The sequence below is a fragment of the Salvelinus fontinalis genome, chromosome 4, assembly GCF_029448725.1.
Source record: "Salvelinus fontinalis isolate EN_2023a chromosome 4, ASM2944872v1, whole genome shotgun sequence".
Taxonomy (NCBI): Eukaryota; Metazoa; Chordata; class Actinopteri; order Salmoniformes; family Salmonidae; genus Salvelinus; species Salvelinus fontinalis.
This window is the reverse complement of record NC_074668.1, coordinates 13,300,693-13,444,871: the sequence shown is the minus strand read 5'-3', so window position 1 is coordinate 13,444,871 and position 144,179 is coordinate 13,300,693. Positions and strand designations below refer to the sequence as shown.

At 42.2% G+C, this 144,179-nt stretch overlaps 5 protein-coding genes across 5 annotated transcripts in view; 1 reads left to right on the top strand and 4 right to left on the bottom strand.

Annotated features, from left to right (window-relative positions):
* The window catches only part of LOC129853128 (protein kish-A), a 9,542-nt gene extending 7,754 nt beyond the window's left edge, over window positions 1-1,788 (top strand). The window contains exons 3-4 of the mRNA XM_055918848.1: window positions 779-813; window positions 946-1,788. Of these exons, the coding sequence (XP_055774823.1) occupies window positions 779-813; window positions 946-1,016 (106 nt within the window). The 3' untranslated portion in view covers window positions 1,017-1,788. The remainder of the gene's footprint in view (window positions 1-778; window positions 814-945) is intronic.
* Window positions 1,789-69,748: 67,960 nt separating this feature from the next.
* On the bottom strand, window positions 69,749-73,631 carry LOC129853124 (arrestin domain-containing protein 3-like). The gene is made up of 6 exons (XM_055918844.1): window positions 73,350-73,631; window positions 71,523-71,583; window positions 71,228-71,375; window positions 71,016-71,103; window positions 70,417-70,673; window positions 69,749-70,203 (listed from the first exon to the last, which is right to left on the bottom strand). The coding sequence occupies exons 1-6, from the start codon at window positions 73,600-73,602 to the stop codon at window positions 70,087-70,089; spliced, it is 924 nt and encodes a 307-aa protein (XP_055774819.1). The 5' UTR covers window positions 73,603-73,631; the 3' UTR covers window positions 69,749-70,086.
* A 612-nt stretch (window positions 73,632-74,243) lies between these two features.
* Window positions 74,244-88,308, bottom strand: LOC129853125 (arrestin domain-containing protein 3-like). The gene is made up of 6 exons (XM_055918845.1): window positions 87,988-88,308; window positions 79,174-79,234; window positions 78,762-78,909; window positions 75,269-75,365; window positions 74,702-74,958; window positions 74,244-74,544 (listed from the first exon to the last, which is right to left on the bottom strand). Exons 1-6 carry the CDS (start codon window positions 88,244-88,246, stop codon window positions 74,401-74,403), a joined length of 966 nt encoding a protein of 321 aa, XP_055774820.1. The 5' UTR covers window positions 88,247-88,308; the 3' UTR covers window positions 74,244-74,400.
* A 10,763-nt stretch (window positions 88,309-99,071) lies between these two features.
* LOC129853123 (arrestin domain-containing protein 3-like) lies at window positions 99,072-110,787 on the bottom strand. The gene is made up of 6 exons (XM_055918843.1): window positions 110,367-110,787; window positions 104,274-104,334; window positions 103,258-103,408; window positions 101,418-101,514; window positions 100,934-101,190; window positions 99,072-100,798 (listed from the first exon to the last, which is right to left on the bottom strand). The coding sequence occupies exons 1-6, from the start codon at window positions 110,785-110,787 to the stop codon at window positions 100,601-100,603; spliced, it is 1,185 nt and encodes a 394-aa protein (XP_055774818.1). The 3' UTR covers window positions 99,072-100,600.
* A 7-nt stretch (window positions 110,788-110,794) lies between these two features.
* On the bottom strand, window positions 110,795-139,177 carry LOC129853122 (arrestin domain-containing protein 3-like). Its single transcript, XM_055918842.1, has 6 exons — window positions 138,813-139,177; window positions 116,901-116,961; window positions 114,936-115,086; window positions 114,664-114,760; window positions 112,415-112,671; window positions 110,795-111,674 (listed from the first exon to the last, which is right to left on the bottom strand). The coding sequence occupies exons 1-6, from the start codon at window positions 139,066-139,068 to the stop codon at window positions 111,366-111,368; spliced, it is 1,131 nt and encodes a 376-aa protein (XP_055774817.1). The 5' UTR covers window positions 139,069-139,177; the 3' UTR covers window positions 110,795-111,365.
* Between the last annotated feature and the right edge of the window lie 5,002 nt (window positions 139,178-144,179).

Below are 144,179 nucleotides of genomic sequence, written 5' to 3'. Positions count from 1 at the left end.
ATTTGACAGAGCTTGAATAATTTTGAAAAGTTTGTGAAATGTTGCACAATCCAGGTGTGGAAAGCTCTGAGAGACTTACCAAAAAGACTCACAGCTGTAATTGTTGCCAACGGTGCTTCTACAAAGTTTTGACTCCGAGGTGTGAATACATATGTAAATTATATATCTGTATTTCACATTCAATAAATGTGCAAAAACTTCTACAAACATGTTTTCACTTTGTCATTAAAGGGTATTGTGTGTAGATGATGGAAAAAAAAGATTTTGATTTCAGGCTGTAACACAACCAAATGTGGAAAACTTTCTGAAGGCACTGTAGGTGTCTAGTCCTGCTGTGAGTAGAATTAATATCATGGAGCTTCTTCAGAAAGGATGCGCCATTGCCTCCTCTTCTACCGCCGCGATAAGAGCCCGTACATGAGCACGGATGTAAACTGGCTGTCCTGTCTATGTCTCCTCTGTGGAGATAATGCTCCTGTCCAGTGTCTCTCCTGTATTATCACACACAGTGGAGCTGTGAAAGAGGCCTGCCTGGTTGCCACCTCATGGCTCAGTAGCTCATCCTCAACCCCTGGCTATAGGCCCCCTACAGCAGCAGGGATGTGATAGGACTTGGCCGCTATCTTCAGACTCAAGTATTTCTGTCCTTCCTTTTGATGTGGGTTAGAGGAAAGGCACGAGGAGGGATTGTGTAAGGTTTGGCCACCATGTTTAATTATGAAGTTATACATTTTTTTATTGAGCTGTTGAATTAAATATATATGTTGTTCCCTTTCAGAATTTTGGGAATATTCTGGAAGTGTGCCAGAATAGGTAAGCTATGTACAGACCTTTTTTCTTAATCGTTTAGCTGATGGCTAATATGTCGATATGTTATATAAGAGTAATTGTGACCGAACACAGTCTTATAACTCTTCCTTTTTCTCTCTTGCTCTCTTTTTTTAGGTGAACGTAAGAGTCCCTGGGTGGCTTTTTGCTGTGTCTTGATGGCTTTCAGTATCCTATTTGTACAGTAGCACACCAGACGAGGAGGGGAGAAGAGGAACGAGAAAGGAGAAGAAGCATCAAATGGACTGTACGATCCACAACGCACAGCAGAACCTGGATAGAGAGAAAGGGGAAACCCATCCCTACTATAGTAATGGATAGAGCGAGGGGCCTGTGTATGAGGCTGGGGGTTGTCAGTGATTGTCCCCTCGCCCATAAGGAGTGTGTGAAATTCACCAGGGACTCTTGTCAGTGTGTGTAATGTTTACTCCAGTCATGGGTGGGCAATGTCTCCTCCACTATTCAGTCAAATGCTTTAATGACTCAGTTTCACCCTCTCTTTGTTCATGGGATTAAAACATTGTTTCCTCTCTTGTGCTAGAGGTTGGTCATAGAATTTCAAACAAATCGTGAAAGACAGTGGTTTGTATTTTGCCTTGATTGGGCACTAAACTAACTTTACTGTGTTTTTGTAATTGAGAAGTGTCATTTTTTGAGGACATGTATGCTTTCTTCATGAAAATGATATTACGATCGGGAAACACCTGTTTCATGGGGAATTTTATATTTGTTAATTGAACTGCAACGTGGAGAGTTTATAATGCATTTACAACACAAGCTCATAGTCTTATCATATCTCCTTTATATTATTGAGAGGTTATTGTTGGAAGTCAATGTGATCAAAATAACATGACACCCAGCAGTCATAAGGCTGATTGTCTTAACTACATGTTAGTTTCACAGAGCGGTGTATTTTTTTGTGTTGTAATGGGTCTATTTATTAAATAACCTTTTTTGAAACTGAGGCGCCCAGTTTGTTACATACTTCAAGTACTTTAAGATCCATGCATCTATGCTTATTTCATATTTGGTATCTGTCAATCCTAGTTAACCCTTGGAATTCACTATGGTACAGTTGAAGTCTGAAGTTTACATACACCTTAGCAAAATACATTTAAACTCAGTTTTTCACAATTTCTGACATTTAATCGTAGTAAAAATTCCCTGTCTTAGATCAGTTAGGATCACCACTTTATTTTAAGAATGTGAAATGTCAGAATAATAGCAGACAATTATTTATTCCAGCTTTCATTTCTTTCATCACATTGCCAATGGGTCAGAAGTTTACATACACTCGATTAGTATTTGGTAGCATTGCCTTTAAATTGTTTAACTTGGGTCAAACGTTTCAGGTAGTCTTCCACAAGCTTCCCACAATAAGTTGGGTGAATTTTGGCCCATTCCTCCTGACAGAGCTGGTGTAACAGAGTCAGGTTTGTAGGCCTTCTTGCTCGCACACGCTTTTTCAGTTCTGCCCACAAATTTTCTATAGTATTGAGGTCAGGTCTTTGTGATTTCCACTCCAATACCTTGACTTTGTCCTTAAGCCATTTTGTCACAACTTTGGAAGCATGCTTGGTGTCATTGTCCATTTGGAAGTCCCATTTGCGACCAAGCTTGAACTTCCTGACTGATGTCTTGAGATGTTGCTTCAATATATCCACATAATTTTCCTTTCTTATGATGACATGTATTTTGTGAAGTGCACCAGTCCCTCCTGCAGCAAAGCACCCCCACAACATGATGTTGCCACCCCGTGCTTCACGGTTGGGATGGTGTTCTTCGGCTTGCAAGCCTCCCCCTTTTTCCTCCAAACATAACGATGGTCATTATGGCCAAACAGTTCTATTTTTGTTTCATCAGACCAGAGGATATTTCTCCAAAAAGTACGATCTTTGTCCCCATGTGCAGTTGCAAACCGTAGTCTGGCTTTTTTTATGGCGGATTTGGAGCAGAGGCTTCTTATTTGCTGAGCGGCCTTTCAGGTTATGTCGATATAGGACTCGTTTTACTGTGGATATAGACATTTTTGTACCTGTTTCCTCCAGCATCTTCACAAGGTCCTTTGCTGTTGTTCTGGGATCGATTTTCACTTTTCGCACCAAAGTACGTTCATCTCTAGGAGACGGAACGTGTCTCCTTCCTGAGCGGTATGACGGCTGCGTGGTCCCATGGTGTTTATACTTGCATACTATTGTTTGTACAGATGAACGTGGTACCTTCGGGTGTTTGGAAATTGCTCCCAAGGATGAACCAGACTTGTGGAGGTCAACAATTTTTTTCTGAGGTCTTGGCTGATTTCTTTTGATTTTCCCATGATGTCAAGCAAAGAGGCACTGAGTTTGAAGGTACGCCTTGAAATACATCCACAGGTACACCTCCAATTGACTCACATGATGTCAATTAGCCAATCAGAAGCTTCCAAAGCCATGACATTTTCTGGAATTTTCCAAGCTGTTTAAAGGCACAGTCAACTTAGTGTATGCAAACGTCTGACCCACTGGAATTGTGATACAGTGAATTATAAGTGAAATAATTTGTCTGTAAATAATTGTTGGAAAAATTGTGTCATGCACAAATTAGATGTCCTAACTGACTTGCCAAAACTATAGTTTGTTAACAAGACATTTGTGGAGTAGTTGAAAAACTTGTTTTAATGACTCCAACCTAAGTGTATGTAAACTTTCACTGCATGTCTATTGTAATGTTTACAGTAGGGTCATATGAGGATAAGGTAAGCACATTATCTGAGCTCCTCTGGATTCTCTCCTGACTGAGGGAGACAGTGAGGGGATTTTGATGCCCTTGTGTTGTCGGCTATGACCTCACACTCATCACTCTTCTCCACTCTTCTATTGCTAAGGTTGTAGCACTCCGGTGAGGATGACAAACGATACAAGACGCCACTTCTCATTTCTGCACCCTTAATGCAGTAGTGCTCTGTTCCTGTTTAGTCTTTTACTTTTAAAATGCAGAGGAAACTTTTTCTCAGTTCGTTTTGAACCTTTGGACTTTGCTGAAGTTTGTCTGTGAGACCAACTACTTGTGAGAAGTTGAAACACTACATTTCACTAGGTATCAATGCTGAAGCCTGTCCAGAACACACACACACGTTTCCCCACGCTATGTCCCCATTGTCAGTTGTTACAAAAGTGTCAACTGTGGTAACTTAACCGGCAGATGTGTCGACATACAAGAACCATGGTAGCCTAACTGGCAGCGTCCATCAATAGAATGCCCCGGTCCCCATATTGGTGCGTATCTGTTTTGGCATATTCTGATTAAGATGACCCATCAAGCAGAGCCTGCCAGTAATGCAGTGATAATCAGGCCGTGACGCAGATACAGGAGCCACTGAGGAGTAGTGGCCTCAGTCATCACTGCTGCTATCTTAAAGAGGCCTGATATGGGACCTGAGAGACAGTGTTGGGCAAGTGGACCAAGCTGTCTTGGTTGACGATGAAAGGGTAAACTCGGGTCTGTTTTTCTCTGTGTGATGGTAGTAGCAATGCCATTATGGAGGGAGAGGGATAGTACAGATTATTAAAACAAAATGAAGTCCTCAGTGTTTATTCAGTCTAGTATGGCAGGACTAAGATGAGACTGATGTGAATTATCGACATTAAGCTTGGCTAATACTTAAACAGTTTGGCAAATGTCAACTCTTGTGAAAGTGGAGATGTGCTTTCTTTTAATTACTCTGTTCATTTTAATCTGCCTAAATCCTCCTACTCAATTAATAACCATTGACAAAAAAGATTACCTAGCGAAAAACTCTAGAGTAGGTTGCCCAAATCAACAGTTCACCCATTCATGTCGATAATAAAATAGTCTTTCCTGATTCTTGGTAATATATTTGAGTTGGCTGCTCTGAATTTACCCACGGTGATGCCAAAGGGTAAGGACCAGAAAAAATAAGACTGTGGCCATTTCCTGTTAAACCTTTCAGTTGGAGTTCCAAATCATTGGTTTCACATCATTACCCCCCCCCCAACACACACACCACAGGAGGTTGGTGGCACCTTAATTGGGGAGGACGGGCTCATGGTAATGACTGGAGCGGAATAAATGAAATGATATCAAACACATGGTTTCCAGGTGTTTGATGCCATTCCATTTGCTGCTTTATGGCTATTATTGCAAGTCGTTATCCCCTCAGCAGCCTCCTGTGACACACACACTTCGTGTGAAAACCACACATTATCACAGCAGACTTGTCCTGACATGGCACCAAGAGTGGGTCTCAATTCACTCTGGAAAACGCCAACACAAAACATTCCACTCTGTTATTCTCCAGGTCTCAATCCCCACTGTGACAATACACAGAGTTAGCTTGACAGGACCAACTAACAACTAACCCTTTAACGAAATGGTCAAACATTTCTTGATATTTGTGTCTGGCACTCAGGGATCATGAAAGTGATATATTTTTGTTTTTTATTTAGTTATTGTGCAATTAGACAGGCTGACCCGAAACATGCTAATTGTTATACAGCCAGTCCCAAGCTTCTCCGGATTCCCTGGATAGTGTTTTAAAGGATAAGCACTCTGTATTCACTGTTGTGTTAAATAGTTACTGTATAGCCAATAGCATCATTATCACAATGTATGTCCCCAATTGGTTTTGACTGGTCTTGGTTTACCATGTTGGCTTCATGGTTGGCAGTTGTTGGTCCAGCACCTAACTTACTGTACGACAGTTTAGTTTTTAAGAATACGGTTTCAAATAAAGTTTTTATTTTGATTGTAATTTGGTATGTTTTGGTATAAACCCATGTAACCTCTACATTTATGAGGTATAAAACAGAAGCCCAGATGTAAGTGACTCCATGAAGTGGCACGAAATTAAGATTTCTGATCCAAAACACCTAATTTAATACGCTGGTCAATTCAATGCGCAATTAATTCATATAAATAGATATGGTTAATGTCAGGCCTGTTCTAATACATGTATTCCCTCTCCTTAGAAAGTGGAAATTGATGGATGGTTGGTGGGGAAGCATGAGGACCTAAGACAACAGTACAACAGTGAGCTTGGCTCATTTGGTTTAGATTCTGTCCTCTAGATTTCCTCTCTACATTAATGACTGGAAAAAGCCTGTCATATTGAGCATTGAGGACATGTCTATTGAGAAACAGCACAGCAGACATATTACTGGTTCTGGGGTGGAATGGGTTCATCATCTATTCCTCTTACTGCTTTCAGAACATGTTGCGATGATCAAATCTTCAACTGAGGCCGTACGTGGTAGGACCAGACAGACCATGTGCTCCTTTGATCGTTAGCATGGACTCGTTTGACATCTTCAAAGGCAATCAAGCTAATAAACTGTCCACGGCCGGACCACAGGAGTCACACAGGAGTCCTAACAGACCTTTCAACATGGTAGCTAGGGAGGAGAGAGAGCGACGGCTTATTGATGAGAGAGGTAGGGAGGATGTTACAGTAAGATGTTAGAAAGACAATATGCATGGCTGGAGTTAGTTAAAATGGGATTATATTGGATATTAATACATTTTTGTTATACAGAGTTAGTTTCTCACTTCTTACCTTCTGTCTGACCCCATGTTTATCCATGGACTTTTCTGTTTGTTTAATTGTTTCTCTTTAGTTTATTGAAGCTTTAGAGGCCAAATCTGTTATTGCTGTGGTGTCACACAGAGCAACCACAGGCAGCTAAGCAAGCCCCACTGTAAAGAACACAACATTCTCATTCCTGAAGTCTTCAGTCTTTTTCCCTCCAATGAGAAAGGATTACAAAGTGAAAAATGATACCCCTCATAATGTAAATGGTTGACGCCATAAAAATCACCTGTCCTCGGTTGCAACACTCCACTCCCAACACTCCCCTACATCAGCACAATAACTGTTCATCTGGAGCTTCATGAAATGTGTTTCCATGGCCGAGCAGCAGCATGGAAACCTAAGATCACCATCCGCAATGCCAAGCGTCAGTTGGAGTGGTGTAAAGCTTGCCGCCATTGGACTCTGGAGCAGTGGAAGCGCATTCTCTAGAGTGATGAATCACTCTTCATCATCTGGAAATTCGATGGACAAATCTGAGTTTGGCGGATGCCAGGTGAACGCTACCTGCCCGAATGCATACTGCCAAATGTAAAGTTTGGTGTAGGAGGAATAATGGTCTGGGGCTGTTTTCCATGGTTCGGGCTAGGTCCCTTAGTTCCAGTGAAGGGAAATCTTAACGCTACAGCATACGATGACATTATAGACTATTCTGTGCTTCCAACTTTGTTCCAACAGTTTGGGAAAGGCCCTGTCCTGTTTCAGCATGACAATGCCCTCGTGCACAAAGCAAGGTCCATACAGAAATGGTTTGTCGAGATCGGTGTGTAAGAACTTGACTGGCCTAATCTTAACCTCATCGAACACCTTTGGAATGAATTGGAACGCCGATTGCAAGCCAGGACTAATTGCCCAACATCAGTGCCCGACCTCACTAATCCTCTTGTGCCTGAATGGAAGTAATTCCCCACAGCAATGTTCCAAAATCTAGTGGAAAGCCTTCTCAGAAGATTGAAGGCTGTTCTAGCAGCAAAGGGGGGACCAACTCCATATTAATTCCATGATTTTGGAATGAGATGTTTGACGAGCAGGTGTCCACATATTTTTGGTCATGTAGTGTATAAAGTGGCTAAAACACTATGTAACATTACTAAAATAACACGTGTTCAATGACTATGTACATAGGGCAAAAGTCTCTAAGGTGCAAGGTAGAGTACCGGGTGGTCGAGACTCTCACTGTAGGCTGTCTCGTCGTTTTTGGTAATCAGGCCCACCACTGTTGTGTCTTCGGCAAATTTGATGATTTATTTGGAGATGTGCGTAGTCAGTCATGGGTGAACAGGGTGTACAGGAGAGGCCTGTGGGGGGATGAGGTAAGGTTAGGGTTAAGTGTTAGGGGTTAGGGAAAATAGGATTTTGAATGGGAGTTCATTGTTTGGTCCCCACAAGGATAGTAACATGTGTTTGTGTGTGCATGTGCGTGCGTGTGACTTTCAGGTCACCTTCACCCCAACAGATGCAATCTGTTACTAAAAACTAACGAGAGAAAGAGAAAAGCAAAGTCCTGCTGGGCAACTCCCCACGGCCTCAGAAACTGGGGCACTGTGTTTCCTTTGAAGATGGCTTTTGCTCCGAGGGCGGTTCGTTACGCTCTCGACAGCCCTGGGCGGAAGTGGTATGTAACAGGCTATTCCCACATGGCCCTGGGAGCCCACTCCCTGTGCCAAGATAGCTGAGTCAGCCATAGCTAGGATGTGCTGTTAACCGTGGTCCTGGAAATGTTACGTAAAACCAAAGCTCTCTCACTTCAAAGAACACCTGACCTGGTGGATTCAGGGTCGTCAAAGCTCCCCAATCTGGGTCACAGGCCCGTGTCACTAGATTATAACCAGGTCTGAAGGTGGACAATATAATGAGTAACTCTAACTGTCTTATAGTTCTCCATCTGGTTGAATCTCTGTGTTCATTTTAGATACAGCACATTCCTGTTCAGTAGTTCATTGTCAAACTGGCAGCATTACCTATGGGAAGTAGAGGTGAATGCGTTGAAGCATGCAGGTCTTGCAAGGTCTTGCTAGATTTTGGCTAGCCTAGACTACAGTCAGAATGATGAATAACCCATTGATAACATGCTGAGTCATCTAACTCTTCTTAATCTTTCTGAATAATCACTTTCTGACTTATTTTCTGAGAAATCCTGTTTTCACCAGTTCCCATTAAAAAAGTGCTCACCTACATGGGTGGATAGATAAATTGTCATTGCCAAAATAGCTAGTCTCTTATCTTTGCTTATCAAACCACAGTTAGGATTTCATATTACTGAACCAATGAGTCATTACTTTCTACAAACATAGAGAGTGAATATTATATCTCAGGTTGTTTCCTCTATTTCCACCTAGACACATCTAGTTTGGGCAAGTCATGCATAATATAACCATCATTTGCATAATATAAACAACCTTTACTGTTGATCCCAGAGATAAACGCCTTTGGACGTGTGGACATAGTAACAAGAATGGTAATAATACATCAACCATTTACAGTACACTATAAAATACAAAAGGTTCCTGGAGTATCCTTTAGGGGTTCTTCAAATTGAAACTGTGGGGGAACCCCTATAAGTTCTTCGAAGAACCCTTTAAAAGGTTCCTTTAAAAAAAAAACTTTTAATGGATCCTCAAAGAACCTTTTGAAGAACCCTTTGGGCTTAATTTGACAGAATCCAAATATGAGGTAAACTCCCAGCAGAGCCCCAAATCCAATGCTGGGTATATCCTCTGTTGTGTTGATGTTAATGTAATTCCATAGCCAGAATTATGTTGCAGTGCATGATGATCGAACAGGTTTCCTGTTATATTCATCAGAGGTGTAGTCTGTGAATCCAAAAATGTGTAATTATACAGATAATTAACAAAACATACGCACAACACTATTCATACCTTGGTTTTTATGTTAAATGTGAATGAAAAAAAAAAGTTTTCATACACATACATTGTCCATAATGTAGAGGCCTCTGGGATATTCATTGAAGAGGTAAGGGAGGAGGATGATAAATGTGATGTGCATAACATACCAATACCAATTGACATACCTTTGTATGCCTCCTCATCTGTTTACCTTCAGACATAGACACAAAAGTGAGCAGTTCAGTCATCTGCACCCAATACAGCTAGCCTTCAACATATTCTTATAGCCTACATATTCTTACCTCTGTTGATTGATATCCATTGAATTGTGTTCATGTTCTGTTTTAGAAGGATTTGCACAAATTTGAAAAGATTGATAGGATCATCGTGAATCAATATGAATTTAGATCATACAAGGAACAAACCTTACCTTACATTTTCCAGTTAAGTGCCTGCACCTGCTGTCCTTTCAAATCCATATGTTTCAGTTGGGCAGTTAGGTTCCTGCAAGAACCCCACTCAACTACGGAGGTTCCTCAATGAACCCCAACTCCTATGGGGTTCTTGAAAGAACCTTTTGGGGGCAACGTTCAGTGCCAAGAACCCTGAGGTTCTTCTAAGAACTTTGAGGATCTTAGAAGAACCCTTGTTGAACCTCTCATTTTTTAGAGTGTAGCTAGATTCTACTACCTACCTTCTTTTATGTTTTCATATTCTATCACATGTTCCCTTCCAATAATCCATGACCCTCATTCTGCAGTGGGTGTTATGTTGTGTATTTTTATGAATCCATGTCTGTCTAAGTGTTAGACCGTAACTGGATTCAGTAACTAACTCAGTAACTGGATTCAGTAAGTAACTCAGTAACTGGATTCAGTAACTAACTCTTACCATATCAAAGGAGTATGTCCCAAATGACCATTCACTCCAAGCCTGTTCCCTGCAGTTACAGGTCAGTGCTCTACAATGCAACATGTTATGGGACAAATGGAATCCCTGACGGCCAATTAGACCTTTGATCGAACAGAAGGGGACTCTTAGAACCTTTTACTCCTGGGTGCCTGTTGCCATAGCATTGACACAATGAGTTCCATTACAGCCTTGACTCCATATGATAGGCTGTCAGATAATAGAGTGATAGAGATACTATAGAAAGGCACCTAATTATTGCGTTTGAAATGACAGGGGAAAATGCATCTGGAGGGGAATGATTTGGACAGGCACTGGTGTTTCCTAGCAATTGTGGACCAAACATGTTAACATGCCATGCTAACGAGGGAGCACAACCAAAGCCCGGGCTTGTGTAAATTAGACAAAGCAAGTCAACTATTTTGCCAACTCTGATTGCTAATTAGAGGATGTTGACATGTTTTGATTTGGTCTGCATCACAATCCACTGCATTAGCAGAACAGACAGATTGAAGAGATCATTCCACCATGGAAACTATTTTGATTCAACCAGTGTCTGCCCAGTGGGTTATTATTTTCACCACATAATTTCAATGAAATTACATTGAACCAATGTCGAATAGACGTTGAATTGATGTCAGTGCCAATTGGGAAGATATTATTACAACCCCTTAAAACACAGTTGCACTAGCCAAAGGTACAACGCTTTCAACGTGTGCAGACCAAGTTTGACACAGAACAATTACTAGTAAAATGTAACAACTTCAGGCTTACAGAGAGCAGTGTCTGTGTATCCTCAACTCCTGACAGAAGCCTTAAATGACACTAAAGTAGCTCACAGAGTGTTATACAGGATAGGATGTTTTATTAGTGCCATCCAATCCCATTTTCCATTTTAAGACAGACCACAAGCCTATTGAAGTTTTACAGGCGGGACTATCAGTAACTTTATCCTCTTTGAAACAGAGTGTTTCATCTTCCACTGGTCCTCCCACCACCCACATAGTTTCAATTGTATCTCTGCAGGGTGGTGTTGGGTTTAGTAGGTCAGCCTACCTGATCTATAGTTGCTTAGTGAAAGTGGGGCAGGGCGATGGCCGGATATATACATGGGCATCTTACATTACATTTTTAACAAGGATGGCCTCTCAGACAAACCCTTGCTGGGGTTTCTGCTCAATTCACCTTCAGACATCTTAGGCCCATGGAGTTGGATAGAGGGCACATCTTTGCCATTATGGCTTCTTTGACAGCATGGGCAGCGCCATTGAGGGCTATCTGAATTTTAAAGTACTTGATTTATTGTTCTTGTACTTCGAGTCTATGGACAGTCAGTAAACAGACTGAAAGGGTGCATACTACCACCTGAAGTCTGTTGTCTGAACAGGCAACAAAGCCGTTGTTGATTTACTGCCACCTGCAGTTATGGAATGTTTTCTCAGGACTCAGGAGCACATTCAGTGTCTGACCTCTCCTGCTGAGATCCTTCAGGATGTCCTGCCCAATTGACTACTTTAAAATGGTCTAAAGTCCTCAATGGCGCTGTGCATGCAAAAACAGGCTTTGTGTCACCCTATTGAATTCCATGCTCATTACACGTTGCATTGATTGTTTTTACGACATTGCTTTTGTCGAAAAATCCTGGGTCCATGGAAACTAGCTTTGTGATGCGTTCTGTATGATAATTACACAGAAAATAAGTTATCTTGTGTAAATTACCTCACTGCCAGTGCTCAAAGTTTCTGTCTCCCTTCCAGGAGGCCTGAAGAGTGTTTCCACTCAGGCACTTGAGATGGACGCCCGAGTCCAGCAGGCAGGGTTCCAAATATGAGCTTGGAGAAAGCTGCTGAAGTAAGTCAGATCAAGGGATTTCTGTCCTTCTTGCCTTTCTTGCCTCATTCGTCAGACCTTCTATACTGTATAAACAATGTCAACTCAGGGAACAACACAACATGCTCAATCATATGCTCACTCAACTTGCTCACTCATATGCCTGAGTGGAGCCAGCTGATCGAGGATAACAACCATCTCCATTTAGATACTCTTTGACTTTCTCTTCAGGTTCTTCCCACCAGTGGTGGAAAACGTATCCAATTGTCATACTTGAGTAAAATTAGAGATACCTTTATGGAAAATGACTCAAGTAAAAGTGAGTCACCCAGTAAAATACTACTTGAGTAAAAGTCTAAAAGTATTTGGTTTAAAATATCAAGCTGAAGTAGGAAGTTTACACACATCTTCGCCAAATACATTTAAACTCAGTTTTTCACAATTCCTGATATTTAATTCTAGTAAAAATTCCTTGTCTTAGGTGAGTTAGGATCACCAGTTTATTTTAAGAATGTGATATGTCAGAAAAATAGTAGAGAGAATTATTTATTTCAGCTTATATTTATTTCATCACATTCCCAGTGGGTCAGAAATTTACAAACAATCAATTAGTATTTGGTAGAATTGCCTTTAAATAATTAAACATGGGTCAAACATTTCAGGTAGCCTTCCACAAGCTTCCCACAATAAGTTGGGTGAATTTGTTTGGGTCAAGAGTGTCCCCCCCTTTGAAGAGGGGGATGACCTCAGCTGCTTTCCAATCTTTGGGAATCTCAGACGACACGAAAGAGAGGTTGAACAGGCTAGTAATAGGGGTTGCAACAATTTCGGCAGATCATTTTAGAAAGAAAGGGTCCAGATTGTCTAGCCCGGGTGATTTGTAGGGGTCCAGATTTTGCAGCTCTTTCAGAACATCAGCTGACTGGATTTGGGAGAAGGAGAAATGGGGAAGGCTTGGGCGAGTTGCTGTGGGGGGTGCAGTGCTGTTGACCGGGGTAGGAGTAGCCAGGTGGAAAGCATGGCCAGCCGTAGAAAAATGCTTATTGAAATTCTCAATTATAGTGGATTTATCAGTGGTGACAGTGTTTCCTGTCCTCCGTGCAGTGGGCAGTTGGGAGGAGTGTATTCTACTATTCTATCTCTCAACATTAAGTGGAGAACCCCGACTGAGTCCCCCCCCCCAAAAAAAAAAATACGTTGATTTAGATATTTGCATGAGAGAGAGAGAGAGAGAGAGAGAGAGAGAGAGAGAGAGAGAGAGAGAGAGAGCGAGAGCGAGAGCGAGAGCGAGAGAGAGAGAGAGAGAGAGAGAGAGAGAGAGAGAGAGAGAACAGTATTGGAGAGAGACAGAGGAAGAGAGAGAGAGGGGGGGGTGAGAGAGAGAGAGATGGGGGGAGAGAGAGGGGAGAGGAAGAGAGAGAGAGGGGAGAGGAAGAGAGAGGGGGGGAGGAAGAGAGAGAGAGAGAGGGGGAGAGGAAGAGAGAGAGGGGGGGAGGAAGAGAGAGAGAGAGAGGGGTAGACAGAGGGGGAGAGGAAGAGAGAGGGGGGGAGAGGCAGAGAGAGAGAGGGGAGAGAGAGAGGGGAGAGGAAGAGAGAGAGAGAGAGAGAGAGAGAGAGAGAGAGAGAGAGAGAGAGAGAGAGAGAGAAAGAGGCACATGTCTCTAAGGACACTTGCCCCATGACTGCTCTCTACACTTTCTTCTACTCCATCCAAGTCCCCTGTTTCTTCAAGCTTTCACAGAACAAGGTCACTTCAGTCCAGGCTTTTCTTCTTGGAAGCAAAACAATGGTCCCTTTCACACAGCGCATATTGATCAATAATCTCACAGAAACATAATACCACAAGCTACGTGCCTTGCTGATATTCAGTGAAATGTTAACTGATTTGACTGGTCATGGTATAATTTATTGACGTAAATGTAATTAGGCAATCACATACAGTACCAGTCCAAAATTTGGACACACCTACTCATTCAAGGGTTTTTCTTTATTTTTTACTATTTTATACATTGTAGAATAATAGTGAAGACATCAAAACTATGAAATAACACATATGGAATCATGTAGAAACCAAAAAAGTGTTAAACAAATCAAAATATATTTTATATTTCAGATTCTTCAAAGTAGCCACTTTTTGCCTTGATGACAGCTTTGCACAATCTTGGTACATTGTTGTATTTTGGAAGGTTTTGTTCGGCAATAAAAGCATTCAATAGGGTATTTATTTAAAGAACAGTACATTTACATGTAGGAAATGCTTGTTTATGTCACCAGCCATAAAGGCAAAATATTATTGTAAGTATCTTAGGGAAATGTATAAAGCTGGTTGTTTGGATGCTGATTGGTCAAGCAGCGTTCCAAGCCATGCCGTATTGGCCGTTACAGGCACGTCACTATGCCTGTGCAAATTATCATTGCGTCTCAAGAATAATATGGTCCTGTTGCTGTCCAAATCATCTTTTGTATTTATCTCAATTTGCACATTATTTCCCCTTGCTTCCACGCTAGCATTTGGTTTGGTACAGCGGGGGCTAATATAACAAATAAGCCTCACTATCTGCCTGTCCGACCTCGGAAACATTGTTTCACTTTAGAATTTCGATAAGCCTCGCTATCTGCCTTTCCGACCTCAGAAACATTGTTTCACTTGGGAATTCCGATCTCTGTACCATACATGGAAAGTGAACGTGTCCAGACAAAAGAGGCCTTGCTGTTGACGTACAACGCCTCCTGGAGGCCATGTTGGAAGACCACCGCATGAATTCTTCTGACAACAACAGCTGAGTGGCTACCCTTGAGTTTCAAGTTTTGGGGAAGCAATTTTTCACCATAAAATGCCCCTTTATAACAAAGCATGCCTCTAGCCTCTAACATCGCATTTGCAGACTATTGTAAGCCTACTATTCCTAATGTGATGAGTAAATTGGATGGTGATAATTTAAGCTGTTAATAATCGCTTAGTGGCATAGGTCTATAGTCTATATCAGAGATGCTTTTTTCTTTTGCACAGGAAAAATGGGGGTTTTTGATAAAAAAATTCATGCAATTCTCTACCATTTATATGACTGGAGACATTAGCAGAAACTTTTTTAATACGATGGTAGTCTAGGCCTACTCTACTGACACTGACAACAGATCAATAAAAATTACCACGCCTTGAAGCAACCATGTAGTCTAGGCCGAAAAGGGGTCCTGGCTAAAAGGGATTCAGCTTTTGTCAAATTATTGTAAAAAGTATTCTTTGGGGATTTTAGTTAACACTAATATTTTTCCAAACCTAAACTTAATTTTCCTAACATGCTGCGTAAAAACTCCTAATATTCTAGGAAATAGCCCTCCGTAAGGCAATCAAACAGGCAAAACGTCAGTATAGCGACAAAGTAGAGTCACAATTCACAAGACGTATGTGGCAGGGTCTACAGACAGTCACGGACTACAAAGGAAAAACCAGCCATGTCGCGGACACTGACGTCTTGTTTCCGGACAAGCTAAACACCTTCTTTGCCCGTTTTGAGGAAAACACAGTGCCACCGACCCGGCCCGCTACCAAGGACTGTGGGCTCACCTTCTCTGTGGCCGACGTGAATAAGACAGTTAAACGTGTTAACCCTCGCAAGGCTGCCGGCCCAGACGGCATTCCTAGCCGCGTCCTCAGAGCATGCACAGACCAGCTGACTGGAGTGTTTACGGACATATTCAATCTCTCATTATCCCAGTCTGCTGTCCCCACTTGCTTCAAGATGTCCACCATTGTTCCTGTACCCAAGAAAGCAAAGTAAAAATTGTATTTTACTTTTATTTAACAAGGCAAGTCAGTTAAGAATTAATTCTAATTTACAATGACGGCTTACCAAAAGGCAAAAGGCCTCCTGCGGGGACAGGGATTAAAAATTAAAAAAAATTAAATAAATATAGGACAAGCACACATCACGACAAGAGACACCCCAACACTACATAAAGAGAGACCTAAGACAACAACATAGCATGGCAGCAACACATGGTAACTGAACTAAATGACTATTACCCTGAAGCACTCACTTTTGTCATCATGAAGCGCTTTGAGAGGCTAGTTAAGGATCATATCACCTCTACCTTACCTGACACCCTAGACCCACTTCAATTTGCTTACCGCCCCAACAGATCCACAGACGATGCAATCGCCATCGCACTGCACACTGCCCTATCCCATCTGGACAAGAGAAATACCTATGTAAAAATGCTGTTCATTGACTGTAGCTCAGCATTCAACACCATAGTACCCTCCAAGCTCATCGTTCAGCTTGGAGCCCTGGGTCTGAACCCCGCCCTGTTTAACTGGGTCCTGGACCTCCTGACATGCTGCCTACAGGTGGCGAAGGTAGGGAACAACACCTCCACTTTGCTGATCCTCAATACAGGGGCCCCACAAGGGTGCATGCTCAGCCCCCTCCTGTATTCCCTTTTCACCCATGACTGCGTGACCACGCACACCTCCAACTCAATCATCAAGTTTGCAGACGACACAACAGTAGTAGGCTTGATTACCAACAATGACGAGACAGCCTACACGGAGGAGGGGAGGACCCTGGGAGTGTGGTGCCAGGAAAATAGCCTCTCACTCAATTTCGACAAAACAAAGGAGCTGATCGTGGACTTTAGGAAACAGCAGAGGGAGCATGCTCCTATCCACATTGACGGGACAGCAGTGGAGCAGGTGAAAAGCTTTAATAATGACCTGAAATGGTCCACCCACACAGACAGTGTGGGGAAGAAGGTGCAACAACGCCTCTTCAACCTCAGGAGGCTAAAGACATTTGTCTTGGCACCTAAAATCCTTGCAAACTTTTACAGGTTGCACAACTGAGAGCATCCTGTCGGGCTGTATCACCACCTGGTACGGCAACTGCACCGCCCTAAACCACAGGGCTCTCCAGATGGTGGTGTGGTCTGCCCAACGCGTCACTGGGGGCAAACAGCACCCGATGTCACAGGAAGGCCAAAAAGATCATCAAGGACAACAACCACCCAAACCACTACGTGTTCACTCCACTATCATCCAGAAGGCGAGGTCAGTACAAATGCACCAAAGCTTGGACCGAGAGACTCAAAAACAGATTCTATCTCAAGGCCATCAGACTGTTAAGTAGCCATCACTAGGCGGCTTCCACCTGGTTACATAACCCTGCACCTGAGAGGCTGCTGCCCCATACACATATACTTGAAATTACTAGCCCCTTTAATAATGGAACACTAGTCACTCTAATAATGTTTACATATTTTTGCTTCTACTCTTCTATTCTACTGTAATTTAGTGTCACGTTCCTGACCTGTTTTCTGTTAGTTTGTGTATGTGTTAGCTGGTCAGGACGTGAGTTTGGGTGGGCAGTCTATGTTTTCTGTTTCTATGTTGGTTTAAGGGTGACCTGATATGGCTCTCAATTAGAGGCAGGTGGTTTTCATTTCCTCTGATTGAGAGCCATATTAAGGTAGGTGTTTTCACACTGTTTGTTTGTGGGTGGTTGTCTCCTGTGTCTGTATGTATGTTCGTGCCACACGGGACTGTAGCGTTTGTTTGTAGTCGTGTACCTGTTCGTGCGTTCTTCAAGTTATATGTAAGTTCGTGTCCAGGTCTGTTTTCATCGTTTATTTGTTTTGTAGTTTATTCAAGTATAGTTCGTTTTCTGTCTACGTCGTGTTTGTTGTTTTGTCGTGTCTTAAATAAATCATGTCATCATACCTCGCTGCACATTGGTCTTCAGATCCCTCTCTCCTCTCCTCGTCTGAGGAGGAGGAGGATTTAAAGTATCGTTACAGAACCACCCACCAAATTACCAGAACCAAGCAGCGGGGAAAAAGGCAGCGAAAGCAACCGCAGAAATCCCAGGATTCATGGACATGGGAGGAGATCTTGAATGGAGAAGGACCCTGGGCACAGGCTGGGGAGTATCGCCGCCCCAAAGCTGAGCTGGAGGAAGCGAGTGCTGAGCGGCGGCGATATGAGGAGGCAGCACGGCAGCGGGACAGGTACGAGAGGCAACCCCAGAAATTTTTTTGGGGGGGGCTAGAGAGGAGTGTGGCTAAGCCAGGTAGCAGACCTGAGCGCACTCCTCGTGCTTATTATAAGCAACGCGTCACTGGTCAGGCACCGTGTTATGCGGTTAAGCGCACGGTGTCGCCAGTGCGTGCCCATAGCCTGGTGCGCTATAGGGCAGCCCCCCGAAAGTGTCAAGTGAGTGTGGGCATCCAGCCGGGGCGTATTGTGCCTGCTCAGCGCGTCTGGTCTCCGGTACGCAGTTTCGGTCCAGGGTATCCTGCGCCGGCTCTGCGTGCTGTGTCTCCGGGGCGCTGGGAGGGTGCAGTGCGTCCTATGCCTACGCTCCGCTCGTACCGGGCAAATGTGGGAGTGGAGCCTAAGGGAGAAGTGCGCGTAGTAGGCACTAGATCTCCAGTGCTCATCCACAGCCCGGTTCAACCTGTGCCTGCACTCTGGAGGGTACGGGCTGGAGTAGTATGCCAGCCTGGGAGAGTGGTGCCAAGGCTGCGCACCAGAGCTCCAGTGCTCCCCCACAGCCCGGTCCTTCAGGTGCCTTTTAACATCAAGCCTCCTGTAGGTCTCTCCAGCCTGGTGGGTCCTGTGGCAGCCCCACGCACCAGGCTGTCTCTCCGTCTCCTCCCTACAGGTGTGCCCGTCTGCCCAGCGGTGCCTGAGCTGCCCGTCTGCCCAGCGTCGCCTGAACTGCCCGTCTGCCCAGCGGCGCCTGAACTGCCCGTCTGCCATGAGCCTGCAAAGCTGCCCGTCTGCCATGAGCCTGCAAAGCTGCCCGTCTGCCATGAGCCTGCAAAGCTGCCCGTCTGCCATGAGCCTGCAAAGCTGCCCGTCTGCCATGAGCCTGCAAAGCCGCCCGTCTGCCAGGAGCCTACAGAGCCGTCCGCCAGACAGGAGCCGCTAGAGCCGTCCGCCAGACAGGAGCTGCCAGAGCCTTCCGCCAGACCGGATCAGCCAGAGCCTTCCGCCAGACCGGATCAGCCAGAGCCTTCCGCCAGACCGGATCAGCCAGAGCCTTCCGCCAGACCGGATCAGCCAGAGCCTTCCGCCAGACCGGATCAGCCAGAGCCTTCCGCCAGACCGGATCAGCCTTCAGAGCCTTCCGCCAGACCGGATCAGCCTTCAGAGCCTTCCGCCAGACCGGATCAGCCTTCAGAGCCGTCCAGCCAGGACCAGCCTTCAGAGCCGTCCAGCCAGGACCAGCCTTCAGAGCCGTCAGCGAGCCATGACCAGCCAGAGCCGTCAGCGAGCCATGACCAGCCAGAGCCGTCAGCGAGCCATGACCAGCCAGAGCCGTCATCCAGCCAGGATCCGCCAGAGCCAGCCAGCCAGGATCCGCCAGCCAGTCCGGTGTTGTCCCTCAGTCCGGAGCTGCCGTCCCTCAGTCCGGGGCGGCCCCTAAATCCAGCGGGACCCATGTCTAGGGTTCCCAGTCCAAGGTCGGTGGCGAGGGTCGCCACCTTGAGGAAGACACAGAAGCGGGGATTTATTATGGTGGGATTGGGACAGCGTCCGGAGCCGGAGCCACCACCGTGGTCAGATGCCCACCCAGACCCTCCCCTAGACTTTTGGTGGTGCGTTCGGAGTACGCACCTTGAGGGGGGGGTTATGTCACGTTCCTGACCTGTTTTCTGTTAGTTTGTGTATGTGTTAGCTGGTCAGGACGTGAGTTTGGGTGGGCAGTCTATGTTTTCTGTTTCTATGTTGGTTTAAGGGTGACCTGATATGGCTCTCAATTAGAGGCAGGTGGTTTTCATTTCCTCTGATTGAGAGCCATATTAAGGTAGGTGTTTTCACACTGTTTGTTTGTGGGTGGTTGTCTCCTGTGTCTGTATGTATGTTCGTGCCACACGGGACTGTAGCGTTTGTTTGTAGTCGTGTACCTGTTCGTGCGTTCTTCAAGTTATATGTAAGTTCGTGTCCAGGTCTGTTTTCATCGTTTATTTGTTTTGTAGTTTATTCAAGTATAGTTCGTTTTCTGTCTACGTCGTGTTTGTTGTTTTGTCGTGTCTTAAATAAATCATGTCATCATACCTCGCTGCACATTGGTCTTCAGATCCCTCTCTCCTCTCCTCGTCTGAGGAGGAGGAGGATTTAGAGTATCGTTACATTTAGTCTATGCCACTCCGACGTTGCTCATCCTAATATTTATATATTCCTTAATAATTCCATTATTTTACTTTTAGGCATTGTGTGTATTGTTGTGAGTTGTTAGATATTACTGCACCGTTGGAGCTAGAAACACAAGCATTTCGCTACACCCACAATAACATCTGCTGAACATGTATATTTGACAATTTCATTTAATTTGATTTGAAATGTCAAATATGACGTTAATTTGACAAAAGCTGAATCCCTTCTAGCCTTGATCAGGAAAAGGGAGACGCAAATGGTACAATATGACACCCATGTAGCCTGGAGGAGATTACTGTCCAGAAAAACTCCAGTGGTTATCACATATTCATATAACAACTCAATGATCATTTGAAACTGTATTCATAAGAGGGAAAATGTATGGACATTACAGCATAGGACAAAAGCCTCAATGGGATAGGGCAACATGATGTGTTGACTATTGTTTGTTCCAGCCCAACAATGGAGTTATTCTTTATATGACACTAAAACACCTGAATGAATTCAACACAACCAAACATTTAAGAGCCATGATGGTATTGTCACGAACGTCGTCAGGGAAATGACCGGACCAAGGTGCAGCGTGGTGAATGTACATTTTCTTTTAATGTTATAAATGTCGCCAACAAAACAAGAAACAACAAAAAGGAACGTGAAGCTGACTAGGGCTATACAGGCCACTAACACAGACAACTACCCACAACTAAGGTGGAAAAACAGGCTGCCTAAGTATGATTCCCAATAAGATACAATGATAGACAGCTGTCCCTGATTGAGAACCATGCCCGGCCAAAACATAGAAACAGAAAACATAGAAATAAAGAAACTAGAATGCCCACCCTAGTCACAGGTATAGGTGACCTGAAGAAGTGATATTCTAACATCAGCTGTGCTTCTTATTGGTTTATGTACTGTAGGTTTACCAGCTGACCTATATCAATATCCCCATGTCAACTTGTCCACTATTCATCAGGCCCTCAATGAGTTGAATCGGGTGAGTTTGTCTAGGGCTACAACAAAAATGTGTGCTGTTGGCGGTACTCAAGGACTGAAGTTGGGAACCACTGCTGTAGGTGTATGGCTGCATTGGTGTGGCATGACATGAAGAGCTGTAAAATGGGTCCACATGTCTGATATCCTGAAAAAAAATTGACAATCAAATTAAACTCATTGGAGAGTTATTGAACAAAAAGGTCATGTTTATTTGAGAATACATGACAGAAACACAGACAAATTAGAGACAGATTCCCTTCCTCTCTTTATTGCAGGATTGGGATCTGTGATTAATCAACATTGACACTAGTTCATCTTGAATAATAGTTAAGTTAACAATTAAAAAAGTTTCAACACTTAACTTCAAAGAATCAACACCATTTCATGCGACCTCTTCATTTGCATACTGGGTTTCATGGCTCTCTACGGTCCCTGGGGTTTGGGGAGAAGAGGCCCTTCTGTATGGGGCTAACCTGTCCCGGTGCAGTGCCACCTTTCTCCCCCTGGGAGAAAGCTGCACTTGGTAAACAACCACCCCTACCCTCTCCAGGATGCTGCAGGACCCCACCCAGTGGCTGTACAACTTGGGGCATCTCCCTTTCTTTCTTAGGGGGCTGTAGACCCAGACCAGCTCCCCAGCCACAAAGTGCCTTCCCCGGGTGTGCACGTCATAGTTCCTCTTCTGCCTCACACCTGCATTCACCAGCTGCTCTCTGGCGAAGGTGTGGGCTGTCTCCAGGCGGAGACAGGCATATTCTCTGGGCATACTCCAGCCCTTGGGGGAACTGTAGGGCTATCCAGGGGTGCAGATCTCTCTCCCCAGCATGATTAGGGCAGGCGTGCAGGAGGTGGACTTTTGGACAGCGGCACGGCATGCCATGAGGACCATAGTCAGGTGCTTGTCCCAGTCACGCTGGTGTTTGGAAGAGACGATGGCTAGCTGCTGTCCAAGCGTTTTGTTGAAGCGCTCCACAAGGCCATCACTTTGAGGATGGAGAGGAGTAGTGCGGGTCTTGTGCATACCCAGCCTCTCACACACGGGACTCAAAGTTTCTGCCTTGGTCGATGTGGATGCACTCCGCAGCTCCAAACCTGCTGAACATCCCCGCTGTCAGAGCATCGACGATGGTCTCTGCCTCGTGGTTAGGCAGAACATAGGCCTCGAGCCATTTTGTGAAATAGTCCATGGCCGTGAGCATCCAGCGGTTTCCACTGTCTGTGGTGGGGAACAGCCCAAATACATCCACTCCCACCCTCTCCATGGGAGCCACAACTGGGAACTATTGGAGCTGAGCGTGAGAGCGGCCTGGAGGGCCCTTTCTCGCTGTGCAGTGGTCACAGCGGCTGCAAAAGTCCTCCACATCTCTCTTGTGCTGCCCCCAGTAAAAGCCCTGATGGAGGCAGCAGAGTGTATTTGTGACCCCAAAGTGTCCAGTCCCCAACCCCCCATGAGTGCTCTGGAGCACAGTCTCCCGCATTCCTTTTGGGACCACCACCTGCCACCTATCCTCTCCCGTAGCTGACTCCTTCCATGCCCGCTGTAACACGCCATCAGCCAGCCGCAGTCTCTCAAACTTTGACCACAACCCTTTGGTCGCGAGTGAGAGCGCTGCCACCTCTTCCTACGATGCCCTCAGTTGCGCATCTACCCACTGTAGCACCGGCTGTAGGTCTGTGTCCCGTCCCTGCTGCTGCGCCCATTCAGCCACGTCGACAGTCTGCAGCTCACAGCAGACAGGCCCGCTCGCCCGACACACTGTGGCACAGACCCCCTCCTCTGCACACAGCCCTCTCCAACCAGCGTGCCACCTGCCCCTCTGGCTATCTGAAAGACATGAGCCACTGGAGAGCAGAGTGGTCAGTCCTTACAGTAAAGGGCAGGCCACCCAGGTAGTACTTGAAGTGTTTGATGGAAGCCACAATAGCACAGCAGCGGCGCTCATGTTTGTCAAATGTTTTGCACCACCACTCTCTCCCCCTCTGGCCCCACCTCAGGCCAGCACCCCACCCATGCCCACATTGCTCACGTCGTGTCCAGGATAAAGGGAAAGGTGAGGTCAGGGGGGCGAGCCCAAGGGCCTCGATCAGTGCATGTTTGAGGGTGTTGAAGGCCTCCTCGCACTCCACTGTCCAAGTGAAGGCCTTGTACTTCGGCAGCAGGCGGTTCAGGAGAGCAGGGACGCCTGCGGAGCCCTGTACAAACCTCCTGTAGTACGAGGCCGGCCCAGGAAGCTCTTCAGCTGATGCTGGTCGGTGGGGGTGGGCCAGTCTCGGACAGCCCCCACCTTGTCCTTCATGGTGCTGATACCCTCCTTCCCCACTCGGTGCCCCAAGAAGGACACCTCTCTCCTCATGAAGTGACACTTACTTCTCGGAGTGGAGCTTCAGTCCTGCAGCATCCACCCTCTCCAACACATGCCGTAGCGTCCCCAGCGCTGACTGGAAGGAGCTGCCATGGGCCAGGATGTCGTTGAGGTATACCAGACACTGCCATCCAGCACCCTGTCCATCAAACGCACAAAAGTAGCAGCATTGACACTTCGGCCTGTGCATCGCTGCACAGGCCGAAGCACAGGACCTTGATCTGCCAGTGTCCTCTGTTAGTGGAGAACGCCGTTTTGGCTCTGTCCTCTGGGGAAGGGGCACCTGCCAGTAGCCACTGCGGAGGTCTAGTGAGGAGAACCAGGTACAGAGAACCCCTAACCAGGTCCAGCAACTCATCGATATGTTGTATGAGGTATGAGTCCTACCTGGTTACCTCATTCAGCCGCCTGTATTCCGCACAGAACTTCAGCTTGCCCCCCTTTTTAGGAACCATGACGACTGGTGCTGCCCAGGGGCTGTCTGAAGGCTCGATGAAGTCTGCCTGATGCATCTCCAACACAGCCTTGTCTGCCGCCTCCTGGCATGCCAGCGGGATACGGCGGGGACGCATCTTAATGCCTAGCATCACCTGTGTCGATCTCATTCTGCACCAGATGAGTCTGATCCACCTCTTCCTCACTCAGCGCAAAGCTGTCTCTGAATTCAAACAGCAACTGCCACAACAACTGCTGCTCGGGGTCAAGACCAACACAGTTCCTCCCCCATATCTCCCTCACTGCAGACAGTGTCCTCTCCTCTCCCATCTGGGGTAGCTGGGCTGGGGGGGCGCGGCCCGGGCTCACAGAGGGCTGTGTCATGGAGGTAGCTGGGGGAATGTAACACACAGCCGTAGGTGACAGAGGGGCTGGGGAAAAGTCACACACAGATGTGGGGGAGGGGGGGCAGCCATGAGTCTCTGCTGCTTTAAATGTTGGAGTAAAGGGGTTGTTGGGTTGTGTGAATGTGACATTCGGGGGGGGGGGGGGCATGGTGACTGCTGGACCTCCCTGGGAGCTCAGTGTGCCCCCATTTAGGTCTAACTGGCAGCCTGTGCTCCTAAGAAAGTCCAACCCCAGAATACAAGGGTCCTGCACAGCCGCCACCAACACAGGATGATGCTCAGTCCTGCCCCCTACTGTCAGAGTCCTTAATCCCTTCCTTTTCATGGGTGCCAGCTCACATGTGACTGTGCAGAGCTGCACAGTTGTGGGCTCAAACTGGTCCAACCTGGCACAATATCCGGCCTCACCAGGGTTAATGTGGACCCAGTGTCCACCCCCTCCACAGTAACAGGAACATGACAAAAGTCCTCAACACAGGTCTGGCCCACCACAACAACAGGTTCCATCCGCTTGCCCTCTTCTGTTTCTGGAGAACGTGGAGCCTTGCTCCCCCGTCCATGTCAGTGGGCTCCTGAATATGGTGGTGGTTGGGAAAGAGAGCCAGAGGTCTGCACTGCCCGTCTATGCGGACCCCGAGCCGTTTCCCTGAGCTCTGGGGTACATGGGGCAATCTCGGCGCAGATGGCCTGGCCTGCCACAACCCCAGCAGACCCTGGGACCAGGATGTGTGTTTCACGCAGCCTGTAGCGGCACAGCACAAATGAGTTCAGTCATTTCAGCCACCCATGCAGGCTTTTCCGGCTCTGGGCTGCTCTGCTCCCCAGCTTGCACAGTGGGTCTGTCTCCCTGTACCCCCACCGAAGCCCCAGCTGAAGCCCCAGCCCACACAAGCTCCCTCTCTAAAGCCATCTCCAAGGCTCTTCATCTTCTATGACTCAGGATGAGCCAGCTGGGTATGTATATGCAGCTCTGTAGGAGAGAGTGCCTGTATGAACTTGTCCCGTGCTAGCTCGCTCTGCACGGAAGGGGGCATGTGAGCATATGCCCGCCGAGAGAGGCTCTCAATATCATTAGGTAGCACCCGTAGTGGCTCTCCAGGCTTCCTGCGTCTATTACTCAGTTCGGAGTGCAGCAGCCCGGGCTGTACACACTGTCCAAAGCGCCTCCTCAGTGCTCCCACTAAAGCCCCATAATCACGTCTGTCCTCGGGGCTAATCAATATCATGAGGACAGAGCATCATCCGTGAGGCACAAAGCCAACTGCAGTGCCCGATCTTCATTCGACCACCCCTAAAATGAGCTAACAGTTCAAACTGAGCATGAAAAGCTTCCCAATCCGCCTTACCGGAGTACTTCGGGGTCTTAACAGATACGGATGCCATAGGGAACTGAGCGCCGCCATGTTTGTTTACATCCTGAGCCCCAGATTCCTCGTCCCGCAGCATCGAGGTCACCCCTTCTGTCCACCCACCAGAATCCGCGCGAAGCACAGTCGACGAAGCACTCATGCCTGCTTCAGCCAGCATCATTCTAGCAGTTTCTCTCAAGCGGCTTCTGGGCTCCGACGCCCTGGCGATTTCCTCAGCCAGATCCTCCGACATCCATGCACATGCACCTCTTTGGCCATAATCGTCCCCTACCTCCAACTTCACTTTCGGATTCCCTCAAAGCATTTTCAACACCCGTTCCCACGTACATTAGCTAGCCACGGTAGTCAGCTAACTTTTATCTATGTTTTTACTTCTGACACCAATGTAATGACCTGGCTAGATCATAAAGGAACAATTGTCCAGACAGAGGATTGAGTTTACGAATTTACGGTTTATTAACCCAACTCCACACAGGCTACTGTTTGGCTGTAGCCCACGCCAAATAATACCCTATGAAACAACCGTGACATTCTCTTTTGAGGACCAGACTTAAGAGAGAGAACAATGGCTAAACCGGGTCTTAACTTGCAATGCTCCATCCCCCTGCCAAACCTCCCCCATGCCACTCCATCAACCACCAGGATGCCCGGCATCAGAACATTCCAGGCATTCCCGTGATTGGCAGATAGCAGGTTGATTGGCATGTCAGACCCCACGTACACTGGGTACTGGTAAGTACAACACAACCAACTAATAGCATAACACATAACACACAGCTGTCTGTGTGGGTCGCTACAGTAGCATAACATAACATGTACAATGACCTTATGACAGCTGTAGTTAACCCTTCAATGACAAAATAGGATTTACAGTAATACTTGTTAATAACTCGTGACTGCTTCATTACATGTTTTTAGTTGTCTTTACAAAGGTTATTTGACCAACAAATAGAAAATAAAAAAGATCCATTGAAGTACATCAGTCCAAATGACCATCCATCAACACAATGAATTCCCTGTAGGAAACAAATAATTACTGTTGAATGAGCTTACAGCAAAGGCTTACATAATTTAAATGTTATAGGCAATTCAATGGTATCTTAGTGACATGTGAAAGGTTTTCTGAGATGGTAGATGTTTGCTTTGTTTGTTTCTTTGTTTCCTCTCCACATCTTTAGTCTCTGTCCAATCCAATAGATCTATGGCACTGATACAACAAACGCACAACCAATGGTGTAACACAACACTGACAGCACAAGAGGTCCCAACCACCCCCCTCTTTCAATTGACACCAGGATTTGTAACCACGTTATGTCAAGAACTGGACGTCTCCCCGTTTGTTGTGCAACCATCACCCCTTGCAGATATAGTGGGTATCCTCTGTTAAGCCATTGTGTAATAACTAATTTCATAACTCATGCAGATAGAAACCTCCCGCGAAGCTGAATTGGCACGTTTTATCTGAAGTACATCAAATCAAATGTATTTATATAGCCCTTCTTACATCTGCTGATGTCTCAAAGTGCTGTACAGAAACCCAGCCTAAAACCCCAAACAGCAAGCAATGCAGGTGTAGAAGCACGGTGGCTAGGAAAAACTCCCTAGAAATGCCAAAACCTAGGAAGAAACCTAGAGAGGAACCAGGCTATGAGAGGTGGCCAGTCCTCTTCTGGCTGTGCCGGGTGGAGATTATAACAGAACATGGCCAAGATGTTCAAATGTTCATAAATGAGCAGCATGGTCAAATAATAATAATCACAGTAGTTGTCGAGGGTATAACAGGTCAGCACCTCAGGAGTAAATGTCCGTTGGTGTAACGGTCGTTTTCCTCCTCGTCTGAAGAGGAGCATGGATCGGAACAAAACGCAGCGTGGGTTGAATACATAATGATTTATTAAAGAAAGGCGAGCACGAAAAAACACTTGATAGACTACAAAACAATAAACGACGTTAATAGACCTGAACTTGAGAACATATAACAAGAACGCACGAACAGGAAGGAAAACACAAACGAACGAAACAGTCCCGTGTGGCACAAACACTGACACAGGAACAATCACCCACACACAAACAGTGAGAACAGCCTACCTTAATATGGTTCTCAATCAGAGGAAATGTAAAACACCTGCCCCTGATTGAGAACCATATCCGGCTAATTGAAAATGAACCCAACATAGAAACACATAACATAGAATGCCCACCCCAACTCACGCCCTGACCATACTAAACAAAGACAAAACAAAGGAAATAAGATCAGGGACGTGACAGTTGGCTTTTCAAGGCCGATCATTGAGAGTATCTCTACAGCTCCTGCTGTCTCTAGAGAGTTGAAAACAGCAGGTCTGGGACAGGTAGCACGTCCAGTGAACAGGTCAGTACATGGATCTCAGTGTAGTGGGCTGTACCCCTGTCAAAAAAAAACATTCTTTATGTCCATGTCGATGCTGAAGTGTTTCCAGGATATTTGGCTGCCTATGAGTGTATCAATGGAACAGATGGCTAACATATTAGAGACCAAAGATGTAAGTATGGAAGGTTACCCATCCCTTCAATATTACACTCATTAGGCTGAGTAGGATTTGGTTTTCTTTTATTAGATACAACATTTTCTGTACTTCAACACTAATATATTCACTTTCCGCAGTTCAGACAAACCAACGGCATTATTCACAGATCTATACCGTCAATGGGCTCATTGATCTATGTGAATAATGTGTATGTTCCCCAAATCCAGCCATACATTTTATTTAATTCAACTGTTAATTGGCTTGTCGTATGTGGTTATGACGACATGTCACAGTTACAAGCTCAACGTATTTTCAGAAGCCATTAGCTAGATTCAATAAGTAAAGACTGAAATGTCATGTGTGACTACAACAGTGGTCTGCTGTTTCACTGAACATCCTCATTACAACCTGATGCAATGAAAATCCTCATATACCAAAACATTTAAAGAGAAGTGTAAATGATTATGAAAGAAGCAAAAAACTAAAGGACTGTGAGATAATGAAGAGGCCTGATATACTGTTCTGTACTCTGCAGAATTACTATAAAATCTGGGCCTTGACTTTTGCACATTGTAAAATGTTATTTTCTGTTGAATCCAGAGAGTTGCTAAGACCCGGCCAGCTGGCTCATACAGCCCTCTATCTGTCTCTGACAGTCTCTCTCTCCACATCTCGCTGCAGTTTCTATACAGGAAATGAACAATGAACATGCACGTAGATTTGTTTAACTGCCACATTGGTCATATAAACAGAAAAGCATCAGTGAACCCCGAATCTGGGTTTAGAAGTTATTGGAGAGCAACACATTAGACGATGCTGGAAACCCAGGTTCTCTTCTGGTGGGTAACTACACTACATGGCCAAAAGTCGAACATCTCATTCCAAAATCGTGGGCATTAATATAGAGTTGGTCCCCCCTTTGCTGCTATAACAGCCTCCACTCTTCTGGGAAGGCTTTCCATTAGATGTTGGAACATTGCTGCGGGGACTTGCTTCCATTCAGCCACAAGAGCATTAGTGAGGCACTGATGTTGGGTGATTAGACCTGGATCGCAGTCAGCGTTCCAATTCATCCCGAAGGTATACGATGAGGTTGAGGTCAGGGTTCTGCGCAGGCCAGTCAAGTTCTTCCACAGCGATCTCAAAAAAAACTATTTTGTATGGATCGCACTTTGTGCACAAACTGTTGCAACAAAGTTGGAAGCACAGAATCGTCTCTAGAATGTCATTGTACACTGTAGCGTTAAGATTTCCTTTCACTGGAACTAAGGGGCCTGAACCATGAAAAACAGCCCCAGACCATTATTCCTCCTCCATCAAACTTTATAGTTGGCAATATGCATTCAGGCAGGTAGTGTTCTACTGGCATCTGCCAAACCCAGATTCGTCCATCGGACTGCCAGATGGTAAAGCGTGATTCATCAGTCCAGTTGCAGTGGGCTTTAAACCACTCCAGCCGACGCTTAGCATTGCGCAAGGTGATCTTATGCTTGTGTGCGGCTGCTCATCCATGGAAACCCATTTCATGAAGTATCCAAAGAACAGCTCTTGTGCTGACGTTGCTTCCAGAGGCAGTTTGGAACTCGGTAGTGAGTGTTGCAACCGAGGACAAACAATTTTTACGCGCTACGCCATTCAGCACCTGGCGTTCTGTGAGCTAGTGTGGCTGAACCGTTGTTGCTCCTAGACGTTTCCATTTTACAATAATTGGACTTACAGTTGATGGGTTAGCTCTATCAGGGCAGAAATTTGATGAACTGACTTGTTGGAAAGGTGGCATCCTATGCCGGTGCTACCTTAGTACGTGCCATTCTACTGCCAATGTTTGTCTATGGAGATAGTGTGGCTGTGTGCTTGATTTTATACACCTGTCAGCAACGAGTGTGGCTGAAATAGCCGAATGTACTCATGTGAGTGTATGTCCAAATACTTTTGGCTATGTAGTGTATTTCCAAAACAGCACTAGTTATTAATGAAAAATACAATACCACTTTGATTCATCTAATATGTTTGTCGGAGAACGATCATCATTATGACATCACATCTTTTCTTCCCATCTAGACATTAATTATCTTTTCTATTTGTGATTATAAACTGGGTGGTTTGAGCCCTGAATACTGATTGGCTGATAGCTGTGGTATATCAGAACGTATTCCACGGTTATGGCAAAACATGTATTTTTACTGCTCTAATTACATTGGTAACCAGTTTATAAAAGCAATAAGTCACCTTAGAGGTTTGTGGTATATGGCCAATATTCCACGGCTAATGGTTGTATCCAGGCACTCCGCATTGAGTCGTGCGTAAGAACAGTCCTTAGCCGTGGCAGTTGGCCATATATCACACCCCCTCAGGCCTTATTGCTTAAATAGGCCCTAGGAAGACTGATCATTGGAATGAAAGTGAAGACATAAGCACAAACAAAACACATTCAAGAAGTTCCTACACTGCCTTTTGCACCACCCATGAAGAAAGGATTGTTTGTATTAAAACCCTCTGAGTCCACAGGAAACCCCCTCTGTCTCACACCCTGACCTCGAAATGTCACTCACATTGCTTTGAATGACCCTAAAATCCCCCCCAAAAGAAGACTCTAGTTATTTATTTATTTTATTTTGGTGATGACCTGTTTCTTCAGCTACCACCGGAGAGGATGACCTCTCTCTGACTGACAAACAAACTCTCTGGTCAGGAGTCAGATGTCAAATCGGTTGAGATCACTAGGTCATGCCACACGTGGATGTGTGTGTGGATGGTGTGTTTGTGTGTGCATGCGTGTGTGGTTGCCATGGACACTGGCTCCTGGACCCTCAGTGTCAGCTGTGCACCATGTAGTCTCCCAGTGAGAGGTGGAAGTCCAGAGGAGCCCCCCCCTGGTCCATTCTAGAGTGGTTTCATGAGTCACCTATCTCCAATCACATACATTTTGCTCCACAAAGGAGACCAAGCAATTTGCTGCATAGTTTAGCTCTAGATTATTCAGCTCTACACATGATGAATGAACGGCAGTGAGAAGCAAAGGTAAAGGCTGAAAGCCTTGTCCCTAAATGTGTACATGGGATATTCTGGAATCGCATGTCACAGGTCAGACATGGAGGGATGCCAGTTCTCAGGCTGTTACAGACCAATTAAACCCTATCAGCAAAGCTCAGGACACCCTGGGAAAATAGGTGGGGAATAAGGGATGTTTTCCTGTGTCTGAGAACAGTAAAGTCTCTGAGTTAGTGTAGTGCGATGGAATGAGCTTTAGGGCTTGCCTCCTTTACTTTGCCCATAAGAAACCAGGGAATTCCCACTGTGATAGCCTGATTGATTGGGATGGCTGTGCTTGTATTGACGAGTAATAGGCTGATATGGTTTGACCTTTGAGCCTCTTCAACACTAATTTGCTGGTTTAGTATCACGCTGTCACCCTCTGTTAATTCAATAAAATGTTGTTTGTCAACATGAAGCATCTGCATCTTTATTGCTTAATTGAAACCCACAAACCACCGTTAATTCCCCCATGCCCATGGGTGGGACTGGTATGCGACATGGTGACCAGAGAGTGGTTCAGGACGAATTCCAGATTTAGGAGGAGATTCCCCACCAGCATCATTGACGGCTACATGGAGTCAAAATGTTCTGCCTGAAACAAGACCAAGTTAATGACAAGCCACAGGAGGAGGCTCTACTAACACAGCTCACAAGTACTCCATCTGATGGGATATAGGTTTGTACTATGGGTGCAGATCTAGGACCAGCTTAACAGTACCCTTCCCAAATCTTACGACCCGCTCTGCCGACGAGTATTTTGCTCCACTTATACAGGAGTAATAAAGGCATAGTACACTAATTTGGTCAGGAAAAATATATATATATATTTGTGTGTGTGTGTGATTTATCAGGGGGATTTATCAGAAGCCTCAGCACCCCTACTCCCTGCAGCTATGGTTCCTGATGTTTGAGGAGTGCTTTTCTCAGATTTGGCAGAGTATACTATTTGCAGGCTCACTGAAGTACAAAAGCTCCTCTGTTCCCTCCCAGCCGCTCAGACATGACTCAGAGTGAGACGTCTCTTACTGAAGGGGCTCCCTCTTGCCACGTCTCGTACTGAAGGACATCTCTCCAAGACTCACTCTCAATGTACTGGGCTCACTTTGTAACCACCTACCTCTACTGCAACAGACTACTCTTGAACACTACTAGCAACTTTTCAGTTTTGGCAGGTGAAGTGAAGAATGATGTCCCTTTTCTGTACAAATTGACTACTAGGCCAATGTTTCACATGAAATTGAAATAGGAAAATTCTTAATTGAAATGATTGTATTTGTACATATGGACATATGGGGCATTCTAACATCGTATTTGGATTGTATTGCCAGGTGTGCACTGTCTGTGTGGTCATCCCCATCTGCTGTCTGTGACCTCTGACCCCAGAGTACATTCCTGAGAGAGTGACGTAACACCTGCCCCCAGAGAGAGGCATCACTCCGTGGAACAATCATATTCTGTATACAGGATAAAATACGTCAAACTAATTAATATATACTACCATTCAAAAGTTTGGCGTCACTTAGAAATGTCCTTGTTTTTTAAAGAAAAGCTATATTTTTGTCCATTAAAACAACATCAAATTGATCAGAAATACAGTGTAGACAATGTTAATGTTGTAAATGACTATTGTAGCTGGAAACGGCAGATTTTTTTATGGAAAATCTACATAGGCGTACAGAGGCCCATATCAGCAACCATCACCCCTGTGTTCCAATGGCACGTTGTTAGCTAATCCAAGTTTATAATTTTAAAAGGTTAATTGGTCATTAGAAAACCCTTTTGCAATTATGTTAGCACAGCTGAACGTTTTGTGCTGATTAAAGAAGCAATAAAACTCCGGGATGCTGGCCTTCTAGGCAGAGTTCCTCTGTCCAGTGTCTGTGTTCTTTTCCAAATCTTAATCTTTTCGCTTTTATTGGACAGTCTGAGATACGGCTTTTTCTTTGCAACTCTGCCTAGAAGGCCAGCATCCCGGAGTCGCCTCTTCACTGTTGACGTTGAGACTGGTGTTTTGCGGGTACTATTTAATGAAGCTGCCTGTTGAGGACTTGTGAGGCGTCTGTGTCTCAAACTAGACACTCTAATGTACTTGTCCTCTTGCTCAGTTGTGCCCTGGGGCCTCCTACTCCTCTTTCCATTCTGGTTAGAGCCAGTTTGTGCTGTTCTGTGAAGGGAGTAGTACACAGCGTTGTACGAGATCTTCAGTTTCTTGGCAATTTCTCGCATGGAATAGCTTTCATTTCTCAGAACAAGAATAGACTGATGAGTTTCAGAAGAAAGATCTTTGTTTCTGGCCATTTTGAGCCTGTAATCGAACCCATAAATGCTGATGCTCCAGATACTCAACTAGTCTAAAGAAGGCCAGATTTATTGCTTCTTTAATCAGCACAACACTTTCAGCTGTGCTAACATAATTACAAAATGGGTTTCTAATGATCAATTAGCTTTTTAAAATTAATATATTCACTTTCCACAGTTCAGACAAACCAAAGGCATTATTCACAGATCTATACCGTCAATGGGCTCATTGATCGATGTGAATAATGTGTATGTTCCAGCCATTTATTTAATTTAATTCAACTGTTAATTGGCTTGTCGTATGTGGTTATGACGACATGTCACAGTTACAAGCTCAACGTATTTTCAGAAGCCATTAGCTAGATTCAATAAGTAAAGACTGAAATGTCATGTGTAACTACAACAGTGGTCTGCTGTTTCACTGAACATCCTCATTACAACCTGATGCAATGAAAATCCTCATATACCAAAACATTTAAAGAGAAGTGTAAAGGATTATGAAAGAAGCACAAAACTAAAGGACTGTGAGATAATGAAGAGGCCTGATATACTGTTCTGTACTCTGCAGAATTACTATAACCTCTGGGCCTTGACTTTTGCACATTGGAAAATGTTATTTTCTGTTGAATCCAGAGAGTTAGTAAGACCGGCCAGCTGGCTCATACAGCCCTCTATCTGTCTCTGACAGTCTCTCTCTCCACATCTCGCTGCAGTTTCTATACAGGAAATGAACAATGAACATGCACATAGATTTGTTTAACTGCCACATTGGTCATATAAACAGAAAAGCATCAGTGAACCCCAACTCTGGGTTCATAAGTTAAACTTGGATTAGCTAACACAACGTGCCATTGGAACACAGGAGTTGTGGTTGCTGATAATGGGCCTCTGTACGCCTATGTAGATATTCCATTAAAAACCAGCCGTTTCCAGCTACAATAGACATCTACAACATTAACAATGTCTACACTGTATTTCTGATCAATTTGATGTTATTTTAATCGACCAAAAATTTGCTTTTCTTTCAAAAACAAGGACATTTCTAAGTGACCCCAAACTTTTGAATGGTAGTGTATGTGTTAAGGGTGTGTACTGGAGGCGAAATCAGGTGCAGGAGAGCAGAGTGTAGTGAACAGGCGCACTTTTTATTCCGGTCCAACGAAAGCACAAAAGTACATAAACGTGCCCAAACATGGAACATAGACAAAAAGTATGGCGCGTAACAATACCCACATAACATAAATACAATTTCACACAAAGACATGGAGGGGGAACAGAGGACTAAATACATGCAGTGTGATTAGGGAATGAAACCCAGGTGTATACGGAACAAGACAAAACAAATGGAAATGTGAAAAATGGACCGGCGATGGCTAGAAAGCCGGTGACGTCGATCACCGAACGCCTCCCGAACAAGGAGAGGAGCCGACTTCGGCGGAAGTCGTGACAGTATGTGCCGTAAACCGAAGATAACTTACTTCTCAAAATCATTTCCTTTACGGACTATCAGTTTCAAACACTTTTGTTATCTCCCCTGTGTTTTTAAAAAGCATTATCAGGATTCAAGGAGGTCCTATGTGTCAAGTACTATAAACACACTCTTAAAATGGTCTTATTTCTATGTGCAGCAAGGTCCAGCAATGGATCTGTACACCAGAACGTGAAAGGCTAGATTCACTGTTGTAGCTTAAGTGGAGACTTCAACAAGAGTTAATGTAGGGCAAACTGTATGATGCAATTTTTCCATCAACCCAATGTCACACAAGGAAATGATTGCACAGTACGACCAATGAACCGTCTATATCCCCATACTTTGCCTTATGTCATTTGAGAAGTTTTACACAACAGCTGACTTTTTGATCTGGTGCATATACAGATATAGGATCTTAGTTTGATCACCCTGTTTCAGGAAATGTTAAACTTGTAGTGTATTTGAGGTTTAAAAAAGCTTCAGAAGTTTGTAATTTCCACTTTGAAATTTCAGATTTGATTTTCACTTACAAACATTTTTATCAACCCATAGAAAAATAGCCATTAATTATTATCCGCATGGTAATTCACATTTCCTGTTGCTGCAGGATTATTTTCCTGCTGTAGCAAACTGGCTCAAAATTAAGTTCCTACATCTGCATAGGATATGTATAATTTGATATCCATCAACACTTTAAAGAAAACAAACTTAGGTGACACACTTCTAAATCTCTCCTACAGCATACCCCGGAATATAAAGCCTGTATTTTCCCACGAGGAAACCCTCACCTTTATTTATTTATCTTGTATACTAGTCCCCATTTGACCTCCCTCATGGGAAGAAAAAAAGACATGCGAAAGCAGGTTGTTAGTCTTACAGAACCGATCAAAGAACTCTGTACTAAATGACAAACAGCCTCTTCCCTCCCTTTACCCAGTGGAAGTGTTGTTTGACATGTGTCTGAAATAAATACAACATTGCACACCATATTTTATAGGGGACTTTTACGCAATATGACCAGATGTTTAATTTAAGCTATAAACCTCTCACTTTCTTTAAATAAGGCTGTCAGTAAAACTAGAGCCCCAAAAAATCCTGTGCCTCTAAAGATCATTAAGGCAATATAGCTTGTTCTCCACACAAATATTTTCAGAGGGAAGGTTAACTTTTGTTTCCTTTAATTGTATTTATTGAGGACATAATATGGACTGTTTAGCTTGACATTTACACATCAGTCCATTAGCTTACACAATTTGAGGTGTCATGCTCACCTGTCACGAGATCTAGTGAAGATGTTGAATACAGATGGAGGTTTCAGGTTTGTAAATTACATCTTTGCTTTGTTACACTCTAGTCATAAAATGGAACATTTCTTTCAAGGTTTACCACACTCCATCCCACCAAAATTAAATACTTTTAGTCAGATTGTTTTCTCCGAATGCTTAATGTTGATCTATAACTCATGGTTATAGAGTTGTCCCTGACCATGTTACCTGACCAGTAAAAGGATTTACCAGGCAGAGTTTACTGGTCATGTGATGTGGTCAGGAAAAGGGTTTACCAAACTGAGTTACTGGTCAGGTGATGTGGTCAGGAAAAGGGTTTACCAAACTGAGTTACTGGTCAGGTGATGTGATCAGGAAAAGGGTTTACCAAACTGAGTTACTGGTCAGGTGATGTGATCAGGAAAAGGGTTTACCAAACTGAGTTACTGGTCAGGTGATGTGGTCAAGAAAAGGGTTTATCAGACTGAGTTACTGGTCAGGTGATGTGGTCAGGAAAAGGGTTTATCAGACTGAGTTACTGGTCAGGTGATGTGATCAGGAAAAGGGTTTATCAGACTGAGTTTACTGGTCAGGTGATGTGATCAGGAAAAGGGTTTATCAGACTGAGTTTACTGCCTACTAGGCACAGATGCCAACTCAATGTCTATTCCACTTGGGTTCAACTTCATTTCATTGAAATCATGTGGAAACAGTGTTGATTCAACCAATGTGTGCCCCGTGGGTGGTCAGGTGACGTGGTAAAGAAAAATAGTTTACCAGACTGAGTTTACTGGTCAGGTGATCTGGTTAACAAGACTGAGTTTCCTGGTCAGGTGATGTGGTCAGGAAAAACTCATGGCCTTACTCATGGGCAATAGCAGAGGACATTCAATGTTGCCGTGATTCATGACATCCTCCATTCATGATTCCCAGAAAGAGACAAGTTAATGATCTGGGGCTTGTGGAGAGTTGAGTCTCTCTATCGTGTTGATTTGAGGGTGCTAATGTTGAGCTAGTGGTCTGATATAGATAATGGACCATGGCTCTTCATTGGCAGTGTCTTCCCATCCTCCCCCATGTTGTGTGCGTCAAGCCCATGGGACAGTAACAAGGTCCATATGTAGCCTCTTACTCCGGCCTCCCCCCAAACCTGAGGGGGGTAGTGTTAACAGGATGACAGCCTATTGATTTACTCACAGAAAGAGAAGTGGGGAATGAAAGAGTGAGAGCGAGAGAGAGAGAGCAAGAGAGAGAGAGAGGCAGAGAGAGAGAGAGAGAGAGGCAGAGAGAGAGAGAGAGAGAGAGGCAGAGAGAGAGAGAGGCAGAGAGAGAGAGAGAGAGAGAGAGAGAGAGAGAGAGGCAGAGAGAGAGAGAGAGAGAGAGAGAGAGAGAGAGAGAGAGAGAGAGAGAGAGAGAGAGAGAGAGAGAGAGAGAGAGAGAGAGAGAGAGAGAGAGAGAGAGAGAGAGAGAGAGAGAGAACTCAAATAATTTGAAGTAGAATCCCCCCAAAATACGGTCAAGAATCAAGACTAGTTGCTGGGTTGGAAGGTGGCTGTAACTACCACCAGAAACTACTAGATGTGTGTTTAATGTGACTTAAACTGCTAGTCATTTTAGCTTGCTTATCTTTTTATGACTATATTTTTATGACTAACACTTTTTATGACTAACATTTTACTACCAGAAGCATTTGAAGAAGTCTTCCTTTTCAGGAGGAGAAATCAACAATTAGACCCGTGGGATCGTTTTGTAGGGGTGGTGGATCTTAACTTTTCTCCACAATCATGACCTAACTGCTCCATGCTGTGTGGGTAGGGTGGGGCTTAGTAAAGGCAAATCAACCATAAAAAAATCTCCCCTGACATTACCCAGATACTTAACCTAATTTCTCACGGTAATAAAGTGATCAATCCATCATTAATTGACAGGACACTATTGCTAATGCAGTACAGGAGTTTGGGCTTGTCATGCTCTCTGACTCACTTCAAAGAACCATCAGATACACACCCTTAGTCCCAGTCCCCCCAAACTCGATCTGGTCCAATCTGAAATTGGGAATTCCTTGTTCAGAGATTTGTCATAAAAGAGTCTAAAACGACAATCAGATAAGGTCACATTAAGTACTCCCATAAGTGATGTTGTGTCTCACCATAATCGTTCCCTTAAAAGGTGACAGTCATTGATAAGGATACGTTGAGGTTTCTTGCTGTTACAAAGCAGGCCTGTCCGTAAATTAGCAATTTGTGGGATTTTTTTGTAAGTCATTCAACATAACATTTCTAGACCTGTGATGCTTCACCTTGGCAAAATAAGGACAAAACAAGGACAAAATAAGTAGCTTTCTCATAGACTGTATGTAGTATGGCTGTTGTTTAAGAACTAGGCTTTACTTTCTAGGGGAATGCAAGGGGCCCCTCTGAATGAGTCTTCAGTCTTTCCACAACTAACACGATCAAAGACAGGAGACACTGTTGTCTGAAGCCATACCAGCCACAGATATGCTTTAGAATAATTGATCATTGGTGATGTGTTTGTGGGGTGTCCACATCAGAATGTTCTGGCATCTGGATTGTGTTCCTGCTGGGAACTTCCTGAATTTGAAAGAGCTGCAACTTTATCAAGAAAGGATAGAGTTAAGTTTTAAAACAAAAAGATGTCAGCCACCCTTTGGACACACTGAGCCTCAGCATGTTTACAGCAGATGTCAACTTAACATGCTAACAAATAATATTGGCAAATAAGAAATATTTTACACCTGTCAAAATGGCAAACACCATAATGATACGTTTGTTGTCTTTTCTCAGCTACAACTCAATGGGACCAAATTACAGGCAACATGTTAACAATTTAAGAGATTGCATTACAACTAACAATCAAGATTTATTCATGTAATAAAACCAGAGGAATATTTAGGAGAGGAAATAAATGAAAGATATGTCACATCTTGGGTGTATCCATTGTACCAGACAATAGATATGTTGTGTTTCAAATCTAAATCAACAAAGTTTCTCATGCCTACTTAAGAAAATATAAATTATTGGCACATGTTGGAGGATCTGTGACGATATACCTCACGATTGATTATTTATTTGTTAACTACCGTCTGTTATGGTAAAACTATTCCATTCATAATAAACTAAATCTTTTGTATGGATCAGACAAATAAAACAGCCATATCCTTGAACAATTCCCCACTGTCTGGTACTGGGAAAGGCTTTGATATGGGGTTGGTTACATGGGAATATGTGGAGGAGTCTGGGACGTCTGTGTTTAACAACAAGCAGGCTGATGAAGGCTACAGTATATGACGAAATTACAATATACTGTATAATGTCCACTGTTCTCCAAGAGTGACTGGATATCTTTCACATATCTAGTTTGTTCCTTTAGTCAAGAACCATAGTTAGAATCCAAGGTAGCATCAGAATATCTTTTCCTCTGGTGTAACAATGTCGGGAACCTCAGAGTTAGATGAGACCAAACCACCTGGAACAACTACTGGAGGAGTGGTCTTGTTTCACTTTCATTTGGGACTGATTCACTGTAAAAACAAAAACAAAAAAGCATTTCTCAAATTCATTATCAGTGGAGGGAGTTAATACAGTTCCTTATAAGCCTCCCTGGAGTTCTTCTGTTTTATCATCAGATGAAAACAGGAAACTCACTCCTTCCTGTTCTTCACTCCTTGTTCTTGGATAACTTCTCCATAGATATCATCACCATGTTCTATTTGAAGGTATACTGTGGTGCATGATAGGCTGGCTGCATGGATAGCTGTGCACAAGGATTTTGTTTGTCGGAATTTGGGGTTTATTTTGTTGAGAAAAGTATTGAAAATATGTGTTACATACAATGTCACTTGATTCCACGTGAATCATTTAAGTGCCTATACATAGTTGTTGTTATCAGTCTCAGGCAGAGAGAGTGGATCATGGTGTATCAAACCTCATACTACACCTCATAGCATATTGCATCTCTTCAGTACATGAACATTTGAGTCATTTAGCAGGCGCTCTTATACAGAGAGACTTACAGTTAGTGCATTCATCTTAGAATAGCTATGTGTGACAACCACATATCACAGTCGTGGTAAGCGGCCATGTTCTTGCTTCATATAGATAATCCTCATCCACAAAGAAATCCATCACCACACTTACTAGTGGATAGTTTCTACATAGTTTTATAGTGTTAAACACACACACACCCTCATCCCATGCAGACTACTACACACATGCTGCATGCACGCACACACACACACACACACACAGACGTTCAATACAGTTAGTGTCACTTCAAGACAAGGTGGTGTTTGGTTGCTCCAGCTCCAAAAGGCCACAACTTCCCTTCCCTTGTCCAGAAAGGAAGTGTAGAATAATGCAAAGATAATCTTTGCCCACTTTCCCCCTAGATCCTCTCTCTGTGTATTATTCCAGCCTCCTCTCTTTACCACATTGTCTGATACTCTGGTATCAGAGAAGAAGGCTCACCATTCTCCAACAGGGAGAATAAAAGTGGGAGGGTTGAGTCCAAGATGGCAAAGGGCCAGCTGAACTGGAGGCGAGGCACCACACCCTAATAAGGTAATATCACAATGAACCAGTTGAATGTAGACACAAATATAATACTTTTCTTTTCTGAAATATTGTATTAGAATATGCAAGTTAGGCAATATCTAATTAAAGCTGGAATAATAATGGTGAAACAGCCACATCCATTTGCAATATTACAACAACAAAGAAGTTACTGCAAACAACAAACACTGTCTTGTCCACCAGCAGCTCATTGCACGCACGATAGAAGAACAGAATATGTACTGCAAAAATGTTTTACCATGCTCCCTACCACAGATTCCATTTTTAAATATGCACAATTTGCATATACGACAAATCCATTTTTCAGGACACTGGATGAAGTCAGACTAAATACTTTGGTTTCATTTTGTTTAGACACTCCAAGACTGGAATTGTATAGAGTAGATTGTGGATAAATGCTTTTCTTCAAAGAAATGTTTCCGAAGAATACAAATTTGACCACAAATCAACAATTTAAGTCTGGAAAATATTTATATTAATAACCAGACAAAATGTTGTGACTGCAGATGCTTCTGAAACTGAATTTATTTTGTTAGTGTGTGAGAAGAGTCTGACTTTCGGAAAATGACAGTAAAGACAAGTACAATGAATCTAGCCTACCAATCGCCAAATCCCTGTCTTAAACATCTCTACAAAGTAATTTACTACATATAGTCCAGTTTGTAACATTCTCTATGAAGTGGGCTTTTAAATTATGTGAGCTTTGAAATTATGGATTCATGTAAATGTTTTAATGAATGACATTCTGATGACGGTAGTATGATAACTAAAAGGAAATATACATTTACATCAAGTTCTAGACATTTTATGTTAACTTTTTGAAAGTACTAGTAGTAAAGGACAAAAATACCCCAAAATCTCAAAATTGATAAGTAGATGAAAAATTTTAATTTCAGCCTGTGGTGCCTCTCCTTAACATGGTCAATGGCATGTTAATGAACTGTAATCTTCCAGTGATTTCCTTTTCATTAGGCTATGTTTACTTATGGAGTCAAAGAGGGGTTTAGGACCGCCTACTGAGACTGGGTCCAGGAAGAGTCTACACTGAGCACCAAAGGAAACTAGGAGCCTCTCTCTTTCATCTGCCCCAGACACTGTCTTTCCTTTATTTTACTTTGGTTTTATTCCATAACACATTACTGTAATCTATAATGTACTGTATGCAACAATTTCACTGCATTGAATTCCATTCCATTTTCTGAACAAAGGCAGACCCGACATTTTTCAGTTCGGGTACCTCTGAAACAGCGACAGAAATGAATAATCACCACAGTACAAAATGGAAAGGCAGAATATCAACGGGATAATACGGATAGATTGCTCAGGGAATTAGGATTAGTCACTGGTTGGACGTGGTGATATCCAGAACCAGATACTGGGACAGTGGGCTGGGCCAGGCCGGGATTTTGGCCAAAGCCAGTCTGACCCAGTTCATCAGCTCTGGTCCTAGCAGAATGACCGTAATGACAAACACATGGCCTGGCCACAAACAGAGCTGAAGACCAAGATACACAATATATTTTGTGTGTGTGTGTGTGTGTGTGTGTGTGTGTGTGTGTGTGTGTGTGTGTGTGTGTGTGTGTGTGTGTGTGTGTGTGTGTGTGTGTGTGTGTGTGTGTGTGTGTGTGTGTGTGTGTGTAACTGGAGGTGGTGTGTTTACTTCTGAAACATATCAGTAGTTCTAAAAAGTTATGTAGTTCTGGAAACTCATGCTGCAACTTTTATATTTTACTTCTTGAGATTTCAGTCTAGAGGTTTGAGAGAAGAGTACTATTGATGCACACAGTAGACTGGACTGGTATGAAACCCACCACTGTCTACAAATCAAAATACTTTAAATAGATCTTTACAGGACAAATTCTAACCCATATACTGTTATTCTCTGTCAATAATCCTACATGTCTTCACCAGCTTTTGTGCAATGACATCATTTTGACCAAAGCCAATGCTTTAGCGCCATCCAGTGGTTATATTGGGAAACTAAGTCGGTTCCTGTTTCCATATCAGTGCGGCTGTGGACATTGGTATATATGAATGTATATCACATAATTTTTTCATCTCTCCATTGAGATGTATGCAGAGAATTCAGGTTGTGTGTGTGTGTGTGTGTGTGTGTGTGTGTGTGTGTGTGTGTGTGTGTGTGTGTGTGTGTGTGTGTGTGTGTGTGTGTGTGTGTGTGTGTGTGTGTGTGTGTGTGTGTGTGTGTGTTATTGAAGAGGGAATCTGTATCTATTTCACTTGCTTTGGCAATGTAAACATATGTTTAACATGCCAATAAAGCCCTTTTAATTTAATTGAATGTGTGTATGTTATAGAAGAGAGGGTGTTGCTGATCATAGCTAACACAACTGCCCAAAGCCATAAAAAAAGATTTTCCAATTCATAACTAAACAGAACAGTCTAACTACTGTAATAGTTATGCATTAGGTGCACTGAAATTCCTCCTGGGGAAATTACATCAGTTCTCTCAGACCACCACAAGGGGGTGGTATGGTCATTGTTTCCCAAAATGGAAAAGGCCACTAGGTGAATGTCATTCAAGGTCACAATTGGCCCTCAGTTTCATCATCTGAGTACAAAGAACATTAGTGGAATCTAGACAAAATTCTCAAATGGGCTAAATGACAATGGGCTTTGCAGCAATGTATGATTAGCATGGATAAAACAAAGACGATATGGTGATGTAGGCATAAACGGATGGTATTGCTAATGACCATATATACAGCTTTGAAAATGTATCCATGAAGTAACAAATGGTGTTCTTTGACTTTTTGATTTTAGTAATAATAAAGACAAATGCTTATGTTTAACCTTTGTGAACTGGTTGGGACAGGCTTTTATTTACTGTCAATGATCATATCATCTTATGTCATGTTTATGATAGTCCTATGATGCTGTTATGACATACAATTCAAATGAAATGTTATGATTTTTGTTAGGACAAAAAACATGACATTTCAAAGGCACATTGCACTAACATAGGACAAATCCGGTTCATGCAACTGAGAAAATGTATCCAGACATTGCAAAGGGACTAAGAACATGTATGTATCAGGCCACCACTAAGGCACCAATCACACATTCTAACTGTTAATTCCACAGAAAGATATTGATTATTATTGTCTTTACTCATAAAATGTGAAACTTAGCTCAAATATGTGAGCTTGATGAGTGCTCTGTTCCATTAGAGAAGAATAGTGAGAGGGCAATGCTCTGTATCGGTGGCTGTAGTGGTTGTGCTACTACCACACATGCACTGCCCTGATCCTGTCTATGAGATTGTGTAAAAAAGAAGTATTTGAGTTGTCCACACCACAGGCACACACACTACACCGGGGCGGACTGGGACCAAATATCAGCCCCGGCATTTCTAACACACTGGCCCATTTTTCCCTTTGAGACCCCCATTATTAGCCAGTTAATTATCATTATCAGCACAGAAAAAACAAGTTAGACATGCCCACTAGGCTACAAATGGACCAGCCCATCTGGCATTTTCCCAAAGTGCCAGATGGCCAGTCCATCCCTGCACTACACACACACACACACACACACACACACACACACACACACACACACACACACACACACACACACACACACACACACACACACACACACACACACACACACACACACACACACACACACACACCCTATTGGTCAGCGTCTCTCCACCCCACCGCTGGAGTCTCTGAGGGGTCTGCTGCAGCCAGGGGTCTGGAAACACTGAAGGGAGGCTTTTTTGCTTACTTCTATTTTTGGTCCGGATATCTCCAAGCACAGGACCACAGTCCCCCCCCCCCCCCCCCCCCCCATTTCCTACACACTGGTTACTAGTATAGTTCTACCCAAATAATCATTTCTGGGCAGATAAGGAAACACATTCTACCAGTGTAGTGAGGACTAGGCAATATGATATCACAGAAACAAAGACTACTAGAATGTGAGCAAGGGTAGGCTAAGAACCAGCCATAAATCCTGTTCTTCCTGCATGGCCCAGAGGCAGTGACCAAATGTTCACTCAGCCATAGAGTCAGGCAGGCCATGGTTGTAGCTCCCTTCCCCCATAATAGGAGTTTGGCAGCAGCCTCCTCCCAAGTGTGCAAGGCATAGACCAGACCAGAGTGGTTTCATCTGAACCCAGAGACCTTAGTTAGACATCTTGTTAACCATGCTTCTCAGTACTACATTCACACTAGGACTTAAAAATACTTTAAAATAAGATATCCCGAGGAAAGTCGACACCTTTAGCCTATTTCAGTTGTTGTATACTGCATTGAGTCTAGCGGTACACTGACTACAGTGGTAAAACACTACAGAAACTGAACAATTCACCATGGCTGCATGGCATATAATATAATGTTAACCCAAAGTAATGTATTCACAGCCAATGCTGAAACCAGTGCATACCGGTAATACTGTACTTAGGTGTGGCCAGAGGAACATTCTTGTTCAATTGAATACTGGAAATAATTCATCTTGTATGAGGATGGTGTGTTAAATGATGAATGATGGGTACCTGTCAGCTCAGGTACATGAAAGTAGGCTAAACCATACATTAGCTAACAGTTAAGAGTGCCAGGTAAAACAGCACTTGACATTACACAAATACTCCCATTTGAGTGAAGAATAGGGACTGCCCACATTCCTACAATATAAGAGGGATGGACTAAATTCCCAAAATAGCCTATGGGACTGCAGTTTCGTGTACTAACCCGTTAGAGGAAACATGTTTATGAATGAATGAGCTCATCATTAGGCTGAGAGAACTATTCTAATAGTATATAACTGTATGAGATATATCTAGTAGGCTACATAGAGGGGTATGTGGTGTAGAACCATATCATCATCAGACATTTAGGGTACCTAAATAATATCATGGAGAACAATAATTTTAGTGCGCATTACTGCGTGCGTAATAACAGCCTACAAATACGCAATGTTGTCACTCAGTGAGTGTTCTGTAAATTGATTGTTAATTCATGTAGGCTACAAATTCAACATTCTTCATTCATTATACAATTTAAAAAACAGTTTATTTAGAAATAGGAAATCTGTATAGTCATAAACTATATCATGCACTCTTTTCCTTCCCTCCGTGTCCCCGGAGGTGGGTATCCTGCTATTGATAGTGGCGAATGCCAGCGGGCATTACAACAGCAAGCGGCCATCTGCCAGCCTAGCGAACTAGCAACCCCACCAGCTGCAGTCGCAAAACGCCCTACAAAGCAGGACATGCATGCAGCTTCTGACGTCTGCGGCCACACTGCGCTACAAAGCGTAGAAAACCGAAGAGCGGAAACAATGAGATTCAAGCTTATAGAAACCGCATGGTTTAAAGACCAGCAAGTTTTACGAAGACGTCTCTAAGTGCATTTCGGCTCATAGTGAATTGAAGGTTAGATTTGAGGATTATTTCCCCACGAAAAAAATAAATACAAGACTCATGCAGGGACAGTTCTATACCCCGACATGGCGGCAAGAAAAAAGAGAGAGCTTTTTACTATTTTGGAAACTAACGCGGACACAGAAACTACCACGGTCTCCGACAGTGAAGATTCTCCGCTTAATCTTTCAGTCGATGTAAAGTGGTTTGAAATTCCTTTCAGAAAGCCAGACTCGGACGAGGAGGAAGACGAAGTACAGGAGGACGGCGAGGAGGGGGAGAATGGATTCAAAAGCACAGCAGCAACGGAGGAGACTGCAGACGCAGTCAGCTACATCGCGGAAGGAGGCTGCAATATTATTTTGGTCACTGGCAATGGAATCAAGCACGAGGAGGAGGAGTACGCGAAGGAGTGCTATTATTCTACCTCCAATAACTGCTCTGACACCACGTCAAACGACTCGGATATTGATTTCTCCGATTTGGAGGAGGAGGAGCACACGAGTTTTTTCAGCTTTGATGATGACTTGAATGAAGACTGCACTTCTCCCGACTTCTGGGGCGAACCTGATCAGGTCATTTCAATAGAGCCATTCTCCGCTGTCAGTGGCCCACAGCATTCGCTGGGGGACGATGCTGACACTCGTGACTATTTCCGGTTACTCTTTCCAGATTCTCTTTTTGAACACATGGTAGAACAAACAAACAGTTACGCCCTCTATCGGCAAAGGAGGAGTGGAAAGTCCGACCCCCACTGGCATCCCACTGACCTGAGAGAGATGAAAGCTTACATAGGACTGAACATTCTCATGGGCATCAACCAGCTTCCTGATGCTGACATGTACTGGGCCAGTGACATTTTCATAGGCAATGCAGGCTTTAAAAAGACTATGACAGCTAGGCGCTTTGAGAAACTCACCCAGAACCTACATCTATGCGACCGTGAGTCGGAGCCTGTGCGTGGCGAGCGAGGGTATGATGGCCTCTACAAAATACGTGCTCTGCTGGACGTCGTTGAGAACACCATGTGGGACTCGTACACGCCCAACCGTTGCCTGACCATCGACCAGGGTGCCGTGGCCGTGAAAGGTAGTTTCTCGCCGACCCAGTGCATGCCCTCCAAGCCCCTAAAGAAAGGACTAAAAGTGTGGATGCTGTGTGATTCCCGTTCAGGCTACTGCCACCGTGCCAGGATCTATGTGGGCAAGGCCAGCGAGGAGGCGGCGGTGGCTGCCCTGGGCTACAGAGTGGTGACGTCCCTGGTGAGGGGTCTGGAGGGGAAGCACCACCACCTCTTCATGGACAGCTTCTTCACCTCTGTGCCCCTCATGCAGAGACTTCTCCGGAACGGCCTCTACGCCTGCGGCCCCACCCAGCCCAGTCGCCGTGGTTACCCTGAGGTCCTCCGCCCATGCAACGTCGGCAAGCTGTCGCCGGGCGAGTTTTACCAGTGCCAGCGTGGCAACCTTGTCGCCACGGTAACCCGGGACACCAAAGTGGTCAGCTGTCTGTCTTCCAACTCGGCGCCGGGGATTGTGGGTATCAGCCCGGGCAGGCAGCAGCAGCATGAGTGGGAGGTGGATAGTGATGGCGGAGGAGGAGTATCTTTTGGGGTTCCACACCCCCTCCCCCTGCTACTGTACCAGGAGAACATGAGAGGGGTGGACCTGTGTGACCAGCTGAGAGAGTGTTACCAGGTGGGGCGCCCTTGCAAGAAGTGGTGGCGCTACTTCCTGTGGTTCTACGTCAACCTCTGCATCGTCAACGCCTACGTCATCCTACGAGAGAGCCGCGGGGGCGCCCCTCCGGCTGGCTGCAACGGGAAACAGTTCACCCAGCGTCACTTCCGCGTCCGCCTGGCACAGCAGCTCATCGGGGACTACCAGGGGGCGAGGGGTATGGAGCGGGCGGCACGTAAACGCCACGCAGACTCACCCATTGAGTACGGGCACCGACTGGACCGCATGTCTGAGCGCTCCCGGCGCTGCAGGAACTGCACAAACAAGGGGCTGCGACATGAGAGCGTGTTTGGATGCAAGATATGTAACGTTCACCTGTGCAGGGGAGGGTGCTTCTCAGAGTTCCATAAATAAGTCTGAATAGTGGTTTGTGTCTTTGTGTCAACAAACTAACTTCTGTCAAAAAACAATGTTTTTTATATGCTAAGATTTGTAAATCCAAAGGTTACCATGACAGGTGCACATTATAGTTACACTTTATTACATGTAGAAGTAGACTAGTCACAAAGTTGTAGGATAGAATAAGTATTATCGCACGAATGACTAGAGAAAATAAACTGTAATAGTTCATTTATATTAGTATAGAATGTCTTTGGCTCATTGCCTTTCGTAACACTGACAAAAAATGCCTTGTGTCACTTTTTATATCATGAAAATAATGTTTTTATATGAAATTGAGACAAAAAAAACAGTGAAGACATTTTCTGCACTTACATCAACAAAATGTTTACTGTGGGAAGTTTATCTCTGCTTTTCCAAAAGAAATGTGTCCTGAAGATGTTCCTTTTATTGTTGTACACGGTTCCTTCCTCGTGACTAAAACCTCTTGTTGGTAAATAAAAATAAAGAAATGGACTTAACGGCTTCAAGGATAATCAGCAGTTGAAACAATAACAAAGCGTCTCTCTGCCCCTGTTTTGGTAAAAAGCTGAGGAATGGGCTCTACCTCTCTCTAATTCATAGACAGAGGACTGACCATCGATGATATAACAATTATAGTTTTAACCAGGTTTTGATGCTATATAGAGTTTGTTTACATTTACTTTATTTACAAACATTACAGTAAAATAAGCTTTTAGTTGAACTAACCTCATGAGGCATTTATATTCTTTATACATTTTTTAAGTAAAAAAAAATGTTATTCAAATTAACAGTCAAATATTAAGCCTCACATAATTACTGCAGGAATACGTTTGACCATTTCCCGCTGGGGCTACCCATACGTAAAATATATGCATGCATGACTGTAAGTTGCTTCGGATAAAAGCTTCTGCTTAATGGCATATTATAAATTTGTTCGCAGGTTAAAGGCGTTACAGCTTTTAAAGACAATTTCCGATTGAGCTGACATGCAAGATGCAGTAAACGGGTGAACATTGCCTTTAAAAGATGCAATAACCCGCGATTTGGATTGAATATTGTTTTTTAACTTAAATTAGGTAGGCCAACAGTATATACTCTGTATTCAACATCAAATGGATTTCTACTTGTTCAATAGAAATTCCCCCAACCCAACACACACACGCACACACACACACACACGCGTGCGCACACACACGCGCGCACGCGCGCACACACACACGCACATGAAAAGTGGTTTACAGACCTTCAAGGGGACACAGCTTGGAGCAATTATGGGGCAGAAAAAGCCTCTGTGTATTTCCCAGCCAGCGGACACACTGTTGCCATTTCACAGGCTCCCCAACCACAAGACTACAGAACAACACAACCATCTGGGAACAGAGTAGCCTACCCTGGGTCCCGGGTCAGCCCAAACCTATGTGCCGTGCTTGTCAGTGAGATGGGTTTGAGTGGGGAGGAAGGGTAACGTACAGACAGTATCTGTTGCAGAGGTTGGTTAAAGCACATGCAGTATCAGTCAAATATGAATCCTCAGATAATTACTGCAATAATTAGTTTGACAATTTTTAGGAAATCAAGGTTATAATGTCAATGACTATTGTTTATTTATTTTTGCTAAAGCCATAAACCACGTTTCTCCAACTTTTTTATTTAATTTGAGCTCTGACCCCACTTTGAGAATCCCTGCCATAAACTACATCTCTTTGGAATAGCTTTGGCTAAAGCTACAGGACAGTCGGTTGAAGTCTGTGTGCAGGGCCGGATCTAGCCCTTTGGGATACCCTAAACCAGATTTGGTTGGGTGGGCAAAACATTTTGTGGCCCCCCTCTTGACAGTGGAGAGATTTATTTTAACTTTTAAAGTTAATTTGCTGCAATTCTACTCATTTTGCCCTGGGACAGAGAGGAACATTTTCAGTTGTAGTGTACATTTCCTGCAGTTCTACACATTTTGCCATGGCGTGCGCCCCACATGAAAAAACACTATAGCGTATACCATGGTAGGAATAATATGGTTTTCACTGTAATGTTTTTGCAGACTTTACTGTAGTATTCACTGTAGTATACTTAAGCAGTAAAGCCCTAGGGGGTGTGGTATGGACAATATACCGCGGTTAAGGGCTGTTCTTTTGCGTCGTGCCTGGATACAGCCCTATGCCGTGGTATATTGGCCATATACCACAACCCCCCAAGGTACCTTATTGCTATTATAAACTGGTTATCAACGTAATTAGAGCAGTAAAATAAATGTTTTGTCATACCTATGGTATACAGTCTGATATACCATGGCTGTCAGCCAATCAGCATTCAGGGCTCAAACCACCCAGTTTATGACGTAGTGTGCTGTAATATACTGTAGTATTTGCTGTAGTAAATATAAATAGTGTAGTAAAAAAAGAGTAGCATATACTATAGTAATTACTGTAGTTCTTTTGTGGACTGTAATATACTGTAGTATTTACTGTAATGTTTTTGCTGACTGTAGTATGTTATACTGTAGTAAGTACTGTAGTGTTTTTATGGAATGGTGTATACTGTAGTATTTACAGATTGCACAAATTGGGATATGAGGGAGGGGAATAGGCAGGATATATGCAAATTAAATACTGTAGTATTGACTATAGTTAAAAAAGGTAGTGTTTTTGCGGACTATGGTATTTACTACAGTGTTTTTGTCTGTATAATCCTGTTGTGTGTACTATAGTATTCTACAGTATACTACACATGATCGAAGGAACACTACGGTGTGTAGTATAGTATTCTACAGTATACTACAGTTTACTACATACTTCTATAGTAAGTACTGTAGTGGGTGGAGATCGACTTTTGCAGTTTTAAAGCAAATTTCCTGAAATTCTACACATTTTGCCATGACTTATGCCATGTTAAAATTATATCTGAGTGAGAGTGGCTTACAAAATCAATGGGGGCCTCCTGGAGGTCAGGGTCTCTGGGCAGGTACCCTTCATACCGGGTCAGTCATTTGGGCATGATTACTACAAGTTTAGATAGGTCAACTTACCAATCAATTTTTTTTTGTGAATGACAATTAAGTGACTGTCATTGACTGACATAGCAAAAGGAAAACTGCTTATGCACAATCACATTTTGTAACTGCACACTCAACAGTAGCCTAAATTGAGACCCCCCTTTTTGTGTTGAGGCCGGGGGACCTAAGCTACCGCTTATGTCGCTTATGCCTGGAGCCAGCACTTGCCCTTACAAAAAAATAATGCAGTTTTGAAACTGCAGTAACTGCAGTCGACTGTGGAATTTTGGATGGAGTAATTACAGAATAACTGCAGTGTACTGGAGTTGAACTGCAATTATACTGCAGTGTAACTGCAGTTACACTGCATAATTACTCCAGTAAAAAAAAAAACATAATTATTTTGGACTCAGTATCTGGCTGCAGTTATAAGGGTCTCTGTGTGTAATCAGGGATGGAGCCTGTTTTCATAGTTCAGAACACCCTTGTGTGTCCTCCTGGGGTTTTGGTTTCTTGCTCTTCCTCCCCCTCCCTCCCTCTCTCGCTCTCCCTCTCTCTCTCTGTTTCTCTCTCTGTCTCTCACTCTCTCTGGTGTACCGTCTCTTGCTCTCCAGGCACTGCTGGGCCGACACACACACTGCTCTGCTGTGCTGTGCAATCTTTCTCTCACTCTTTCACTCAGCTCTGCTGTTCTCTCTGTCTCTCTCAGCTCTGCCATGCTATCCCCCCCTCTCCGCCCCCCCTCCCTCTCTGCTGCTCCCCAGCTGGAAGAGGGTTAGTCAACTGGACGCCCCTCCCGCTGATACATGGGAGCCCCGTGGGGAGTCGCCATGGCAACACCGACCAGCGAAGACAGGGAGTCGCCAGCAGGCCCTTACAGTTGTCATGGGTACTCTCTCTGGCTACGGGGGCGGCAGGCGCTAGAGGCCACACCTCCTCAACCCCTTTCCAAAACCAGGCAAGGCTGAGGCATACACTGTAGGTCTACACAGTGTAAATGGCTGACTGTCTGTTTCTGATGTAGCCAGCTCCTTCCAAAACCAGGCAAGGCTGAGGCATACACTGTAGGTCTACACAGTGTAAATGGCTGACTGTCTGTTTCTGATGTAGCCAGCTCCTTCCAAAACCAGGCAAGGCTGAGGCATACACTGTAGGTCTACACAGTGTAAATGGCTGACTGTCTGTTTCTGATGTAGCCAGCTCCTTCCAAAACCAGGCAAGGCTGAGGCATACACTGTAGGTCTACACAGTGTAAATGGCTGACTGTCTGTTTCTGATGTAGCCAGCTCCTTCCAAAACCAGGCAAGGCTGAGGCATACACTGTAGGTCTACACAGTGTAAATGGCTGACTGTCTGTTTCTGATGTAGCCAGCTCCTTCCAAAACCAGGCAAGGCACACTTCAGGCAATACATGTATAGCACAGCTGTCCGTCTTTTTCTGCTGTAACCTTTCGAGAGATGATGGTGAGAGGCAGAGTTGGGTAGATTACTTCTAAATGTAACCTGTTAGCCTACTAGTTACCTGTCCAAATTGTGATCAGTAAAATAACTTTTGGTTTACCCAAACTCAGGAACGTAATCTGATTACTTTCAGTTAAGTTTGGATTTCTTACCCCTTAACCTTTTACTTCAGTGGGCTAAATCGGGATTTCTTGGTAGTCTTAAACAAATCTACTTTGAAACAAAAGTATGCACCTCACACACGTGGTTATGGTCAACAACAAAAAAAGATACCTACCATGTCAGATGTATAACCTTGTGAGTTTGCATTCCAATATTACACTTTATATAGACGCCTTTATGTGCCGCATGAGGGCGATGCCCGCAAGTTGGTGGCAGAACAAGGGGGAGTTCTTATAGAATGCGAGCAATAAAAGCCTCGATTTGCATGTTGCTTATGAGTGCATTTCACAGTACTTTTGGATTATAATTGGATTTTAAGGCTCGTATGAATGTCCTGCTTAATATAATGTTTGCATCATTTAAGTATAATCAACTGGATTATACTTAAAAAACACTTCAACCAGTAAAATGGCTCTTAGACTAGCTTTTGCTACAGACTATATCAATGAGCGTTAGCATTCTAGCTAACATTTTGCAAATATCACAACCAAATCTAATCTTAATGACTGTTCAAGCAAGAATCAAAACATTGTAAGCGTATGAGAACAAAAAAAAGTAAATCTAGGCTATGTTGAATGGCGCAGATGGTGACGGCTTTCTTACTGCCGCCCAGAGTCGCGCGCATCCGTGCGTGACGTCAATTTGTAGTGTACTGGAAAAGGGTCTATACATCACAGAAGACTGAAATATAACAACTCCATTTGACAAAGAAACATCACATTTCTGCCATTTTAAAAAGAATAATGTTCATTAATTATGAAAATATGAAAAATATGAACAACATTCTACCCATGACGCCACTAGAAGGTGATTTGGCCATTTGACTGCAGGAAAGGGCTATGAGGCATTAGAAGAAGACGAAAAGGATCCATCAAAAGCATTTGGTGTGTCATCAAAGTGGTCTCTGGCTTATGGATAGACTCTCTCAGGTGGAACACACTTAGACCTGTGCCTTTTTTCAACGCTGAATTGAATGTCATTTAGAAAACAGAAAGGTGTCATAATTTTTTGCAAACATCCTTTCTGAATTTAAAAGTAATCCAAGAAATAATCATTTTTTTTTTTTTTTAAGTATATGTAATCTCAATACAATATTTTTGCTAGTAACGTAACTGATTACAGGTACAGTTTCCTTGTAGTCCGTTACTCCCCAAACCTGGTGCTACTTCATCTAAACAAATACACAAAATCATTTTGGGTAGAGTGTCCGTATATTTTCATGGCTTTGTTTTTCCATGCATGTCATGAGGAACAGCACAAACCCTCTTTCAGGATAACATTCCCACCTGGACCATAATGTACCTTATAATACCTCACTTTCATACATAATCATATCTTATTAGGTTGTGATATGGTGATCTATTCATCCCTGTCTCCCAAATTCTATCCTATTCTGCTATACGGGGTAGTCTTTTCTCCTTTCTCCTATGCTGCTATATGGACTAGTCCTTTCTCCTTTATCCTATTCTGCTATATGGGCTAGTCCTTTCTCCTTATCCTATTCTGCTATACAGGCTTGTCCTTTCTCCTTAATCCTATTCTGCTATACAGGCTAGTCCTTTCTCCTTTATCCTATTCTGCTATACGGGCTAGTCCTTTCTCCTTTATCCTATTCTGCTATATGGGCTAGTCCTTTCTCCTTATCCTATTCTGCTATACAGGCTTGTCCTTTCTCCTTTCTCCTATTCTGCTATATGGGCTAGTCCTTTCTCCTTTATCCTATTCTGCTATATGGGCTAGTCCTTTCTCCTTATCCTATTCTGCTATACAGGCTTGTCCTTTCTCCTTTCTCCTATTCTGCTATACGGGCTAGTCCTTTCTCCTTTATCCTATTCTGCTATACAGGCTAGTCCTTTCTCCTTAATCCTATTCTGCTATACAGGCTTGTCCTTTCTCCTATTCTGCTATACGGGCTAGTCCTTTCTCCGTAATCCTATTCTGCTATATGGGCTAGTCCTTTCTCCGTAATCCTATTCTGCTATACGAGCTAGTCCTTTCTCCTTTCTCCTATTCTGCTATACGGGCTAGTCCTTTCTCCTTTATCCTATTCTGCTATACAGGCTAGTCCTTTCTCCTTAATCCTATTCTGCTATACAGGCTAGTCCTTTCTACTTTCTCCTATTCTGCTATACAGGCTAGTCCTTTCTCCTTAATCCTATTCTGCTATACAGGCTAGTCCTTTCTACTTTCTCCTATTCTGCTATACGGGCTAGTCCTTTCTCCTTTTTTTCTAATTTCTCAGATTCTGCTATATGGGATAGTCCTTTCTCCTTTCTCCTATTCTGCTACATGGGCTAGTTCTTTCTCCTTTCTCCTATTCTGCTATATGGGCTAGTCCTTTCTCCTTTATCCTATTCTGCTATACAGGCTAGTCCTTTCTCCTTAATCCTATTCTGCTATACAGGCTAGTCCTTTCTACTTTCTCCTATTCTGCTATACGGGCTAGTCCTTTCTCCTTTTTTTCTAATTTCTCAGATTCTGCTATATGGGATAGTCCTTTCTCCTTTCTCCTATTCTGCTACATGGGCTAGTTCTTTCTCCTTTCTCCTATTCTGCTATATGGGCTAGTCCTTTCTCCTTTATCCTATTCTGCTATACGGGCTAGTCCTTTCTCCTTTCTCCTATTCTGCTATACGGGCTAGTCCTTTCTCCTTTCTCCTATTCTGCTATACAGGCTTGTCCTTTCTCCTATTCTGTTATACGGGCTAGTCCTTTCTCCGTAATCCTTTTCTGCTCTATGGGCTAGTCCTTTCTCCGTAATCCTATTCTGCTATACGGGCTAGTCCTTTCTCCGTAATCCTATTCTGCTATACGGGCTAGTCCTTTCTCCTTAATCCTATTCTGCTATACAGGCTAGTCCTTTCTCCTTTCTCCTATTCTGCTATACAGGCTAGTCCTTTCTCCTTTCTCCTATTCTGCTACATGGGCTAGTTCTTTCTCCTTTCTCCTATTCTGCTATATGGGCTAGTCCTTTCTCCTTTCTCCTATTCTGCTATATGGGCTAGTCCTTTCTCCTTTATCCTATTCTGCTATACGGGCTAGTCCTTTCTCCTTTCTCCTATTCTGCTATACGGGCTAGTCCTTTCTCCTTTTTTTCTCCTTTCTCCTATTCTGCTATATGGGCTAGTCCTTTCTCCTTTCTCCTATTCTGCTATATGTGATAGTCCTTTCTCCTTTCTCCTATTCTGCTATACAAGCTAGTCCTTTTTCCTTTCTCCTATTCTGCTATATGGGCTAGTCCTTTCTCCTATTCTGCTATATGGGCTAGTCCTTTCTCCTTTATCCTATTCTGCTATACAGGCTTGTCCTTTCTCCTTTATCCAATTCTACTATACAGGCTAGTCCTTTTTCCTTTCTCCTATTCTGCTATATGGGCTAGTCCTTTCTCCTTTATCATATTCTGCTATACGGGCTAGTCCTTTCTCCTTTATCCTATTCTGCTATACGGGCTAGTCCTTTCTCCTTTTTCCTATTCTGCTATACGGGCTAGTCATTTCTCCTTTATTTCTCCTTTATCCTATTCTGTTATACGGGCTAGTCCTTTCTCCTTTATCATATTCTGCTATACGGGCTAGTCCTTTCTCCTTTATCCTATTCTGCTATACGGGCTAGTCATTTCTCCTTTATTTCTCCTTCATCCTATTCTGCTATACAGGCTAGTCCTTTCTCCTTTATCCTATTCTGCTATACAGGCTTGTCCTTTCTCCTTTATCCTATTATGCTATACAGGCTTGTCCTTTCTCCTTTATCCTATTCTGCTATACGGGCTAGTCCTCCTTTATTTCTCCTTTATCATATTCTGCTATACGGGCTAGTCCTTTCTCCTTTCTCCTATTCTGCTATACGGGCTAGTCCTTTCTCCTTTTTTTCTCCTTTCTCCTATTCTGCTATATGGGCTAGTCCTTTCTTCTTTCTCCTATTCTGCTATATGTGATAGTCCTTTCTCCTTTCTCCTATTCTGCTATACAAGCTAGTCCTTTTTCCTTTCTCCTATTCTGCTATATGGGCTAGTCCTTTCTCCTATTCTGCTATATGGGCTAGTCCTTTCTCCTTTATCCTATTCTACTATACAGGCTAGTCCTTTTTCCTTTCTCCTATTCTGCTATATGGGCTAGTCCTTTCTCCTTTATCATATTCTGCTATATGGGCTAGTCCTTTCTCCTTTATCCTATTCTGCTATACGGGCTAGTCCTTTCTCCTTTTTCCTATTCTGCTATACGGGCTAGTCATTTCTCCTTTATTTCTCCTTTATCCTATTCTGTTATACGGGCTAGTCCTTTCTCCTTTATCATATTCTGCTATACGGGCCAGTCCTTTCTCCTTTATCCTATTCTGCTATACAGGCTTGTCCTTTCTCCTTTATCCTATTCTGCTATACAGGCTAGTCCTTTCTCCTTTCTCCTATTCTGCTATACAGGCTTGTCCTTTCACCTTTATTTCTCCTTTATCCTATTCTGCTATACAGGCTAGTCCTTTCTCCTTTATCCTATTCTGCTATACAGGCTTGTCCTTTCTCCTTTATCCTATTCTGCTATACAAGCTAGTCCTTTCTCCTTTCTCCTATTCTGCTATATGGGCTAGTCCATTCTCCTTTATCCTATTCTGCTATACGGGCTTGTCCTTTCTCCTTTATCCTATTCTGCTATACAGGCTAGTCCTTTCTCCTTTATCCTATTCTGCTATACAGGCTTGTCCTTTCTCCTTTATCATATTCTGCTATACAGGCTAGTCCTTTCTCCTTTCTCTTATTCTGCTATATGGGCTAGTCCTTTCTCCTTTCTCCTATTCTGCTATATGGGCTAGTCCTTTCTCCTTTCTCCTATTCTGCTATATGGGCTAGTCCTTTCTCCTTTCTCCTATTCTGCTATACGGGCTAGTCCTTTCTCCTTTATCCTATTCTGCTATACAGGCATGTCCTTTCTCCTTTATCATATTCTGCTATACAGGCTAGTCCTTTCTCCTTTCTCCTATTCTGCTATATGGGCTAGTCCTTTCTCCTTTCTCCTATTCTGCTATATGGGCTAGTCCTTTCTCCTTTATCCTATTCTGCTATACGGGCTAGTCATTTCTCCTTTATTTCTCCTTCATCCTATTCTGCGATACAGGCTAGTCCTTTCCTCTTTATCCTATTCTGCTATACAGGTTAGTCCTTTCACCTTTATTTCCTCTTTATCCTATTCTGCTATACAGGCTAGTCCTTTCTCCTTTATTTTATTCTGCTATACAGGCTTGTCCTTTCTCCTTTATCCTATTCTGCTATACAGACTAGTCATTTCTCCTTTATCCTATTCTGCTATACAGGCTAGTCCTTTCACCTTTATTTCCTCTTTATCCTATTCTGCTATACAGGCTAGTCCTTTCTCCTTTATATTATTCTGCTTTACAGGCTTGTCCTTTCTCCTTTATCCTATTCTGCTATACAGGCTAGTCCTTTCTCCTTTCTCCTATTCTGCTATATGGGCTAGTCCTTTCTCCTTTATCCTATTCTGCTATACGGGCGAGTCCTTTCTCCTTTCTCCTATTCTGCTATACAGGCTAGTCCTTTCTCCTTTATCCTATTCTGCTATACAGCCTTGTCCTTTCTCCTTTATCATATTCTGCTATACAGGGCTAGTCCTTTCTCCTTTCTCCTATTCTGCTATATGGGCTAGTCCTTTCTCCTTCCTCCTATTCTACTATATGGGCTAGTCCTTTCTCCTTTCTCCTATTCTGCTATATGGGCTAGTCCTTTCTCCTTTCTCCTATTCTGCTATATGGGCTAGTCCTTTCTCCTTTCTCCTATTCTGCTATACGGGCTAGTCCTTTCTCCTTTATCCTATTCTGCTATACGGGCTATTCCTTTCTCCTTTATCCTATTCTGCTACTGTACTGGACTACTATAACTGACCCTGTAAAATAACACATTTCGCTGCACATACTGTATCTGACAATGCATATATTTTTTGTTTTTAAATCAATAATGTATTGTTAAGGTTTCAATATGATCTATGCCCGGTGTAATATTATACTGTATGACGCTGTAGGCTCAAGTAGAACTGTAAACAGTAACTGGCAAATCACTAAAATTGGAGCTTACTTGGAACAGCCCTACTGTTCTGTCTTGTTTTATCCCCTTGCACTCTTGTAAAATGAAAACACAAGTCTAGCATTAAAGATTAGACAATATAGTTGAAAACTTTAAAATGTCCTGGTTTTGTAGCACAAAGGTACACACACACACACAGAGAGAGAGAGAGAGAGAGAGAGAGAGAGAGAGAGAGAGAGAGAGAGAGAGAGAGAGAGAGAGAGAGAGAGAGAGAGAGAGAGAGAGAGAGAGAGAGAGAGAGAGAGAGAGAGAGAGAGAGAGAGAGAGGAGAGAGAGAGGAGAGAGAGAGAGAGAGAGAGAGAGAGAGAGAGAGAGAGAGAGAGAGAGAGAGAGAGAGAGAGAGAGAGAGATATTTCTGTAATGTTTTCTGTAATGTTACATGGACGCATTGATCAACTAAGTAAAGTTCTCCACTGGCAGTTTTCTCCTCCCTCAGCTGAGTTAAACTTGAGAGTGAGGCCCTGTGAATCTTTCTGCTGAGTCAGAACCCAGTGGAGCTCTGAAGCCTCTCACTGTGTGTGTGTGTGCGTGTGCGTGTGCGTGTGCGTGTGCGTGTGCGTGTGCGCGTGCGTGCGTGTGTGTGTGTGTGTGTGTGTGTGTGTGTGTGTGTGTGTGTGTGTGTGTGTGTGTGTGTGTGTGTGTGTGTGTGTGTGTGTGTGTGTGTGTGTGTGGGAGGTGGTGTCCCAATTGCCAGATCTGAAGGTTTCAACATGGATCTCTGCCATAACGTGCTCAGCTCTTTACACGCTCTCCTTCTGGGCAAGGAGAGATCCCTGAGTCTCTGTCAAGAATATGGGCATGGTTTCACTTAAGAGCTCTTTGATTGGGTAACACATGCACTGTGAATCATGAATCTGGTCCTTTGTTTTTTCTCTTTTTTTATCTGAAAGCATTGGTAGACAAGGAAGAGCATGGACATTTCACAGAAAGGAACTCTATGGTCCAATGGTTGTTTTAAGTCTCTTGCCTGTTTGATGGATGCATACTCCCAAACCTAAAATGAGTTTACTTCAGGGGACATGATTTTCTCTCCTAAGAAAATGTATCAAATATCTGTCTGAACTCTAGTAACATTAGCCAAGATGTGACCCCCAGCTGTAACCTCAGCAGCTGAAAAACGGGTGATCATGCACTCTTTTGATACACTTAGAAACAATTTTTTAAAAGTAGCTATTTCTAGAACCTTAAAAGGGTTCTTCGGCTGTCTCCATAGGAGAACCCTTTGAAGAACCCTTTTTGGTTCCAGGTAGAACCCTTTTGAGTCCATGTAGAACACTTTCTACAGAGGGTTCTACCTGGAACCCAAAAGGGTTCTACCTGGAACTAAAAAGTGTTCTCCTATGGGGACAGCCGAATAACCCATTTGGAACACTTTTTTCTAAGATTGTAGGGCAGTGGTTCTCAACCTTTTTTGGTTATGCTAATCACATGTTGCTCTGCCCAGAGTACCCTTGATGTTGGAGGTACCCCCTGTGGATGGACCATCTCTGAGAGCAGGCTGGAGAGAGCGGCCCTGCTGTCCCCTGGTGATTGGCACCTCACTTTCAAACCCACAGAACAATCTGGAAGCATTCATATCATCTGAAGAACCACAGACCATATCCACATGCCAATCAGGCCTTTCACTGTGTAGAAAAGAGATGCCCTATCGACATGATTGGATTTGTTCAAATCAATTATATTACAGGGTTACAAAGTCATGTATGACAACTTTTCCATAAATTAGTGAGTAAGTGAGTGAGTGAAGAACACACAACTTTAAAGACAGTGAAACATAAATAATCACAAGTATACCCTATTCTTTCAACAAAAAAACTGTAATCCCAGTGATTGGATGAAAAAAAATGAAGATTAAAATTAAACATTATTCTTCAAAAATCAAGTGGCACATTTCCTTAGTTGACAGGAACAATGAGCATCAGATAATAAATCAGATTACGCTAGTTCCTGCTCTGTCACTGCTCTTACACAACTTTACCTACATCCCCATCTAGTGGAGACCAGGAGAAATGACTTCAACAATTTTATACTGTAACGGAAAGATCCGAGACAAGCAGAAATTGTGTCATAAGGAAGAAATGAGGCAAAACAGATTAAGTTCAATTCAAGAGTTGGGAAATAACTGAAACATGTGACAAAATAACATAATTACAGACATTGTGACAGTGACAGACAGTCTTTCAAAACAACAGAGATTCTGGGAAACTGGGCCCGTATCCACAAAGCAGCTCATAGTAGGAGTGCTGATCTAGGATCAGGTCCTTCTTGTCTATAATAATCCCTGTCCATAGTGATCTAAAAGGGAAAACAGGTCATAGGTCAGTACTCCTGTTCTGAGATGTTTTATGGATACAGGCACAGACCACCAGCTCGAGTCTTACATCCTATGGGCATCAACGACCAGGACCAGGACCAGGATCTTATAGGAGGACATTTGGTCAAGATGTATTCTTTCTGCCATTCTCAGCTGCTTTTCAATTGTCCAGGAGGATAACCAGGGGAAGTTTAACCTCTGGGTCTTTGGACATTGGGATGTCAACAGTGACCTTAATGGAGTAGAGAATAGAGAGATGAATGCACACTGAGTTGATATTTGAGACATTGATCTGCAGTCTATTTCCAGAGTCTTTGAGGTTACATTTTAGTTCAATTTCAACATCTCAAAGATCTCATAATGGTGTAATTTACACAGTGAATTTCTAAATACGTTTTTATGAGAATTACATTGCATTCCCTTCACACTCAAGCACAAAATACGCTCTCTTTCTCTAACCTTATTCAAAGTGGTGGACTAAAAAGTTATTTGAAATAAACAAAACACAAGAGGTGCTGCTGCAAAACCGGTCGGTCTGCTGTCTGATCACTTTAAAATGCTTGGGTACACTCAAGCATGGTGGTGCTGGATCACATTACTACTCCCATCACTGTTATCACACGTATATGGAGAAGTTCATGTGAAAGAATGTCACCTCACTTAAGCAGCATCAAATAATGCTCTATCCTCCTTTTGTCTTGAATTCAGAGCATAAAACTCTCATCATAATATACCTTCATTGTGTAACTTCAGGATCGATCAGTCTAGGAGGTTCCTAAATGGTATGAGGCACAGAGTAGACGGTTATGGTAACATCTCTTGTAATGCCACTGCCAGTTGTGGGTGTACCTGGTATAAACACACCTTTGTATAAGAGAAACAGAAACGATAACACAAGTCCATTAAAATAAACACCATACCCTCAGTCCTGGAACGATCATATCGGACTTGGACAGAAAGGTGACCTCAACGTTGACTTTGGATGTCATCCTCATTGACCTTGTCAACTTTGCCTCCAAATTGTAAGGGATTTTCCCAAATTTTGATGAAAAATGAAGGCATTTCTATGAGGAAAAAAACATCATTATTACAGTAATACTGATTTTTATTCTGTTAAAACACATTGTCTATGAAATGTTTCTAAATACCTACACATCATTTGATGGATGGAACTCTTATTCAGTTGGAATCTGCAAGGTAAAGGGGACACATATCAGAGCCTGAAAAACAGTGAATACATTAAATGTATTGACATGTTGTATTACCACCTTAACATGACACATCCTGATCAAATCTATTGTCAAATTGATGTCATTAAATCTCAAGGAAAATCTCACCATATCTCCCATAGTAGGCACAAAATACCATCATAAATCTGCTTGTTAATTTCTGATAATTTGCTATTTATGAAAGTAATCAAAATCAGAGGTTGACTGCAATTATACACTCCATCCATTTTTCCTTCCTGCAACAATATTTGCTCAAGACTGAAGTATTCCTTCTTGCTACTGAACTCCTTAGTAAATTTATTTTGATGTTCGTTCCATTCCACCTTGGCTTAACCTATTGCCTTGACAACAAGAGACTTGACTGTGGTCTCCTTGGATACTTCCAAGGAGTATCCCCAGTATACAGTTACTGTGTTGTAGTCAACTGAGAAACTTCTGATTGTCATTGTGTTGTTGCCAGTAATTGTTTGCAAGTGTGTTCGAACACTATGAGATAAAAACCTAACGCAAGAGTATGGTTGTTCAGGTTCAGAGCAGACTCTTCAAATGATGTCCAGTGGGATTCAAAGTCACTAAGGTGACTCTCCTATATGTAAGGGATAATCACCAAGGTGTTATGCGTTCTATGGAAAATATGAACTACGTGGAAGGCAGTGGAGACTCCTCAAAGGAGGAATGGGAGGACCGTCTGTCACAATCATTGGAATAAATGGACCAAGGAGCAGCGTGCGTAGAATTCCACGTTTTAATAAATGAAACTCACCAAAACAAATACAGAAACAAACTAAACAAGAAGTAATGAAGTGCTCACAGGCACTACACAAAAACAAGATCCCACAAACACCAGGTGGGAAAAGGCTGCCTAAATATGATCCCCAATCAGAGACAACGATAGACCGCTGCCTCTGATTGGGAACCCTACCAAGCCAACATAGAAACGAAAAAACTAGAATGCCCACCCTAATCACACCCTGACCTAACCAAATAGAGAAATAAAAATACATCCCCTGTAAAAATACAGTACTGTGCAACATTTTTTACACCTGCCTAAAACTTTTGCACAGTACTGTATTTTTTCTAAACATTTAAAAAGTTTAAATTTTTAGATACAACTATACTAAATATTATCACGTCACCAAATAATTGATTAAAACAATATTTTGCAAAAAAGGTCTACAGCAGCCTCCGCTGCCCTCTGTAGGGTAGCACTCTGGTGTAGCCGGAGGACAGCTAGCTTCCATCCTCCTCTGGGTACATTGACTTCAATAAAAAACATTGGAGGCTCATGGTCCTCACCCCCTTCCATAGACTTACACAGTCATTTTTACAACTTCAGGAGGACATCCTCCAACCTATCAGAGCTCTTGCAGCATGAACTAACATGTTGTCCACCATATCAAAGAATCAGAGACTGAATCTAGTACTGAAAATGTAAGCTACAGCTAGCTCGCACTGCAGTGCATAAAATGTGGTGAATAGTTGACTCAAAGAGAGAGAAAGAGAATCGTTTAACAGTTTTGAACAAATTAATTTATTCCTAAATGAAGGAAAAGCAAGAGAGAAATAGAGAGAAAGATTTCGTAATTTCTTTTCACTTTCAGTTTCACTTACTTAGCTAGCAATTGCAGCTTGCTAGTTTAGCCTACCGAAACACCCTCTTCAAACAGAGGGATGCTATGGTAGCTTGCTGGCTATGACTATCCAACACAACACTGGATCTCATCCAAGTCAAGGTAAGCTTTTGGTTTTACAAATGTATTGCCACTGGGGCCCGCCGGTGTAACTGCTTACTGACTGTACAATGTAATGTTACTGCATGATTGTAGCGGGTTTACTAACGTGTTAGTTCCACTAGCTATACTGACTATGACGTTACTTTGGCTAATATGGTGACAACGATGTAGGCTGTGTGTAGCAGTTTGGCTTGGAAAGTTTTTTTACGCCTGGTCACATACAGCTGATGTGTTGTGCCTTGAAGTCCACAGGCGAAGGGAAGAGGTGATAGGAAGAGAGCGCATAACATAGATGTGAGAAGGAATACAACGTGGCTGCTATGAAACTGTGAACTGTGTTCACACGTGATCGGGGTGTATTCATTCTGCCGATTCTGTTGAAAATGTTTCTCGAACAAAAGTAAACGGAACAAAATGGGGATAAACATACCTGAATTTGTCCAATAGAAACTTTCGTTTGCAACTGTTGGACTAATGATTACACCCACTATCAGCTAGATGCAGGAAAGAGTGTGCAAGGCGGTATTGAATGTCACTGTCTGTCCATTTGTCACTGTCAAATTTGTCTCTCTACCTGTGCACCTACGTTGTAAACATTAATTCATAAACTAGGTTGTAGCAACCTCATGATGGGTATAGGGAACATTTGAATATCATGTAGTAGCCTAAACCTGTCGCTGTTACATTTAACTCGGTGAATGGAATTTGAATGACAGAAATAAGGACATGCTCATGAAAAAGAATTGGTCCTCCCTCATCTGAAACGATACGGACCACCACTGGTGGAAGGCACTGGCGCGGTTTTCATCCCTTTCATACCATCGCTATAATTCAACACATTTGCCACTAGAAATGTGTTCATTTGCAGGTGGAATTGTGTTCAACATCCACTGAAGTAGCTAGCAAGTTTACTAGATAGCTACAGTAGTTGCCGTGGTAACCACACAAACAGACTTTCTAATTTTGCTAACCAAGCCCTCAGGAATAGCCTATTATGAAAATCAAATTCAACTTTCAAAAGCAGCTCAAACAAAACATGTAAACATTTACTGTAGACATTGAAATCTATTGTGCAAATATACTGTGCGTATATTATATTATAGGGAAATAATGCACGCTCTAGAATGCCCTTGAATCCAATCAGAAAGGAGTATTCAACAATGCCATGGTATAATTAAGTGGTAATGCCTGAGAAGCCTGTGTTTGGAGGATATATTGAGGAAATGCTTGGTTCTATCAGTTCGTTTGCCAGTTCGGTTGCCAGACCTAGTCGTTCTGTCATTTTGTTCTGTATCTATGGACGTGACCCAGTCATTCGTTGTAAATGTTCCATAGCCATACTGGCTGGAAACGTTGTTATCCCTTGCTTGCTAGCTAGCCAACTACGGATAACTTACAGTCACGTCAACAGTGCAGCCAGAATAAAAACAATAGCTGTATTTGCATTTGTTTAAGCTGTTTCTAGTGACATTTATTTGGATGCACCCATAACAATGAGCTAATGATGTGCAAATTCACCTTGCATTGAATATGTGCTCTCTCATCAGGACACTGTTGTTCAGAGGAGCCAACAACACAGTCAACACAATCACTTCAAACTGAAGCTGGAAAGACTGCAAAGTAGCTGCACATTGTTTAATTTGACCTTTTTCATATTTACATTTCTTTGTATACATCCATAAACATTCTGCCAGCTGATTCATGATTTTAACTGGCTGAGAAACACTGCCTGCCTGTCTGTCTTGTCCTGACTCCCGACACGTTCATTACTATGGGACAGCTGGAGATCGAATTTGAATATTGAAACAATGTTGCTAATGTCAGAGAGACAGACAGCAAGGTTTACACACATCTCAGCTGTTAAAAACTAAATGTTAGTCTAAAAGAAATGTGAGATAATGTCTAGATGTTTTTTCATAGTGGAGATGAAGTTTATAACTTCCCTGCCTGGGCTGATGAGACAAAGGATTGCGCAGTTAGGTGGAACAGAGCAAATAGGCATGTTAAAACATCTTAGATTTAGCTGGTGGTAACCTGTGGAATAGACACTGACTGGAATGCAGTTTTAACCAATCAGCGTTTTGCACCGCACTATCCTATCTGCATGATGTTCCTCCTCTTTGGAAGTAGTCCATGGAAACCAACTGGTTTCATTATCACGTGCCTGTCTGCCATCTGTTGTGTTATGATTGTTACTGTTAGTTTGTCAACTGGTCTGGTATGTTTTAAGAGATACATGCAGTGAGTAAAGTCAATGTTGTTCATAACCAATGAGACGTTAGAAAAGTAATGTGATGTTTTATTTATTTGAGAGATATACAGTATACAGCACATGCTGTTAGTCAAAGTGAGGTACAGTAACTTGAATATTTCCTTGTATGTTCCCAGAATCTGAACAACTTCATCACCATTCACAAATGTTTATATGAATTTGTCCTTCTGTTTCAGTTCTGGTCCTGTGAATCAACAGGGCATGCAGGCTTTTGTTCCTGGCCATCACTAACACACCTGATTCAATTATATATCAAGGGTGTGAAGTCATGTTAATGTTTTCTCACACAGTATCTTAAAGAGATTCTCTGGTACTTTTATATACTTTTTAGCCAGTAGTTCTGAAAGTAGCGCTCACGAGCCAAAAGTGGTCCCAGAAAATTATATACTACTTCTCATATGAGCAGATATGTGCATCACGTCATTGCTCTCTTTCTCTCTCTCTCTGCTGTGTGTGCATCTTGCTAGCTGTCACTAGAATGACAAGCGGCTGAAGTTCATTGGCTAGAACTCTAATTGCTTGGGGCCTGGCCCATGTGGGACATTTTTGGGGGAAAATGGCTACTTGAGAAAAACAGAACTTCTAGAAAAACGAGGGATTTTGTGGCTACTTGAGGTAAAACAATAATTTGGCTCATAGACAGGATTGAGTGGGTTACTTTCTTAATGTAATCTGTTACAGTTACTAGTTACCTGTCCAAAATTGTAATCTGTAATGTAATTTTTGGATTACCCAAATTTAGTAACATAATCTGATTACTTTCAGTTACTTTTAGATGACTTTCCCCTTAATTGGCATTAGAAAAAGACGGACAGATTTCCAGTCATTCCAATTCATGTAAGAGGCAGGAGGTAGGCTTGTGGTAAAGAACTTTGGGCTAGTAGCCAAAAGGTTGCTAGTTCAAATCCCCGAGCAGACTAGGTGAAAAATCTGTCGATGTGCCCTTGAGCAAGGCACTTAACCCTAGTTGCTCTAGACAACAGAATACCCCTTGATCTTCAGGAGTAGGACTTGGAAATATAGAAGAGCCAAATTGTTTTACCTGAACATAACCCAAAAATGAAGGATTTAGCCTCTCTGTTGTTTATGATGTTGTTGTCATGGAAGACAGATTGGGCTCATTGTTAAATGCTGCTCTCATGGAATGGCATGCTTTGAGCACTGAAAATTAATGCCATATGCTGCATCTGCTATAGGCCTATTGTTTATGTTTTTGTTAGTGACACTTTGATATATAGATAATTTGCACCTGTTTAATTTACTGCGGTGGGCTAAATAATGAACGCACAGAGTGTTTCTTGGTAGTCAAACAAATTTACACCTCACACACATGGTTATGGGCTTAAAAAAAGAAGACACTTGAGCAATAAAAGCCTCACTCGTGGTCTTCTTAAATGAACTTGTTTTTGACTGCATGTGGAGCACAAAACCACGGAGGAGTTTAGAAGGGAGGTACTCCCTCAAACCTTTTTCCCATGGGCTGGGATCCGTACTATGCAGCTCCCGCAAGATAAAATGTTTCATTGTCTGTCCACTGGTCACTAAAACAATGATTGATAGGCAGCTTAAACTTCTTCAATTAAACCATTATTCGGTTAAAATACACATATACACTGAGTGTAAAAACATTAGGAACTCCTTGGTAATATTGAGCTGCACCCCTTTTACCCTCAGAACAGCCTCATATCGTTGGGGCATGGACTCTTTAAAGGGGTCAAAAGCGTTCTAAAGGGATGCTGGCCCATGTTGACTCCAATGCTTCCCACAGTTGTGTCAAGTTGGCTGGTAGTGGATCTCTACTCTGAATAGCTTGTTCCATATCATCCCACAGATGCTCAACTGGATTGAGATCTGGTGACTGGGCAGTAAGCTGAATTCACTGTCATGTTTGTGTAACCATTCCTGGACAATCCTAACCTTGTGGCATGGGGCATTATCCTGCTGAGAAAAAACATTTGCAGATGGATACACTGCTGCCATGAAGGCATACATCTGATTGGTAATGATGTTCCGATATCCTGCGGCATTCAAACGCTGCTCCACTTTAATCAAGGGGCCCAATGTGTGCCATGAAAACACAACCCACACCATCACACCACCACCACCAGCCTGTAATGTTGTAATGTTGACACGTGACAGGATGGATGCATGTACTCATGTGGATTTCTCCATACCCTAGTCCATCAGCGTGACACAGTAGTAATCGGGATTCATCAGACCAGGCAATGCTTTTTCAATTCTCCAGTGTCCAGTGTTTTCGTTTCTTAGCCCACTGCAACCGCAGTTTCTTGTTTTTTGCTGAAAGAAGTGGAACTCTTTAAGGGAATCAGCTGCCATACATCATTCGTGTCAATGTACGACGAGTTGTGCATTCTTTTATGTAGCCCGTCTGTTGCTCTGCACAATTTGTGTCAGCCTCCTTTGTCCTCTTTCATCAGTGACCTGTTTTCGACCACTGGGTGGTGGACCATTCTTCATATACACGGGAAACTGTTGAGCGTGAAAAACACAGCACCGTTTCAGTTCTTGACACACTCAAACCGGTGCGCCTGGCACCTATTACCATACCCCATTTAAAGGAACTTCAATATTTTTTTCTTACCCATTCGCCATCTGAATGGCAGACATACACAGTCTCAATTGTCTCAAAGCTTAAAAAATCCTTCTTTAACCTGATCCGCTCTTTCATCTACACTGATTGAAGTGGATTTAACATCAATAAGGGATCATAGCTTTCACCTGAATTTACATGGTCAGTCAGTGTCACGGAAAGATCAGGTGTTCCTAATGTTTTGTACACTCAGTGTACATTTGTAAACAGCCATCCACAACAACCACAATCCATAAGGAGCAAATTACTAAATGAGAGAGCAGCGGTGTGATTCACATCATTGTGCTATGTAGATATCAATAATAAGTTATATCTGTATCGCCCGTAGGCTACACCACTGCTGTCGTCCTTACCTCCAAGCGTTTATTCAAATTGTAATCTTTGCATGTCGACAGCAGTCGCGCCATTTTAGTATTTTTGTGTTTTTTTAGGATCCCAATTAGCTACAGCCAAAGTTGCAGCTGCTGCTCCTGGGGGCCATTGGAAGACATAGCTTGGACTGTAGCCTACAAAAAACTATTCCTGTTCTTTTGTAACATTTTCGCAAACATTTGTTTCTGAATTTAAAACGTTTCTGAATTTCTGAATTTAAAATGAATCCTAGAAGTAATCATCTAGTTTTTTGTTGTTGTTCTGTATTTTTATTCTGATTACAATATTTTAGCTGGTAATGGATTATAGTTATATTTTTCTGGAATCAGTTACATGTAACAGATTACATGTAATCCGTTACTCCCCACCCCTGCTCATAGATTATGCATGTATGAACTACACATTGACACATCCAGCCCAAAATCTGAGGTTTAAAAAATACTTAGTAAATGCCAAAGTTCTAGAGCATGAGAACTCATTTAGACCAGCTGTATTCCTGCTGCCGTTCCTCAGCTGCTATTGATTTATCCAGGAGGATAACCAGGGGAAGTGTAACCTCTGGGTCTTTGGCCATTGGGACGTCAAGAGTGACCTACAAATACAGAAAATATATGAACGTACACTTAGTTGCCCAAATGTTAAATTACAGTACAGTTTTCACATACGAAGTGACTGCATTACACATATTTTATTTGTGTTTTTTATGAATTGAAAACTCTCTTTCCTCTCCTACTCTACATCCCTGTATTCATAATTTAGCTGGTCTTGTGTGTTCATTATATGTGTGTATTTCATCATAATATACCTTCAGTCTGTACTCTAACTTCAGTATGGAGCAGTCTAGGAGGGAGACAGGAAGTTGTGGAGGGATAGTCAGCACTTTGGTCACAGTCTGTCTTGTAGAAGCCGTAACAGGATCTCCTCTCTCTTTAATGATGTCATTGGTGTAGACTTTCCTTTTATGCTTGGCGAAGAAGCTTTGCTCTTCACATAGGTAGAAGTTGGGGGTTACTGTGCGTGTAGAGTTGTTGTGTATCTCAACAAGGATTTTTATTGCTTCACCTTACAGGGAACACAAGGAAATGAACTTGATTCAGTTATTGGGTTTACAGAATGTACATTTCGAGACATTTTTCTCCTCAGGAGAAGTGTATGAAGGGTATCACATCGTAGCCTAATTCATTAGCAAATGAGATAGTTCACTCTCACACATTTTCCCCCATTCATTTATTGCATTTCATATTTCATGTTAATATATTGAATGTGTATATTAATTTACTGATCTCTGTTTTATTTAATACAACCCCCCTGTACCGTATTGAATGGATATAGATGTAATATTAAAATGACCATCATCCCTGATCACTGTTAGGCAAGCTGAAGTAGCTTTGGTTACAGACTGACCTGATAGATACCCCATTGTCTCAATATGAATGTCCATAGAGATATTTCCAGAGGCAAAGAATAGAATCTTGGAACCATACTGGGGCTCCTACAAAACAAGAGATAAAAAGTAAACTATTGATATGCGTTCTGTTGCCATAGTAATTTTGGCTGTAAATAGTAAAAAAGCAGATGAAGTTCAAGAAGCAGGATGGATAATAAGAACACTTTACCCTCAGTCCAGGAATGATCATATTAGTCTTTGACAGATACGTGAACTCTGTCTTGGCTCTGTCTATCAACCAAAGCGTCCTGATCAACTTGGCCTTCAAATAGTAGGAGATTTTGCCCCATTTTCCCATGTAAGATGAAGGCATTTCTCTGAGAGGAAATATGAAAAAAAGAAAACTCATTATCATCTATCTGTGGAAACCTCTAGAAGGCCTTTATACAAAACAAAATCTGTGATTATTGTTTCCTCCAATGAAAAAAATAAACCCACAAATATGTGATGGATAGAACACTTACTTGGCTGGAATCTGGAAGGTGAAAGGGTACACATGTCTCCCAGGAGAAATTATTTCAGAGCCTGAAAAAAGGGAGGTGAGACCCAACACAAATCATTTTCAAATGGCCAATGTAAATTCAGATTCTGCTTAATACAAAGTCATATTAGGAATATGCAGTACCAGTCAAAAGTTTGGACACACCTACTCATTCAAGGTTTTTTTTTTTTTTTTTTTTACTATTTCCTACATTGTATAATAATAGTGAAGACATCAACACTATGAAATAACACATATGGAATCATGTAGTAACCAAAAAAGTGTTAAACAAATCACCCTTTGACTTGATGACAGCTTTGCACACCCTTGGCATTCTCTCAACCAGTTTTACATGGAATGCTTTTCCAGCAGTCTTGAAGGAGTTCCCACATATGCTTAGCACTTGTTGGCTGCTTTTTCTTCACTCTTCACTCGTCCAAATCATCCCAAACCATCTCAATTGGGTTGAGGTCAGGTGATTGTGGAGGCCAGCTCATCTGATATAGTACTCCATCACTCTCCTTCTTGATCAAATAGCCCTTACACAGCATGGACGTGTTTTGGGTCATTGTCCAGTTTAAAAACAAATGACAGTCCCACTCAGCGCAAATCAGATGGGATGGAGTATCGCTGCAGAATGCTGAGGAGCCATGTTGGTTAAGTGTGCCTTGACTTCTAAATCACAGACATTGTCACCAGCATAGCACCCCCACACCATCACACCTCCTCCTCCATGCTTCACAGTGGAAACGACACATGTAGAGTTCATCCATTCACCTACTCTGCATCTCACAAAGACATGTCGGTTGGAATCAAAAATCTCAAATTTGGACTCATCAGACCAAAGGACAGATTTCCACCGGTCTAATGTCAATTGCTCGTGTTTCCTGGCAAGTCTCTTCTTCTTATTGGTGTCCTTTAGTTGTGGTTTCTTTGCAGCAATTCGACCATGAAGGCCTGATTCTTCTCTGAACAGTTGATGTTGAGATGTGTCTGTTACTCGAACTCTGTGAAGCATTTATTTGGGCTGCAATTTCTGAGGCTGGTAACTCTGCAGCAGAGGTATCTCTGGGTCTTCCTTTCCAGTTGCGGTCCTGATGAGAGCCAGTTCCATCATTGCGCTTGATGGTTTTTGCGACTGCACTTGAAGAAACTTTAAAAGTTCTTTAAATGTTCAGTATTGACTGACCTTCATGTCTTAAAGTAACGATGGGCTGTTTTTTCTCTTTGCTTATTTGAGCTGTTCTTGCCATAATATGGACTTTGTCTTTTACCAAATAGGGCTTTATTCTGTATACCACCCCTACCTTATCACAACACAACTGATTGAGAAGGAAAGAAATTCCACAAATTAACTTTTAACAAGGCACACCTGTTAATTGAAATGCATTCCAGGTGACTACCTCATTAAGCTGGTTGAGAGAATGCAAAGAGTGTGCAAAGCTGTCATCAAGGCAAAGGGTGGCTACTTTGAAGAATCTCAAATCTCAAATATATTTTGATTTGTTTAACACTTTTTTGGTTACCATGTAATTCCATACGTGTTATTTCATAGTTTTGATGTCTTCACTGTTATTCTACAATGTAAAAAATAGTAAAAATAAAGAAAAACCCTTGAATGAGAAGAGGTGTCTAAACTTTTGACTGATACTGTATGTAACCTAACCCTACAGTATTCTCAACAATGGTTCTGGAATACCATTGCGTCACCAATAATTACTATTGTGAGTTAGGCTATTAAATGTATGAAGCATTAATCCTAACCATTCTTAATTGTTGCAGAAACACAGAAAGCTGAAGTGTTACATACCATCCCCCTTCCCTTCCTGCAACAATATTTGAATACTGAAGTATTTCTTCTTGCCACTGTAGGCCACAGGGTTTTCACCCTCATTTTCAGTCCATTTCACCTCAGCTTTCCCTTTTGCCTTGATAAAAAGAGACTGGAGAGAGGTCTCCTTGGATGCTTCCAAAGTGACCCGCCCAGTGATAGTATCCCCAGCTGAAAAAGTGCCATGTTCATTAATCGTGTTGTAGTCGACTGAGAAGTGTTTTACTGCCATTGTGACTGAGTTGGTGAACTAAGCAGTCACAAGGGGCATGCACGACTCTAATGTATGATTCATGAAGCTAGACAGTGTCAGTATTCCACACAGTGTAACAGGAGATGTTACCTAGAAGCATGGAGGATGAGGACCAGAGCAGACCCTTTGAGTTCACTGTGTTATTACCCCCGGGCTAAAAGTCAAGTGTGCTCTTTACTATGAACAAGGATACCAACCAGTTTGGCACCTCATTATCTAGCGGTCATTATGGAAGTAGGCTACTTTATCTGTTTCGCGGGCCATGGCTCTTCAGCCTACAAGTGGCTATGTCACAGTCACATGGGTAACCGCCGTCACCTATGTTACAAATAATACATAATATATCTTGAGCCATATAATATAAATGTGTATAGGCTACATGCTTTTTGTACTCCCTTAATCCTTTATTACCATGTAAAATACCTAACAGTGATGTTAGGGGGTTATATTTAAATGGCTAGACAACATAACGGCTGTCCTCCTCCTCATCTGTTTTATTGAATATTAGTTCACGGTAAATATTAACTGCGTTTGCCAAATATTTGACATATAGTGATAATAATGAAAATATAAAGAAATAATGATTTTTATATGAGAAATTGTGAACATTACATGCACACAATAAATAATATACAAAAAAACAACACATTTAGCAATCTCAGATTTAAAAAAGGACCAAAATTACGGTTAAATCATACACATAAATACACTGTATACAGTACATTGACAGATTAATATGCATCAGAAGAGAGTAGTATTTCATTTGATCCCGCGTGCCTATAGCTGCTTGGAGGCTGACCCATCAATGTTAGGGAGTAAGGTGTAAGGTGGGGGTTCCTGCCCAAGACCTTGAGTTGCAGGGAGAACAATGATGGGTAGCTTGATCTCAGGGTTTTTAGTCAGGGCAACATCAAGGGCAACCTGAAAGAACAGAAAAATAATATGTATTAAAAACCATGAAATGGCTATAGGGCAGGCTACTCTTTATGATCATCTCTGTATTACCCTTCCAATATTAGGCTTGTTTTCTTGTCCTGTTTTGGAGTATTTTCAAGCCATTTTTACAATTGTCAATTACCTTCAGTCTGTACTCTAGCTTGAGTATATGGCAGTTGAGGATGGTTGGAGTGAGGTCTGCAGAGATGGTGAAGAGCTTGGTCACAATCTGTCTGCTGGACGAAGCAATAGACTCGCCTTTTTCTTTCACAAGGTTTTGCGTGTCGACTCTTCTTTCCCCTCGGGCAAAGAAACTCTTCTTTTCATAAAAGTAGAAAATGGGCTTGATTGTGCGTGTTGAGCTGTTGGTGATATGTGCTGTGACTTCCAATGTCTCACCTGTAAAATATTTACAGATGCAGAAAAATCCATATTATCAATTTGAAAAGCCATTGACGTCATACATTTCTATGACATAGAACAATGTGATTTTTAGATTATGTCCAGCCAAGGTTCAAATGATAGATTATTCACTCATGGAGGTGGTCTGACAACAGTGAACTGGAACTATTTTAACACTTATGTGGCACCAAAACAATGAACCCTTGTCCTTGTTTTACTACAGTATAGGCCTATAGCCCCAGGGTAGTGGAATTGATCATGTAGTGCTGATGCTACGCATTTCTACAAGTTGCTGTTGAATCATTACCTTGCTGGTATCCCATCTTCTCAGTGTGAATACTCATAGAGATGTTTCCAGACGCAAAGAACACAATATCCTTATCCTTGGTCCCATGCTGAGGTTCCTGAAAAAGCGCAACAGTGATGCAACAGTTTTGACACAACATACCTGTAGAATGTGATAATGATCTCTTGTGCAATGACAGTAGTGCTAGGTGTATCGTAGCAGGTTCCTGCAGTCAATGACCAAAAGCCCCTCTTTGGCCTCATGGGTGGAATGTTATTAATATTTTTCATAATTTCATCATTAATCAAGTTTTTTTGTTTACGACGGAAGTCCGGTGTTTCTCTGTCCAATAGTTTTGTTATATTTCAGTCTTCTGTAATGTATATAAAGCGGGAATATAGGAATGCAAACTCAAAAATGTAATTCTATATCTGACATGGTACAGCTGTCTTCTTTTTTTTAAGCCCATAACCATGTGCGGGATGTGTATACTTTTGTTTCAAAGTCGATTTGTTTAAGACTACCAGGAATCACTCTGTGTGACTCTGATTTAGCCCAGTGCAGTAAAAAGTTAAAGGCCCAGTGCAGTAAAAGGTTAAAGGCCCAGTGCAGTAAAAGGTTAAAGGCCCAGTGCAGTAAAAGGTTAAAGGCCCAGTGCAGTAAAAGGTTAAAGGCCCAGTGCAGTAAAAGGTTAAAGGCCCAGTGCAGTAAAATGTTAAAGGCCCAGTGCAGTAAAAGGTTAAAGGCCCAGTGCAGTAAAAGGTTAAAGGCCCAGTGCAGTAAAAGGTTAAAGGCCCAGTGCAGTAAAAGGTTAAAGGCCCAGTGCAGTAAAAGGTTAAAGGCCCAGTGCAGTAAAAGGTTAAAGGCCCAGTGCAGTAAAAGGTTAAAGGCCCAGTGCAGTAAAATGTTAAAGGCCCAGTGCAGTAAAAGGTTAAAGGCCCAGTGCAGTAAAAGGTTAAAGGCCCAGTGCAGTAAAAGGTTAAATGCCCAGTGCAGTAAAAGGTTAAAGGCCCAGTGCAGTAAAAGGTTAAAGGCCCAGTGCAGTAAAAGGTTAAAGGCCCAGTGCAGTAAAAGGTTAAAGGCCCAGTGCAGTAAAAGGTTAAAGGCCCAGTGCAGTAAAAGGTTAAAGGCCCAGTGCAGTAAAAGGTTAAAGGCCCAGTGCAGTAAAAGGTTAAAGGCCCAGTGCAGTAAAAGGTTAAATGCCCAGTGCAGTAAAAGGTTAAAGGCCCAGTGCAGTAAAAGTTTAAAGGCCCAGTGCAGTAAAAGGTTAAAGGCCCAGTGCAGTAAAAGGTTAAAGGCCCAGTGCAGTAAAAGGTTAAAGGCCCAGTGCAGTAAAAGGTTAAAGGCCCAGTGCAGTAAAAGGTTAAAGGCCCAGTGCAGTAAAAGGTTAAAGGCCCAGTGCAGTAAAAGGTTAAAGGCCCAGTGCAGTAAAAGGTTAAAGGCCCAGTGCAGTAAAAGGTTAAATGGCCTTGCTGCTATTCCAGTTTCAACTCTTCTGCCTGCGGTTATGGAACCCCTACCTGTCCCAGACCTGCTGTTTTCAACTCTTAATGATCGGCTATGAAAAGCCAACTGAGATTTATTCCTGATTATTATTTGACCATGCTTGTCATTTATGAACATTTTGAAAATCTTGGCTCTCTCTAATTTTCTCCTTCTCTCTTTCTTTCTCTCGGAGGACCTGGGCCCTGGACCATGCGTCGGGACTGCCGCCCGTGGTGACTCCTTGCTGTCCCCAGTCCGCCTGGCCTTGCTGCTATTCCAGTTTCAGCTGTTCTGCCTGCGGTTATGGAACCGCCACCTGTCCCAGACCTGTTGTTTTTCAACTCTTAATGATCAGCTATGAAAAGCCAACTGAAAATTATTCATGATTATTATTTGACCATGCTTGTCACTTATGAACATTTTTGAACATCTTGGCATAGTTCTGTTATAATCTCCACCCGGCACAGCCAGAAGAGGACTGGCCACCCCTCATAGCCTGGTTCCTCTCTAGGTTTCTTCCTAGGTTTTGGCCTTTCTAGGGAGTTTTTCCTAGCCACCGTGCTTCTACACCTGCATTCTAGCTGTTTGGGGTTTTAGGCTGGGTTTCTGTACAGCACTTCGAGATATTATCTGATGTACGAAGGGCTATATAAAATAAAATTGATTGATTGATTGATTGAAATGCCCAGTGCAGTAAAATGTTAAAGGCCCAGTGCAGTAAAAGGTTAAAGGCCCAGTGCAGTCAAAAGCATGATCTTATTGTGTTTTCTACATATTTCCACACTGTGAGGTTGGAATACTACTGTGGAATTGTCAAAATTATGATAATGCCCTTTTTTCTTTTTTTTTTTCTTTTTTTTTGGGGGGGGGGTGGATCAGCTTAATATTGCGGAAAGAATGTTGCTTCCAATGTAATTGTCTGCATCATTTCCAATCCCCCATATTTTTTGGGGTAAATATATATATCCATTCACGTATGCATACATATACACATATATACATACACATACCTACATAGACATACATACTTTTTTTAAAGAGTATACCTTTATTATTATTCCCCGCAAACCCTACCACCGATCCCCCAATTGGAGTAAACTGATAAACATTTCTGTTTTTACCTTCAATTTATACATCTTATACACATTTTACAGACACAGTCTACTTTATAATAGTTCTCTCTTGTTTGTTCTTAGTCCTTCCTCTATTTCTGTTGTCCATCCAGTTTGATTTCCACTTGTAACTGTGCTATTTCACAATAGCTCCGCACCTATACACATTTCACAGATCCCGTATGCCCTACATTGTTTATCTTGTTATTAGTCCCACCCTTCAGCTCCACTCAACCTTTCCCATCTATCTTCCAACATCATCCATTTCGGATTTTTATTTGCCATATATTTTTCAACTGTGCTGTGATGCTTCACAAAAGATTTGAATCTTCCTATTCTCATAGCTTCCACGGATTGTAAATTAAAAATAAACATTTTTGCTAAAATAATTATTATATTATTGATTGATTGACTATGGCTTTTCAAATCCCCCAGTATTGCTATCTGTAGCGTTAGTTCTACGCAAATGTTGCAATTCTTCAACCATTCCTGATAATGCCCTTTTAGTGTAAGAGCTTTTTGAAAAGACCACCTGACATTTCAGCCTGTTTTGGTGGGATGGAGTTTTGGCCTGCCTGGTGACATCATCAGGCTGTAAATTAGTTAATAAACCAATAACAAAGATAGCTCCAAACCTCTGCCAATAGCAGCTAGTTTTCAGCTTTTCCCTCCCCACTCAGACCACTCTCAGACAGTCCTAGCAACAGTTTTGCTTGAGAAAAGGCTCTTTGCTAAGAAGCCATTTTTGTTTCTTTTTGACTATTATTGTAAGGTACTTAATTGTTACCCTGAAATAATTTGATATTGAGATAAAAAAGGACTTCATTGGACCTTTAGGAAACCCTCTTTGCTACAGTATATGGAGATCAGTGCAGTCTGATCATATGACAGTATACAGCAGTTCCACAGGTTCATACCATTAATGCAGGAAGAGATATGTCTGCTTTGGAGATGAAGGTGAACTTAGTCTTGGCTGTCTTGTCCACCTTCATTGATCTGCTCAACTTTGCCTCCAACGAGTAGACAATATTGCCTCGCCTGGCTTTGAAGGTGCTTGGTATATTTCTGAGAAATATAGGATTATAACTACTATAAGGTAATAACAGACAACATATTTGACAAATATGCATTTGTTTTTACTCAAATAGTCTAATTTTCAGTCAAATGTACAGTGTGTGTGTGTGTGTGTGTGTGTGTGTGTGTGTGTGTGTGTGTGTGTGTGTGTGTGTGTGTGTGTGTGTGTGTGTGTGTGTGTGTGTGTGTGTGTGTGTGTGTGTGTGTGTGTGTGTGTGTGTGTGTGTGTGTGTGTGTGTGTGTGAAAACACAAACCTGTCTGGAATTTGAAACGTGAAAGGGAACACGTGTCTCCCTGGACTGATGATTTCACAATCTGAAAAAGATGGTCTGACTCAATCATTTTCTTTTAGCCAATGAAAAAAATCCATTATAATTCCAGTACTGTATATAGTCGTGGCCAAAAGTTTTGAGAATGACACAAATATTAATTTCCACAAAGTTTGCTGTTTCAGTGTCTTTAGATATTTTAGTCAGATGTTACTATGGAATACTGAAGTATAATTACAAGCATTTCATAAGTGTCAAAGGCTTTTATTGACAATTACATGAAGTTGATGCAAAGAGTCAATATTTGCAGTTTTGACCCTTCTTTTTCAAGACCTCTGCAATCTGCCCTGGCATGCTGTCAATTAACATCTGGGCCACATCCTGACTGATGGCAGCACATTCTTGCATAATCAATGCTTGGAGTTTGTCAGATTTTGTGAGGTTTTGTTTGTCCACCCGTCTCTTGAGGATTGACCGCATGTTCTCAATGGGATTAAGGTCTGGGGAGTTTCCTGGCCATGGACCCAAAATATCGATGTTTTGTTCCCCGAGCCACTTAGTTATCACTTTTGCCTTATGGCAAGGTGCTCCATCATGCTGGAAAAGGCATTGTTCGTCACCAAACTGTTCCTGGATGGTTGGGAGAAGTTGCTCTCGGAGGATGTGTTGGTACCATTCTTTATTCATGGTTGTGTTCTTAGGCAAAATTGTGAGTGAGCCCACTCCCTTGGCTGAGAAGCAACCCCACACATGAATGGTCTCAGGATGCTTTACTGTTGGCATGACACAGGACTGATGGTAGCGCTCACCTTGTCTTCTCCGGACAAGCTTTTTTCCAGATGCCCCAAACAATCGGAAAGGGGATTCATCAGAGAAAATGACTTTACCCCAGTCCTCAGTAGTCCAATCCCTGTACCTTTTGCAGAATATCAGTCTGTCCCTGATGTTTTTCCTGGAGAAAAGTGGCTTCTTTGCTGCCCTTCTTGACACCAGGCCATCCTCCAAAAATCTTTGCCTCACTGTGCGTGCAGATGCACTCACACCTGCCTGCTGCCATTCCTGAGCAAGCTCTGTACTGGTGGTGCCCGATCCCGCAGCTGAATCAACTTTAGGAGACGGTCATGGCACTTGCTGGACTTTCTTGGGCGCCCTGAAGCCTTCTTCACAACAATTGAACCGCTCTCCTTGAAGTTCTTGATGATCTGATAAATGGTTGATTTAGGTGCAATCTTACTAGCAGCATTATCCTTGCCTGTGAAGCCCTTTTTCTGCAAAGCAATGATGACGGCACATGTTTCCTTGCAGGTAAGCATGGTTGACAGAGGAAGAACAATGATTCCAAGCACCACCCTCCTTTTGAAGCTTCCAGTCTGCTATTCGAACTCAATCAGCATGACAGAGTGATCTCCAGCCTTGTCCTCGTCAACACTCACACCTGTGTTAACGAGAGAATCACTGACATGATGTAAGCTGGTCCTTTTGTGGCAGGGCTGAAAAGCAGTGGAATTTTTTGGGGGGGGGGTTCATTTCCTTTGCATGGCAAAAAGGGACTTTACAATTAATTGCAATTCATCTGATCACTCTTCATAACATTCTGGAGTATATGCAAATTGCCATCATACAAACTGAGGCAGCAGACTTTGTGAAAATTAATATTTGTGTCATTCTCAAAACTTTTGGCCACGACTGTACTGTGGTCAAATTGGGAACACTTGAACCCACAGTCAGAAAGCTGTTTCTATGGCATCATGCAGTCTTTAAGCTGGAAGCAGTCTCTGTGTGAAGTTGATATGTAATGTCATGGTTCACAAATATTTACACTGAACAAAAATAAACATTCAAAAATGTCAAAGATTTTGCTGTTACAGTTCATATAAGGAAATCAGTCAATTTAAATAAAATCATGATGGATTGTACTGGACTGGGAATACAGATATGCGTCTGTTGGTCACAGATACCTTTAAAAAAGGTGACGTAGATCAGAAAACCAGTCAGTATCTGGTGTGACCACCACTCACCACATGCAGCGCAACACATCTCCTTCACATAGAGTTGATCAGGCTGTTGATTGTGGCCTGCTATTTTATACATTTTCGAGGGGATCCCCATTAGCCTACGTCAGGCATTCCTTTGGCAGCAAGAGCCTCTCGGTGGATGCTGCAGTGTACCCAAGTTTGTTCCCAAACTGGGGTACGCACAATGCCGTCGGGGGTACGCCAAATAAAAATGTGATTCACATTTAAATATCTATATTTTTTTCCCTTTTTTCCCCTTCACATTTTCAAACAGTCCATTTATTTTTTCCAATGGGGCTATACATTTTGTGTGAGTTTTTTTTCTTGCCTGAGTAGCCTCATTTCACCTCCAAAAATACAATTAAAACCATCTAGTGTTCAGCGAAATAACAACACAATGTCAATACAGGTAGCCTAGTCAAATAATTAACATCCAATCACATTAACCATTCCTCTCTCGCGGGAATTCCACTAACGGTCCATATGTAGCCAGACGTAGCTGCTGCTCATGTTGGTATCTGTACTGATGGAGCAAAAGCCATGACAGGGAGACATAGTGGAGTGGTAACATGTGTGCAAGCAGTTGCTCCCGATGCCACTTGGGTACACTGCAGCATCCCCCGAGAGGCTCTTGCTGCTAAAGGAATGCCTGAGAGCTTGAAAGACGTTTTGGACACTACAGTGAAAATGGTTAACTTTGTTAATGGAAGTCCCCTGAACTCTCGTGTATTTTCTGCACTATGCAATGATATGGGCAGCGACCATGTAGCGCTTTTACAACATACAGAAGTGTGCTGGTTATCAACGGGCAAAGAATTGACATGTTTTTTGGAATTGAGAGACAAGCTTAAAGTTTTCTTTACTGACCATAATTTTAACTTGTCTGACAGCTTGCATTATGATGAGTTTCTCACACGACTGGTCTATCTGGGTGATGTTTTTTCTCGCCTGAATGATCTGAATCTAGGATTACAGGGACTCTCCGCAACTATATTCAATGTGCGGGACAAAATTGAATCTATAATTAATTAAGAAGTTGGAGCTTTTCTCTGTCTGCATTAACAAAGACAACACACAGGTCTTTCCATCATTGTATGATTTTTTGTGTGACCATCCTACCGATCCTCGACTTCGGTGATGTCATCTATAAAATAGCCTCCAACACTCTACTCAACAAACTGGATGCAGTCTATCACAGTGCCATCCGTTTTGTCACCAAAGCCCCATATACTACCCACCATTGCGACCTCTACACTCTCGTTGGTTGGCCCTCGCTTCATACTCGTCGCCAAACCCACTGGCTACAGGTTATCTACAAGTCTCTGCTAAGTAAAGCCCCGCCTTATCTCAGCTCACTGGTCACCATAGCAGCACCCACTCGTAGCACGCGCTCCAGCAGGTATATCTCGCTGGTCACCCCCAAAGCCAATTCTTCCTTTGGTCGTCTCTCCTTCCAGTTCTCTGCTGCCAATGACTGGAACGAACTACAAAAATCTCTGAAGCTGGAAACACTTATCTCCCTCACTAGCTTTAAGCACCAGCTGTCAGAGCAGCTCACAGATTACTGCACCTGTACATAGCCCATCTATAATTTACCCCAAACAACTACCGCTTCCCCTACTGTTTTTATTTATTTTGCTCCTTTGCACCCCATTATTTCTATTTCTACTTTGCACATTATTCCACTGCAAATCTACCATTCCAGTGTTTTACTTGCTATATTGTATTTACTTCGCCACCATGGCCTTTTTTGCCTTTACCTCCCTTATCTCACCTCATTTGCTCACATTGTATATAGACTTATTTTTCTACTGTGTTATTTACTGTATGTTTTGTTTATTCCATGTGTAACTCTGTGTTGTTGTATGTGTCAAATTGCTATGCTTTAACTTGGCCAGGTCGCAGTTGCAAATGAGCATTTGTTCTCAACTAGCCTACCTGGTTAAATAAAGGTGAAATAAAATTTAAATAAAAAATTAATTTACAACATTAACAATGTCTCTTGTCTCTTAATTGCTGTACGTCTGTTGTTAATTTGTTTACAGAGAATTAGTACTGTATTTGGTCAAACACAATTTTTTCCCCAACAGTTTGCTAAGAGCAGGCAGCAAGCTCATAGGTCTGTTGTTAGAACCAGTAAAGGCCGCTTTACCACTCTTGGGTAACAGAATGACTTTGGCTTCCCTTCATGCCTGAGGACAAATACTTTCCTCTAGGCTTAGATTAAAGATATGACAGATAGGAGTGGCTATAGAGTCAGCTACCATCCTGGAAACCCATTTAATGAAGCTCCCGGCAAACAGTTCTTGTGCTGACATTGCTTCCAGAGGCAGTTTGAAACTCGGTAGCAACCAAGGACCAGTGGTGTAAAGTACTTCAGTAAAAATACTTTGAAGTACTAAACTAGTTTTTTGGGGGTATCTGTACTTTACTATTTATATTTTTGACTACTTTTACTTTTACTTCACTACATTGCTAAAGAGGATAATGTATTTTTTACTCCATACATTTTCCCTGACACCCAAAAGTTCTTGTTACATTTTGAATGCTTAGCAGGACAGGAAAATTTTCAAATTCACGCTCTTAAAAGAGAAAATCCTTGGACATCCCTACTGCATCTGATCTGGTGGACTCACTACACACAAATGCTTCGTTTGTAAATGGTGTCTGAGTGATGGAGTGTGCCCATTGCTATCAGTAAATTTTAAAAAACTGAAAATCGTGCCGTCTGGTTTGCTTAATATAAGGAATTTGAAATGATTTTTACTTTTACTTTTGATACTTAAGTATATTTAAAACCAAACACTTTTACTCAAGTAGTATTTTACTGGGTAACTTTCACTTCAGTCATTATCTATTTCTGTATCTTTACTTTTCCTCAAGTATGACAATTGGGTACTTTTTCCACCACTGCCAAGGACAGACGATTTTTACGCGGTACGTGCTTCAGCACTCGGCGGTCCTGTTCTGTGAGCTTGTGTGGCCTACCCCTTCGCGGCTGTATATGGTGCATACGGAAAGTATTCAGAACCCTTCACTTTTTCAATTTTGTTACGTTACAGCCTTATTCTAAAATGTATTAAATGTTTTTCCCCCTCATCAATCTACACATAATACCACATAATAACAAAGTAAATCATGTTTTTATACATTTTAACAAATGTATAATATATATGTATGCCTTCAAGAAAGTGAAAACAGCCTTAGCTCAGTCAGAGGCCCTAAACCACTTCAACCCCAACTTGCCATTACAGTTGGCATGTGATGCATCGCCTTATGGCGTTGGTGCGGTTGTCTCACACATCATGCCATCAGGTGAAGAAAGGCCAATTGCTTTCGCATCACAGACCTTAAGTAAAGCCGAGAGCAATTATGCACAGATAGAGCGTGAAGCACTCACCATTGTGTTTGGAGTTAAGAAATGTCATCAGTTTCTGTTTGGCCGACGATTCACACTGCTGACGGACCACAGACCCCTCACCTCCATCTTTGGTCCCCACACCGGCATTCCGTCGCTTGCAGCCAGCCGCATGCAGCGATGGGCGTTATTGTTATCTGTTCACCAGTACGATATCAAGTACAGAAGGTCTGAGCAGCACTGCAATGCAGACGGCCTCTCAGGGCTTCCCTTACCTGTCGCACACAATGAGCACTCCCAGGCTGAAATCTTCTACTTCAAGGAAGTGACGAACGCCCCAGTTACATCTGTCCAAGTGAAAGAGTTCACCCACACTGATCCAGTGATGTCTGAGGTCGTGGACATTGTCACTCGTGGAAAATTAGGAGAGATGTCGGACAGCCTACAACCTTGCATAGTGAGGAGAAAAGAGCTCACAGTTCAGTTTGGATGCTTGCTATGGGGTTTTCGAGTCATCATACCGCCAGCACTGAGAAGGCAGGTGCTTGAAGAACTCCATTCAGGGCACTGTGGCATTGTGCGAATGAAGGAGATTGCACGCAGCTACTTTTGCTGGCCAGGTCTGGAAGCAGCTATCGAAGACAAGGTCAAGTCATGTTCTGCATGTTAAAAGATGAGGAACATGCCTCAGCTAGCGCCACCACCCATGGGACTTCACAGAGGAGCCTTGGAAGCGAGTCCACATAGACTATGCAGGCCCACTGAAGGATTGTATGTTCTTAGTCGTAGTTGACGCACACAGCAAATGGCCTAAGGTCATAGTGATGAAGAGCTCCTCAGCGGAGAGAACCATCGAAGAGCTGCGGTCAATCTTCAGTCGCTTCGGCTTGCCAACGCAACTCGTTAGTGATAATGGCGTCTGAAGAGTTCCGGTCACTCATGGAAGCAAATGGAATTCAGCACATCAAGTCAGCGCCGTATCACCCTGCAACGACTGGCCTCGCTGAAAGGTTTGTCCAAACGATGAAGCAAGCTTTAAAATCATCACAAAGGAACAGCTCCCTCAATAAGCGCCTAAACACCTTCCTGTTAAACTACAGAAACACTCCCCACACTACAACCAAAGTGGCACCCGCGTCAGCCATGATGAAAAGACAGCTTCGCACGCAACTCAACCTCCTGAGACCTCCAAAGACGAAACAGGTTGTACAGACACAACAGCGAGCACAGGTGGAGAGACGGAGAAAAGCAAAATACAGAAACTTCATAACTGGAGAGAGAGTTCTTGCTCGGAACTACTGCAAAGGTCCAAAGTGGATACCAGCCACAGTGGTTGCACAAACAGGGCCTGTGTCCTACACAGTTCACACACCGGAAAACATAATCTGGAGGAGACACGTGGATCAACTGTTGCCAGGAACCAACCTCAGAGATGACTCCTGTCAAGTGACAAACCAAGATCAGCTACTGGAGACCTACCATGACTACGAGCCATCACCTGAACATCCACTGCAGCAACCTACACATGTGGAAAGTGCTCCAGACTCACCTGAACCAGCCAGAGTGCCTACTCAGGGTAATGTTGGGCACCAGTCTGGGCATACACCATCACCACTCAGACTCAGAGACAATGTGACTGTAGACTCACCTGTACGTCGTCATTACCCTGCAAGAGAAAGACGACCCCCTGACAGGTTGACTATTTAGTTCAGACCAACCTCCGACATTGGGGCAGAATACACCCCAGGGTTAAGTCTGGGAACTGAGGCAGTCTACCCTCTTTCCCTAGTTTAGAAAAGGTTATTCTGAAAACTTAATTTATTTACATTAAGAAAACTTATGTTAAAAATAAAACAATAGGCAAAACAGTGAATATTTACTTTTTCCTTATGTCATCAAAGGTAAAGGGGGAGGAATATGTTGTGTATTGATATTCTAGTTTTGTCCCTTTAGGGAACTTGTAACTTACCCTTGCTTACCTATTAAACAATCCTCACGTTAATTTCTACTCCCGTCTCATGTCTTGTCCTGATATTAGTTGTATAAGTAATACAGTGTGCTATACAACAGGATCTTAGTTTCTTTGAGACCTCCAGAGTGATTTGCCCATTCAGATGATCTCCAGTGGTGATTATATTTTGTTGCATTGATCACATCATAATTAATGGAGATGCTGTTGATAGGCATTATCTCTTGAGAATTTTGTTTATAAATTGGCTGCTACTAAAATAATTAAAAACAGAATGAAAGTACAGTTCAGGTAATACTGGACTAAGAGACAGTATACAGCTGCCTCCAACAACCTAAATTATTGTCTTGATCTAAAGGTAGTATTTAACTCCCTCTACAGCCTCGTTTACACCTTTCGCTAACATGTGGGTTTCATTATCTGATCAATATGATCCAATTACTATCTGTTCAAGGTTTGTCGTGTCGACACATGGTATTCAAATGTATCTCTTATCTGTCCACTGTGTCCACATTGTGACCAGATTTCCTAGTACCTCCATGTATGCAGATTATTTGACAGATAATCTTTCAAAATAATATTCATTTATTTATATTAAGACAATTATTGTTGCCATATAAGTCAATTGTGCTACTTATCAATGATTTTAGAGACCAGTATAATGATGATTTGAATGGCTTGACCATCCAGATCTGTTTACACTTGACAATGCCCCTGTTTACCTCTGGAGGTGATCACAATCAGATCACAATGCGTCTTTTAATCATCTGCACCTGTCTAAAAAATGTGGCCACAATCAGAATGTGGACAGAATCAGGACAAAAGGTACATGTTACACAAGTAGGATCTTAATTTGACCTACATTGTCACAGCAAAATAATCCAGCATGAACAGGATTTGAAAGTTCAAAAAGTAGTCAAAAGTAGGCTACATGAAAAGTGCAATGCTGTTGTTATGACCGTGTGTTAGTGTGGGTTTTAAGTGAATTTATGTAAATCACAAAGCTCATCTGCATTTCCTGCAGAAACTATTTCTGCAGCAAAAGAGTGATCAAATTAAGATCCTGGGCAATTCCACAGTGATGCTGAGAAACTAAAATAATAATAATAATGATTGCAAAGTTAAACAAACCATACAACTCTATGCATAAGGACTACTTTGAACAATTTCCACTGAACATTTTACAAAAACACGTTTGCAGTGCAGATGTGAAGTTTGGTAACAGAATGACGACACAAACAGCACAAACCGTCATTCTGTTCACAAGTTTTGCATCTGCATTGTTTAAGTAAATGTATTTTTTTTTTAGGTTTATAAAGGGCATAGGTGTGATTTTACCATGTCAAACTGTTAAGTACCATCAGACAATCCCAAACTCTACCTATGGTATGATTGGGTACAGTCATTCCTCATTGTCTAATATTATTATGAACTTAAGAGAGAATGTCATACATTACCATTGCCTCTTCCCTTCTTCAATATATTGTTCTCAATTTTGAAGTATTTCTCGCTGGCATAGTATACAACTGTTGTATACTGTCCATAATGTTCAGTCCAACGCACAATAGCCTTTCCTTTTGCCAAAAAAGTGAGAGACTGGATCTTAGTTTCTTTTGAGACATCCACAGTGATTCGCCCAGTCAGACGATCCCCACTGGTGAAGATGTTCTGTGCATTGATCGCATCATAATCAATGGAGAAGCTGTTGATAGTCATTCTCTCTTGAGAAAAATAGTTTGGTCCTGATCAACACAATGAAAACTCCCACTCAGGTAACATTTGACAAAGAGACTCCAACAACCTGAATGGTTGACACAAGGCAAAGCAAGGTATTTAACTCTCTATGTGTGCAGGAAACTGGTTTTGCAACATGCCAAAAACTGTATACAGGATAATGCTCAACTTGAATTATAGCATGTGGCATGGATCTTAAGCCTTGTTCACACTGCAGGCCTTAATGCTCAAATCAGTTTTGTTTTTCAAATCCGTTTTGGAAAACTGACTGTCTATGACTGTGGTTTGAAATGTGACTTGAAATATTCAATTATATGTGCTTTTTGGCTGTTCAGACAGCAGGAAAAATAACAGATTTCAATTGGATATGTAAAAAAAAAGGATTTGGACACTTCAAACTGCCAACGTGAACAGGCTTGTACACGTGAGGGACTTGGTAATGGGCGCATTCCTCTGCCCAGGCGTTGCTGACGCATATCAAACCGTACAACGACTGGATAGGTATTTTACATATCAGCTAACCACATCATATATTATCGCAATCTGTCAGTCGATGACACAGTCGATGATGTGGCATGCAACCATTGGTTGATGCATGCATGTTTGAGGTCCAGCTACCCAGGGGAAGGTGTGTTTGTTTGAGAGGCGGCTGCCCTGGGTAAAGGTGCAGGTGAGAGGGATGATGTGTTTGCTTTAAAGCTGCCCTGGGGGAAGGTGCAGGTGAGAGGGATGCTGTGTTTGTGTTAAGATGTGGGAGAGCTCCTTTGGATGACATAGTTTTGCTAAGATAAGGTTTACCTTGATGAGTGTAAGTTAAAGTTGCAGTGCTTTCCCTCCACCTGCACTACTTGTGATGTATCCTCCCTCTATTTTGTGTTGAGCTAATGTGGTTCATTGAAACAGATTGGGAGAAAAATAAATGAAGTAAACTGTGACCTGTCTCTGACCCTCCTTCCATGTTCTTCCTCTCAAACCCAAAGTAAAAGAACCTGTGTTGCCTATGGTAGAAGTGTTATGCAGAGCTCCCTATGCTCTTGGTTTAAACCTAGGGCTGTGTAGTCGGAGCTATGGTATCGAATTGGGTTTAGTCACAATCTCGCTTGACCAGGGTGTGACAAACACGCTCTCTTGAATGAACGATTGATAAAGGTAGCCTACATGTTGTTGGGTAGCGGGAATCATTTAAACCAACTGGGTCCGAAAAAAAGAGACATGTCTTGCAATATGATTCTGATCTAGGCCTGTATAATAAAAGTTAAAGAAGTATTTGAGGCTACATGCTGCTGTGCGATCTCCTTACCAACGGAAAATGCATCTTATCAATAGGCCTACGTTTTCATGTTTTTATTAGCCTGCCATTTATTATTCCCGTGCATCAAATGGCTCATTTTTCACAAAAAGAAAAAATAGGCATATTTGCTTGCATTACAATTGATCAACCACTAGAAGTTGTGTGTATGCATGGTTTGAGAAGTGCGTGGAACTACGCACATTTCCCCCTCAAGTTCCAAATTGATAAATACCAACCTTTGCGAGAAATTGCACAAGAAAGGATTAGTCTTTTTTGTGCACACTCACTTTTGATAAATGAGCCCCATGGAACCAAAACAGCAGGGAAGTTGAACCTCACGATCAACGCTCTTAGTTCTTGCAGAAATTTACCCACTTTGCTGTTTACTTTCTCGATCTACTGTATGTCATATTGCTGAGTCTACCTTTTAAAAGAGCAACATTTTCTCTCAGCCATACCCCTACTCAACTTTGAGCGCTGGTCATTTCTTCCCATTTCTCTATCTGGGCCCATACCATGACAATTCATATTTTGTCAAGCTTTCCTCAGTTATTTCAATCTGTTCCCGTTCTTATTTTTACCTCTTTCATTTGGAATAAGAAAATTTACGACTACGTTGTGTTCCTTTTTAAGTGTTACTTAATGCTAGCTGTTCCCATTTACTTCATTGCGCTAATGCTAGTTAGAATGGCTCACAGAAATACCTTCAACTTCTTTCAGACTGCACGCAGAGTCATACAAATGCTAACCATGAGTTAATCTGACTCTGGGTAAGTAGAAAAGGTGCTTAATTGACAAACTCGCACTATCCCTTTAAACGTTAAACAAGGTCACCAGATTATCAACTCCAATAATACATTCCTGAGTGAGGTGATTCTGGTTGTTGTCAGGGGTTTTTGATAACCACATGACCTGACCAAACTGGTGTCCTAAGCATGCACCCTTAATAACAGTTCTTAAATATTATGGCATCATCTCGGGCCTAACTAGAGTATCCCACATGAAGGAATCATTACCTTTCTGGTATCCCATCCTCTCAGTGTGAATGTTCCAGACCCAAAGAACACATCCTTAACCTTGTCTCATGCTGAGGTTGCTGAGGACACATAGCAGCCCAGGTGAAGTTATCTATTGATATATGTCAGTTGAGGTTGTAACACAAACATTATTTGCTATGTGACCAGCAGGAATATGTGATGTGTGGGCCCAAGTACAGACAAAGTAAGAACATAGGACCAGGAATCCATCATATTTGTTATAGTGAAATGCAGAGGCGGCCGCTGATTACCCAGTGTGCAAGGTGGTTGGAGTTGTCAACAAAGCAGCATGACAGAAATACAGTGCCTTCGAAAGTATTCAGACCCCTTTACTTTTCCCACATTTTGTTACGTTACAGCCTTATTCTAATATGGATTACATAAAACAATTTCCTCATCAGTCTACACACAATACCCCATAATGACAAAGCGAAAACAGTGTATACAAATGTATTACATATTAAAAACAGAAATACTGTTTACATAATTAATTTACATAATTAATTAATTTTTAATTTACATAATTATTCAGACCTTTTGCTATGAGACTCGTAATTGAGCACTGGTGCATTCTGTTTCCATTGATCATCCTTGAGATGTTTCTACAACTTGATTGGAGTCCACCTGTGGTAAATTCAATTGATTGGACATGATTTGGATATACATATACCTGTCTACATAAGGTTGACAGTTGACAGTGCATGTCAGAGCAAAAACCAAGCCATGAGGTCGAAGGAATTGTCCGTAGAGCTCCGACACAGGATTGTGTCAAATCATTAAAAATGTTATTTGTCACATGCGCCGAATACAGCATGTGTAGGTAGTCCTTACCGTGAAACTTAATGATAGTGTTGGTGTCGTGTGCGGCCACGCAGTTATTGGTGAACAGGGAGTACAGGAGGGGGCTAAACAGGCACCCCTGAGGGGCCCGTGTGTCGAGGGTCAGTGTTGTGGATGTGTTGTTGCCTAACCTCACCACCTGGGGGCGGCCCATCATAATGTCCACGATCCAGTTGCAGAGCGAGGTGTTTAATCCCAGGACCCTTAGTTTAGTGATGAGCTTGGAGGGCACTATGGTGTTGAACACTGAGCTGTAGTCAATGAACAGCGTTCTCACGTAGGTGTGAGAAAGGGCAGAGTGGAGTGCAATAGAGATTGCATCATCTGTGGATCTGTTTGGGCGGTATGCAAATTGGAGTGGGTCTAGGGTTTCTGGGATAATGGTGATGATGTGAACCATGACCAGCCTTTCAAAGCACTTCATGGCTACAGATATGAGTGCTACGGGTCAGTAGTCAATTTGGCAGGTTACCTTAGTGTTCTTGGACACAGGGACTATGGTAGTCTGCTTGAAACATGTTGGTATTACAGACTCAGACAGGGAGAGGTTGAAAATGTCAGTGAAGACATTTGCCAGTTGGTCAGCACATGCTCGCAGTACACTTCCTGGTAATCCATCTGGCCCTGCGGCCTTGTGAATGTTGACCTGTTCAAAGGTCTTACTCACATTAGCTGTGGAGAACGATGCATTTATTGATGAAGCCAATGACTGATGTGGTGTACTCCTCAATGTCATCGAAAGAATCCCAGAACATATTCCAGTCTGTGCTAGCAAAACAGTCCTGTAACTTAGCATCTGCTTCATCTGACCACTTTTTTATTGACCATTGAGTCATTTTTGCTTGTAAGCAGGAATCAGGAGGATAGAATTATGGTCAGATTTGCCAAAAGGAGGACGGGGCAGAGCTTTGCACGCATCTCTGTGTGTGGAGTAAAGGTGGTCTAGAGTTTTTTCCCTCTGGTTGCATATTTAACATGCTGATCGAAATTTGGTAAAACAAATTTAAGTTTCCCTGCATTAAAGTCCCCGGCCACTAGGAGTGCCACCTATGGATGAGCGTTTTCCTGTTTGCTTATGGCGGAAGACAGCTCATTGAGTGCGGTCTTAGTGCCAGCATCAGTCTGTTGTGGTATGTAGACAGCTACGAAAAATACAGAGAAAACTCTCTCGGTAGAGAGTGTGGTCTACAGTTTATCATGATATACTCTTCCTCAGGCGAGCAAAACCTCAAGACTTCCTTAGATATCATGCACCAGCTGTTGTTTACAAATATACATAGTCTGCCCCCCTTGTCTTACCAGACGCCGCTGTTCTATCCTGCCGATACAGCGTATAACCAGCCAGCTGTATGTTGATAATGTCGTCGTTCAGCCACAATAAGATATTACAGTTTTTAATGTCCCATTGGTAGTTTAATATTCCTCGTAAGTCGTCAATTTTATTTTCCAATGATTGCATGTTAGCTAATAGAATGGAAGGCTGTGTTTTTCTTTTTCGATCACCTACGAATTCTCAGAAGGCAGCCCGACCTCCATCCTCTTTTTCTTCGTCTTCTCTTCACTCAAATGGTGGGGATTTGGGCCTTTTGCTGGGAAAGCAGTATGTCCTTCATGTGAATTCTACAGGGAGATAGTCATTTATTAATGAAGCCGGTAACTGATGTGGTAAACTCCTCAATGCCTTCAGATGAATCCTGAAACATATTCCAATCTGTGTCAACAACAGTCCCGTAGCTTAGCGTCCGTTTCATAGGAATCAAACCACTTCTGTATTGAGCACATCACTGGTAAATCCTGTTTTTGCTTGTAAACTGGAATTAAGAGTATGGAGTTATGGTCAGATTTGCCAAATGTGGGCGAGAGAGAGTTTTGTATGCGTCTCTGTGTGTAGAGTAGAGGTGATCTAGAATTTTTTCGCCTCTAGTTGCAAGAGACATGCTGGTACAAATGCATGGTTAGCCTTCCAAAATCAGAGTAAACCTGTTTAAATCTGACATCAGCAATTGTTTCTGTGATAGAACTAACAAATTAAATTCATATTGCATCCAAGTACTGCTCATGTAACAATGTTGCTTCTATCTCTCTGCTCGCCCCAGTCTTGGCTCGAGGGGGACTGTTTTGTACCCATCCAGCAGCACTTCCTATTACACCCAATCCATATTAGACCTGAACCAGCATGCATACACATCCAACCTCATTCAGGTTTTAATTTCCACCACTTTTTGGCTACTTTCTGCAATTGACGTCACCAGGCTTTCCGAAGCCTGGTTCTCGATGAGGCTACATTGATATACAGAAATTTCCCTCAAATATCCCTGATTTGTATGCGATGTAGCCTTTTCCCCCTGATCTCTGTGTAGCCTATACTTTATCCTGCACATTTGTTTTCCATAAATTAAATCATTGTCTTTGCACACGAGTCTTCAGTTGGCTAATCCTACCTTTTCTGTACTGTTTGGGGATACTGCTGTCATGACGTTGGCCTAGGGGTACATTACATATTTACATTTAAGTCATTTAGCAGACGCTCTTATCCAGAGCGACTTACAAATTGGTGCATTCACCTTATGACATCCAGTGGAACAGCCACTTTACAATAGTGCATCTAGATCATTTTAAGGGGGGGGGGGGGGGGGGCAGAAGGATTGCTTTATCCTAGGTATTCCTTGAAGAGGTGGGGTTTCAGGTGTCTCCGGAAGGTGGTGATTGACTCCGCTGTCCTGGCGTCGTGAGGGAGTTTGTTCCACCATTGGGGTGCCAGAGCAGCGAACAGTTTTGACTGGGCTGAGCGGGAACTGTACTTCCTCAGTGGTAGGGAGGCGAGCAGGCCAGAGGTGGATGAACGCAGTGCCCTTGTTTGGGTGTAGGGCCTGATCAGAGCCTGAAGGTACTGAGGTGCCGTTCCCCTCACAGCTCCGTAGGCAAGCACCATGGTCTTGTAGCGGATGCGAGCTTCAACTGGAAGCCAGTGGAGAGAGCGGAGGAGCGGGGTGACGTGAGAGAACTTGGGAAGGTTGAACACCAGACGGGCTGCGGCGTTCTGGATGAGTTGTAGGGATTTAATGGCACAGGCAGGGAGCCCAGCCAACAGCGAGTTGCAGTAATCCAGACGGGAGATGACAAGTGCCTGGATTAGGACCTGCGCCGCTTCCTGTGTGAGGCAGGGTCGTACTCTGCGGATGTTGTAGAGCATGAACCTACAGGAACGGGCCACCGCCTTGATGTTGGTGGAGAACGACAGGGTGTTGTCCAGGATCACGCCAAGGTTCTTAGCGCTCTGGGAGGAGGACACAATGGAGTTGTCAACCGTGATGGCGAGATCATGGAACGGACAGTCCTTCCCCGGGAGGAAGAGCAGCTCCGTCTTGCCGAGGTTCAGCTTGAGGTGGTGATCCGTCATCCAAACTGATATGTCTGCCAGACATGCAGAGATGCGATTCGCCACCTGGTCATCAGAAGGGGGAAAGGAGAAGATTAATTGTGTGTCGTCTGCATAGCAATGATAGGAGAGACCATGTGAGGTTATGACAGAGCCAAGTGACTTGGTGTATAGCGAGAATAGGAGAGGGCCTAGAACAGAGCCCTGGGGGACATCAGTGGTGAGAGCGCGTGGTGAGGAGACAGATTCTCGCCACGCCACCTGGTAGGAGCGACCTGTCAGGTAGGACGCAATCCAAGCGTGGGCCGCGCCGGAGATGCCCAACTCGGAGAGGGTGGAGAGGAGGATCTGATGGTTCACAGTATCGAAGGCAGCCGATAGGTCTAGAAGGATGAGAGCAGAGGAGAGAGAGTTAGCTTTAGCAGTGCGGAGCGCCTCCGTGATACAGAGAAGAGCAGTCTCAGTTGAGTGACTAGTCTTGAAACCTGACTGATTTGGATCAAGAAGGTCATTCTGAGAGAGATAGCAGGAGAGCTGGCCAAGGACGGCACGTTCAAGAGTTTTGGAGAGAAAAGAAAGAAGGGATACTGGTCTGTAGTTGTTGACATCGGAGGGATCGAGTGTAGGTTTTTTCAGAAGGGGTGCAACTCTCGCTCTCTTGAAGACGGAAGGGACGTAGCCAGCGGTCAGGGATGAGTTGATGAGCGAGGTGAGGTAAGGTAGAAGGTCTCCGGAAATGGTCTGGAGAAGAGAGGAGGGGATAGGGTCAAGCGGGCAGGTTGTTGGGCGGCCGGCCGTCACAAGACGCGAGATTTCATCTGGAGAGAGAGGGGAGAAAGAGGTCAAAGCACAGGGTTGGGCAGTGTGAGCAGAACCAGCGGTGTCGTTTGACTTAGCAAACGAGGATCGGATGTCGTCGACCTTCTTTTCAAAATGGTTGACGAAGTCGTCTGCAGAGAGGGAGGAGGGGGGGGGAGGGGGAGGAGGATTCAGGAGGGAGGAGAAGGTGGCAAAGAGCTTCCTAGGGTTAGAGGCAGATGCTTGGAATTTAGAGTGGTAGAAAGTGGCTTTAGCAGCAGAGACAGAAGAGGAAAATGTAGAGAGGAGGGAGTGAAAGGATGCCAGGTCCGCAGGGAGGCGAGTTTTCCTCCATTTCCGCTCGGCTGCCCGGAGCCCTGTTCTGTGAGCTCGCAATGAGTCGTCGAGCCACGGAGCGGGAGGGGAGGACCGAGCCGGCCTGGAGGATAGGGGACATAGAGAGTCAAAGGATGCAGAAAGGGAGGAGAGGAGGGTTGAGGAGGCAGAATCAGGAGATAGGTTGGAGAAGGTTTGGGCAGAGGGAAGAGATGATAGGATGGAAGAGGAGAGAGTAGCGGGGGAGAGAGAGCGGAGGTTGGGACGGCGCGATACCATCCGAGTAGGGGCAGTGTGGGAAGTGTTGGATGAGAGCGAGAGGGAAAAGGATACAAGGTAGTGGTCGGAGACTTGGAGGGGAGTTGCAATGAGGTTAGTGGAAGAACAGCATCTAGTAAAGATGAGGTCAAGCGTATTGCCTGCCTTGTGAGTAGGGGGGGAAGGTGAGAGGGTGAGGTCAAAAGAGGAGAGGAGTGGAAAGAAGGAGGCAGAGAGGAATGAGTCAAAGGTAGACATGGGGAGGTTAAAGTCACCCAGAACTGTGAGAGGTGAGCCGTCCTCAGGAAAGGAGCTTATCAAGGCATCAAGCTCATTGATGAACTCTCCAAGGGAACCTGGAGGGCGATAAATGATAAGGATGTTAAGCTTGAAAGGGCTGGTAACTGTGACAGCATGGAATTCAAAGGAGGCGATAGACAGATGGGTAAGGGGAGAAAGAGAGAATGACCACTTGGGAGAGATGAGGATCCCGGTGCCACCACCCCGCTGACCAGAAGGTCTCGGGGTGTGCGAGAACACGTGGGCAGACGAAGAGAGAGCAGTAGGAGTAGCAGTGTTATCTGTGGTGAGCCATGTTTCCGTCAGTGCCAGGAAGTCGAGGGACTGGAGGGACGCATAGGCTGAGATGAGCTCTGCCTTGTTGGCCGCAGATCGGCAGTTCCAGAGGCTACCGGAGACCTGGAACTCCACGTGGGTCGTGCGGGCTGGGACCACCAGGTTAGGGTGGGCGCGGCCACGCGGTGTGAAGCGTTTGTATGGTCTGTGCAGAGAGGAGAGAACAGGGATAGACAGACACATGGTTGACAGGCTACAGAAGAGGCTACGCTAATGCAAAGGAGATTAGAATGACAAGTGGGCTACACGTCTCGAATGTTCAGAAAGTTAAGCTTACGTTGCAAAAAAATAAAAATAAAATACAAGATCTTATTGACTAAAATGATATAGTACTGCTGGCTGGTGAAGTAGCCTGGCTAGCAGTGGCTACGTTGTTGAAAGTGAAGCTGGCTAGGTAACCTCGACAATTTCACTAAATTTCTCTAAACTACACAATTATCGTGGATACAAGGACAGCAAAGACAACTAGCTAACACTACGCTAATCAAGTCGTTCCGTTGTAATGTAAGTTTCTACAGTGCTGCTATTCAGTAGAAGTTGGCTAGCTATCAGTGTTGGCTAGGTAGGAGGACGGCAGCGCGGCAGGCGAAAAATAGCTGGCTAGCTAACCGATAATTACTCAAAGCTACACAATTATCTTAGATACAAAGATAGCAAAGAAAACTATGTAGCTAGCTAACACTACACAAGTCAAGTCGTTCCGTTGTAATGTAATGTAATCGTAATCGGGTAGGTTTATGACAGTCATAAATACCTCTTTCCCCCCTTTTCCCTCTCCCTACTATAACTGATGTGACATAAGAAAACCCCTTGGTTAACATAGAGATTCTGGGAACATCGGAAGTGGGGGGAAATGAACTATATTCTGGTAATCCGACCAACTAAACATATGCGGTGGTACTTAAGGTATATTATGTCAGTTCGGTTGCCCTCTGACACATTCTCATCAATGATAGAATGACATAAACTCTACTGTGGAAAGTCTAAACGTCAGAGGTATCGGATTCACATGGAATTGTTGTTTAATTCACATGTTTGAATATGAAATTATTTGTGAAGAGATTAAATGTAATTTTAGCTTCCAAATGAGAGATTTGGATTTTCATAAATTTGGGCTTCTGCTCAACTAGGGGCCCGCCCCTGTGAAGAGACATGGGTTATAAACTTTTCAGACACACCCCTCTCCCTCCACTATAAAAGCCATTGACAAAAATATAACTTGCTGTTCTGGGGACACTAGGATGACGATCCGGTGTCAGAATGGTTCAGATAATAACTACAGAACTAAGCCAACAGCAGCATGGACTTTGGTTGTGAATGGTATGAACTTTGAACTCGTATTCACTACAGAAGTGAGACCACCTAGCCGTTGAGTTAGCAACAGCTGCTACAAACGCAGGTTAGGAAGGACAGTCAGAGTATCCCGTCTACTACACATCGACGTTACTCCAACGTATCCAGTGACCACCAGAGACATTCTTCAGAGGACTCGGGTTGGTGATACGGTCTTCCATCTACCACCAACCTACTGAAGCGCAGCTCAGAGTAAATATTTATTGCATTTTCCTTTTTCAAATGGGCGGTAATTTAGAATGCATAAGATACTGTATTTACGATAGCACAGCTTAGCCTATGTTCCAGTCTCCTGCTCTTTCACTAAAATCCTGCCCCTTTTCTTTGTGTAACAAGCTGTCATATCTATTCCGCCCGCTAGGGACGTTTTCCTTTATGACGAGTTTATAATCAAGTTATGATTTAATTGTGTTATGTGTGATTCTGTGTGATTAGTTAGGTATTTAGTAAATACATAATTAAACCCAATTTTGTATTGCTGATTCAACTTGTTAGCCAGGATTCTTGCAGATAACCAAGGATTTACCACTTTCAGATGAGACTGAATAAAATGACGATTAATGTGACTGCTATGGATGTAAAATATTACTAAATCTTTAAGAGTTTATTCGGAAGATAACAGCTCTATAAATATTTTTCGTGGTGTCCCTCTCTAGTTAATTAACATTTACATGATTAGTTCAATCAGGTAATATTAATTACGGAGAAATTATTTTTTAGAATATCATGTCATAGCAATTAATCTGGCATAGCCAAAGACACGACACTGCTGATCATTGGAAATAGTAATAAATTATATTTTATTTCTATAGTGCTTTTTATTAGTTCTCAAAGCTTTTCTAAGGCAACATGTACACATTTCAAATCAAGGCAGGTAAATTAGCAATAAGTATAAATGCTAAATAATAATAATAATAATATAATAGGCCATTTAGCAGAAGCTGTCATCCAAAGCAATTTACAGTCATGCATGCACACAAAAATGCATATAAAAAAATACCAATAAAAGTGAAGGAGAAAATGGTTAGACAATACAATACAATCAATTCTAATTATTCTGAAATTCTTCACCCTTTATCTTCCTTTATCCAGGAGAATATCAATAGAATTTTCTCAATTCCTCACGTCATCTCCTCTTTCCTCTCTTCCCTTCTTTTTGAAAAAGGTCAAAGGTAATCGAGGCAGAGGAGGCAAGGAGAGGAAACTTGAAAACAAATACGCTGGTATGAAATTAGACTTTTAATACATACACTCACTGGCCAGTTTATTAAGTACACCACCCCAGTCACAAAAATAGATCGCTCCTATAGACAGTGGGTTACGGGACTGTGGCTTGCTATATAAAGCAGGCAGACAGGCATCGAGGCATTCAGTTACTGTTTCGATCATTAGAATGGGCAAAACGAGTGACGTAAGCGATTTTGAGCGTGGTATCAACATCGGTGCGAGGCATGCCGGATCCAGTATAAAAGAAATGGCCACCCTCCTGGGCGTTTTCCACACGACAGTGTCTAGGGTTTACCAACAATGGTGCGACAAACAAAAAACATCCAGTCAGCTGCAGTCCTGTGGGTGAAAACAGCTCGTTGATGAGAGAGATCGAAGGATAATGGCAAGAATCGTGCAATCTAACAGATGGGCCACAAACAGACACATAACGGCGCAGCACAACAGGGTGTGCAGAACGGCATCTCGGCACACACAACTCGTCGGATCGCCACGGATGGGCTTTTGCAGCAGACAACCACACCGGATTCCACTCCTATCAACTAAAAACAAAAAGCCTGGGCACACGATCACCAACACTGGACAATTGAGGACTGGAAAAACATTTCCTGGTCCGACGAATCCCAGTTCCTGTTGCGTCATGCTGATGGCAGATTCAGGATTTGGCTTAAGGAGCATGAGTCCAGCTTGAGTCCATGGATCCATGGCTGTGGTGTACTGTTGTTGGAAATGTTTTCCTGGCACGTTAGGGCCCTTGATACCAAATGAGCAACGGTTCAACGCCACAGAGTATTTAAACATTGTTGCATCCATTCAGGCTGTTCTGAAGGCAAAGGGGGGGTCCGACCCGGTACTACATGGGTGTTTTATAGATAAAATGATAGGTAGGATATTGTATTTAAAGGTACATGCTTTTCTCCTCTGACAACCCAACAACTGATTCAAAAGGGGTGTGGCGCATTTCAAAACTCTTCCATGTAGTACTCTGGTAGGATACACCTCAATATCCTTGGCCAGAGGAGGCTATCAAGGAGAGGAGCAAACTCCTCTGTTCCTTTATTAACTAATTGACCCTCTCCCATATATGGCGACCACTTATCGGTCTCCGGGTCACGGAAGAGAGGAGGACGGAGGAGTTGAGGAGAGGACAGACTTTTGCCCAATTGAGAATCTCCATGCCTCTACAATTTTCTATAGAAATTTGACGAGGAAGCAAACATTTCGTAGGGGGGTGGTAGCTCAGACGCAGTTGGGACTTGTGACTCAAAACCCAAACTGGAGTAAGGTGGGGGTTCCTGTCCAAGCGTTTGAGTTGCAGTAAGAACAACGATAGGTAGCTTGATCTCAGGGTCTATGGCCAGTTTAACATCAAGAACGACCTGAAAGAATAGAAACACAACAAGTGTTACAAAAGGTTTGTTTGAATAACTGGAAACATAAAACATAGTTGTTCATTTGGTGTCTGGAGCTCTGCAGTTAAGATTCATCCAATCACATAGTATGTAGGTAGCTACCTTCAATCGGTACTCCAATTTGAGTATAGGACAGTTGAAGATGGTGGCAGGAAGTTGTGAAGGGATGGTCAAAACTTGGGTCACCGTCTGCCGAGTGCCAGCAGGGACCCGATCGCCCTTCTCTTTCAAGATGTTGTGGGTGTGGACTTTCCTCTTCTTCTGGGCGTAGAAACACTGCTTTTCGTACAGGTAGTATTTTGGGGTCACTGGGCGAGTTGAGTTGTTGACAATAATTGCCCTGACTTTCAGAGCCTCTCCTGTAAAAATATATTTAAAACCTGAATGAGGATGGATGTGTATAATGGTTCAGGTCCAGTATATGATGCGGCGGAGTGGGAAGTGCTCCTGGATGGGTACGACACAGTCTTTCTCAAAAACTAAACCTATTTGGTTAGCAGAGATCCGACTTGAGTATTTTTCACACCAGTTTATTTGAGACAGGTGGTAAAGTTTGTTTTATCTACAGCCCAATATGAATCATTACCTTGCTGGTATCCCTGCCTCTCAGTGTGAATGCTCACAGAGATCTTTCCAGATACAAAGAACATAACATCCTTATCCTTGGTCCCATGCTGAGGTTTCTGAAAAATGTGATACACAAGTTATATCTGGATCCATGTCAGTTTGGGGAGCAAGAACAAGGATTTCTTTAGTGACAAAAAGGAATGTGTTATAGAATGTGTTTCCCCTGTCTGACCTAAATAACTTGTTTGTATATGTACAGTGCCTTCTGAAAGTATTCAGACCCCTTTACGTTTTCCATTTTTTGTTTACGTTACAGCCTCATTCTAAAATTTACTTTTTTCAGCAATCTACACAAAATACCCCATAACGACAAAGTGAAAACAGTTTTTGAAATGTTTGCATATTTATATTTATAAAAAAACATGAATACATTATTTACATAAGTATTCAGACCCTTTGCTATGAGACTCAAGATTGAGCTCAGGTGCACTCTGTTTCCATTAATCATGCTTGAGATGTTTCTACAACTTGATTGCAGTCCACCTGTGGTAAATTCAATTAGAGGTACACACCTGACTATATAAGGTCCCGCAGTTGACAGTGCATGTCAGAGCAAAAACCAAGGTTGAAGGAATTGTCGATAGAGCTCCGAGACAGGATTGTGTCGAGGCACAGATCTGGGGGAAGGGTACCAAAACATTTATGCAGCATTGAAGATCCCCAAGAACACAATGGCCTCCATCATTCTTAAATGGAAGAAGTTTGGAACCACCAAGACCCTTCCTAGAGCTGTCCGCCCGGCTTACTGAGCAAGAAGAGCCTTGGTCAGGGAGGTGACCAAGAACCCGATGGTCACTCTGACAGAGCTCTAGAGTTTCTCTGTGGAGATGGGAGAACCTTCCAGAAGGAAAACTATCTCTGCATCTCTCCAGTTCAGTAAAAGGCACATGACAGCCCGCTGTAACCTAAAGATAGAAATCCAGGTATGCAGAAATACAGGTATTTCCAAAGGGATCACATACTTTTTCTTGCCACTGTATGTAAATGTCATATTTCAAGTTTTTATTTATTATAAATTAGCAAAAATCTCTAAAAACCTGCTTTTGATTTGTCATTATGGGATATCGAGTGTAGATTGATGAGGGGGAAAAAACTATTTAATCAATTTTAGAATAAGGCTGTAGCATAACAAAATGTGGAAAAAGTCAAACGGTCTGAATACTTTCCGAATGCACTGTACGCTGATCTGTAAGTATTTGATGTATGGAATTGACTGCTGATACTGTAGGTAGGCCTAGAGCACAGCTGTCAAACTCGTTCCACGGAGGGCCGAGTGTCTGTGGGTTTTCGCTCCACCCTTGTACTTGATTGATGAATTCAGGTCACTAATTAGTAAGGAACTCCCATCACCTGGTTTTCTAGGTCTTAACTGAAAGGAAAAAACAAAAACCAGCAGACACTAGGCCCTCCATGGAATGAGTTTGACACCCCTGGCCTAGAGTATAAGTCCTTCTGCTTTTCAAAATATTTTGTCAATAATTACTTTTTACTTATATTATTCTTGTTTTAAATGTATGTAGTTCGGTCCTTGAGCTGTTGTTGTCCATTCATGTTCTGCATTATTTCATGTTTTATGTTTTGAGTGTACACCAGGAAGAGTAGCTGCTGCGTGAGCAACAACTGATGGGGATCCTAATAAATAAAGACAGGGCCAGGAGTTTTTCCAGACCATGTGACCAGGAAGTTATCGCTTGACTTGATCAATGTCAGTTGTAACACAAACATGTGACAGGCAGGAATGTGTGATAACTAAACTCTGGGCCCTAGTAGTGACAATATAGCCAAATACCGGTCCTTACCATTAGATATGGGATCATAGACCGGTCTGCCTTTGAGACAAAGGTGAAATCAGTCTTGGCTTTGGTGTCAAACCTCATTGACCTGGTCAACTTAGCCTCTAATGAGTAGAGGATTTGACCACATTTACCCTGGAAAGAGGAGGGCATGTCCCTGAGGAAGACAGGATAACATCGTAGGACCACGAATCCATCACATTTGTCTAGTGAAATTAAAACAAAATGTCCAATTCCTATCCATAACCATGATTTAAAAGAAATAGCCAGTTAATTACTATTGTATTTATCTCATATACTCTTTCTGAAGCTAATATCTCTGGTTTACTTAATACTATGTTCCTGCTATGATTTGTTTATGTAGATGTATATCATGCATATGAGTGGTGCCTAGTCTTGCATGGTTAGCCTTCCAAAATCAGAGTAGGCCTATTTGAATCTGACATCAGCAGTTGCTTCTTTGGTAAAACTCACAAATTAAATTCATATTGCATCAAAGTAATGTTCATGTAACAATGTTGCTTCCATCTCTCTGCTTGCCCCAATCTTGATTCGAAACAGAGACCCTCACATAAACTACTATAACCCACAAAGCATTGTTACCTATTGCTCCACAAAATCCGCAGCGGACTGCTAACTAGGGCGCACTGGTAATTAGCTTGCCATTTCATCCCCCTTTGAACCCCCCCCCCATTTTCCACAGCAACCCCGCAGCTGGGCAGAGCCCACCTGAGTGATCTGGGTCAAATCACCAAAGTGTACCTGTCCTTGCCCCAACCTCAGCTAGAAACCAGGGACCATCTGAACACGTCGACAACTATCACCCATGAAGTAACGTTACCTATTGCTCTACAAAAGCCGGGTCCCTTGCGGAGAAAGGGTAACAACTACTTCAAGGTCTCAGAGTGGGTGGCTTCACCAATTGGGTGACGTCACCGATTGAAAACAACTAATGTGCACCACTAACTAGCTAGCCATTTCACATCGGTTACATTCACAACATTAAAAAGTTGAATACTTACTCGTCAGGAATTTGGAAGGAGAAAGGATGCACATGTCTTCCTGTAGTCAGAACATTGGTGCCTGAGAGTATGGGGAAATGGAAATAGAATTTACATACACTGAACAATGTTGACCAAGTAGTCTCTCCCAACATCTGTTATCAAAGGTAACTGGGCTGATTATTGGCATTCTGCGATTGGTACATCCATTTTGGGACTTTGCGTGACCTGATTGAACCGGCCCTTCACACTCCCCCAGAACACCTATCCTGTGCATAAACAACCTTATAATGTTCTGTGCATGTGTTTCTTAACACAAAAAAAACGTTCAGAAAAAACTTACGCACTTTTTCTGCTCCCTCCCCCTCCCTTCACATTGCTCTCTTTAGGCTACTCACCTTTTTTAAACCCTAGTCTAATCAATGACATGTTGTACAGTCTGTGCCTCATATTTCTGAACCATTGGTCCGGACCGGACCAAATCTGAACCAATCATAGACGTCAATGTTTGGGTCAAATCAAGGCCAGTTCGGACTGGACTAATAATCAATGTCTGTGAATGTTGAAATCAAGGCCGGTCCAGACCTAAAATCAACACCTATGGGCTTTGAAATCATGAGTGTTCACTCAAAATTGGAAGAGCATGAGCTGCATAACTTTTTTTTTAAATTGTAAAGTTCAAGGGCCATCCACGCATAGGGCGATAACTATAATGCTAACTATAATAAACTATAAATTGTACATAAACTATAAACGTTGGCGAGCATCCACACTAGAGGACAGTTTATTGTTTCTCTTTCTACAGTAGCCTTTACCTGTCAACTGATCAACCCATTCTACTGCACATTGTATAAGGTGTTTACAGACTATTCAGCGCTTTCAGGGTGTGTGTACACAAGTACGCAATAATACACAATAATACACAAATAATACACAAATGCACATGTAATGGAAAGTTATATAGAAACACATGTAGATGTTAAAAAGACACTGAAAAGACATCACGTTAATTATCAGTTCAAGGGGAAAGTTAAAAAAATATGTTTTATGAAATTTTATTTTTATAGACATTGCGGACCTTGAAAACACTACTCTACCAGACATTGAGAAGTTGCTTTGTCTGACGTTGAAGTCACATTAACCATTCTTCAATGAAGAAAGCATTATATTACGTTTAAATATTCAAATAAAATAGCAAAGAGAAGCAAAATGGAGGTTAACACATCATAGATGTCTATTTGTGGGCCAAATCAAGGCCGGTCTGGACCAGAACAAAAATCTACGTATGCGGACATTGAAATCAAGGCCAGGGCGGATGGACCAAATTTCAACCAATAACTAACGTCCATTGACATTGTGCATCAGTCAATGCTTACTGGAGCAATTAAAAAACAAATGCAATTTGCAAATCCCTTTGTCAATGTTAATCATTAGCCTACATGCCTCTTTGCTCAAGTGATTTCCATTTTTCGAATGGTTTTCAATTGATTAGGATCTTAGCCTACCAGGGTATCAATTTACCAATGTGATCACCATTGCACATTCTCTCTCTCCTTTCAAACTCTCCACGAGTTCTTTTGGCTGCTGTATTTTACATTCAGCAAACAAGATAAATTGCTTTCATCTCTCTTTGAATATTCTTAGTAAACATTTTTTTTGAATAAATGTCCATAAAAGCTATAATGTAGTCTAGCTTTTCCTGGGGCTCCTCAAAAGCTATTAGGGAGAGAGGCCAGCAGAGAGCAGGTGTGTAATTGTGCAAGAGAACAATAAGAGCATGCATATTAGCCTATAAAAATAAGGCTAATGCTGAATTGAGTGTATTACCAGTGTTATGAAAGACAGAGACAATAACTTTCTGCCAGAGTTGACCAATGTCAAGTGGCTACACGATGTCGCAAGCACTTGAGTTAAATGTGTTGTTGGCGTTTAACTAGTCCCGTCCCACTATGCAAAAACTGGTTGAATCAACGTGGTTTTCACTTCATTTCAACAACAAAAAATCTATGTGATGACATTGAATCAACGTGGAAAAGTGATTGGATATTTAAAAGGTCATCAACTGTGATAAGGTGCGTCTAGGTGATAGGTGTAGGAGTCAGGCGCAGGAGAGCAGGGATGTCTGAGAAGCGTGTTTTAATAAGACAGTCCACCAACACTGGAATGGCACAATGGAAAAGGACAACGCCCTCGTGACAGAGAACCCGTGCAAACGCACGGAGGAACAAACACAGTCCCGACACTCATACACTTACGTAACCGTGAAAACAAATAAAGGTAAATCCAACCGAGCACATCACAATAAAAGACTAATCCCGCACAAACTAGGCAGGCAACAGGTTACAATTATACACACAAAAATTAACGCAAATGAAACCAGGTGTGAAAAAGAACCAAAGACAAAACAAACAGAAAAGGAAAAAGGGATCGGTGATGGCTAGGAGACCGGAGACACCGAGCGCCGCCCGAACAGGGAGAGGAGCCACCTTCGGTGGAAGTCGTGACATCAACGTAAGGGAATTTAGCATTTTTTTTTACCTAAATCAAATTACATTAGATGGTTTGTTGAAAACTCAACCAAATGTAAATCAAAACTAGACGTTGAACTGACGTCTGTGCACAGTGGGTTATCTGTTTGTGTCATTGTAACAGATGTCCCACAAGACAAGTCGGCACCAGTGTAACAGGTCTGATCGTACTTCACAACTCAGAGACCATGGGACAGCCCCTCTCTGCTATCTGAATAAAAGCCAACTCTAAGAAATTACCATTTAGACCATGTTTATCCTCCAAGGAGGAGAATGAAGGTTGAGTATAATTGCTTAATCTTTAACCATACCACGTGGTTAAAACTCTTATACTAATAAGAACAAGTTTTGATATTGACTACTAGTCTGCAGCTAGGAATTCGGTATCATTGAACGCGAAGAAAGACAACCGCCGAAACATCCATCCTATAACGAATGTGACTCTGAACAATCCACAATAACTACGACAGAAGGAACTCCAACCAAAACTAACTTCTCTCCAACGATCAAGACGACACACACACCGAGCGTAACTATATATATATTGATTGCAATTGTTCCCGAATGAGTGAGCGTTCATGTGTAAGGATTAGCATGTCAATTGTTATAATTATGGACTCTGTAGTGAATTCTTAGTCGAACGCCATTTCCCCTTTGTCTAACAAGCAATGCCGGTTCAGCCCACTAGGGCATATTTCTCCCATCATTTCATGTAACTATTTTAAGTTTGTTTGTTTGTTTGTTTATGCATTTCTGTGAATTAATTAGTTAGTAATAAATAAATTATTTAAGACAATTGATGTATGGATGACTCATAGTGAAGACTGGGTTCGTGCAGATAATCGACGTTTGGAATGAGACTAACGTGAGGTACAGTAAATAAATCATTAATTAGAGGACTATTGATCAGATATGAAAATATCTGAAAGGTTATATTGGGAAATTATAACTTTGTAATCTAATAACTTTCCCTGGTGCCCTCGAATTCATAGTTAATTAGTTACGTTATTACTCAAGTGATCGCGTAATCCCTAATTACAGGAATCTTTGATAAAAACTATAAGTCTTCAATTTTACAATAGCAAAGACACAACATATTTCAGCGCCAGGGACTGGGAGACTAGTCAGGATCAAGGGAAAGATTAACGGAGAAAAGAAAAGTAAAGACTCTGAATGTCCTTGAGTGGCCCAGCCAGAGCCTGGACTTGAACCCGATCAAATATCTCTGGAGACCTGAAAATAGCTGTGCAGCGATGCTCCCCTTCCAACCTGACAGAGCTTGAGAGGATCTGCAAGGAAGAATGGGAGAAATATAGGTGTACCAAGCTTGTAAATTAGCAAAAATGTATAAAAACCTGCTTATTCATTATGGGGTATTGTGTGTAGGTTGCTGAGATTTTTATTTTATTTAATACATTTTAGATTAAGGTTGTAACGTAACAAAATTTGGAAAAGGTCAAGGGGTCTGAATACTTTCCGAAGGCACCATATACACATACATACACACATATATAGTACCAGTCAAAATTTTGGACACACCTACTCATTCCTGGATTTTTCTTTATTTTTACTATTTTCTACATTGTAGAATAATAGTGAAGACATCAACACTATGAAATAACACATGGAGTCATGTAGTAACCAAAAACGTGCTAACAAATAAAAATAAATTTTATATTGGAGATTCTTCAGTAGCCACACTTTGCCTTAATGACAGCTTTGCACACTTGGCATATTTTTATTTTATTTTTTATTAACCTTTATTTAACTAGTCTGTTAAGAACAAATTCTTATTTACAATGACGGCCTACCAAAAGGCAAAATACCCCCTGCAGGGACTAAAAATAAATAACATAAATATAGGACAAAACACATCACGACAAGAGAGACAACACAACACTACATAAAGTAGTGTATTTCAGAACGTGACCTACCGCTTGCATAGAATTATCAGACTCGGAATAATTGACATTCACGATCACAGAAATAAGAATGAATATGAGGTGCAATCCTGGATCCTTGGGACGTCCATACCCTAAACCATTTTACATTGACTTCAATAGGGTAGGAATGTCCCAAGGATCCCGGATAGCACAGATCATGAGTAAAACGGGCGTCCCCATTCAGTTAAATTATGGCATAATGGGTGGAATGGCAGGCATTGCGAGCGTACCCATAGGTGCAAAGCAGGAAGTAACAGCAGGAAGTGTACCCATCAATCTGTGCCACCGAGGTGTGATTTCTTGAATCAACACAAATAACAATACAAAAAATACATTCCATTGCATGAGCCACATTTGTGGTATGGATGTGGGCAAACCCGTGAGCACCTGTGGCCCCTTATGAGGAGTTCAGATTTTTTGTAGCCCCCACCTCAATTAAAGTTGCCCATACCTGAGCTAGGGATGCAGAGAATTTTGCAGAGAAAATTCAGAGAATTTACTATTGCAGAGAATTTAATTGTCACAGTGCAATAAAATTAAATGACTTGAAAGCCAGCTAGTGGGCGTGTCCCACGGACACGTAGTTTGAAAATATCCACAATTGATAAGCCTATGTATAGGGAAAACAGAATGATCCTACCAAGGCTACAACACAATGGAGCATTTTATTAGTTTGAAAGTGAATACAAAATTCTAGTAGAGGCTTTAAATTACTGTAGACCTATGCCATTAAACCGCTCACAATATATAGTGCACAGAAAAGGGGAACACGGGTGAGGTTGCACAGCCACTCCGTTTAAATTAAGGATATTGATTCTCAAAGAACTTATAAATGCCTCAGTAGTTAAGCTATTGCACCCCACCAGTACTCCATTGCCTCAAAACATGGTTAAAACCAGGGGCGCAACTTAGGTTTTAGAAGTGGGGGGGACATACTCAGTACTATATCTCAGGCATTGGTAAACTAAGGGATCCGTTTGTACAGCACTAAAGAAATAATAATACATTCCATTCATAACATTTAGTCCTTTAACAGCATACAAAATACTCCTCATTAAGGCTTTGCCATACACATTACTACAGTCAAAGCCAGCCAGTTAAACTCCCAATTTCAGACATAGTTGAGAACATACGGATGTGGCCAAAAAAATTGGTAAATGTTGAATAAATATGGAAATGACTAAATGTAACTCCACTACATGTAACTGTTATTCTTAACATTTACCTACACATATGTATTTTTTAAAAATCCAGTCGGATAAACACTCCAAATAGCCTAACCGGCCACTGGGAGGTGTCCGCATGGTCCTAAAGCACACCGTTGCCTCGTTTGGATCACATTCCAATGTTAAAACTTGGAGGGACATGTCCCCCCGTCCCCAGGGAAAGTTGCGCCCCTGGTTAAAACTAAGTTTGATATCATGGATGATCAGTTCTTGCGTTCAGAGCTCTATGAATTTGAGTGTCGTTAGTCTACATTTCTCCACCCCAGCCTTCCCTCAACTTTACTCAAACAGCATTTATTTTTTATTGTTTGAACTGCAGATTTCCCCTTTACTACCTGTTCCCTAAAATGTCTTACTCATCTTTATGATGGCTGATAAGCAATGCATACATAAAGAAAATAAGTTTTGATACTTTACCATTCCCTTCCTGCAGTACACACTGCTCAATTGAAAAATATTCATATTTGGCACGGTATGTTTCGTCCAGGTATTGTCCATAATCCTCCTCCCACGAAACATTAGCTTTTCCTTTAGCCTTGATAGAAAGACATTTAATCTTTGTTTCAGCTGAAACTACCAAAATAATTCTCCCTGTGATAGTATCTCCCCTTGAAAATACATTTTGCCCATTTTTCGCATCATATTTGATGGTAAAGATTTGGATTGTCATTCTGGTCCACGAAATGAAGCGTAGCCAACACAGAAAGAAAAACAAGTGTTGGTAGGGTTCACAACTGTCTTTAATATAACATAGTAAGGGAGGAGGTCTATATTTACAATAGGCGAGGACAATAAGTAGGACTACGCCCACAATATTTGCAATGTCATCATTAAACATCACATCAGAGTCACGTCTGATTAATTTTCCAATACTTGTGACAGCATAACTCTGTGATTCTTCTCCATAAAATAAAAAGTTAAAGTCCTATATGAAGTTTATGTTTTGCATATGGTGTGGTATTTAGTTGATAAGGTGTTCCTGGTTTTATGTATCTCATCAAAAAAAAAATGGACCAGTGGCCTATTATCGTCATGGACGTCCCTGCTTTTTATTTCCTTGTACTTATTAGGAAATAGCAATTTTTTCTATTATCATATATATTTATTTAAAAAATTTATATATATTTTTTTAAATTTGATTATCAGCACCACCATGAAAATAGAACATTCATTGTTACATTCTTAACAGCAATATTCATATTTAGACAACTTATACAAGGCACACTTAAGCAGAGCTTTGTTCCATTTCATTATTCATAGTAGGTATTTCCACAAAGATATTTAGGTTACACACGTAGTCATGTCAATGACAAGAAACATCAACAACAGAGAAGTATGGAAGTATAAATGGACGTCTGCAGAGATAGAAAACTGCACATTATCATATACAATGATTTCATTTGTTATCATTTACCCTCATCTTTTCTCCCACTCGGATTTACCACCAAAATCAGACAGGGATGGGTACATTCCGTAGGCTGGGGGAGGCGCAAAAGCTCCTGGGGCCGTTGGTGGATAGGCTCCTGGGGCCGTTGGGGGATAGGCTCCTGGGGCTGTTGGAAATTGTGGTGTGCTGTTCCATCCGGGTTGGTTTGCGTTCCCGAACGAGTCAAAACCAAAGTCAGAGTAAGGTGGCGGCTGCAGTCCAGACGTTTGAGTTGCAGGGAGGATGACCAGTGGCAATTTGATTTCTGGGTCTCTGGCGTAGGGAACATCCAGGACGATCTATGATGTAAACAAGGATATTGGAATCAAAGGGAATGCAATAGTTAGGCTATAGGCCTACGACAAAGCACAGTATGCAAGCTAGAATTAAAAGGTAAATGATTACATTTATATTTTAGTCATTTACGCCCAACGCTCTTAACCAGTAGGCTACCTGCTACCCTTGATTATTGGATTTAACGTATATTCAAACTCATATTTCAAGTGCAAATTGTTAAGAAAAAAAAACTTTTCCATTTGAGTTAGAAAAAATGACTCGTATAAATCGATCAGTGACACTTTGTCAAACAGTATAACGATTTACCAATTGCATAACGTCGACTCAATAAGAAAACGGTTTGGCCAACAGCAAGTTATACTTAGAGAACGTTTGTGGTTAAAAAGTAACCAGCCTCTAGTCTTTGCTCTACATTTTTATCAATGATAACAACCCACATGATTTCAGAAGTTGTAAAACTGGGTCTCTAATCATTTCAAAAGTCTGATGACTCCCTTGGTAAACAATGAGAAAATAAAAAGGGAGGTGTTTCACCAGATCATTCCTGTTGCAGCAACAAAGCCCACTACAGCATGTTGTAAGCCCAGAACAGGTTCTCTGTGTCTTTTTTCTGTATCTTAGTAAATAAAGGGTCAAAGCACATTGTAGTAGTGGCTTTGGATAGACACTGAATACATGGTTTAACAGTTCACACACACACACACACACACACACCCAAACAGAGAGACACAGAGACACACACCTTCAGCCTGTACTCGCATTTAATATTACTGCAGGTGAAGATGGATGGAATAATGTGTTGTGGGATTTTAAGGACTTTAGTGACTTTCAGTTTCCCAGATGGCGGGATGGGCTCTCCCAGCTCTTTCAGGATGTCTTTAGTGGACACCCTCCTCTTTCCCCTCGCAAAGAAGCTGTCCTTCTGGTACAGGGTGTACTTGGGCTTGATCTCACGAGAGGAGCTATTCTCAATGGACACCACAACCTTTAGGTCTTCACCTGCAAAGGGGGGGGGGGGTATATTTATGGTAGCAATGTTGTTCTGGATTCATGATACTCAGTGCTAAGGTCAAACCCTAATATGAGATAAATTATAATAATTCAAATGCTTGAGCAAATCTACCATGTCTGTGCATGATTTGCGTGAAACCTCAACTTGTGCTTTTTTCTCATTCCGACATGTATGAATAACACTTGTATTTATGAATTACTCAGAGTGGAACTGACAGCGTTTTTATTTTATTTAACTAGGCAAGTCAGTTAAGAACAAATTCTTATTTTACAAACAACAACACAGAGTTACACATGGAATAAACAAGCGTACAGTCAATAACACAATAGGATTTTTTTTTGTACAAAAATAAAGTCTATATACAGTGTGTGCAAATGGCGTGAGGAGGTAAGGCAATAAATAGGCCGTAGTAGCGAAGTAATTACAATTTAGCAAATTAACACTGGAGTGATAGATGTGCAGATGATGATGTGCAAGTAGAAATACTGGTGTGCAAAAGAGCAGAAAAGTAAATAAAAACAGTATGGGGATGAGGTAGGTAGATTGGGTGGGCTATTTACAGATGGGCTATATAACAGCTGCAACGATCGATTGGCTGCTCAGATAGCTGATGTTGTATAGTTAGTGAGGGAAATATAAGACTTCAGCTTCAGCAATTTTTGCAATTCATTCCAATCATTGGCAGCAGAGAACTGGAAGGAAAGGCGGCCAAAGGCTTTGGGGATGACCAGTGAGATATACCTGCTGGAGCGCGTGCTAAGGGTGGGTGTTGTTATCATGACCAGTGAGCTGAGATAAGGCAAAGCTTTACCTAGCATAGACTTATAGATGACCTGGAGACAGGTCATGGGTCTGGCGACGAATATGTAGCGAGGGCCAGCCGACTAGAGCATACAGGTCACAGTGGTGGGTGGTATAAGGGGCTTTGGTAACAAAACGGATGGCGCTGTGATAGACTGCATCCAGTTTGCTGAGTAGAGTATTGGAAGCTATTTTGTAAATGACATCTCCGAAGTCGAGGATTGGTAGGATAGTCAGTTTTACGAGGGTATGTTTGGCGGCGTGAGTGAAGGAGGCTTTGTTGCGAAATAGGAAGCCGATTCTAGATTTAATTTTGGAATGGAGATGTTTATTATGAGTCTGGAAGAAGAGTTTACAGTCTAGCCAGACACCTAGGTATTTATAGTTGTCCACATATTCTAAGTCAGAGCCGTCCAGAGTAGTGATGCTAGTCGGGTGGGCGGGTGCGGGCAGCGAACGGTTGAAAAGCATGCATTTGGTTTTACTAGCGTTTAAGAGCAGTTGGAGGCCACAGAAGGAGTGCTGTATGGCATTGAAGCTCGTTTGGAGGTTAGTTAACACAGTGTTAAAAGAAGGGCCAGATGTATATAGAATGGTGTCGTCTGTGTAAAGGTGGATCAGAGAATCACCCGCAGCAAGAGCGACATCGTTGATATATACAGAGAAAAGAGTCGGCCCGAGAATTGAACCCTGTGGTACCCCCATAGAGACTACCACCATATTAATCATGCATTGAACTGCATCCCTCTATTCTGCCAACAATGCCTTACTATACGTCATGACATTATTAGTCAAATATAACTCCGTTTTTTTTTTTTACTGTGAATTTGATATTTTTGACTGATATGAATGTCTGTTTCATATCTGCAAAGTAATTAAAATGCTGTCAATTCCACTTTAACCACTAAAGTCAACAATGCAACTGACAATATTCAGCTGTATTGTTTATGTATGCATGACAAAGAATAAAATGCAATCATCTGAAAAGCATATGCTTCAAGATTGGAATGCTGACAACACCCTCCCTTCACGCTTACATGTTTCCATGCCTTATATTTTCTAAGGACAGTAAAATGTTCTTAAGCAACAGTGATAAACATTGGTATGGTATGAAAGGCTATATACCAGAGGTGCATTACTATGTCCCTAGCTCTCATTAGTCCTGTTGGTTTTCTTACCTAAGTAGTAGCCCATTCTCTCTATGTGAATGTCCATTCCCACTTTTCCTGAGGTGAAAAACTTCATATTTTTAACCGTGGTTCCATGCTGAGGTATCTGAAAAGAAACAGAGACACATGTGCTACACACAACACTACCACCATACAACCACAATCAGGAGGATAACACATTTAAGAACAGCATTGGCAGTACTACATTAGTATCGGGATAGGCTCACACAGTAGTACTCATTGTGTCAACAGGGAGCATGTGTGTGTGTTTGTTTCTGTACCATCAGCTCAGGGATGCTGCCCAGGTCTGCCTTGGAGACAAAGGGGAACTCAGCCCTGGCTTTGCTGGATATCCTCATTGATCTGCTCAACTTGGCCTCTAACGTATACAGGATTTTCCCCCAGGCGCCTTTAAAGGATGATGGCATTGCTCTATGAACAAGGAATATCAGTATTATTGAATTTTTTTAAATTACAAAACAGAGACTAAGAATGGTGAGAGATCATAGTCAACATTCTACATAAAGTTGATATTTTATGGTGTAGTATGTAGAAGCCATTTGGTAACTACAGATTAGGGCCATAAATAAACACTGTCATAATTGTAAAATGGCAACTAAATGTCTCCGATTGGTATATGGTGCTAGACCTGTAACTAGGCTACAGTAGCTCTTTAGTTACATATACATCAAGACAAAGACATTATGGGCCGGTTTCCAGGACACAAAATAAGCTTATTAATAGGAGAATCTCCATTTGAGCGTTCATTTCAGCCCTAAACTAGGATTGCCCTATTTCTAATTAGGCTCTTTACAGGTAACTGCCAAAATAAAAGGAAACATACGTCTAAATGAGGGATACAAAAAATATTGAATGTGGTTCCTGAATGCGGTGCCTAAGTTAATTAAGCAATTAACATCCCATCATGCTTAGGGTCATGCATAAAAATGCCCAGTTGCCCAATATTTTGGTCTCAGTAACTTTGAAAGAGGGGTCTCAAAGGAGCATAGGGGGTTTAAAGTATGTGTCAGTCACCAGATCTCAACCCAATTGAACTCTTATGAGAGATTCTGGAGCGGCGCCCGAGACAGTGTTTTCCACCACCATTAACAAAGCACCAAGTTATGGAATTTCTCGTGGAAGAATGGTTTCACATCCCACATCCCAGTTCCAGAAACATAATCTATGCCAATGGCGCATTGAAGCTGTTCTGGCGGCCCATGGTGACCCAACGTCATTAAGACACGTTACGTTGGCATTTCCTTTATGTTGGCAGTTGCCTGCATATACATGTACTAGCTGCAATCTATTGATTATATTATTGACTTAATATGGCTGTGTTTAGCCAGGCAGCTCATTTCTGATCTTTTTTCACTAATTGGTCTTTTAACCAATCAGATCAGATATTTTGCCAATAATTGGGCAAAAGATCCTAATTGGGCTGCCTGTGTAAATGTAGACTAAATTATTCATTTCTTCTCATTCAGTGTATCATATAAGTATGCTAACATGCTGACCAAACCGGACGCACACGTTGATTTTGTTCACCCACACCAGAAGCGATGAGGACACGCAGGTTGAAATATCAAAACAAACTCGGAACCAATTATATTAATTTGGGGACAGGTCAAACAGTATTAAACATTTATGGCAATTTAGCTAGCTAGCTTACTGTTGCTAGCTAATTTGTCCTGGGAAATAAACATTGGGTTGTTATTTTACCTGAAATGCAAAGTCTACTACTCTGACAATCCACAGATAAAACAGTGAAACAAATTTGTTTCTCATCTCTCCTCCTTCCTTCACGCTTCTTTTTCTTCTTTGAACTTAATGTGACGGTTGGCAACCAACTTTACGGTGCATTACTACAACCAACGGATCGTCTTTCAATCACCCACGTGGGTATATGCTCCTAAAAACCAATGAGGAGATGGGAGAGACCGAACTTGCAGCATGTTGAGTGTCACAAATAAAACCAATTTTGATTTTAGCGCCTGGCGCCGCAGACGCTCGCCAAAGCGCACGAGCAGTGTGGGTGCAATGATTGAATCAGCATGCTAGACAATCAATCATAAAGCACAAGTACTTAGAAAGTTAACCATTGTAAACATTCTGAAAACAACTCAGGATTACCTTGCTGATGTTAACAAGATAGCTAACTACTCTAATTATTTGATTGTGCTTCATGATCAAGTGTCTAAGCGATGTAAATATTAGCCCACCAGGTGTGTTTGCAGGGCACTTACTGCTGAGGGATCTGAATTGTGAATGGGTAAACGTGAGTTCCAGGAGCCACGACATTACAATCTGAAAAACAACAAGTCACGTTTATGTTACAAGAGTTAAAAAATATGTCCTAAAATATGGACCTTTTACTAGATATTTGATAAAGTTGCCACAGTGAGTGTGCGTGTGTATGGGGGATTCTCACAACTTGGTATTACTCTTGGTACATTTTTGAAAAGACAAACATTTTATTTTGTAATGGATAAGATACCATCTCAAATTATTGTCTGTGTTAAATTAATCATCTTAAATTGTTAAGATTCAATGACTTTTTACACATTACACATTTGTTTTACACAGTTACCGTAAAGAAATCTCATTACCGTAACACTTGTAAAGTTAGAAAATAAACATAGAAAGGTGAAAATTTCAAAAATATATATTTTCTAAAAGATACCTTCGATAAAGGAGAATTATTACAATATTTCATTAAAAAAGTGAGAATACGATTAAGTATATTTCGATTTTAATCAGTTATCTAATTACCGTAACGTCTGGCATGTTCATAACCTAGATGTCTTTTATTATTATTTATGTTTTAAATTATTATTAATATTTTAAAAGAACACAAATATAAAGAGTAGATATTTTGAATTCTGTAATATTATTCTAGGAATATTTTATCACTGATGCATTTCGGTAATGAGATCCATGTTACAGTTCATTACATTAATGAACAAATAAATGAGCAAACGGTACTTTAATAAAATATAATTTAGAACAATATTAACCATTAAGAACAACAAATTGATCATAAACTCCCTACCACCAATACCTTGACTTTGTTGTCCTTAAGCCATTTTGCCACAACTTTGGAAGTATGCTTTGGGTCAATGTCCATTTGGAAGACCCATTTGCGACAAAGATTTAACTTCCTGACTGATGTCTTGAGATGTTGCTTCAATATATCCACATAATTTCCTTTCCTCATGATGTCATCTATTTTGTGAAGTGCATCCGTCCCTCCTGCAGCAAAGCACCCCCACAACATAATGCTGCCACCCCCGTGCTTCACAGTTGGGATGGTGTTCTCTGGATTTCAAGCCTCCCCCCTTTTCCCCCAAACATAACGATGGTCATTATGGCCAAACAGTTCTATTTTTGTTTTATCAGACCGGAGGGCATTTCTCCAAAAAGTATGATATTTGTCTCCATGTGCAGTTGCAAACCGTATTCTAGCTTTTTTATGGCGTTTTTTGAGCAGTTGCTTCTTCCTTGCTGAGCGGCCTTTCAGGTTATGTCGATATAGGACTTGTTTTACTGTGGATATAGATACTTTTGTACTTGTTTCCTCCAGCATCTTCGCAAGGTTGTTTGCTGTTGTTCTGGGATTGATTTGCACATTTCGCACCAAAGTGTGTTCATCTCTAGGAGACAGAACGTGTCTCCTTTCTGAGCGGTATGACAGCTGCGTGGTCCCATGGTGTTTATACTTGCATACTATTGTTTGTACAGATGAACATGGTACCTTCAGGCCTTTGAAATTGCTCCCAAGGATGAACCAGACTTGTGGAGGTCTACAGTTATTTTTCTGAGGTCTTGGCTGATTTCTTTTGATTTTCCCAGGATGTCAAGCAAAGAGGCACTGAGTTTGAAGGTAGGCCTTGAAATACATCCACAGCTACACCGCCAATTGACTCAAATTATATTAATTAGCCTATCAGAAGCTTCTAAAGCCATGACATCATTCTCTGGAATTTTCCAAGCTGTTTAAAGGCACAGTCAACTTAGTGTATGTAAACTTCTGACCCACTGGAATTGTGATACAGTGAATTATAAGTGAAATAATATGTCTGTAAACAATTGTTGGAAAAATGACTTGTGTCATGCAAAGTAGATGTGCTAACCGACTTGCCAAAACTATAGTTTGTTAAGAAGAAATTTGTGGAGTGTTTGAACTCCAACCTGAGAGTATGTCAAATGCTGACTTCAACTGTATATATATATATATATATAAATTACTCAGCAAAAAAAGAGACGTCCCTTTTCAGGACCATGTCTTTCAAAGATAATTCTTAAAAATCCAATTAACTTGGGTAGGGGGCAGTATTTTCACGTCCGGATGAAAAGTGTGCCCAATGTAAACTGCCTGTTACTCAGGCACGGGACGCTAGGATATGCATATAATTAGATTTGGATAGAAAACACTCTAAAGTTTCTAAAAATGTTAAAATAATGTCTGTGAGTATAACAGAACTGATTTGGCAGGCGAAACCCCGAGGACAAACCATCCAGGGGAAAAAATTGAGGTCATAGGATTTTCCAATGGTTTTCTATGGGATACCCTTATTATTAGGAACCTGGTTGCAGTTCCTATGACTTCCACTAGATATCAACAGTCTAGAAATTGTTCGATGTTTTTATTTTGAGAAATTAAGAAGTAGTCCTAATCATTGTAAGTGGCACTCCAGGTGGACTTCACTTTTTTGGTGCACGTGAACTCGAGCGCGCTACACGTTGTTTTTATCCGGTATTAGAAACAGTTTATTCCTTTTTAAATTGTATCGATTCTTTACGTTTTAGGGTACCAGAGGTTGGATTAGGAACGTTGTTTGAAATGTTTGGACCAAGTTTACAGATAACTTATTAGATACTTTGTAGGCATGTTGGGCAAGTTGAAACCGGTGTATTTCTGAATCAAACGCGCCAAATAAATGGACATTTTTGGGACATAAAGAAGGACATTATCGAACAAAAGGAGCATTTGTGATGTTTGCCACTGGGGTCCCGGAACATATTCCAGTCTGTTCTAGCAAAACAGTCCTGTAGCTTAGCATCTGCGTCATCCGACCACTTTTTAATTGACTGAGTCACTGGTGCTTCCTGCTTTAATTTTTGCTTGTAAGCAGGAGGATGGAATTATGGTCAGATTTGCCAAATGGGGGGCGAGGGAGAGCTTTGTATGCGTCTCTGTGTGTGGTGTAAAGGTGGTCTAGAGTTTTTTTCCCTCTGGTTGGACATTTAACATGCTGATAGAATTTAGCTACGATTGATTTCAGTTTCTAGGACACACGTTCCGCTAGCGTAACCCCTCGACAACAATCCGCTGAAAAGGCAGCGCGGGAAATACAAAAATATTTTTCTGAAATATATAACTTTCACACATTAACAAGTCCAATACAGCAAGTGAAAGATAAACATCTTGTTAATCTACCCATCGTGTCCGATTTTAAAAAAATGCTTTACAGCAAAAACACAACATATGATTATGCTAGATCACCGCCAAGACATAGCCATTTTCCCAGCCATTTTCCCAGCCAAAGATAGGAGCCACAAAAAGCAGAAATAGAGATGAAATGAATCACTAACCTTTGATGATCTTCATCAGATGACACTCATAGGACATCATGTTACACAATACATGTATGTTTTGTTCGATAATGTGCATATTTATATCCAAAAATCTCAGTTTACATTGGCGCCATGTTCAGAAATGCCTCCAAAATATCCGGAGAAATTGCAGAGAGCCACATCAAATAACAGAAATACTCATCATAAACTTTGATGAAAAATACATGTTTTACATAGAATTAAAGATACACTTGTTCTTAATGCAACCGCTGTGTCAGATTTAAAAAAACTTTACGGAAAAAGCAAACCATGCAATAATCTGAGACGGCGCTCAGATAGAAACAACATTTCTCCGCCAAGTTGGAGTCAACAGAAATATTAAATTACATTATAAATATTCCCTTACCTTTGATGATCTTCATCAGAATGCACTCCCAGGAATCCTAGTTCCACAATAAATTGTTGTTTTGTTCGATAATGTCCATTATTTATGTCCAAGTAGCTACTTTTGTTAGCACGTTTAGTACACATATCCAAACGCTCGTGCAGGTCCAGGTGAACGTCGGACAAAAACTTCAAAAAGTTATATTACAGGTCGAATAAACTTGTCAAATTAAGTATAGAATCAATCTTTAGGATGTTGTTATCATAAATATTCAATAACGTTCCAACCGGAGAATTCCTTTGTGTCTATAGAAGTAATGGAACGCAAGTCGATATCATGTGGAATGCGCGTGACCAGGACCTGGCTCTCTGCCAGACCACTGACTCATTCCCTTCTTATTCAGCTCCACATCACAGTAGAAGCTTCATTCAAGGTTCTACAGACTGTTGACATCTAGTGGAAGCCGTCGGAAGTGCAAACAGATCCATATCCCACTGGGAATTCAATAGGCGATGAGTTGAAAATCGACCAACCTCAGATATCCCACTTCCTGGTTGGATTTTTCTCAGGTTTTCGCCTGCCTTATGAGTTCTGTTGTACTCACAGACATCATTCAAACAGTTTTAGAAACTTCAGAGTGTTTTCTATCCAATAGTAATAATAATATGCATATATTAGCATCTGGGACAGAGTAGGAGGCAGTTCACTCTGGGCATGCTATTCATCCAAAGTGAAAATGCTGCCCTCTATCCCTAAAAAGTTAAAGTCCCCGGCCACTAGGAGTGCCACCTTTGGGTGGGCGTTTTCATGTTTGCTTATTTCCTTATACGGCTGACAGAGTGCGGTCTTAGTGCCAGCATCCGTCTGTGGTGGTAAATAAACAACCACGAAAAATATAGATGAAAACTCTCTTGGCAAATAGTGTGGTCTACAGCTGATGATGATATACTCTACTTCAGGCGAGCAAAATCTAGAGACTTCCTTTGATTTCGTGCACCAGCTGTTGTTTACAAATATACACAGACCGACCCCCCCCAGCCTCGTTTTACCGGAGTGTGCTGTTCTATCTAGCCGGTGCAGCATATATCCCGCCAGCTGAATGTTATCCATGTCGTCATTCAGCCACAATTCGGCTGAAACCTAACAGTTTTTGATGTCCCGTTGGTAGGATATTCGTGATCGTACCTCTTCTCATTTACTGTCCAATGATTGTACGTTGGCAAATAATATTGATGGTAAAAGCAGATTTCCCACTCGCCGTCGGCGGATTCAATTAAAAATCAGCCGTTTCCAGCTACAGTAGTCATTTACAACATTAACAATGTCTACACTGTATTTCTGATCAATTTTGTTATTTTAAAAATGGACCAATTTTTTTTTGCTTTTCTTTCAAAAACAAGAACATTTCTAAGTGACCCCAAACTTTTGAACGGTAGTGTACATGTATATTCCATAAATATCTATGACATGGAATGTTTGATGTCTGCTAAATTGGCAAACTAACTGCAAGGTGACATAGGAATCACAATCTTACCAATCAAAGTTTGGAAGCATATATATACATATACATATATACATACATATGGAGCTTGCCCACAGCACATTCAATACCATTTTTGAGCATGGAGGAACATCACCACCCTGAACAGCAGCTACATGCTGGTGGAAGAGAAAGAAGAAGATGTGTAAGAATGCGTGGTGGTGGTGTTAGGGGAAGACATAATAGAGGAAGAGGTAGAAGGCGAAGAATAAGAGTCCCCGATGAAATCAGAGCCACAATTGTGGACCATGTCATAAACCATGGTCTTACAATGGAAGAGGCTGGCTGGAGTGTACAGCCTATTGTAAACAGATCCACAGTGTCATCCTTACAAGGTACCCCACCCTGTGTCCTCTATACCTGCGTCACTTTCTCCTGCCAATGACAGGGATATTGGCCTTGTCGGGTGTCTGAAGTACATCCTGTGCATTCTGCTTGTTGAGGAAAAAACTCTTTGCCTAATCTGAGGTGAGTGATCGCTGTCGTGATATCCAGAAGCTCTTTTTTGCCGTAAGAAAGTGGCAGAAACATTATGTACAAAATAAGTTACAAATAACGCAAAAAAAACCCACATAATAGCAGATTTGGGTTGGCGCCCGTAAAACGGCTGTCATTTCTTCCAGCGCCATCTTCTATAACACCTCCAAAACACAGGTCATGGGGTTTCTCTGTATACCTGTCGCAAGACCCACTGGTTGATGCTTATTTATAAAACCCTCTTAGGCCTCACTTCGCCCTATCTGAGATATATACTGCAGCTGCCATCCTTCACATACAACCAGGGCCGCCGCCAGGGATTTTGACCCCATAAAAGATATCACATTAGGCCCCACCACCATAGGCCACACCAACCCTGCGCAATTGCTGTAACCACACAACCTCCAGAACCCAATTGACCCATTTAAATCTTTAAATAACACTACCTTTGCAGGCTTGCAACTCTTGTAGTCCAATATTTACTGACAGTGAGCTGTGAAAATATAACACTGTGCAGACATGGATGCAACATTCTACATTCACTATTTGATGCAAGACTGATACCTTCTATAAAAAATGTGCTAAAGGTCGTCTTTTACAGTCTAAATGTGATTTTACTGGTAAAATTCTCGAATGGAAAATTCTCTTATCATTAATGAATAACTTCCAATAAATATACATTAACATCTTCAATTAAAATAAATTAACATTATCATCTATAGAATGATAAAACAAACAAGACCAGAGAGCTGTGTAAGGACATCAGGGATAACATTGTAGACCTGCACAAGGCTGGGATGGGCTACAGGACAATAGGCAAGCAGCTTGGTGAGAAGGCAACAACTGTTGGCTCAATTATTAGAAAAATGGAAGAAGTTCAAGATGACGGTCAATCACCCTCGGTCTGGGGCTCCATGCAAGATCTCACCTCGTGGGGCATCAATGATCATGAGGAAGGTGAGGGATCAGCCCAGAACTACACGGCAGGACCTGGTCAATGACCTGAAGAGAGCTGGGACCACAGTCTCAAAGAAAACCATTAGTAACACAATATGCCGTCATGGATTAAAATCCTGCAGTGCACGCAAGGTCCCCCTGCTCAAGCCAGCGCTTGTCCAGGCCCGTCTGAAGTTTGCCAATGACCATCTGGATGATCCAGAGGAGGAATGGGAGAAGGTCATGTGGTCTGATGAGACGAAAATAGAGCTTTTTGGTCTAAACTCCACTCGCCGTGTTTGGAGGAAGAAGATGGATGAGTACAACCCCTAGAACACCATCCCAACCGTGAAGCACAGAGGTGGAAACATCATTCTTTGGGGATGCTTTTCTGCAAAGGGGACAGGACGACTGCACCGTATTGAGGGGAGGATGGATGGGGCCATGTATCGCGAGATCTTGGCCAACAACCTCCTTCCCTCAGTAAGAGCATTGAAGATGGGTTGTGGCTGGGTCTTCCAGCATGACAACGACCCGAAACACAAAGCCAGGGAAACTAAGGAGTGGCTCCGTAAGAAACATCTCAAGGTCCTGGAGTGGCCTAGCCAGTCTCCAGACCTGAACCCAATAGAAAATCTTTGGAGGGAGCTAAAAGTCCGTATTGCCCAGCAACAGCCCCGAAACCTTAAGGATCTGGAGAAGGTCTGTATGGAGGAGTGGGCCAAAATCCCTGCTGCGGTGTGTGCAAACCTGGTCAAGAACTACAGGAAACGTTTGATCTCTGTAATTGCAAACAAAGGTTTCTGTACCAAAAATTAAGTCCTGCTTTTCTGATGTATCAAATACTTATGTCATGCAATAAAATGCAAATGAATTACTTAAAAATCATACAATGTGATTTTCTGGATTTTTGTTTTAGATTCCGTCTCTCACAGTTGAAGTGTACATATGATAAAAATTACAGACCTCTACATGCTTTGTAAGTAGGAAAACCTGCAAAATCGGCAGTGTATCCAATACTTGTTCTCCCCACTGTACATATATATACATATACATATATATATGGAGCTTGCCCACATTCAATACAATTTTTGAGCATGGAGGAACATCACCACCCTGAACAGCAGCTACATGCTGGTGGAAGAGAAAGAAGAAGATGTGTAAGAATGCGTGGTGGTGGTGTTAGGGGAAGACATAATAGAGGAAGAGGTAGGAGGCAAAGAATAAGAGTCCCCGATGAAATCAGAGCCACAATTGTGGACCATGTCATAAACCATGGTCTTACAATGGAAGAGGCTGGCTGGAGTGTACAGCCTATTGTAAACAGATCCACAGTGTCATCCTTACAAGGTACCCCACCCTGTGTCCTCTATACCTGCGTCACTTTCTCCTGCCAATGACAGGGATGTTGGCCTTGTCGGGTGTCTGAAGTACTTCCTGTGCGTTCTGCTTGTTGAGGAAAAAACTCTTTGCCTAATCTGAGGTGAGTGATCGCTGTCGTGATATCCAGAAGCTCTTTTTTGCCGTAAGAAAGTGGCAGAAACATTATGTACAAAATAAGTTACAAATAACATGATAAAACCCCACATAATAGCAGAATTGGGTTGGCGCCCGTAAAACGGCTGTCATTTCTTCCAGCGCCATCTTCTATAACACCTCCAAAACACAGGTCATGGGGTTTCTCTGTATACCTGTCGCAAGACCCACTGGTTGATGCTTATTTATAAAACCCTCTTAGGCCTCACTTCGCCCTATCTGAGATATATACTGCAGCTGCCATCCTTCACATACAACCACCAGGGATTTTGACCCCATAAAAGATATCACATTAGGCCCCACCACCATAGGCCACACCAACCCTGCACAATTGCTGTAACCACACAACCTCCAGAACCCAATTGACCCATTTAAATCTTTAAATAACACTACCTTTGCAGGCTTGCAACTCTTGTAGTCCAATATTTACTGACAGTGAGCTGTGAAAATATAACACTGTGCAGACATGCATGCAACATTCTACATACAGTGGTATTCACTATTTGATGCAAGACTGATACCTTCTATAAAAAATGTGCTAAGGGCCGTCTTTTACAGTCTAAATGTGATTTTACTGGTAAAATTCTTGAATGGAAAATTCTCTTATCATTAATGAATAACTTCAAATAAATATACCTTAAATATACATTAACATCTTCAATTAAAATAAATGAACATTATCATCTATAGAATGATATAACAAATAAGACCAGAGAGCTGTGTAAGGACATGAGGGATAAAATTGTAGACCTGCAAAAGGCTGGGATGGGCTACAGGACAATAGGCAGGCAGCTTGGTGAGAAAGCAACAACTGTTGGCTCAATTATTAGAAAAATGGAAGAAGTTCAAGATGACGGTCAATCACCCTCGGTCTGGGGCTCCATGCAAGATCTCACCTCGTGGGGCATCAATGATCATGAGGAAGGTGAGGGATCAGCCCAGAACTACACGGCAGGACCTGGTCAATGACCTGAAGAGAGCTGGGACCACAGTCTCAAAGAAAACCATTAGTAACACACTATGCCGTCATGGATTAAAATCCTGCAGTGCACGCAAGGTCCCCCTGCTCAAGCCAGCGCTTGTCCAGGCCCGTCTGAAGTTTGCCAATGACCATCTGGATGATCCAGAGGAGGAATGGGAGAAGGTCATGTGGTCTGAAGAGACAAAAATAGAGCTTTTTGGTCTAAACTCCACTCGCCGTGTTTGGAGGAAGAAGATGGATGAGTACAACCCCTAGAACACCATCCCAACCGTGAAGCATGGAGGTGGAAACATCATTCTTTGGGGATGCTTTTCTGCAAAGGGGACAGGACGACTGCACCGTATGGAGGGGAGGATGGATGGGGCCATGTATCGCGAGATCTTGGCCAACAACCTCTTTCCCTCAGTAAGAGCATTGAAAATGGGTTGTGGCTGGGTCTTCCAGCATGACAACGACCCGAAACACAAAGCCAGGGAAACTAAGGAGTGGCTCCGTAAGAAACATCTCAAGGTCCTGGAGTGGCCTAGCCAGTCTCCAGACCTGAACCCAATAGAAAATCTTTGGAGGGAGCTGAAAGTCCGTATTGCCCAGCAACAGCCCCGAACCTGAAGGATCTGGAGAAGGTCTGTATGGAGGAGTGGGCCAAAATCCCTGCTGCGGTGTGTGCAAACCTGGTCAAGAACTACAGGAAACGTATGATCTCTGTAATTGCAAACAAAGGTTTCTGTACCAAATATTAAGTCCTGCTTTTCTGATGTATCAAATACTTATGTCATGCAATAAAATGCAAATGAATTACTTAAAAATCATACAATGTGATTTTCTGGATTTTTGTTTTAGATCCCGTCTCTCACAGTTGAAGTGTACCTATGATAAAAATTACAGACCTCTACATGCTTTGTAAGTAGGAAAACCTGCAAAATCGGCAGTGTATCCAATACTTGTTCTCCCCACTGTACATATACATGGAGCTTGCCCACATTCAATACCATTTTTGAGCATGGAGGAACATCACCACCCTGAACAGCAGCTAAATGCTCATGGAAGAGAAATAAGAAGATGTGTAAGAATGCGTGGGGGTGGTGGTGTTAGGGGAAGACATAATAGAGGAAGAGGTAGAAGGCAAAGAATATTAGTCCCCGATGAAATCAGAGCCACAATTGTGGACCATGTCATAAACCATGGTCTTACAATGGAAGAGGCTGGCTGGAGTGTACAGCCTATTGTAAACAGATCCACAGTGTCATCATTACAAGGTACCCCACCCTGTGTCCTCTATACCTGCGTCACTTTCTCCTGCCAATGACAGGGATATTGGCCTTGTCGGGTGTCTGAAGTACATTCTGTGCGTTCTGCTTGTTGAGGAAAAAACTCTTTGTCTAATCTGAGGTGAGTGATCGCTGTCGTGATATCCAGAAGCTCTTTTTTGCCGTAAGAAAGTGGCAGAAACATTATGTACAAAATAAGTCACAAATAACGCGATAAAACCCCACATAATAGCAGAATTGGGTTGGCGCCCGTAAAACGGCTGTCATTTCTTCCAGCGCCATCTTCTATAACACCTCCAAAACACAGGTCATGGGGTTTCTCTGTATACCTGTCGCAAGACCCACTGGTTGATGCTTATTTATAAAACCCTCTTAGGCCTCACTTCGCCCTATCTGAGATATATACTGCAGCTGCCATCCTTCACATACAACCACCAGGGATTTTGACCCCATAAAAGATATCACATTAGGCCCCACCACCATAGGCCACACCAACCCTGCGCAATTGCTGTAACCACACAACCTCCAGAACCCAATTGACCCATTTAAATCTTTAAATAACACTATCTTTGCAGGCTTGCAACTCTTGTAGTCCAATAATTACTGACAGTGAGCTGTGAAAATTTAACACTGTGCAGACATGCATGCAACATTCTACATACAGTGGTATTCACTATTTGATGCAAGACTGATACCTTCTATAAAAAATGTGCTAAAGGCCGTCTTTTACAGTCTAAATGTGATTTTACTGGTAAAATTCTTGAATGGAAAATTCTCTTATCATTAATGAATAACTTCAAATAAATATACCTTAAATATACATTAACATCTTCAATTAAAATAAATGAACATTATCATCTATAGAATGATATAACAAACAAAACATTTTAAATCAGCAGCATATTTTTGAACTAAGTATACATACCACCTCAAAAATAAGCAGCTGTAAAAGTGGAAATGGAAATGAAAAGGCCTGATGGTGGCGCTAGAGGAAAGGTCAAGTGGTTACCAAATCAATAGGTTTCTTCCACTTGGTCTTGATTGTGCACAACACATTTTATGGCAATTCAGCCATTACTTTGAGATATACTGTATCTTCTTCTCAGCCTGTGGGCATCATGTGTGTCGTGATCCAATATCCATAGCCATGCCATTTAACAGTTATCACTGGCCCTTCCTCAGCCTTACTCACCAAGAGCCCAGCACCGAGCCTTCCTGCTGGCAATGTCACTGATCAAGTCTTTGAAGTCCAGCTTTCTAGCTAGATGACTTTCAATGGACAGCATGGCAAAACTGCAAAGCCTGTCCTGGGACATAGTGGACCTCATATAGTTTCAGTTGTGGCTTACTGAACGCTCTCTCGCCACCAATACAACTGTCAGCTTCATTAAATAGTACCCGCAAAACACCAGTCTCAGCGTCAACAGTGAAGAGGCGACTTCGGGATGCTGGCCTTCTAGGCAGAGTTCCTCTGTCCAGTGTCTGTGTTCTTTTGCCCATCTTAATATTTTCTTTTTATTGGACAGTCTGAGATATGGCTTTCTCTTTGCAACTCTGCCTAGAAGGCCAGCATCCCGGAGTCGCCTCTTCACTGTTGACGTTGAGACTGGTGTTTTGCGGGTACTATTTAATGAAGCTGCCAGTTGAGGACTTGTGAGGGGTCTGTTTCTCAAACTAGACACTCTAATGTACTTGTCCTCTTGCTCAGTTGTGCACCGGGGCCTCCCACTTTCTATTCTGGTTAGAGCCAATTTGTGCTGTTCTGTGGTAGTACACAGCGTTGTACGAGATATTCAGTTTCTTGGCAATTTCTCGCATGGAATAGCCTTCATTTCTCAGAACAAGAATAGACTGACGAGTTTCAGAAGAAAGTTATGTTTTTGGCCATTTTGAGCCTGTAATCGAACCCACAAATACTGATGCTCCAGATACTCAATTAGTCTAAAGGCCAGTTTTATTGCTTCTTTAAATCAGCACAACAGTTTTCAGCTGTGCTAACATAGGTGCAAATGGGTTTTCTAAAGATCAATTAGCCTTTTAAAATGACCAACTTGGATTAGCTAACACAACGTGCCATTGGAACACAGGAGTGATGGTTGCTGATATGGGCCTCTGTACGCCTATGTAGATATTCCATTAAAAAATCTGCTGTTTCCAGCTACAATAGTCATTTACAACATTAACAATGTCTACACTGTATTTCTGATCAATTTGATGTTATTTTAAATGGACACATTTGTTTTGCTTTTCTTTCACAAACAAGGACATTTCTAAGTGACCCCAAACTTTTGAACGGTAGTGTACATGTATATTCCATAAATATCTATGACATGGAATGTTTGATGTCTGCTAAATTGGCAAATTAACTGCAAGGTGACATAGGAATCACAATCTTACCAATCAAGTTTGGAAGCATATATATACATATACATATATACATACATACATACATACATATGGAGCTTGCCCACAGCACATTCAAAACCATTTTTGAGCATGGAGGAACATCACCACCCTGAACACCAGCTAAATGCTCATGGAAGAGAAATAAGAAGATGTGTAAGAATGCGTGGGGGTGGTAGTGTTAGGGGAAGACATAATAGAGGAAGAGGTAGAAGGCAAAGAATAAGAGTCCCCGATGAAATCAGAGCCACAATTGTGGACTATGTCATAAACCATGGTCTTACAATGGAAGAGGCTGGCTGGAGTGTACAGCCTATTGTAAACAGATCCACGGTGTCATCCTTACAAGGTACCCCACCCCGTGTCCTCTATACCTGCGTCACTTTCTCCTGCCAATGACAGGGATATTGGCCTTGTCGGGTGTCTGAAGTACATCCTGGAAGAGGCTGGCTGGAGAGTACAGCCTATTGTAAACAGGTTCACAGTGTCATCAATTGTGCAAAGGGAAAACAGGTAAATACAGCGAGGGAAAACTTTTTGATCCCCTGCTGATTTTGTATGTTTGTCCACTGACAAAGAAATTATCAGTCTATAATTTTAATGGTAGGTTTATTTGAACAGTGAGAGACAGAATAACAACAAAAAAATCCAGAAAAACGCATGTCAAAAATGTTATACATTTATTTGCATTTTAATGAGGGAAATAAGTATTTGACCCCCTCTCAATCATAAAGATTTCTGGCTCCCAGGTGTCTTTTATACAGGTAATGAGCAGAGATTAAGAGCACACTCTTAAAGGGAGTGCTCCTAATCTTAGTTTGTTACCTGTATAAAAGACACTTTTCCACAGAAGCAATCAATCAATCAGATTCCAAACTCTCCACCATGGCCAAGACCAAAGAGCTCTCCAAGGATGTCAGGGACAAGATTGTAGACCTACACACGGCTGGAATGGGCTACAAGACCATCGCCAAGCAGCTTGGTGAGAAGGTGATAACAGTTGGTGCAATTATTCGCAAATGGAAGAAACGCAAAATAACTGTCAATCTCCCTCCGCCTGGGGCTCCATGCAAGATCTCACCTCGTGGAGTTGCAATGATCATGAGAACGGTGAGGAATCAGCCCAGAACTACACGGGAGGATCTTGTCAATGATCTCAAGGCAGCTGGGACCATAGTCACCAAGAAAACAATTGTTAACACACTACGCCGTGAAGGACTGAAATCCTGCGCCCGCAAGGTCCCCCTGCTCAAGAAATTACATATACATGCCCGTCTGAAGATTGCCAATGAACATCTGAATGATTCAGAGGACAACTGGGTGAAAGTGTTGTGGTCAGATGAGACCAAAATGGAGCTCTTTGGCATCAACTCAACTCGCCGTGTTTGGAGGAGGAGGAATGCTGCCTACGACCCCAAGAACACCATCCCCACCGTCAAACATGGAGGTGGAAACATTATGCTTTGGGGGTGTTTTTCTGCTAAGGGGACAGGACAACTTCACCGCATCAAAGGGACGATGGACGGGGCCATGTACCGTCAAATCTTGTGTGAGAACCTCCTTCCCTCAGCCAGGGCATTGAAAATGGGTCGTGGATGGGTATTTCAGCATGACAATGACCCAAAACACACGGCCATGGCAACAAAGGAGTGGCTCAAGAAGAAGCACATTGAGGTCCTGGAGTGGCCTAGCCAGTCTCCAGACCTTAATCCCATAGAAAATCTGTGGAGGGAGCTGAAGGTTCGAGTTGCCAAACGTCAGCCTCGAAACCTTAATGACTTGGAGAAGATCTGCAAAGAGGAGTGGGACAAAATCATTCCTGAGATGTGTGCAAAGGTGGCCAACTACAAGAAACGTCTGACCTCTGATTGCCAACAAGGGTTTTGTCACCAAGTACTAAGTCATGTTTTGCAGAGGGGTCAAATACTTATTTCCCTCATTAAAATGCAAATCAATATATAACATTTTTGACATGAGTTTTTCTGAATATTTTGTTGTTGTTATTCTGTCTCTCACTGTTCAAATAAACCTACCATTAAAATTATAGACTGATCATTTCTTTGTCAGTGGGCAAGCGTACAAAACCAGCAGGGGATCAAATACTTTCCCCCCTCACTCTATGTACTCGTTCTTTACTTTTGTTACAGCATTTCATTCACAACAATACAGCAACTATTGTAAAGGTAAATGCAAGTCTGAAAATCACAATGTACCGTAAGATAGGTATGAGGAATACAAAGTAATACAGCACAATTTGAATAGAAGATACTATCTGTAACATGATCTATTGGTGAATTCGACATGTCATACATAGGACTGCACCACGACCTCATGCTGGTGGCAGAGCAGCAGTATTCAGCAATCAGCAACAACAAGAAATTTGCAACATGGTCAAAGCCAACAATTCCATCAGGCTAAGAGAGATCCAAAGTGCAATCATAAATGATCAGGCTAAGAGAGATCCAAAGTGCAATCATAAATGACAACAATATCTTCACAAATATCAATTCTCTCAGCATTTCCACTATAGACTATGAAACAACTCTACAAGGTGCCATTTGAGAGGAATAGTGACAGAGTGAAGGAGCTACGGTTGCAGTATGTCCAGGTAAACCATTGGCGTGCACATGGTATATTGTACAGGGAGTTTCTGTACTTCAATGATGCCTGTATATACTTCTTGAAGTTGTAGATGCCCATAAGAACAGAAAACATTTATACTTTACTAAACTGTCTGATTCTAGAATAGGCTATGTAAAACTAACTTTATATTTTGTTTCTGTGTTACTATATAGAGAATTATGGAGCTGGAAGGACATGAAATTACCCACATTCTTGTTTTTGTGGACGAGGCTGGGTTCAATCTGGCCAAAGGCAGGAGTAGCCGCAATCTCATTGGACACCGAGCCACATTGATCATAATATTGGGGGCAATATTACAATGTGTGCTGCCATTTCTGAGAATGGTGTGAAGACAAATATTCTATAACACACAACTTCTCCTGTCCTTCCTAAATACATTTTACAGAGACCTAATACCAGAACACGAAAGAGGTTAAATTAGACCAGATTTGCCAAATTATGTAATTGTGTGGGATAATGTCAGCTTACACCAAACCAACATTGGACCTATTTTCTCTCCATACCCCCTGATTCCTACCGCAAGCTCTGGATCTTGCAGCTAGCTAGCTGCTATCTGAGTGACTATTGGCTAACGTCGGTCCCGGAGCAAACACCAATTATCCCGGAGCTAGCCAGCTGAAGAGTTCCATCAGCCACTCCTGGTCTACAATCACCTAGCCCGGACCCGTTTTACTGCCGATGCGGAGCACCACCGGGCCATCATGACTGGACTACCAACGTTATCTGCCCGAGGGAGTTATTCAACTGGCCCCTCCATCGCGACGTAACCTGAACGCCCATCTGCTAACTGCGGCCCATTATTCGTTAGCTGTCTTGAGTATATCGGCTGCTAGCTGAATAGGTCTATCGGACAATTTTCCTGGGCCACTATAACTATAACTATTTTGCCAAATGGATTGGTCCCCACTACCACATGGAACCCCACTAATCTACCGACAAAAACGCACAAGGTGGCTAAAAACAGACCTCCGTCTTATGCTAGCTTGCTACCCATGGCCCAGCTAGCTGTCTGAATCGCCGTGACCCCAACCAACCTCACTACTCACTGGACCCTTAGGATCACTCGGCTAAGCATGCCTCTCCTTAATGTCAATATGCCTTGTCCATTGCTGTTCTGGTTAGTGTTTATTGGCTTATTTAACTGTAGAACCTCTAGCCCTGCTCAATATACCTTATCCAACTCTTCAGTTCCACCACCCAGATATGCAATGACATCACCTGGTTTCAATGATGTTTCTAGAGACAATATCTCTCTCATCATCACTCAATACCTAGGTTTACCTCCACTGTATTTACATCCTACAATACCTTTGTCTGTACATTATACCTTGAATCTATTTTATCGCCCCCAGAAACCTGCTCCTTTTACTGTCTGTTCCGGACGTCCTAGACGACCAATTCTCATAACTTTTAGCCGTACCCTTATCCTACTCCTCCTCTGTTCCTCTGGCGATGTAGAGGTTAATCCAGGCCCTGTAGTGCCTAGCTCCACTCCTATTCTCCAAGTGCTCTCTTTTCTTGACTTCTGTAACCGTAAAAGCCTTGGTGTCATGCATGTTAACATCAGAAGCCTCATCCCTAAGTTTGTTTTAGTCACTGCTTTAGCACACTCTGCCAACCCGGATGTCCTAGCCGTGTCTGAATCCTTGCTTAGGAAGACCACCAAAAACTCTGAAATCTCCATCCCGAACTACAACATTTTCAGACAAGATAGAACGGCCAAAGGGGACGGTGTTGCAATCTACTGCAGAGATAAACCTGCAGAGTTCTGTCCTACTATCCAGGTCTGTACCCAAACAATTTGCACTTCTACTTTTAAAAATCCACCTCTCTAAAAACAAGTATCTTACCGTTGCCGCTTGCTATAGACCACCCTCTGCCCCCAGCTGTGCTCTGGACACCATATGTGAACTGATTGCCCCCCATCTATCTTCAGAGATCGTGCTGCTAGGTGACCTAAACTGGGACATGCTTAACACCCTGGCCATCCTACAATCTAAGCTTGTTGCCCTCAATCTCACACAAATGATCAATGAACCTACCAGGTACAACCGCAAAGCCGTAAACACGGGCACCCTCATAGATATCATCCTAACCAACTTGCCCTCTAAATACACCTATGCTGTTTTCAACCAAGATCTCAGCGATCACTGCCTCATTACCTGTATCCGTAATGGGTCAGCGGTCAAACGACCTCCACTCATCACTGTCAAACGCTCCCTGAAACACTTCAGCGAGCAGGCCTTTCTAATCGACCATGCCCGGGTATCCTGAAAGGATATTGACCTCATCCCGTCAGTAGAGGATGCCTGGTTATTCTTTAAAAATGCCTTCCTCACCATCTTAAATAAGCATGCCCCATACAAGAAATTTAGAACCAGGAACAGATATAGCCCTTGGTTCTCTCCAGACCTGACTGCCCTTAACCAGCACAAAAACATCCTGTGGCGTTCTGCATTAGCATCAAACAGCCTCCGTGATATGCAACTTTTCAGGGAACTTAGAAACCAATAAACACAGGCAGTTCGAAAAGCCAAGGCTAGCTTTTTCAAGCAGAAATTTGCTTCCTGCAACACAAACTCAAAAAAGTTCTGGGACACTGTAAAGTCCATGGAGAATAAGAGCACCTCCTCCCAGCTGCCCATTGCACTGAGGATAGGAAACTCTGTCACCACCAATAAATCCACTATAATTGAGAATTTCAAGAAGCATTTTTCTACGGCTGGCCATGCTTTCCACCTGGCTACATCTACCTCGGTCAACAGCACTGCACCCCCCACAGCAACTCGCCCAAGCCTTCCCAATTTCTCATTCTCCCAAATCCAGTCAGCTGATGTTCTGAAAGAGCTGCAAAATCTGGACCCCTAAAAATCAGCTGGGCTAGACAATCTGGAGTCTTTCTTTCTAAAATTATCCACCGAAATTGTTCCAACCCCTATTACTAGCCTGTTCAACCTCTCGTGTCGTCTGAGATTCCCAAAGATTGGAAAGCAGCAGCGATCATCCCCCTCTTCAAAGGGGGGGACACTCTTGACCCAAACTGCTACATACCTACATATATCCTACCCTGCCTTTCTAAGGTCTTCGAAAGCCAAATTAACAAACAGATTACCAACCATTTCGAATCCCACCGTACCTTCGCCGCTATGCAATCTGGTTTCAGAGCTGGTCATGGGTGCACCTCAGCCACGCTCAAGGTCCTAAACGATATCTTAACCGCCATCAATAAGAAACAATACTGTGCAGCCGTATTCATTGACCTGGCCAAGGCTTTCGACTCTGTCAATCACCACATCCTCATCACTCAACAGCCTCGGTTTCTCAAATGATTGCCCCGCCTGGTTCACCAAGTACTTTTGCGATAGAGTTCAGTGTGTCAAATCAGAGGGCCTGTTGTCTGGGCCTCTGGCAGTCTCTATGGGGGTGCCACAGGGTTCAATTCTTGGGCCAACTCTTTTCTCTGTATACATCAATGATGTCGCTCTTGCTGCTGGTGAGTCTCTGATTCACCTCTACGCAGACGACACCATTCTGTATACTTCTGGCCCTTCTTTGGACACTGTGTTAACTACCCTCCAGACGAGCTTAAATGCCATACAACTCTCCTTCCATAGCCTCCAACTGCTCTTAAATACAAGTAAAACTAAATGCATGCTCTTCAACCGATCGCTGCCTACACCTGCCCGCCCGCCCAGCATCACTACTCTGGACGGTTCTGACTTAGAATATGTGGACAACTACAAATACCTAGGTGTCTGGTTAGACTGTAAACTCTCCTTCCAGACTCACATCAAACATCTCCAATCCAAAGTTAAATCTAGAATTGGCTTCCTATTTTGCAACAAAGCATCCTTCACTCATGCTGCCAAACATACCCTCGTAAAACTGACCATCTTACCGATCCTCAACTTCGGTGATGTAATTTACAAAATCACCTCCAACACCCTACTCAACAAATTGGATGCAGTCTATCACAGTGCCATCCGTTTTGTCACCAAAGCCCCATATACTACCCACCACTTTGACTTGTACGCTCTCGTTGGCTGGCCCTCGCTTCATACTCGTCGCCAAACCCACTGGCTCCAGGTCATCTACAAGACCCTGCTAGGTAATGTCCCGCCTTATCTCAGCTCACAAGTCACCATAGCAACACCCACCCGTAGCACGCGCTCCAGCAGGTGTATTTCACTGATCACCCCCAGGGCCAATTCCTCCTTTGGCCGCCTCTCCTTCCAGTTCTCTGCTGCCAATGACTGGAACGAACTACAAAAATCTCTGAAACTGGAAACACTTATCTCCCTCACCAGCTATCAGAGCAGCTCACAGATAACTGCACCTGTACATAGCCCATCTATAAATAGACAAACAATTACCTCATCTCCTACTGTATTTATTTATTTATTTTGCTCCCCAGTATTTCTACCTTGCACATTCACCTACTGCAAATCTACAATTCCAGTGTTTTTATTGCTATATTGTATTTACTTCGCCACCGTGGCCTTTTTATTGCCTTTACCTCCCTTATCTCACCTCATTTGCTCACATTGTATATAGACTTATTTTTGTACTGTATTATTGACTCTATGTTTGTTTTACTCCATGTGATACTCTGTGTTGTTGTATGTGTCGAACTGCTTTGCTTTTTCTTGGCCAAGTCGCAGTTGTAAATGAGAACTTGTTCTCAACTTGCCTACCTGGTTAAACAAAGGTAAAATAAATAAAATCAAAATAAATTGTCAGGGAATGGTTTGCTGGGCATGAAAGGACAAGAATGGAGTTCCTTCCACCATCCTCCTCATTCCTAAATCCGATATAAGAGGTTTTGTTCAGCATGGAGGTGGATGCCATGAATGCTGCTTGTGAGGACATCACAGGCGATCACTGCAGGGGATGGTTGCGCCACGCAAGGAGATTTTTCCCCCGGTGTATCGCAAGGGAAAACATCAGATGTGATGTTGACGAAAATCTCTGGCCAGACCAACAAGAGCGACAGGATGTCCACCAAGAAGATGGGAACTTGCAATGTTACGTACTGTGAGGAGGTACAATTTGTTTTTTACAGAACTACCACAGTTTTTTTCATTGCTGCTGTTTGTTTTTTTTGCTGCATGGATGTAATTTTGTGGCAAATTCTCTGTTCACTACATATGACTTTACATGTAAGAATAATGTAAAAATAGACATACAAATGTGAATTCTCTGTTTATCTATCTAATGCTAAAAAATAATAATCTGGATACATACAAATGTGCATATCCTTTTCTGTGTACTACATTATTGACTTTTCCCAGTAAACTTTTATCTACTGTTGAAATCGGTATCTAAAAAGCTCAGTGATACACAATAGCATTCAGCTAGACAAAACGGACATTCTTGTACAGTACAGTAAGCAGTCAGTGTCAACAAAAAAGTTGAACAAACTGAAATCTGTATAAAAACAAACATTTCCAGGGTTGACTGCCATGGTGAACAAACATCTAAACATTTTGACCAGTACAGCTCACACGATGACAATAACTAGGTTTTGAAGCATGAATTCAATGTTTTGGGTGAGTTACTACATTTTGCAGACATGCAATAGAGTTGTGAAGCCCCATAAAACAGTTGTGACAATTTAACTTACAGTTTAGAGAATGTTAAGACTTTAAAAAAAAAACTGTAATATTGAAAAATATTTACCTAATGTTGTAATCCTTTTTTTGTCATTTTGCCTTTTGGTAGGCTGACATTGTACATAGGAATTTGTTCTTAACTTACTTGCCTAGTTAAATAAAGGTTAAATAAATCAAATAAAAAAACACCCCATACCTTGTCACAACACAACTGATTGGCTTAAACACATTAAGGAAAGAAATTCCACAAATGACCTTAACAAGGCACACATGTTAATTGAAATGCATTCCAGGTGACTACCTCATGAAGCTGGTTGAGAGAATGCCAAGAGTGTGCAAATCTGTCAAGGAAAAGGGTGGCTATTTTGAAGAATCTCAAATATAAAATATTTAGTTTAACACTTTTAGTTACTACATGATTCCATGTGTTATTTCATAGTTTTGATGTCTTCACTATTATTCTACAATGTAGAAAGTAGTAAAAATAAAGATAAACCCTGGAATGAATGTGTCCAAACTTGACTGGTACTAATATATATATATATATATATATATATATATATATATATATATATATATATATATATATATATATATATATATATATATATATATATATATATATATATACACACACACACACACGAAGCAACGTTATGCCCCTTGTAGTGCAGTAGTAGCGTCGTTCGACCATTATCTATCTATCTAACGACGCTACTACTGCACTACAATAGGCATAACGTTACTTCGTAAATAAATGTCCCATATACAACTCTGGAAGCTGTGCTTGATGCCTTACCTTGGCCTTTTTGTTCTCGAATGATAAATTGTTCAATGCTGAACATCTTGTCCTTGGAATGGTAAGTTACAGTTGTGTTATTATGATGTTCTGTCCAACGGACCTCTGACTTACCCTTCGCTTTTATGGAAAGATAATCTATTTTGCAATCTTTTCCTAATTCCAACGTTATTCGCCCCGAAATGAAGTCGCCGCTGCTAAAGGTTTTGCCTACACCGTCGTAGGTTACGGAAATGTTCTTTACGGTAGCCAACATCTCAAGAAGAGCGCACGGAGAGATAGTAAAGAAACTCAAATGTTCAAAAGTTATGAAGGGAGCGAGTCTCTTTCACTATGTAGTCTAAACGATGGGCGTGGTATGAACCAGAATATTACAGTGAGACGATGAATATGGCGATTCTCATTAAAACAGGGAAGAAGCCATAAACCAGTTTTTCAAGCATAATACAATCAAAATACTTTCGTTACTTATCAAAGAATGGAGTTTCGTTGATCAACTATTGTCATTACTACCGTTACGGTCAGTATGTACTTCCAAAAAGCCTCATGTCTTCTCTAGTTTTGGTGGCCTTAACTTCATGTTGGTTTGGAATTAGAATATTGACAAAATTCCAGTGAAACCTTAATTTATAAGCATAATTTTTCTCAACACATATATACGGAATAATCGGGATATATTGTATAAAAATACTTCCTTGTTTTTAGAATATTGTTTCCGAAATAATATCCTATTGGTGAGTCAACTTGTAAATGCAGAGTTTTTTTTAAATGGTTATAAGGAATTCGTATCACTTTACAAGATCCCTGTAACACCTAAAGATTTTGCAATTGTTTTAGATGCCATTCCCTCAGGTGTTGCTCTATTATTCAGGAACGTGTCAAGACCTGACCCTCAGAACCTACCTGCCATTAACCCTGTTGACTCATCAGTAGGAAAGATTTGTTTCTCTATTGGTCCATTCAACAACAGAGCGATACGAACCTTGTCATGCGTTATTGGAACGGTTTTATTGATAATACCTGTTGGAAAAATGTTTGGATGTTGCCACACACATACCTATTTGTTAAGAAAATTAAGCTAGTTTCCTTTAAAATTATTCATAAATATGATCCTGCCAACCATTATATGAAGAAGTTTAAGAAAAACTCAAATGGTCCCTTTTGTAATGACCACCCAGAAACGGTGTTACATTAATACAATGCCAAAAAAGATGCAAGGAAACTGTGGCAAGACATCAGTAGATTTATAATTGAACACATTTATGAAGATCTTACACTATTGTGGACAGACGTACTGCTTGGATTCTTTACCTACAATAGAAATAAGTTTAAACTATTTTATATAATTAATTTCATTATTCTTTTGGCCAAATTTCATATTTACAAATGCAAATTTACAAAACACCACATTTTCTTAACTTTCAAAAATAAATTGAACGATATTTTTTAGACAATTAAATACTCTAACAAAAAAGCTGTTAGAATTATAAGTGTATGTATGCCCCTTAAGGTCCTTGTGTAATGTGATATTGTACCCCCTAGCCCAATATATATATATCAAATCAAATTTTATTAGTCACACACACACACACACACACACACACACACACACACACACACACACACACACACACACACACACACACACACACACACACACACACACACGTGTGTTCCCCCATGTACTTTCTTTATTGATTGATTGTTAATAAAACAATACCCTACCGTCTAACACTACACCCACATACATACATACAAAAACACCATCCTACTCCACTATTTAAACCTATTTAGTCCTACCTCATGCCAACAACCTGAAAGGATAGGACATCACCACTTAACACACCCTGTAACTCTTCTGATGTCAAATCTCGCACACCCAAATACCTCTCTGCAGCTGCCACCACAACCTCAATTTTCTGCAACTTATGTTCCATCCCTGCAGTACGGTTGATAACCATTGCTATAAATGCTAAAAATCCAATCTTACTGAAACATATCACTTGTTGGCCTATCTCTCTGTACTGGTACATATCTACTACTCACACCACTCCTCTCAGGATCCCTCCCCCTTGACCCATCTTCCTCTACTTTCTTCACTGCCTCAGCATATGACAATGTTTGCACTACTCTAACCCTGGAAACCTCAAACCTCTCTCGCACAAGACATTTCTGATCCCCAGCCCCATGGGCACCCCTCCATTTAACACATACCACTACTTTCCCCAATGCTACACGTTCCTTTGTCTCATGCCCTTCTGCACACTTCTCACACCTAGGAACCGCCCTCCTACACACTGCTGCCACATGCCCATAAGCTTGACACCTGTAACATCTTAATGTATTTGGCACAAAAACTCATACAGGATAACTTCTATATGCTAACATCACTTTGTCGGGAAAAGACTCAAAATCAAAATTCAAAACAACAGACAATGACTCTGTTTCTCCACTCACACCACCCTGTCTGTGTTGCACCAAACGACGAGCATCACAAACACAGGGAATCTTCCCCTTCAGTTGGTCAGCTTTCACATTTACTACCCAAGTAATCACTGCTTTCAATGGCGCCCTTTTCTTGAGAGCAAAACAATTCACATCTCGACCCCATTTGTTTAACACAGAGCGCCTGCTCCCTCTGACCATTAGAAACACAAACAATGATCACAAGACCACTTCTGGTTACCCTCACCGATTCCATAGCACCCAACTCTGTTTTCACCCACCCTGAAACCACAAATGGATCAACAAATGGATCAGCCAAAAGGCAAGGGTCCACTTTTTCCCAAAAACTTCACTCCTACTGTTACAGACTCATCTTTATCCTGACACTCGGTGCAAGCCCGAGTAACCAACTGAAGCTCACCTTCTTCCTCCCTCCCTCCCTCTCTCTCTCTCTCTTAGACCTCCACTGCCGATCTTTTTCCATCCATTTCTCCTCCATATTCCAAGTATAAGTCTCCTTATGAATATGATAATACTGCACTTCTGCCGCCATACAGTACCAGTGAAAAGGTTGGACACACCTACTCATTCAAGGGTTTTTCTTTCTTTTTACTATTTTCTACATTGTATAATAATAGTGACATCAAAACTATGAAATAACATATGGAATCATGTAGTAACCAAAAAAAGTGTTAAATCAAAATATATTTATTTTGATTTGGGCTGCAATTTTTGAGGCTGATAACTCTAATGAACTTATCCTCTGCAGCAGATATAACTCTAGGTCTTCCTTTCCTGTGGAGGTCCTCATGAGAGCCAGTTTCATCATAGCGCTTGATAGTTTTTGCGACTGCTTTTGAAGAAACTTTCAAAGTTCTTGACATTTTCTGGATTGACTGACCTTCAAGTAATGATGGACTGTAGTTTCTCTTTGCTTATTTGAGCTGTTCTTGCCATACTATGGACTTATAATGGCTATCTTTGTAAAAGGGTGGTACACAACTGATTGGCTCAAACGCATTAAGAAGGAAAGAAATTCCACAAATTAACTTTTAGCAAGGCACACCTGTTAATAGAAATGCATTCCAGGTGACTACCTCATGAAGCTGGTTGAGAGAATGTCAAAAGTGTGGCTACTTTAAAGAATCTCAAATATAAAATATATTTTGATTTGTTAAACACTTTTTTGGTTACTACATGATTCTATAGGTGTTATTTCATAGTTTTGATGTATTCTCTATTATTTTACATTGTAAATAAAGAAAACCCATGGAATGAGTAGGTGTGTCCAAACTTTTCACTGGTACTGTACATCTTGTTCTTGCCTTGTCAAGGGACGCCATTTGACTGTCACAATCTCTGTACAATCAGCACGAACCCCTCGGGATATAGCGCTCATCAGTGCATCCCACTTGTAAAGCCTTCTTGAAGTGCAAGCGCTCACCAATAGTTTTTGTATGGATGTCAATGAGAGGGTCGAATTGATCTTGCCGCTTCTTTTTCTTTGGTATTATGGCGGCCCGCAAACATATTATAGGTGCATGCTGCCGCCTACTGTATTGGCTGTGTATCAGCCTACTATTCTCTAGTATGAATTCATTACACTTTGTGAAAAATTGCCAGACCAACAAACCCTGCACCCATTATGTAAAACCTCACCACTATTCCACTACTTTGGCCCTATCTGATCCTGCTCCAGGCCAGCAGCCTGGGAGAACGGGACACTATCGTTCAAAACATTTTGTAACTCGTCTACAATAAATACTTGAACACCCAAGTACTCTGCAGCTGCCAACACAACAGCTATCCTCTGTGATATTTTTTCCCCCCCGCACTACAGAGGGATATATAGGTCCTCTAATACAGGACTAGTAAAGGTCCAGTGCACAACTTTTGTGTGAAAAAAAATATTTAAAAAAATTCAGGGGGTGCTGCAGCACCTTGAGCACCCGTATTGCCCACGGCTATGTTTACACACACAACTTTACACACACACCACCGATACAACACATTATTTTGTCTCATGTCCTCCTGCACACTTCTTACATCTAGGAATCTCCCTTTTGCGTACTTCGGCCACATGACCATAAGCTTGACACCTAAAACACTGTAATGGATTCAGTACAAAAGCTCTCAGGATCCTTTCTCCAAATATCTCACTCCCACCTCACCAGAATCATCTTTGTAATCATCTGGACAAGGCTCAAACTTGGCAGTCTACACCGCACCTGCCACCGCAGTTAATTCCTCCTCACTCGTCACGCTTGTACAGTAGCTCTTCCAAAAGTTGTGTGTGATCCACTCCTCCATATTCACTCAAAACATGTTCCACTTTTCTCCTTTTTTATCCCGATCCGCCATCTTCTCCTTCTGTATTATCCAGGACCCTTGGGATTTCACTACCCTAAACTTAACCATTACCATTACCTTAACCATTTTACATTTCAACTGCAATGGGTTAGGGACGTCCCAAGGGTCCCGGATAGCATGGACCAATACAAAAATCAGAGGGAATGGATAACAAAATGTAGAAGTGGTAACTGATTAGCCAGAATGTTTTCTTTTCTTCTCCATCCTGGCCCCTAAGGGGCTCTGTGCAATCATGTTTTATTCTGTCAAGATGTAAAACTCTATCTGCTACCCTTTGAAAAGAGAAAAACACCTGATACTGAAAAAATATATAAATGCAACATGTAAAGTGTTGGTCCCATGTTTCATGAGCTGAAATAAAAGATCCCAGAAATGTTCCATACGCACAAAAAGCTTATTTCTTTCAGATTTAGTTCACATCCCTGTTAGTGAGCATTTCTCCTTTTCCAAGATAATCTATCCACTTGACAGGTGTGGCATACAGTATCAAGACGCTGATTCAATAGCATGATCATTACACAGGTGCAACTTGTGCTTGGGACAATAAAAGGT

Excerpts from the sequence above, each read along its gene's own strand:
- LOC129853124 (XM_055918844.1), bottom strand. The coding sequence starts at position 73,602 with ATGGCAGTAAAACACTTCTCAGTCGACTACAACACGATTAATGAACAT. Across the intron at positions 71,376-71,522 it reads ACCTTCCAGATTCCAGCCAA|AGAAATGCCTTCATCTTACA; the intron begins GTAAGTGTTCTA and ends ATTTCCTCTCAG. Across the intron at positions 71,104-71,227 it reads TGATCATTCCTGGACTGAGG|GAGCCCCAGTATGGTTCCAA; the intron begins GTAAAGTGTTCT and ends CTTGTTTTGTAG.
- LOC129853122 (XM_055918842.1), bottom strand. The coding sequence starts at position 139,068 with ATGTTGGCTACCGTAAAGAACATTTCCGTAACCTACGACGGTGTAGGC. Across the intron at positions 116,962-138,812 it reads TCGAGAACAAAAAGGCCAAG|ATTGTAATGTCGTGGCTCCT; the intron begins GTAAGGCATCAA and ends GTTGTTTTTCAG. Across the intron at positions 114,761-114,935 it reads GCAGCATCCCTGAGCTGATG|ATACCTCAGCATGGAACCAC; the intron begins GTACAGAAACAA and ends GTTTCTTTTCAG.
- LOC129853123 (XM_055918843.1), bottom strand. The coding sequence starts at position 110,787 with ATGTTTAATGATGACATTGCAAATATTGTGGGCGTAGTCCTACTTATT. Across the intron at positions 103,409-104,273 it reads TCCTTCCAAATTCCTGACGA|GGACATGCCCTCCTCTTTCC; the intron begins GTAAGTATTCAA and ends TGTCTTCCTCAG. Across the intron at positions 101,191-101,417 it reads GAGGCAGGGATACCAGCAAG|GAGAGGCTCTGAAAGTCAGG; the intron begins GTAATGATTCAT and ends ATATTTTTACAG.
- LOC129853125 (XM_055918845.1), bottom strand. The coding sequence starts at position 88,246 with ATGACTATCAACAGCTTCTCCATTGATTATGATGCGATCAATGCACAG. Across the intron at positions 75,366-78,761 it reads TATCTCTTCCTGCATTAATG|GAACCTCAGCATGGGACCAA; the intron begins GTATGAACCTGT and ends GCGCTTTTTCAG. Across the intron at positions 74,959-75,268 it reads GAAGATGGGATACCAGCAAG|GTGAGACATTGGAAGTCACA; the intron begins GTAATGATTCAA and ends AATATTTTACAG.